The sequence below is a fragment of the Lemur catta genome, chromosome 3, assembly GCF_020740605.2.
Source record: "Lemur catta isolate mLemCat1 chromosome 3, mLemCat1.pri, whole genome shotgun sequence".
NCBI lineage: Eukaryota > Metazoa > Chordata > Mammalia > Primates > Lemuridae > Lemur > Lemur catta.
In genome coordinates, this window is record NC_059130.1 from 26,711,521 (window position 1) to 26,855,699 (window position 144,179).

The following is a 144,179-nucleotide window of genomic DNA, read 5'->3' on the forward strand; positions in this document are numbered from 1 at the left end:
TCCTATCTAGAACCTTACCGCTACTCTTTGGCCCTAGTACTGCCCTCTGGGTCAAGTTAGCACCATTTGCTCTCTATTTGCCTAGTAACAATATTGTCCATCCCATGTATAGAGCTGGACACTCTACAAAGAAGTTTCACATGTTAACTTAATGTATTAATCATTTTGTTTTTTCTTTATTATAGAATTTTTCAAATCTGCACAAAAAGAAAGAATGGGACAATGAACCTTCAATTGCTCAGCACTCAGATGAAAAATAAATCAACATTCCACCTATATTGTTTCAGTTACCCCTGGCCCCACTTTTTTTTCCCTGGACTATCTTAAAGCAAAGCCCAGATATCACATTTTTTTTTCCCACCCACAAATACTAGAGTATGTGTCTCTGACAGATAAAGACATTTCTCTTTTTTTGCATAACTTCAATGTTGTTATTATTCCTAACAGAACTATTAATAACAATACTTCTTTAATGTCACACAACACCTAGTTCTTGCTCACATTTCCACAATTATCTCAAAAATGTGATTTTTGAGTTGGTTTGTTTGAGTTAGGACGCAAACAAAATCCACATGTCTGGTTAATGTGTCTCTCAAGTTTCTTTTCATTTGTAACAGTCCCCCACCTCTTTCACATCATTTACTTTGTAAAGAAATAGGTTATTTATCTTTTTTTTTTTTTTTTTTTTGAGACAGAGTCTCACTCTGTTGTGTGGGCTATAGTGCCATGGTGTCAGCCTAGCTCACAGCAACTTCAAACTCCTGGGCTCAAGCGATCCTCCTGCCTCTGCCTCCCAAGTAGCTGGTACTATATACAGGCATGCGCCACCATGCCTGGCTAAGTTTTCTATTTTTAGTAGAGATGGTGTCTCGCTCTTGCTCAGGCTGATCTTGAACTCCTGACCTCAAGCGATCCTCTCGGCTTGGCCTCCCAGAATGCTAGGATTACAGGCGTGAGCCACTGCACCTGGCTGAAGTAGGCTATTTATCTTGAAGAATTTCTCACATTTTGAATTGGGTTGATTGCTTCTTTCTGGTGTCATTCAACTTTTCTTGTGATGCTCTTCTATTTCCCAGTGTTTTTTTGTAAACTGGTAATTAGAAGCTAGAAGTAACTAGAAGCTTAAAGTAAATTCAAGTTCAATTTTTATTTTTTTGTGGCAAGCATAGATCAGATGAGATATTGTGCACTTCTTATTATACCATAATGGAGGCACATGTTTGGATGTTTTACTTTTAAAGATGTTAAGACTGATCTGCAGATTTGGGTGTTGTCAGTACCATCCATCTACCCATTTTATTTTTAATATTTATTTATTTATTAATTATTTTAGCCACGGGGGCTCTCTCTGTTGCCCAGGCTGGAGTGCAGGTGATGTGATCAGAGCTCACTGCAGCTTCAAATTCCTAGGCTCAAGAAATCCTTGTGCCTCAGCCCCGGAGCAGCTGGGACTATAGGCACATGCAACTGTGCCTGGCTCATTTTTTTCATCTTTTTAGAGATGAGGTCTCACTTTTTTGCCCAGGCTGGTCTCGAACTCCTGGCCTCAAGTTATCCTCCCACCTCAGCCTCCTGAGTAGCTGGGATCATGGATCCATTTAAAAGTTCTCCATAAACTTTTCACTCAATGCTATAAGCACATCTTGATGATTGTTTCTATAATCATATTTTCCTTCGGAGTTAATAAGTGGTAGTTTTCTAATCCTATCACTCATTCTTATTCTTTATTAATTGTAATTCTTTTTATCGAAAAGAACTTTCCTCATCAACTATTTAGTAATCTGAAATGCAGTTTATATAGGAGAGAAAGAATAAATGCTGAATTCTTTCTTTTACCAGTTTTCAGAAAGAGTTGGTGGCCTAGCAATTTCCAAAGATAACTTTTTTTTTTAAAGTATCATCATGCACTTATGGATTTCTCTTTTTTCTTTAGTGTGTCTTAACCAATTGCAGTGATTATTAGTCTCATTTTTTTAGCCAGTGAGAGTCCTTTAAAATTGCCTCCTGTGTCTTTTTCACACAACCCCCATCCTTTACCATAGTTTCCTTGCTTTCTGGTACAATTAGATATCCTGGGATCAGTTTGTACATTATCTGCCTAAGATCTACACTCAGGTATTTCTCCACAGATCCTTACTTTTTTTTTTCCTTTTAGTGGTAAGTGGTATTTAGAGACCTTACTATAGGCACTATGGGTGCTGCTAGATCTTTTCTGTAGGCACAGAGAAAATATATTTTTTTAAAAAAATCATAAAGTTAACGATATTTCCAATTCAAGTTTAATATTTCAGAATGTGTACCTAACTTCTTTGGTTCAGTCCTTGTACTTTTTTTTCCTCTTATGCTAACGTTTTGGTCTTTTTTGTTTTATGCTACAATATAGCTATGTTATTTTTCAATTGATAATGCCAACATTGTTACTATCAATAAGATTATTCAATGCTATGTTAAGTTTTGAGACTTATTTTGTCCTTGGAATAGAGATGTAGAGTAAAAATGTGTTTTAAAGTTACTTGAAGTAATTGTTTTCATGGTATAGTTATGCCATCAACCTGATACACAGTTAGACACATTTGTTTTAATTTGTTTTCACTGCTTATAGATTTATATTTAATAATTTTATTTTAATCATGTATATAACAGTCACATTAGCCTAAAGTCAAAACTATCAAACAAGTTACCTTGAACAAAATCTAGCGTCCATCCTTGTCCCCTTCTTCCTCCTTTCTGTTCCATAAGTAATCATTTTTATTAGTTTCTACGTTTAGCCACATTTTCTTTAAGGCGTTACCTCTTAATCTTGTTTTTAACACTTTAATGTAGGCGAGACAGATTCTGAATACCTCCATACAGGAAGCAGCCCCGCCCTGCGTAAACCCAGGCCGCGGAATCCAAACCCTGCGCTCCTTCCTCTGCCCTATACTGCCCTCTACAGACGCCTCGGGGAACTTCTAGGAGAGGCAGGCATCAGCTCTCCCTTAGGATAGATGTCGAAATTAAACAGACTTTTAGCTTCAGTGATTATTCTTTCCACTCTACAATTATGTAAAAAAAAAAAAAGTATACGAGCCAATTTTGGACTCCAGGTATTTCTTGGTGTCTAGGCAAAAATGTGTGAATAAGCAAGCGTTCGTGTGTGCTGGGAAAACAAATCATCCCCAGGTGTTCCCATTTCCTGCTGACACCTGCTACAATGATGCAGAATTGAGGTGTGCAGTGGTATTATTCCTGGAATCACCCTCGAGGCAAATGTGGGGAAAATTTGTGAGAGAAAAATAGTGAAATTAATGAGGATGATAGTTTAGGAAGCTATTGTGGTTTCCTGAAGTCTCAGTTGCAGTTTAGGTGCATTTAACAATAGAAACCCATAAAATGTTCTATGAGTTTAAAATGACTGTAAGTTTAAGTGTTTTTCTTTCTAAGTCAATACAATTTTAAATTTTATTGACAACATGGCAGAAAATACGAACTACAGCTTCCCTAAGTAAACTCCTAACTGGGCAAGTGTACAAGTTTAGACTGAGTTAAAATTCTACAGTATTGTTTACCACCAAACGGTTTCTCCCAAGTCCTCTCCGTTCCCCCTAGTTTCCCAGTTGGGGAACCCCAGAGAGGCTGCAGGAGCAAAGGCGACACCCCGATAGAGACGAGATGCTAGTAACTTTCTTCGAAGTTGACGGTGCAACCCGCCCCAGCCTCTCCCCTGCTTCGTTTCTGCTCGCTGAGACACCTAGAGGTAAGAGGAGGTTTTTGCTTGTCTGTTTGTTTTGGTGAAGTAGCCTCAGTTAACCTAGCTCACAGCAACCTCAAACTCCTGGGCTCAAGTGATCCTCTTGCCTCAGCCTCCCGAGTAGCTGGGACTACAGGAGCGCACCACTCCACCTGGCTAATTTTTTTAAAAATATATATTTTTAGTAGAGACGGAGTCTCGCTCTTGCTCAGGCTGGTCTTGAACTCCTGAGCTCAAGGAATCCTCCCACCTTGGCCTCCCAGAGTGCTAGGACTACAGGCATGAACCACCGCGCCTGGCCCCATTCTCTTAATTTTTGAAAACAGTGGAAACACGAAAAAAAGTGTGTGTGTGTGTGTGTACAAAATCGAGACACACTTTACACTCTGTATAGCTGCTTTTTCACATTACATCATGAAAATCTGTCTATCTTTAAAAGTGATTATAATGACGGAGCAATATTTCACCCATTTTATGGATGCACAATATTTTAGTTAACTTCTGTTGGACAATGAGGCAGGTTCTACTTCATTGCTCCTCTAAAGAAAGGCACTCATTTTTAAAGAAGGAAGCAAAACAAAACACGGAAAATGTATCTCTGATGATTTCACTGGGAGTATTTTCCTAGAGATAGTTATTAATAGTATACCGTCAAATCGAATGACTTTTTAAAGTTTTTGGACACAGCGTTGTATTTGTCACGATCACTGCCTTGTTTATGTCCACTTCCTCACACCCCAAATGTCTAGAAAATGGTAATTACAAAAAGAGCTAATTCAATAAGTGGGACATCTTTATTAAAATTATTTTCATGATTATTGGTCATTTACACTTCTTTTGTGAATTGCCATTGTCCTTCATCGATTTTCAAAATTTAGGAAATAGCTTTTTATTCCTTAACATGTTAGGATTTCTTGCCTTTGCATTATATGGGAATAATGTAGCACTAATAATATGTATTAATAATAATATTAATGTTGTTGAATATACTATATAAACACGTTTATCTTGTTTTCTGTTGCCTTTTAAAACTTTGTTAGAATAATTTTTGCCCCCTGGTGTTGCAAATTCCGCAGTCAGCTGGGGGCCGCTCCCCGTTATCCGGAAGTGGCCTCAGGGGAGGAGCTGAGGAGCACAGGCGGCAGATGGCCGCTAGGTGGCTGTGGGCCACTTCCGCCGCCAGCCCGTTGGAGCTGCAGTTGTGGCGATGCCCTTTCCCTACTCTTGTCTGAGCTCATGATTACCGTTTTTGTACCAACACTGCCTTTCTTTCCCTTGCGCTTTGCGCCACTGAGCAGACCCCACTCTGTGATGTGGGTCCAACTGGGTGGGGCATATCCAGCGCAATGGTGTCTGCGGCTCAAAGCACAGCCACCTAGCCATCACCCACAGGGCTCCAGCCAGCCTGCTGCTGGTCGCCAAGCCCGCCACGCCACACTGGCCTTGTGCGAGCCAGCAGCACAGTGTCCTGAGTGCGAGTTAGTGCAAGGTGGGCAGGGCGGGGCCTACAGTACAGAAATATGAGCGGGGGAGGGGGCTCCCTTTCTAGCGGAGCGGACAGGTATTAAAAGATGAACAATTACAGGTGCAACAGTGGGACGTTGATTCTGACTTGGGCGATGGGGATGGGGGAAGAAGGTGTGGAGCGCCAGGGAGGAGGAGACTTCATTGTGAAGCTGTCATCTGGGTCCAGCAGGATGAGTAGAAATTCCTCAAGCCAAAGGAGCCATTTCAGACCAAGCACATGGAGCACAAGCCAGACACAGAGACTGTAATGGCTTCCAAGAACTACAGATAATTCACCTAGCTGGACCACAGGCAAGTGAGGGAGAGGGTGAAAAAGGGGTTAGAGAGGTAGGTAAGGCCAGATGTGCTGGGCCTTGGATAGAGCGTTGAGGGACATGGGCATTACTGTGTAGGAGACAAGCATCTTTTGGAGCATTTAGCAGGTTTCTTCTCTAGGACTGACTCAGGCTGCTCTTGTCGAGGCAGAGGGACTCTTACCCCAACTCCAAGATGCACCCAGGGCAGAACTTGGCTCTGAATCACCATTCAGGTGGCTGCTGCAGAAGGGAAAACCTCCAAGCAGGGAGACCTTTTCTCTCCCCTTATCCCTTCAAATCCAATCCAAATAACATTCTTCAAGGACTGCCCAGTTCATTTCCTAAATATTTCCCGAATTTGCTTATGTCTCTCCACTTCCTCTTTCCATTGCCTTGCTTGGGTCATGATGGTGTCCTTCATGCAGTACTTCAGTAGTCTTCTAATTGCCCTCCTGCTTCCATTCTTGTCCCCCCCTCCCCTCACTTCATTCTGCCCATGGAAGACAATTATATAAAAAATGCCAAAAGGCATAGATCAGATTGGACTATCTCTCAGCTTTAAAATGCTCCATGGCATTTGGAATAAAATCCAAGCTCCTGACCTTGACCTCAAGGTCCTCCATGACCGGTGCCTTGCCACCTCCCTCTCTTACCTCACTCTCGGTTCCTCACCACATTCTCTACACTGGCTTCCTTTCTGTTTCTGGAACATGTTAAGCCTGTTCCCATTTTATGGAGTTTCATTGGTGGTTTCTGATGGGTGATTTTCCTTGAGCTACTGGAAGTGTCATCTTCTCTTAGGACCAATAGGAAAGAGCAGAGAGGAGGGAGAGAGGCAGACTCTGGGCGTTGTCTGGAAAGGAGATGAAGAGGAGGGAGCAGATATGTGAGTTCTCCTGGGGGTTGACTCACTGACTCCTTAGGGCTTGGGGGTTGGCTGGATGTGAGGGATGGGGAACTCCAAAAACAAACAGAATGAGCTCTCTTGGGGCCATTTAGACCCCTTTGCAGAGCACCGTGGGGCTTCAAAACTGGAGGAGGGGAGGTTGGGGGGACATTAGACTGAGGCAGGTCATCACCCTTTGTTTCTTCCAGTGTTGCTCCTCCACAGGCCTCACGACCACTATCAGCAGTAGCCCCTGGACCCATACTGGGGGGCAGGATGGTCACCACATAAGGACATCTGGCCTATGGAAAAAGTGGGGACTGAAATTCAGCTTGTTGCTGGCCCAGCTATATGTGAGCACCAGTCTGTGACCATCTTTTCTAATTCACTCCAAGGTGCCATGTGGATTGATGGGTGAGTGGTCCTGGTAGCAATAGCTGGAGCCCAGAGCAACTGCCACAACTTTAGATGGTTTGATATTCACTTTTGTTGGATTTCAAGGGCCTGTGCTGGTTCAGGCAGAAGCAGTCCCTGAGCTGGAACCACACAGGGAGAGACAGTGGCAGGGCACAGAGGTGAGCCCTGGGTGGGCATGTTAGGGGCACACTAGGTGGGGGTTGGCATTGCTGCCTGCTGATCTTGCTGACAGGACATAGAGATGGCAGCTCACTAAAAGGTAAATTATCACAAAACCTAGGGAATTGCCTCTTCATACGTACATCCAGAGCTGTGGCTACAGCTGGGGGAAAATTCCCGACCCACGACGCCCTGGGCTGAGGAGTCTGACTCCAGGTATGGGCCAACCAGCCCATGCTTCTCTGTCCCCCCAGGTATATATGTATTTTGGTTTACTTGCAGGAGATGCGTGGTGGGATTGGCAGGGTGCAGACAGAGAGTCTTGGTGAAGGGGAATCTCCTGTGTTCCTACCCTCCAGCTGTAAGTTCCCACTTCTCCCTAGACATATACCAAGAGTTTTTCTGATAGAAAAGTTTCAGAAAGCTCCCACAGAGTCCAACTACGACCTATCCTTCAGAACTGCTGTGTGCTTGAAGTGCTTATTTTTCATTCATTCGCTCATGCACTCATTCAACATGTACTGATCCCCCTTATATTGCACATACTGTTCTGAGCAAAGAGGAAATGAATAAAATATAATTTCTGTTCTAATTGAAAGTGTAAATGGAATATACAGATAAACACACAAATGGCTAGGATCCAATGTGATAAACTGTGTAACACACCTGTGTGGGAAGTCCTCATGCCTTAGACTGACCCAGATGAAACGGATTCCCTGTGGCTAAGATGAAACACACCAGAAGGGAAATTAAGCAGCCATAACAGGGAGAGGGCTTGGTCCTCTATCCCTGCATTACTAACTACCATAAGTTTTTTTCCTGTAATTGAGCAGAAACTAGCCCTTGAAAAACATTGTCAAAACAGCTACAACTAGGAGTTTCCCAACTGACCCTGGTGGTCTGCCTGATGCCAGACAGTCATACTTCTGCACCCCTCCTGTGGTCCTGCCAGCAACTCTGATTGGACAGGAGACCAGCTTAAAACATTCTCTCCTGATAAACAGCCACAGAACTTGAGCCAGTTTCAGACGGCTTACATTGTCTGAACACAACACGTCTCTATGCCTCCTTTATTCTCTATAGTTCACCTTTTGACATACAGAGACAATTCCACCTCATTTTAATGTTAAAACTCCACCCTAAAGTAAACATAGAATGTATATTACATTATGTTTACCCACTGTGCACGCTCTTGACCTCCCTCATAAATATTCATAAATTCTCCCCAAACCTACTAAATACGTATGTAAGATAAACCCTGAAAGACACAAATGCCAACTTCCCCCATCTCCTATTCAGAGAGTGTGCTTTCAGTTTCCTTGGAGGCTACATTCTCTGATCTACAGATTGTCTCTCTGAAAATAGTTTTTTCCTTTTTCTTCCTCCGTAGATATCATGGACATTTTTAACACAGCTTTTGGGTGACAGTGACCCCGAGAGATGATGGGTCCCAATCTTGTCACCTGCCCTCACCTGAGGTGGTGGATGAGATGAGGTCATTGGCCTGGACAACAAATGGTACCTGGACATGTGGCAGGAATAGAGATGTGAAACCTTTCTCTGCACAGGAGCAGCTGGCCCATGTGGGACCTCCAGGAGCAAGTCACGGGACTCAAGAGGCAGCGGCAGGGCCATGAGGAAGAAGAGGTAACATGGCCATATTAGGGGATGACAGGGTCAAGTGGGAAGTCAGAGAATGCAAAGAATTGGAGGAAGAAGAGTAATTTAATCAAGAGCATAGATTTGGGGGTTAGATATTCCCAGTTTGGATTTAATGCATTTTTTGGATTCTTCTAATAATATCTATGAATTACTGAGTACAACTCAAGTATGCCCCATATATACATATATATATGCATGTATGTGTATATATATGCACACACACACACACACACACACACACACACACACACACCCCTCAACTCTGCCCCTTTCCAGCCAGTGTGATTTTGGACGTAAAACTGCTTGTCCATTTAATGGCTGTGTAAAGTCAGGGGAATCTGGGAGAGGGAGACAACCATGAAGTGACTGTGTTGCAATGAAGTAGAGATGTTTAAGGTAAAGCCAATAATAGATATTCGGAACCTGTAAGTGTTGAGGTGATAAAACTGAAAAATTAAGACAAATGTAAGGAACACTGTATGAATATCTAGCTGGCTGTGGAATTGATTCTCAGAGACATAGTACAGAGATAGGAATGATTCATATGGACAGAACAGCTATCCTCAGTGCCTTTAATGGTGCCCACCACATGGAATAGCTCAATAAATATTTATGGCATAGGAGAATTGTTGAATAAATATGTCCTGAGCTGGATCTGATGACATTTGGGGAACCTATTTCTCTCTACCCCTAGGACTTCCCACTTAGGGAGGTGGATCATACATGCATTATTTCAGGTTTCCTGAGATCTTTCTGATGTTTCAGGTATAAAATTTGTTGATTGATCCTGTTCCCCTTCTCTTAACCCAGATTGGATTTACCAACATCTAGAATTCCGGTGGTTTTCCTGAGTGGTGATCTCTAAGTACTTCCGAATCTCCAACACTCATTCCACATCTCCTGGCAGGCCGCATATTCTAATTCTTCCACTTGGAACCTGAAGGCTGAACACCATTCCTGTGGTTGCTCATGTGCAATCATAAATTGGTTTGTAAATTCCAGTATGTTCTGATGAGGTGGCCCCATACAAATCAGTCATTTTTATGGTTATGAGTACACAAATATCTTTTGCTGTTAGGACTTGAAAACTCTCAAATAAATGGAAACAAATCTTACTTTGAGGCCAAGTTTTTCCATCCTGGAACATCAGTTTGTGTGTGTGTGTGTGTGTGTGTGTGTGTGTGTGTGTGTGTGTGTTTTATTTAAATTATGACTCAACACCCTTCACGTTTCCTGGCTGAGTACTACCCAAGAATTTCTCACACTTTGAGGTAGCAAATAGCCTGTCTGTAGCTGTGAACTCAAAGCCTGCTATAATGTGATTTTCATAGCTGTATTTACATCTTCAAGAAATCCTATCTAAGCCAGTTGACCTGGGCTGTATATTTCAGAGCATATCTGACATTAACCCTGTTTTATCAAGTATTTCTGTTAACTTTTTATTCCTAAAGTCAAAGGAACTGGGTGTCCATGAATATTGGAGGGGAAACAAATTTCCAATTTGCCACTTCCCAAGGGCTTTAGAAAACTTTTAATATTTTGAACTCACATGGTACTGCGGTGGTTTGACTTTAGCTCAGCCTCTATTATGTATGTTTTTTAAAAATATTTTTAAAAATTGTGATAAAATACATTTAACATAAAATTTAACCTTTTTTTGGTTATAATTCAGTGGCATTAAGTACATTCACAGTGTTGTACAACCATTGCCATTGTCCATTTCTAGAACTCTTTTATAATCTCAAACAGAAATTCTGTACCTATTAAATAATAAATCACCATTCCCCTCTTCCCCAAGCCCCTGGTAACTTCTCTCATACTTTTTGTCTCTCTGAATTTGACAGTGCTAGGTACCTCGTATAAATGAAATCATACAATATTTGTCCTCTGGTGTTTGGCTCATTTCACTTAACATAACGTTTTTAAGGTTCATCCATGTTGTAGCATGTGCCAAAATTTCATTTTTTTAAAAACTGAATAACATTCCGTTGTATGCATGTACCACGTTTTCTTATCCATTCATCTGTTGATGGCTGTTTGGGTTGCTGCCACCTTTTGGCAACTGTGAATAATGCTGCTATGAACACTGGTGCACAAATATCTATTTGAGTCCCTGCTTTCAATTCTTTGGGGCATATACCTAGAAGTAGAATTCTAAGGTGTCTCTTTGATTTTTTAGTTTGATTTAAAGGAATATACTGGCTTAGGTTTGTCTTATCATTTCTGCTTCACCATCATCTCAACAATTTTCAGGCAGTAGGAAATGTCACTCTTGGTTCACGTGCAAAGTAATGGTTTCAACACAGGGTGAAGAATTGTGGTCAGTTGACCACTGCACTTTCATCTAAAATCTGGGACAGCACTTTTCTCTCCCACATAGGGTTTTATTGAAGCTATGACTTACATGGTTTATAATCTTAGTGGTATAGAGTTCGAAAACCAATGTTAAACTCGTTGAGCTAGGCTGAAAAAAGCAATTTAGGAGGAACTCTATATCTTGGTTTGAAGCAAATTAGAATAGCATGGCAGTGGTGTTGAAGGTCCCTGCAACCAGACTTCAGTATGACCCTGGAAAGTTAAGACAACATTTGGCAATTATGTTTCTGTTACCTGTAATGCAAGATAATAAGAGTTCCTACCACAAAGCGTTGTCAGGAGGATTAATTGAGGACGTATATGTCAGATACTTAGGACAATATCTGGCTCATCAGAAGCACTAAGTGAATATTTGATGTTACAGTTATATCCGTTTATAAAACCAGCACCATGTCTCACTTCCACTTTTTTCTTCTTTCCAATATTCTGGCAAAAGACACTTATTTATAAAACCTCAGTCCCATTTTTTTCTCTGTATCCACAATCCCTTTGGTTTTAACTCTCGCCATTGCACCCTGGGTCTTTATTGAAGAAATTAAGTTATTAGTCATCCCTGAGGCTTTGCTTTCCTCCCCTAGTCTCTCAGCAAGTTTCTGCTAGTTTCTGGATTCTTTGCCTTCCTATTCCCTGTCTCATAGTTGGGGACCCTAGAATGCCTTTTTGTATCCTGATGGTAGTTGTCACCTTCCAACAGAGTCTGGGCAGTTAGAGTGTGTCCCACACCACATCACAGGGAAAATCAGGCCTTTCATTGGTACGGGCTCTGAACCAACGCCCTAAGATAAAACCTTCCTGCGGGACCCTTCAGAGGCATTAATAGAACTGCTGCTCTTCTGGTCTGGAGTCGGGATCTGTTCCCTCTGTCAGGCGGTGCTGGCTGGAGGAGCAGATGGGAGGAGAGGCCCACAGAGCGGCCTGGGTGGAAGCAAAGTCAGAGAGTGCCCAGTGTGCTGAGAGAACAAAAGCTTTATTTTTCCATAGGGTCAGACACAGGTGATGACAATTGGCTAGGCAGACATTTCATGCCCTGGACATTCTGTGGGTCCCTGCAGAATGGACAGGAAGAGCCACTGGGGAGAGAGATCAGAGCTCTCTCAGGGGAACTCCTCAGCACTGGCCAAAGGGAAAGAGATTCGAGTATGAGGAGGGAGCAAGGCAGGCTGGGGATAGTCCTTGAACTTTGTTTCCTCAAAAGTCGCTTGTCTCAGCATCAGGATGCAGGTCAGCAGCAGCCCCCGCCCTGCTGACCACTGCCCCGGTCACAGGAGTCGGAGCTCTGGCGCCGGCATCGGTGGGACCTGCGGTGCCTGTGGTGGCTCAGGCAGCAGCCGCCCTCGGAGCTGGGGACAGAGCAGCCCCCAAGGCTCGGAGCACAGCCGGAGGAGGCTGGGGGCAGACACTGTGCTGGGCTTTTCGGGGGGCACTTGGGTGAGGGGCACTTGGGCGGGGCCTGGCACTGCTGCTGGTTCTGCTGGCAGGACATCTCGGCAGAAGGTCAGTGAGTCTGGATAGATCAAAGTAAAAAGTCAGTGCAAAAGCTTCAGGCCAGTAACTGCTCTATGAATGGTTTATAAAGCCCTTGCTCTTAAGACCTCTGCTTCCTGAGCTATGATCTTCAGGAAGGACAATGGAAACCGATCTCAAGTTAGATGGACCTGGCAGGATATTGCTTTCCACTTTGTCTCCCTTCCAGAAAAGAATGCTGATATCTTCTAACTGGGCCCCAAGTCCTTCTGTCTTCACAGAAACACTGAAGCAGATACGCCCAATTGGATAATGACTCCCAGAGATAGTCTCTTGGCATGTCCACATCTTTCAGGAAAAGAGTGGAGGGACTGTGGAGAGCCAGGACTCAGATGCATCCCACAGAGGTTCCTGGCTCATTGTCCCCTCTGCTGCCCCCAGCTGCCCTCCAAAGTCCCCTTCCTGCTACCTCCACATCAGACACCTCTGTTTCCCTCTTCCCTACTAAAATCTGTGCTTGTCTTCTCCAGATGCTCCCAGCTGAGCATCTGTCCCTGCTAGACACTCACCAGAGGCAGAGAGGCAGGAGAAGAGGAGAAGGCTGTTCCTGAGGAGGCTGTGGATGAGGAGCACCGGGCAGGAGCCCTTTTATCCTGAGCAGGGTTCGTGATGCACAGCCTGAGCATGCTGCTGCTTTCACAACCAGGGAGGGGACAGTGCCAGACACGCCCATCCCTGGTCTTCAGCATCTTCCTCCATGCTTGCCAACATCCCTGACAAGAGCGAACCAGGAAATCTTGATGTCTGCTCTCCAGGTGTGTTGGGGACCTACCATTTCTCCTTTCTTTCACTCATTCAGCTCAGATGCTTAAACTTGGATTTTGCAGTGAGAATGTAGAGATGCATATGACATATTTCCTGATATTGAGCATTTCAAGTTTAACCGGACTGACATCTGAGAAGTAAACATATATGTCTGATACCATGTGATTTGTCCTGTGACACAAATGTCTGCAAATACTTCTGTCCTTTGGACATTGATTTCCTATTGCGCTGCACATTCTGAAGGGGAATGATTTGTTCAGATGTAATTGGCTTTTGACTCTTGGGAATGTTGGTTGATTGGAGACCACTGGACTCTGGGAATGCGATGTGTTAGGTAAAATGGCTGGAGGATGGGACCCATGACCAGTCTGGGGCAGGTGGGGCCTCTAAAAAAACTAGAGCCGAGGTAGGATTATATGGATGAACAGACAAAATAGTGAAAAAGCCTACAACAATTCAGATTACAAGGTCCATACTTAATATGAAAAAGCCAGTTTGTCCATATTTAGCTTATTGTGAGATGTATGATATTAATTATAAGAAAGTAAAATAATACATGAGCATAAAATATTTAAGATAATTTTTTTTGAGACAGAGTTTCACTCTGTTTGCCTGGGCTAGAGTGCGATGGCATCAGTCTAGCCCACAGCAACCTCAAACTCCCGGGCTCAAGCAATCCTCCTGCCTCAGCCTCCCGAGTAGCTGGGACTACAGGCATGTACCACCACACCCAGTTAAATTTTTTTCCTATTTTTAGTAGATACAGGGGTGTTGCTCTTGGTCAGGCTGGTCTCGAACTCCTGACCTCAAGCAATCCTCCCGCCTCAGCCTCCCAGAGTGCTAGGATTACAGGCATGAGCCACCGCGCCCGGCTTGTTTAAGATAATTTTTCTTTTTTGAGACAGAGTCTCACTCTGTTGCCCTGGATAGAGTGCTGTGACATTAGCCTAGCTCACAACAACCTCAAACTCCTGGGTTCAATTGATCCTTCTGCCTCAGCCTCCCAAATAGCTGGGACTACAGGCATGCGCCACCATCACCAGCCAATTTTTTCTATATATTTTCAGTTGTCCAGCTAATTTCTTTCTATTTTTAGTAGAGACAGGGGTCTCGCTCTTGCTCAGGCTGGTCTCGAACTCCTGACCTCAAGCAATCCTCCCACCTCAGCCTCCCAGAGTGCTAGAATTACAGGCGTGAGCCACCGCGCCTGGCCTGTTTAAGATAATTGATGGAAGTTGTGAAGATGATTTGTTCAATGTGTTGCTAATGATGAGGTTGATGGTGGTGGTGACACGATGTGCATCACATTTAATGAAACACCTGATAATCTCTAAGGTTTGCATAATATGATTTTTATAAAATCTGAATCTCATTTTCCTATTGGATTTTATCATAGTATTATATCATTGACTTCATTTCTACTATTATAATAACTATACTTTGCTATTTGTTTCCAAAAATGATAGAATTACAGCAGAACATTATTTATATTTAAATTAAATAATTTTAAATGAAATATTTTTATGGTAAATGTATGTGATTGTTCTTTATACTTTATGACATTTAGATACAAAATTCCCTATCAAGGTATGCACTTTACAAGTTATCCTCTTCAAAAATATGGGGGGATTCCATGATTTATTTTGAGATACCCAAAGGGAAGAAAATGGCACTTGGTCTCTAGGGATGCAACTTGGGATGAAGGAAGGGGAAAGGGTTAGAGCTGGCACAGACTCTCCTCTCTGATATTCTCCTATCTCCAGGGGTCTCCTGCTGAGGGGATATTTTTAGGCTTAGCCCCAAAACTATACTGGGCTGTCCATTTCTTTCACATTATTTAGGACCTCAGCAATTGCTAGTGCGTTGGAAGGAATTACTCATGAAGGGTGAAATGAGTACTTTCTCATACCAGACTGGGTGGTGAAGCTGGTATGAAAAACACATTGCTATTCCCCCCAGTTTTGCTGGTGATGGAGGCCAAGAGAATGCCAGATGGGCAGGGGCCAGTCTAAAGAAGGCATGCCACTGGGGAACTCTGGACCTTCTCAATGGTCTACACTAGTCCCTGATCTGTGTCTCTGGTTGCAGACACCACCTTCTGTCTTTCCTCATTATTTGCCCTGAGCCCCCAACCCTTCCTAACTGCCACCACCAGCACCCCAGTCTCCAAGAAATTCCTTCTCCTGCAAGTTCTTCACTCCCATTGTCCTTCATTTAATACACTTACAGTGAGCAGCATCAATGTTCCCCATGCAAAGAGCACCAGGAACACACCTGTAGTAGAACGAAGTTATGTTGCTTGGCTTGTTGCAATGGTGGAGGTGGTATATCATATGGAGACATCAGGAGGTGCTTGTTATAGGATTTGGGTTCATTGTTAGGTGATTTTGAGGATGGCTCAAAGAAGTGAAGTTTTGCTCTGGACTGGGTGCTGTTAGAAAACAGAGGCATTTCTATGATTGGATATCTTAATATTTTTTAACTAGAAAGCTGGAGCAATGAGGCAAGTCTAAAGCTATAATTGGTAAAGAGGTAACAGTCACTCATACTAGTGGAGGAAAGGGAATGGCTGGTCATTTTTGTGGTTAGGACAATGCTCTTGTTTCACTGATGCTCAGAGTGGTCTTGTTTTTGTCTTGCTCCCTCATGGTCACAGAGTTAGCTTGTCTGATGTTACAGTTCTGTGAAATTGTTTTTATTCAACAGGAGAACATCATAGCCTAGCTCCTAGAGCCAGGCTGGCTTGCTTCCAGCAGTCTGGGCTGCTCCTTCTTTTCTCAGCAATAATGATGGCCAGGCATCATGGTCAGCAGTAGGGGTAGAGCAGGTAGGGGATGAGTCATGGCCTCTTTCTTCAGTGAGTTTGTAGTCTAGCAGATTGAATAGACATAGAAGAGTTAGCCACAACAGTGATAATGCCCCCATGAGGAATTCCAAATGCCATGGGGTGGGTAAGAAAAAAGTATTGGGGTCTAGACTTTGCAGCAAAAGTGAATAATTATTTCTCCATATATCATGTCATCAGAAGCAAGCCTGTTGTAACCCTGAGTCATTGGCAGCAGGGGAGGCAGGATGGAGGGAGCAATAATTGAAAAGGGAACATAAATCACACATTTTGGGCAAGGTTGAAAGGATCAAAACATTCTTTTCAATGACTTTCAATGAATAGTTTTACCTCTCTTTTACAAAACATCTGCCAGGCTTTCTTCCAGCCTCATTCTCGACTGACTGGCACTCCCCACAAAACCTGGAGATGGTGCTCATTAATCTCACGTCTACCTTGAGGAATTGCTCCTGTCTCAAACCCCTCCTTTTCCTCACGAGATCAGATGCTCCACAAGCCTCACGTGAAGAGCATTTATCCTGCGATGACAGCTAATAGCTGTAAGATCATGGTCTGATCACTTCCCCCACAGCACAAGGGCAACTCCCTGAGAATCACCAGTCCCAGGAGTCCTATCCTGTGGCAGTTGGCTTCCTGTGATCCCGAGACATCAAGGAAATACAGAGACTGGTCTGGCTGGATAAACCTTGGGAGAATTTCACGACATAGTCATTCCAGTTGGTACCCTAAGAATAGGCAGTGTAGGATCTCAGGTTTAGCTCCTTGGAGTGCACTTTGGACATTCTATATATTAGCAATCAAAGATGAATCGACAAACATAAAATTCTTCTCCCTTTGCTTACAACTCATGGTTCTTTCTCAGTTCTGTCCCTCCAATGCCACAGTAATCACATTCCATGGCAAGCAACTGAGTCATTTTTAAGGAAAATAGGAAGAGGTAGCCAGAATGTGCCACATGCTTTCAATGCCAATTTGAAGGTATGTATCCCTAAGTTTCTTACATAGATTCTAATTTCCCCTTCAGATTAAGTTGTAGTATTTAGTTCTGGTTGGATCCAGTGTGTAAGAGGATGTTGAGTTAGAAGTTTTTTCTTACATTGAAATGTTGGCTAAAGTCCAAAGCTGAAAATAACAGATGCCACTTATCCCCATACATTAAAGTATGCCTAGAAGAGATGGTTAAAATCTCTTCAGTACTGGGTAAGAGAAAAATATAACTCTATTTCTGTGTTCCAGCTATATATTTAGAAGGCTGAAGTTTGATGAGAATTGTTTAGATAGGGAAGTTATTGTCCTAGAAGAGAATGCAATGATTTCCCCCTTATCTTGTACAGGGGTGGGAAACTGGTTGATCTCCTACAAAAGAGGTCAACTGAAGGAGGAGGATTCATGACAACCTGTAGATGTTAAAGGTCCCTGCAAGAAAGGAAGATGAAGACTGCTGTATTAGTAGACTTGCTGATTTTCCCTCTGAACCTATTGTTGAATGAAGAAAAGAAATTGAAGAGGTAGAACAGGGTGTTGAGACAGGGCAGCAGAGGACATCTGGGAAGGGAGACCAGCTTGCACAGTCTTGCTGGTGTTGTGCTTAGGATGGTTGTCAGTTGGGCAGAGAGATCTCAGCATCGAGAGGCTGTGGATTGTGCCAGTGAAGGTGGGAGCTTAGGGAGTATCTGACTCAAATCTGAACGCACATCCCATGTCTGGGAACTGTGCTGGGGGGAGATCCCTGCAGATGCCCCAGAAGAACCCACATAAGCATCCTATAATACCGTCCTCATGTGAAGCCTGCCACACAGAGGGAGTAAGCTGCCAACAGAGCAGGCTGATGGGACAGTCAAATGTGAAATGATTCCTCTTCCCTTTCCCATCTCCCAGAACTGTGGAAAAGGAAGAGGGTCTTCAGGGGAAGGTGAGGGAGGTGAATGAGTGAAAGAGCCAGCCATGTCCTCATCCAACTACAATTTGTTGGGAGAGTCCTGGGCAGTGCTCGTGGGGAAGGGAAGATTTGAGTTTGAAGTTTTGTACAAAATTAAGTTTGCTTGTCTGGACTTTGGTACCCATAAAAGTGACTGAAGAAACGTGGCATTTCCCTGAGATATTTTCAATGGAGGCTCAACACAGCATAGGAGAAGGCAGTGACTGAATTAGACAAATGTTTTTATCGTAGTGAGTTTAGACTGTTTAATACACTAGTTAGAAGGCTCTAAGAAGGTATAAAAAGGGGGCATCTTTTGGATTCTCTGCTTTTTCTAGTATCAAGCAAATCAATAAATGCCATGATTCTAGGCCACAAAGGACAAACAAGAAGTAGGTTCAGGGATGCTGAGTGGAAGCTTCATAATGACCACAGTATGGTAGTTGGGACAATACTTGGGGACTCTGCTCAGTGACGGTTATTCTGGAAATTAAACCCAACATGAGGCTAATAAAGACCATGACACACTGAGAGCTGGAAATCAGCTATTTATAGATGCATGTGGTTTAAAAACAAAAACGATTAGGATTGATGGCGCATACCTGATTTCCAGCTTAAACAGCAAATTTTATGAGGGAATCTCCCATTCCTACCATCATCATCAGTGTTCCATGGGACTTCTCAATCCTGGAAGTGGAATGACAATGGAGGAGGAAAAACATTACACTGGGAAGAGGCTTATCTCTTTGGCTCATTAGATCATCCAGCCCTATTCCTTTGTAGTTTTCAGTGCTCTGGCCACTGCAGAGTGACAGCAGCTGGAGCTCAGAAACTGTGCCCCGTGTGTATGTAAAGCCTGGGATGGCCAGGGCAGATGCGTTCTCCAGAGCTGGAGCAATGGCAGCGCCCAGAGCTAAGGCTCATCAGGAAGAGACTGCAGGTGGGCACTGAGAAGGATCTTTGAGTAGGACTTGGGGGACAACTGGGAGTGGCTCAATGCTACTCCTAGTTTTGCTTCTGGAACATCTTGGGGGAGAGTTTAGCAACTCTAGAGGAAGTAAAAATTCAAATAATGGCATGTGATTACATTAATTTAAAAAAATTGACCCTTTCTCTATTTATTTCAGAGTTTATAGCCCTGAACCCATAGCTTAGGAAAAATTCCTGGGCAGAGAGGACTAGGGAAATAGAAAGTAACTTGGGTTGAGGAATCCTGACTCCAGTGAGGACTGGCCAAATCTTGGAACACTTTTCCTGTTTTGGTTTGCAGGCAGGAAAATGAGTGGTGGGTTTGGGAGGGGTGAGGGTGTTGAGTTTTGTTCAGGGGTAGCATCATCCACTCTAAAGCCCCAAGTCCTCTGCTTCTCCAGGGCAGGTGCCAAGAGTTTTGACAAGAGAAGGGATCCAAGGAACCCAAGACTGTTCAAATATCTATCCCTCAGTCTTCCTTGATTTTTCATTCATTAAAGTCACACATTCTTTAAATGATTTATGTTGAGATGACAGCACACACTGTGCTGGGCAAAGGAGATTCAAGAATGAAGATACCATCCCTACCCTTAGGCTGATGGGGTACTGGGGCTGAGAGATAATTAGGAAAGTAAGCGTGAGCCACCTGAGGATGCTGTAACACACGTGTGTGGGATTCCTCAGGCCTGAGGTCAGAGTTTTGGGCATTAGTCCCTTGTTGCTCTGCAGTGACTCTGAGTGAATGATGAATCCAGATGTTGTCATTTGATAAGTGATAGCAGATGGGATGAGCAAGATAAGGAGTATGAGTCTGTCCAGGGACAGTAAACCTAGGCAGGACAACTAAGAGAAGCCTGTGGACCCAAGAAGCATTAGGGGGCCACCAGGGGGAAAGCGATAGTGCTAGGGTAGAGGAAGAAGGGGGATGAGGGGTGCACTGGGGGCATCTATGATCTCAGGGGCTGAATAATATGCTCATTAACAGCATCTTTTTAAAAAAATTCAATTTCAAAATATTAATTAAGGGGGTATAAGTGTTTTTGTTATAAGGATATCTTGTGTAATGCTTAAGTTGGGGCTTTTGGTGAGCCCATCACTAGGATAGTGTTCATTGTACCAAATCGGTAAGTTTTTAATCCCACACTCACCCTCCCACCCTCCCCACTTCTTGGTTTCTCATGTCCTTTCTATCTCTTTGTGCCTGTGTATACCCATCTATTAGCTCCCACTTATTAGAACATATGGTGTTTGGTTTTCCCTTCCTGAGATACTTCACTTAGGATAATGGTCTCTAGTTCCTGCCACGTTGCTTCATATGACATTATTTCATTCTTTTTTGTAGCTGAGTAGTACTCCTTGGTGTAAATATATGCCGCATTTTCTTCATCCACTCGATAATTGAAGGGCCCTTAGGTTGATTCCACATCTTTGCAATTGTGAATTGTGCTATGATAAACATTTGAGTGCATGTGTCTTTTTATAAAATGACTTCATTTCCTTTGGGTAGATACCCTGCAGTGGGACCACTGGATCGAATGGTAGGTCTACATTTACTTCCTTGAGGAATCTCCATACTATTTTCCATAGAAGTTGAGTAATTCGCAGTCCCACCAACAGTGTATAAGCATTCCTTTCTCTGTGTATCTATGCAGCATCTGTTGTTTTCAGACTTTTTAATGGCCGTTCTGATAAGGATAAGGTGGTATCTCACTGTAGTTTTAATTTGTATTTCCCTGATGACTAGTGATGTTGAGCTTCATTTGAAACCATAAAAGAGCCTGAATAGTCAAAGAAGTCTTAAGTAAAAAGAACAAATGTGGAAGCATTGCATTATCTGACTTCAAATTATACCACAAGTCTCTAGTAACCAAAACAGCATAGCACTGGTATAAAAGTAGAGACATAGACCAATGGGACAGAGTAGAGAACAAACAACTAAAGCCACCTACATACAACTAACTAATCGTCAACAAATCAGACAACAACATACACTGTTGGAAGTGTATGGAAAGGAAGGTCTAGTCAGTAGATGTTGCTGGGAAAATTGGATAGCCACATGCAGAAAATGAAACAGGATACCTATCTCTTGCCATATACAAAAATTAATTCAAGATGGCTTAAAGACTTAAATGTAAGGCATGAAACCATAAAAATTCCAGAAGAAAATGTAGGAAAAACTCTTTGAGACATCAGCCTAGACAAAGAATTTATAACTAAGACCCCAAAGACAAATATAGCAACAGCAAAAATAAATACATTTGACTTAATTAAATTAAATAGCTTCTGCACAGCAAAGGAAATAATCAACAGAGTGAATACACAGCCTATACAATTGGAGAAAATATTTGCAAACTATACATCCAACAAATGACTGATATCTAGAATCTATAAAGAACCCAAACAAATCAACAAGAAGAAAACAAACAACCCCATCAAAAAGTGGGCAAAAGACATGAACAAAAGATTTTCAGAAGAAAATAGACAAATGGCCAACAAATATGAAAAAAAGAACATCTGTTGGCCCTGCTTCTCCTAAGAGCTGTGTTAAAGTAGAGATGTCTCAGGAAAGAAAAATCTATTTATATGGAAGTGCAATGAATGATCCAGGGATGTCACAGGTAAAACCAGAGACAGGGATAAGAAAGCTACAAAAGTTGTGGTGACATGTCTTACAGATTAATGTACATTTAAGGGATGTGGTATGAGTATCTTAGTGACTGTAGTATTGATTCTAAGAAATCTGGGAAGAGAGTGATTCAGCCTGGCTGGGTTGGCTAAGAGTGATTAGCATAAAGATGAATGATAATTGATGGGTGTGATTATGATATGATTGATGTAATGATTGTGGACACCTGACACACAGTGGACAAAGGTTGTTGAAAGTGAAGTAAACTCTATAGTATTTTCCCAATGCACTTATTATAACTATATATATATATTTCATCCTGAATCATGATATATTAAAATTGCATAAAAATGAAACGAACATTTAAATTTCAAATCTGTCTTAAAATGACAAGATTTTGATTATGATTATTACATTTAGTGTGTCTGATTATCTCAATACAGGAAAGGCTGCAGCTGTGGCCATATTTTTTAGATGTTCACATTCATTTCCAAGGAGGAAACTGAAGCACTTTTAAGGCACTTAGGTGAATGTTGTTGCTCACTGAGACCTGGGAAGTGAGAAATGGAAACTGGGAAGGGGCAAGGACAGTTTAACTTTGCAACAAACATTTCACCATGGCATCACCAATCTATCCTTTGCCTTACTTAGCACTTATCTTTGGTGGGGAAGCCAGCTGACATTAGATGTCTTTAATTAAGTCTTTTTTATATCAAACAGCAATATCAAATTCTCAAAAATTTGCCCATGATGGGTGCCTCCACTGGATTTAGCAACGCTTGACCAGTATCTATCCAATGCCCCAGAATGAGAATCCAACTGAATATAGAACCACCTTTGTCTAAATCTGCTGCCCTGCAAGGAAATCAAAAGATGCCTCTGATGGAATGTGAGCTCCCTAAGAGGGGGATTTGTCTTGTTTCACACTGATCCAAGTACCTAGACCAGTGGCACATAAGTACTTGTTGAACAAATGAATTATTGAATGAATAGGTTTTGGGATTGGTCAGCAAGTCCCCTGATGAGGCCTGAAAAATCTATTCCTACAACTACTGAGACCTCACTTGTCAGGGACAACTTTTAGTGGCAGGTCATCACTGGTAACTGCCGGCTTTCCCTGACTGTACTGATGCCTCATATCAAGCTTTCTTGGTTGATTCTGTTTCCATCTTTCTACATCTCTGGGTAAATTCACCAACAGCAGGAGGTCTAGTGGCACTTAGGAGCTTAGATCTGTCTTAGAGACACTGTCAGGTCCCTAAGCCCAGTTCTAGAGATCCCTGGCAGATGACATGCTGTCGTGCTTCAAGTTACAAAATAGAGGCTGAGAACTGTTTCTCTGATTGCCAACATGGGGTTACGAACTTGATACATAAATCCCAGTCATGTCTACCCTGAAATACTAATTTTAGGGCCATGAGGTGAATCTATGTTCTCTGCAGGTCAGTGGTGGGCCTGGAAGAGCTGAAGAATGGTGGAATCGTTGAGCAGCAAAGGTTGGAGGTTGAGTACAAAGGACAGACAGAGGGCAGGTGAGTGGAGTTGAAAGGGAGAGTCTTTAATTTATAAAGTCATACCCCTTTACCCTACAGCATCTAGGAGGTGGGAGCTAGCAGCTACAAAGGAAGGAGTTGGGGTTTTGAAGATGAGAGAGGATAAGATTCCTAGAATAGCCAAGAACCTTCTATTAGAACTTCTTAGAAAAACAAGTCCCCTGAGGTTGGGGAGAGACACTTTGGGGGGGGGAGTTTGAAGGATTTGAGCATCTGTGCCCAGCCCTGAGCAGGAAGGCACTGGTACTCAGCTCTCAGTGTGTCCTCATGCCCCTGGCAGAGACACAGGTACCACGGGGAGGTGTGGAGCCATCATGTTGTGGTGGTTGATAGGGAAAGGGGAAAGGGAGGGCAGCTTTTCTGATAAAAGAGATCCAGGAAGCCCCCCAGCTGTCCAAATGTCTTCCCTTTAAACCTTTTGAAGGCCTGTCATCTCTTACTTTTCTTTTACTCTTTCTTCCCTCCCTCCCTTCCTCCCTCCCTTCCTTCCTTCCTCTCTCTCCTTCCCTCCCTTTCCCTCCCTTCCCCTCCCTCCTTTCTTCCCTCCTTTTTTCCACTTCCCTTTGTCCTTCTTTCCTTCCTTTCTCCCTTTCTCCCTTCATTCCTTCCTTCTTTAGAATGTGTTGAGCTGTACAGCTCCTTGTAATCTCCATTCCTAGGCCTTCCATATCTTCTTGTGCAGATGCCAACAGTTTTCCTGTGAGGAAAGTCATGGGGCTCTCCAAATAGTGGCTCAGCCTTCCTGTAGGCCTGTCCTTTTAATTTTTTCATCTACTTACTTATTCATTCATTTATTTACTCATCCATTTACTCGATTATTCAAACAGGACACGTGCTGCACCGATGCGGCACACCGCACATTCTGCTGTACATAGGAGAGTTAGCGGTGAATACGATTTGATCTCTGTTCTTGAGCAGCGCACAGTAGTGGAGCAGATGGACACATAACACGGTAAGCACGGACCAATATGGCAAGTGCTATGGTATGAATGCATGGAAAGTCCTCAAGCTTGAGGTCAGAGCCTTTAGGTGCTAGTTGCCTTTTGCCTGGAGTGACTCTGGGGGGCAGAATGTGTCCAGGTGTTGCTACCTGCTACCACTTGGGGATGAGAGGTGAGATGAGGTCACTGGTCTGTGACAACAGTATTAATTAGTACAGGAAGCAGGGGCAGACGTGTAGATCTTTGATCCATCCATGGGCAGCCAGCCAGATGGAAATTCCAAGAGGACCTCATAGAACCCAGGGTGTCCTCACCAGGGGGAAGAGGAAATGTTGGTGCTTAGGGGAACACTGGAGGGATCTAAGACAAAGTGGAGGGGCACAGTAATGGGTTTGTTAAGAGCAACCATGTTGGAGTCAGACATTCCTGAGTTTGAATCTGCTTCTCCAGGTAACAGCTGGTGTCAGAGGAGAGAAAAAGCCATAAAGTGATAGAGGCACAAGAGACCAAAGATGTGAGGGCCAAAATCAGAGATAGAGATAGGAAATCTATAGAAGCTGTGATGACATGGTTTGCAATTTAAAACACCTCTGAGGATCACTGTGTCAGTGTCTTAGTGACTGTGATATTTATTCTAAGAGCTCCAGGAATAGTTCAGGGGAGGGAGTGATCCAAGCTGGCTGGGGTGGCGAAGGGAGATTAGCTGACCTGTGAACAATACTTAATGGGTGTGGTGATGATGAGGTCGACCCAGGGAAGTTTGTGAACTCCTGAGTAGGCAGTGATTGGACAAGGGCTTTGGAAAGTGCAATTGCATAAGCTAGGCCATATTTTTCCATTGCGTTTAATTATAATATTAGAGAGCCATTGCCCTCTGAAACACTGCATTTAAGAATGAGACAAATCTTTTAAATCACAAATATTAATTAAAATGATGACCAAGCATTATTTTCTTTTATAAACATTGATGAAAATTGTGTGTCTGGTTATCCTGTGTCAGGGAGGCCTATAGATGTAGCCATCCCCTTTAGGTGATGAAGCAGGTAATATTCATGGAAAAAAAGAGCAGCTGTGAGAGGAGGCAGTTTCACTGGGGCTGTGGAGAGGGAGAGGGAGGGAGACAGGAAGAGCATGAGGACAGAGGCCTGCCTGTGTGCTAACTTTGTCCATTAGTATTAACAGTTTACCCCCTCTCCTTTCTTGGCTGTGGTCTTTTGGTGTGGAAGCTAGCAAATACTTGATATGCTTTTTTTGTCACCACCAAAGCCACAGTCTCAAAGCCTCAGTATTTTTCCCGGGCTGAGTATCTTATCTGGGTTTATTAAATGAACAATAGTATCTGCTCACCTCCGCAGGGTTAGAGACCATCTGAGGAGAGGGCCACCGTATTTCACTCTGCATTGCATGCAAAACTGGGAACTGTCTCCCTTGGACCCATTTTGAATGTGAGTTCCCAAGAGAAGAGACTTTGTCTCTCTGATTCCCTGCTGTAGGCCTAGTGCCTAGAACTGAGCACATAACCCATGTTCCATAAATCCGTGTTGAGTGAACAGACAAGTCCAGCTTAGGACTTGGTGTTACCCAGGTAAGGTTTGGGGATCTGTTACTCCCCCCTGGGGCTTCATTTTTAAGGGGTTCCTTTTTCACTTCTAGCTTCCCAGGGGCTCTTTGGTGTCCCAGCTAGTCCTTTCAGTGGACTCTGCTCCCTTTTCTCTTCACTTAGATTAGATTCAACCACAGCGAGAACTCTGAGTTTCTTCAGAGGGGTGGTTTGAGATGCTTATGGCTTCTGAGCCTTGTTCTACAGCCCTTGCCAGGGGGCAGGCTCTGTTCTCCAGTTTTGCTCAGGCTGTGGCGTGCTGTTTCCAGGCCTGCGTAGAGCTGCTAGGCCCACGTGTGGTGGGTGTCGCTCACATCCCAGGGACGGAGCTTTGCAAGCTGTGGCACACTCTTCCCTCGGGGCCAGGCCTTCCGTCCCTGTCACTGCAGCTCACCTTGTCCTGCCCTGGCTGAGAGGTCTCCAGGGATTTCAAACCAAACTTAGACTAAGGGCCGAAGCTGTGGATTCTACTTCAATGAATGCTCATTTTTCAGACCTGTTGGTGCATGTCTGATGTTACACTTCTCTCAGGGATTTTTGATCCCTACATTTTAAGAATTAATTTATAGGGTTTGATATAATCCTTTTTTGATTCAATGGACTTATAGTTTTTTGCTCCCCCCCCCACCTGCTCTACTCAGTCCCTAACATCAGTTTTTCTTAATATTAGCATTTTGGCTGTAGCTCAAGCTCTGTGACATTTCTCTGGCTTTCTGGCAGTCAAAGCGAGCTGTTCCTCTTGGTTCACATATAGAAATGTTACCTCAACCTCAGGAGCATCTGAATCTCACAATGTAGGCCAAAACATGAGAAGTCAATGGGGTTGTGACTCCTATGTGTTGATGTCAAGGTAGTATAGAGTTGCAAACTTAATAGCTTGCTTCTTTAATTATATCTATTTATAATTACAGCAATACTTTTCATTTTTCTCTCTTTTTCTTTTTTCCAAAATTCTCATTTTGCACACTCCAATCACTGCATTGACTAAACTCCCAGCCACATCTCTGTTCCCTGACCTCATTAATTTAAACTGTTCTCTCAGCTTTCACCTCTCTGCCTGGATATCACTGGGTAATCGAGTTATCCTTCCTCCTCGGGGCTGATATCTCCTTCCTCCATCTTTGATTCTGCTCCTTCTCTGCTTATTTTCTGTTTCTTTGCCTCCTGATTGCCTGTCTCTTAATTAGGACTCCAGAAACAGCTTATTAAAATAAAACAGTCCATATCACAGGCTAGAAATTCCCCGACTGCATCAGTGCACTCAGATTTCAAAGAAAAGGTCCGTTCTTCACTGAGAGTCATAGGGCCTCAAATCAACACAATTTTCACCCTTCTCTCCCTCTCAGTCCAACATAAAACCCTCCCCAGCCCTTCCACAAGGGCAGGGGAATCAGATGTACTCTTTTTTCCTAGTGCAGAGGTAAGGAACTGAGGGGAGAGACTCAGTGAGATGGCCAGTGAGACACCAGTGCTGATGAGCACGAGAAACTTTATTTTTGACAGGGTCAGGCACAGGCACCACCAATCCTTGGCAGGGACAGGGACGGGGGGAGCTGGGAGATCCCAGACATCAGATAGGAAGAGCCTTCTAGGGAGAGCTCAGATCCTCGACAGGAACACCCCAGCTCGGCCCGTGAAAGCCAGAACAGGGTGTCTGGGAGGCGATGCATCAGGATGGGACTTTTGCTTGGCTCTTGGGATCCTGATTCCCTGTGCAGTCGCTTGTCTCAGCATCAGGATGCAGGTCAGCAGCAGTCCCCGCCCTGCTGACCACTGCCCCGGTCGCAGGAGTCGGAGCTCTGGCGCCGGCATCGGTGGGACCTGCGGCGCCTGTGGTGGCTCAGGCAGCAGCCGCCCTCGGAGCTGGGGGCAGAGCAGCCCCCAAGGCTCGGAGCACAGCCAGAGGAGGCTGGGGGCACACACTGTCCCGGCTTCTTCGGGGGACACTTGGGTGAGGGGCACTTGGGCGGGGCCTGGCACTGCTGCTGGTTCTGCTGACAGGACATCTCGGCAGGAGTTGGGGTGTCCTGGACAAAACAAAGCAACTTGTCAGTTCAGAATCCACAATGCAATGTCTCCTTGCCTCTGAGCCAGCTGCCTCCTGAGCCAGGAGCTGCAGGAGGGTGAGGGAAGCTGATCTGGAGTTGGTGGGATCGTGGCAGATGCCTCCCGCTTTGCTCTCCACCCAGGACAGACTGCTGCCAGTCTAACTGGACATCCAAATTTTGTACCTCCAAAGAACACTAGGGGATGCTCCCATTTGGGAAAAGCATTCTGGAGGATGGATGTCACAGGAAACATGTGTGGACATGAATAGGAAGAGGATGGGAGGGAACCGTCAGCTCCTGTGGCCTTTGCAGGGTGTGGAATTGCTGTCAGGTCCCGCAGGGGCTCCCTCCCGGCCCCCACTGCTGCCCTCTGTGCAGCCCAGACTCTGGGGCTTCGTTCCAGACCTCTCTGCTTCCCTTTTCCCTGCTACGACCTCAGCTCTCTGTTCCAGCATTCCAGGTGGAATCCCAACCCCACTGGACACTCACCGGGTATAGAGGAGGCAGGAGGAGGCTGTTCCTGAGGAGGCTGTGGATGAGGAGCCCAGGGCAGGAGCTCTTTTATCCCGTGCAGAGTCCATGATGCACAGCCTGAGCATGCTGCTGCTTTCACAACCAGGGAGGGGACAGCCTGGCACACACCCAGGACTAGGTTTCCAGCTTCTTTCTGGGCACTTCCATAATGTCTGAGTAACGTGATTGAACCAGGAAGCAGGAAGGCTGTCTACATACCTCCCACTGGGTCCTGGGAGCTTGCCACTGCTTCTCCCTTTCTGTCTTCCTTCCTTCCTTCTTTGGCTCGCGTGACTTGGAGCGGAATTATCTCTTGTACGTTCCTGGGAATGGGTATGACTATGACAGAATTCTTTCCTGAGCTCCTGTTCTAACAGGACAGCCCGACACAGGCCCAGGACCACCCATTCATCATCTTCCTGTGCACTTACCCAGATGTCTGGCCAGAGGGAGCCAGAGAATTTTGGTGCCCATCTACCTTCCTCTCACTCTGTCCTCCTGGGGGTTGTCGTTCCACCTTCCTTGCAGCCTTTATTCCGCCCATGGTCCCATCATAGGCGCTGCCACGTGAGCTTTGCTGGGAAGATGGCACACGTGGATGAATATGGCTCTTTTCTGTTCCTGGGTTACTTGCAATCTGTCAGGAAAGGGAGATGGAGATATTAATACACACATTTGTAAACATAGAGCCAAGTATCAAGTGCTAAATGCTCTAATACACCTGTACATAACGTCTTCAGGCCTGAGGTTGTGACCTTTAGTTTTGGTCTCTCTTCACCCTCCCATGGCCCCCTGGAACATTCAGACGTCATCAGTTACTACACTCTTGAGCACCTAGGAGGAGAGGATTAGATGAAAAATGAGAAATAGAGGGAAGACCCTGTCTGGGTTAAGTGAGGCTCCTAGGAAGATCTCATGGCCCGGGAGTCTAATCATGGGGTTCCTGGGGAAGAGGGAGGTAGAAATGAATTGATTTTTGATGGGTCAAACAACTTAATAGACCTGACTTATTTGAAGTTTGGGAGTCATCTGGTTATGTAAGCTGAGGACTTTTCTCATTTGAATTTACCATTTGTTCTGCTACATTTAAAAAAAAACTGTTAAGAAAACAACGAAAATTTAATAATTCTATTAAAATTAAAATTTTTTATTAAATTATATTATTTACATTTTCTGTCATGGAAATATGTTCATGAACTATTTATAAGTAGTTATAGCAGGTCATAAAACAATATACACGATTATCTGTGACATTTTAAATGAAATACTTTTACAGTAAGTGTGTATTATTCTTCTATAAATATTAAAGCCTTTATGATTTGCTACACATTTTTACAGAAAATTTTATTTTATAAGGAGGTTTAATTTCTTTTCTTTTCTTTTCCTCCTCTCCCACCGTCCCTCCCTTCTTTCCTTCCTTCGTTTTTTTTTTTTTTTTTGCTTCACTTTTCAAGTCATTCTCCTTGAAACACAGAGATTTTATTAGTTCTTTCTTTAGAGGTATGTGGAGAATGAACTGCCCTGGGTCAGAGGAAACAAAGGCTCAGGATGGCAGATGGGAGAGAAGGTGCGAGTCATTTCCGCTTCAGGTTCATTTCAGACTCAGCAGACATTTCACGAAAAAAAGGAGACCTCCATCTCCCCTCAGGGCTTACAACCTAACACAGAGGACAAACACCAAAGGAGGAAGGACAACTGTTTCCAGGGCAGGGGTTCCCATTTCTGTAAGTCTTATCTAAACAAGCCTGGGGCTTCAGACCCCTTGTAAAAGTGAACATTTACTTTGCATATTTTGTGATTCCCCAGAAGAAAAGACAGAGGCCATTTTTGGCCAGATGGGTGAAATCTTGAGTTATTCAGAGGTAACACTTGAAAAGTAACCCCAATCAGTGTTTTGGCAAGTTCCAAATTCAAAACATTCAGAAACTATCAGTGGGGAGTCTCCTCTGTTTTTTAAATGAAATGCGAGTTGTCTTCTGCTGTGTTTCCTGCAGCTCTACCCCTAACTGCCTGTCTTGGATGTCTCAACCCCCTGTCATTCTTAATCCTTACTCTTGGGGAAGGAGCTGTTCTTCCTTAGATGTGCAGGGAGTAGGAGGGCAACGCTACAAGGTCACTACTGCCAGGCATCCCACCTCAAGGAGAACAGGTATCTTGTGATCCTGAGGTGGCAGAAGAAACACAGAGACTGGTCTGAATAAATGATCTCAGGAGAAGTTCCTGACTTCTTAGTGCAAACTAAGTGGTGCTATGGAGATAGGCATGCAGCTCTTCAGGTTTACCTCCTTGGGCACATTTTGATCAGACCTACATAACTTATAAGCAATGATGAATCTTCCTTTCCAACTGATCAGAGTTAATTGCTAATTCAAGATAGTCTTGTCACCAAAACAAGGTCTACTTGGTGATACTCAGCTGAGTCATACTTAAGTAAGATAGGAGGAGAGAGATGGAAAATGCCACCTTTTTGTTGTTGTTGAGACATAATTACACATCTTAAAATCTACCTTTTTAAAGAGAACAATTTGGTGGTTTTCAGGATATTCACAAAGTTGTGCAACCATCACCACTATCTAACTCCAGGACATTTTTATCACCTTCAAAGGGAACCTCTTACACAATAACATTCACTGCTCATTCCCCTACTTACTCCCCCCTGGCAACCACTGATCTACTTTTCATCTCTATATGGACATCTCTTATGTCCTACTCTGGACATACAAATGGAATCATATAATAGACAGACTTTTTGTGTTGGCTGCTTTCACTTAGCATATTGTTTTCAAGATTTATTCATGTTATAGAATGTATCAGTACTCCATTCCTTTTTATGGCTAATCAATATTCCACCTTATGAATATGCTACATTTTATTTATCCATTTATCAAATGATAGATATTTGGGTTAATTCCAATTTTTGGTTATTATGAATAATATAGCTCTGAACTTAATAATTTCTTCCTTCAATTTTGTTAGTCTTTGCTTCACGTAATTTGGGACTCCACTGTTAGGTGCATATATGTGTACAATAGTTATTTCTTTAATAACTGATCTTTTTATAATTATAAAATGTCCTTCTTTGTGTCTAGTATTAATTTTGTCATAAAGCCTATTTTGTCTAATATTAGTAAAGCCACTCAACTCTCTTTTGGTTACTGTTGCATGGCATATATTTTTTTACCCTATTACTTTCAATCTGTTTGTGTCTTTGAATCCAAAGTGTGTTTTTCTTGTAGACAGCATGTGGTTGGATCATGCTATTTTATCCATTTTGCCAATCTCTGCCTTTTGATCGGAATATTTAATCAATTTAAGTTTAACGTAATTATTGCTAAGATAGGATTTATGTCTCCCATTTGGTATTTGTTCTCTGTATATTTTTTGTTCCTGTCTATTCTCCATTATCACTTTTTTTTGTGTTTAATAGATATTTTCTAGGGTACTTTTTTGATTTCCATGTCATAGATTTTACTATATTTTTTGAGTGATTTTCTTAGTTTCCTTAAGGATTGCTATTAGCATCTTAACTTAAGGTGATCTAATTCAGATCAATACCAACTTAATTTTAATAGTGTACAAAAACTTTGCTGCTATGTAGCTTTGTTCCCTTCCTCTTCTGTGTATTGTTATTGTCATACAAATGACATTTTTATGCATTGTAAGGCCATCAGCAAAGGTTTATAATTATTGCTTTACACAGTTGTCTTTTAAATCAGATAAATGGAAAAATAAGCACCATGTGTACTCACCATCAAATTGGTTTCACTGATCATCACCTAAGAGCACATTTAGGATTAACATTGATTGGGTGTCGGGCAGATGTAGGGGGGAGAGGGGATGGGTGTATACATACATAATGAGTGCGATGTGCACTGTCTAGGGGATGGACACGCTTGAAGCTCTGACTCGGGGCGGGGCAGGGGGGAGGGCAATATACGTAACCTAAACTTTTGTACCCCTACAATATGCTGAAATTAAAAAAAAAGAAAGAAAAAAGAGTTACAAGCACAAAATGCATTTATGTTGTCTTTTATATTTACCTTTGTAGTTACATTTACAGTGCTCTTTATTTCTTCATATGGATTTAAATACTGTTTACTGTCTTTTCATTTCAGCCTGAAGAGCTCCCTTTACTATTTCTTGTAGGAGAGGGATTCCAGCAACATATTTGCTCAATTTTTGTTTATCTAGGAATATCTTAATTTTCCTTCATTTTTAAAGGGTAGTTTTGATGGATATAGAACTCTTGGTTCACAATTATTTTCTTTCAGCACTTTGAAAATCTCATCCAAATACCTTCACAACTGCATGGTTTCTGATGAGAAATCAGCTGTTAATCTTATAATTTTTTTTTTTTTTTTGGTATATGATGAGTCTTTTCTCTTTTACTGTTTTAAAAATTCTCTTTTCATCTTTGTCTTTTGATAGTTTGGCTATGATGTGCTTAGGTGTGGAGCTCTTTGACTATATCCTGCTAGGAGTTTTTTGATCTTCTTGTACACATAGATTAATATTTTTCATCAAATTTGAGAGGTAATTGAACATTATTTCTTCAAATATTCCTTCTGTTCTTTTATTTCTCTCATCTCCTTCTGTGATTCCTATTATGAGTATGATAGTGTGTTTGATGGTACCCCAAAGGTCTCTTAGGCTCTGTTCATTTTTTTAAATCTTTTTTCTCTCTATTCATAGGTTGGGTAAATCACAATTGATCTGTCTTAAAGTTCATTGACTCCTTCTAGTCAATTTTAAATTTCAGTTAAGGTACTTTTCAAGTCCCAAATTTCTATTTATTTGTTGCTCTTCTCTATTTGGTAAGACAACTTTCTCATACTTTTTTGATTCTTGAGACATAATTTATTTTATTATCTTAAACACATTAAAGTAGTTGATTTTTATCTTTGCCTAGTAAATCCAATGTCTGAACTTCCTCAGGGACAGTTTCTATTGACTACTTTTCCCCCCTCTGTGGGTCATGCTTTCTTGTTTATTTGCATCTCTCTGTCTTTTTTCTTTTGATGTTGTTGTTGTTGAAAATTAAACATTTCAAATAATATAACGTGGCAATCCTAGAAATCAGATTTCCACCTTCTCTCTGGGGTTTGTTGTTGTTGTTTTTGCTGTTTATTTGCATAGTGACTTTCCTGAACTAATTCTGTAAAGTCTGTGTTCTTTGTTTTGTGTGGCTGAGATGAGGTCAGTGGCCTGTAAGAACTGATGATGAGTGTGAGGCAGGGACAATGGGATGAGGAGCCCGACCACCACAGAGGCAGCTGGTCAGGGGACATCGAGAGGAACTCATGAAACCCAGGAGGCAGAGGAATCCCTGCAGAGGGGAGGAGGTGGACAAATTGATGCCTGAGGGTAGAACATGGTAGATTGAAGGAGCTGGAATAGCATGTTAATTGACAATACTGGTTGGGGAGTCATATATTCCTGGCTTTGTTTCCTTGTTTCTTCAGTTGGCAGCTGTCTTAGGGTAAAGGTGTTTGAGGAGAGAACAAGTTACAGTATAATGAAAGCAATAATGGACCACAGATGTTAGAGTCAAGATCAGAAATGGAAATAAGAAACTAACCTACATCTAATGAACCATGTGTCAATAAGTCACTCACTCTGTGTTTCTGAGTTTCAGGTATGGGGCAGAGAAGGAGGTGACTCATCTAGGCTAGGATAACCAGGGAGAATTTAGCCAAAAGGTGAATTATGATTAATAGAAGATGAGTAATAATAGATGTGGTAGTGTTATTGTATACACACGATGTAATGCAATTGATGTGATTAATGTCTGTAGAAATTGTATTGAAATCAGCTGTGTAGAATTTTTCTATTGCATTTTATTATAAAACTAGAAATGTGTTTCCTTCTGAAATATAGTCACATTTTAAAACTGAAGTTTAGCCTAAAGCTGCCTCCTTACATATTTTAAGTTCAGCCTAAAAGTTTCTCCTTACATAATGAACTGTAACCTAACTAGATGTATAAATACTCTTCTACTAATCACTGAGTCTTGGCCCATCTAAGACAGCCAACTGTTCAAACCATGTTCAAATAAAGAAAATGCCAAAGTGTAACCAATCCAGCTGTGTCTGCACCTCACTTCCACCTTCTGTACCTCACTTTCCTTTTTCAGTCCATAAATCCTCTCTGACCATGAGGCAGCCCCAGTGCCACTCTGAATCTATTCTGGTTCAGGGGCTGCCAATTCTCGATTAAGCTATTAAATTTAATCTGTCTTAAGTTTCATTTTTAACACACTTAAGAATAGGTTGGATCTTTTGTATCACACACACACAATTAAAATATGGTTTTTGATAAAGCATAATTAGTATCATAAATGTGTCTGTTTATCCTGCTACAGGAGGGCCTGAAGTTGTAAGTGCCCACTTTGAGATAAGGTATAATAGGGGGAAAATGAGAGAAACTTCACAGCACCTGGGCAAACATTTTTCCCCCTGCACTGGGACTTTGGAGGGTGTGAGGAGGGAAGACTGGAAGGGCCTGAGAACTGAGGCCTTCTTGTGCACTAACGTTCTCCCCGGCACCACTGACAATTCATCCCTTGTTCCTACTTGATTCCTGCCTTTGGTATGAAAGCAAGATGTTGCTACATGATGTTTTTGCCACCAGCAAAGCCAATATGTTTACTTCCCACTGTTCTTCCTAGGCTAGGGTCCTTCACTGATTTATCAAACCTGTACTGCTGCCTTCCTGGTGCAAGGGTGGGGGAAAACCACTAGACAGAGGGATGATTGCACCTTAATCTGCAGATTTGCAAGCAAATTAGGAGACTATCTTGAATGTCCACTAAAATGGAAGCTCCCTGAGAACAGCATTTCTTGTTCTCTGTTGTATCTCCAGCGCCTATAGTAGTGTCTATACACAGTAGATGCTCAAGAAACAATTTTTGATTCAATAAATTATTAATTGTTGGATCCTGGACTGAGTTGAGGTGGGCTACTGATGAGAACTGGGGCACCTTTTCACCATAGAGTTCTCACCTGCTGGGGTCCACTTTTAGGAGCAACATCAGAAACTATATAACTTCTGGCTGTCTTTGACTGTCCTGGTGTTGCAGGTCCAAATTTTATCGGTAGCTCCAACTCCTATTTCTTCTCCCTTGTGAGTGGATTCACTGTGTACAGGAATTGGAAGATATTTTGGTATTGAGACCTTGACCTTGACAGGTGCTCTGAGCCTCAAATCCTCATTTTATAGTCCCTGACAGATGGCAGGATTTACTTCTTCAAAGGCCTTTCTACTGTAGCTGGTGTGCAGTTGGGAATGTGACCCATGAATTTCAGCCACTCTCCATACAGTGGTCATCAGTTTCTGAATTAGTGCAGTGGTTCTGTCCAGATTTGTGGGTCTCATCACACTGGGTCCATATGGTAAGGCCTTAGTACACGGTGGCAGCCCTCCCCTCCCAGCCAACCGTATCCATCCTGAACATTTTTGAGGCATATTTTCAGCATGACTTGACACTGTTTCTATCCCATGGTGGAACGCTACCCAAGAATTTCTCAAGTTCTGCGTGACAAGCAACTTGTGGAGATGGGCCCCAAAGTGCCAGCTGGGGTGCTTCCTTAGGGAACAGTGTTGAGCTGGAGAGTGGATCAGACCTGGTCAGAGTATGTCAAACATCAAACTCCTTGAGAGCCCTGTCGTTTATTACATTCCAAAGATTTTAGAAGCTCTGAGTCCTTGGATGTTAAAGTGAAAATAAGTAGCCAGTGTGATATTTTCCAAGGACTAAAAATATTTTTTTATTCAATAAATCCCTAATGTGCTACATCTTTTTATTTATTTTTTTGCTTGGTACACCTAGCTGCTCACCAATTTCACCCACATTTTCAATTGGAATTTAACCATGTTCCATGATGTTCCTTTGATTTATTCTAGGAAACATCTGGATGGCTTTCATGGGCTGCTTCTTTACACCAGTATTTCAACAATCTGGCAGACAGAGTGAGATTCCTCTCTAAGGAGACAGTTGCAACATAGAGGTGAGTTCAGCCTCACTTTTTAGGTCCTAAATATGAAAGAGAAAAATTTTTTAAAAGTTTTATGACTCCTGTGATTGGACTCTTAAACTCTGAACATTAAAAAAAAATCAAACAAAAATAAAGAAAGCCCACAAAGTTAAATAGGCAAAAATAAATGTGAAGTGGAAAAGACTCATTGTTTCTAGAAGAGATCTCTCAAAAAGTGGTGGGCAGAGTAGCAAGGAGCCAAGAGCATGGACTTCCTGACTGCGTGGCCTGGGTCCTGGTGCAGAGTTGTTTGGATTCACAATTTCGCTGTTTGTAAAATGTGCTTATTAGGAGAACCTACCTTATAGATTTGGAGAACTAAATGAGTTCATAGCAGTCACATAGGGGTTTCTAGCACAGGACAAGCACTAATAAGTTTGTGTTCTTGCTGATTTATACTCCTGACAATACATCTCATTTTCCCTTCCCTTTTCCCTAATTGTCTCCTAGTCCACCCCCTTCACATCATCACATTTCCTAATCTCTCAGCTCTGTCTCTCCTCTGACCCACAACTTATTTGGCTTTAACTAATTCTTCCCACCTTCCCACTCCTCATCTCTTTCTGGGACTTTTATTGAGTATATGGAATTATTTGTCCTTCCTGAGACCATCTCTTCCTTTACTTATGTTTTTATTCTACTCTGAGGTTTTACAACCTGGGTGCTATTGACATTTTGGGCCAGATATTCTCTGTTGTGGAGGCTGTCCTGTACTTTGCAGGATGGTTAGTTGCTTCCTTGGCCTCTACCCACCAGGTGCCAGAAGTACTCTTTCTAATTCTAAGTTTTGACATACAAAAAAGTCCCTTGGAGAGCCAGTCTCCCCAATCCAGGTTGAGAAGAACAACCTATTCTGCCTATTTGGGGACAACTGCCTACTACACATTGACTGTTTCTTAACTGGGATGTCAGAAACAGCTCATGAAAAGCAAATAGCAGGAACCTAGGAGTCCACTGCAGGATGAACACTGACCTGCATTGCATAGGAGAGTTAGAGGCCTCAGTCCAACCCTGCTCTTCTCCCCGATGCCTCACAATTCCAGCAAAAAATACCTGAAAGACCCTAAATTATTTTCTAGTCTAGAGCTAGGATTCTGCACCCTCTGCATGGTGTTGGATCACAGGGCAGAGGGGAGGGACACCATCCAGCCCCACCTAGGGAGAGACTCAGTGAGATGGCCAGTGAGACACCAGTGCTGATGAGCACGAGAAACTTTATTTTTGACAGGGTCAGGCACAGGCACCACCAATCCTTGGCAGGGACAGGGACGGGGGGAGCTGGAAGATCCCAGACATCAGATAGGAAGAGCCTTCTAGGGAGAGCTCAGATCCTCGACAGGAACACCCCAGCTCGGCCCGTGAAAGCCAGAACAGGGTGTCTGGGAGGCGATGCATCAGGATGGGACTTTTGCTTGGCTCTTGGGATCCTGATTCCCTGTGCAGTCGCTTGTCTCAGCATCAGGATGCAGGTCAGCAGCAGTCCCCGCCCTGCTGACCACTGCCCCGGTCGCAGGAGTCGGAGCTCTGGCGCCGGCATCGGTGGGACCTGCGGCGCCTGTGGTGGCTCAGGCAGCAGCCGCCCTCGGAGCTGGGGGCAGAGCAGCCCCCAAGGCTCGGAGCACAGCCAGAGGAGGCTGGGGGCACACACTGTCCCGGCTTCTTCGGGGGACACTTGGGTGAGGGGCACTTGGGCGGGGCCTGGCACTGCTGCTGGTTCTGCTGACAGGACATCTCGGCAGGAGTTGGGGTGTCCTGGACAAAACAAAGCAACTTGTCAGTTCAGAATCCACAATGCAATGTCTCCTTGCCTCTGAGCCAGCTGCCTCCTGAGCCAGGAGCTGCAGGAGGGTGAGGGAAGCTGATCTGGAGTTGGTGGGATCGTGGCAGATGCCTCCCGCTTTGCTCTCCACCCAGGACAGACTGCTGCCAGTCTAACTGGACATCCAAATTTTGTACCTCCAAAGAACACTAGGGGATGCTCCCATTTGGGAAAAGCATTCTGGAGGATGGATGTCACAGGAAACATGTGTGGACATGAATAGGAAGAGGATGGGAGGGAACCGTCAGCTCCTGTGGCCTTTGCAGGGTGTGGAATTGCTGTCAGGTCCCGCAGGGGCTCCCTCCCGGCCCCACGTCCCCCACTGCTGCCCTCTGTGCAGCCCAGACTCTGGGGCTTCGTTCCAGACCTCTCTGCTTCCCTTTTCCCTGCTACGACCTTAGCTCTCTGTTCCAGCATCCCGGGTGGAGTCCCGACCCCACTGGACACTCACCGGGTATAGAGGAGGCAGGAGGAGGCTGTTCCTGAGGAGGCTGTGGATGAGGAGCCCAGGGCAGGAGCTCTTTTATCCCGTGCAGAGTCCATGATGCACAGCCTGAGCATGCTGCTGCTTTCACAACCAGGGAGGGGACAGCCTGGCACACACCCAGGACTAGGTTTCCAGCTTCTTTCTGGGCACTTCCATAATGTCTGAGTAACGTGATTGAACCAGGAAGCAGGATGGCTGTCCACATAGCTCCCACTGGGCTTCGTGGGGCCCAACACTTCTTCTCCCCTTTCTGCCTTTCTTCCTTCCTTGTTTGGCTCACATGCCTTGGAGTGGAATCTGTCTCATGTACCTTCCTGGTAATGAGTATGACTATGACAGAATTCTTTCCTGAGCTCATGGTCTAACAGGACTGACACACAAACAGACAAGTGAATAAATCATGAAACAAATCTCAAGTGATAAATTTTGTAATATATATAATATGCGGAAAGTTCCCAGTTACCCAACGGCCATGGCCTTCAGATACAATCCACTGCTGAGCTCCCAGCAATAAGGTGCCTGGCCAGGTGATGAGGGAATGTGCAGAGGCCCTGTCTGGTGGGAGCCCCTGGGATGACCTCATGGCACCCACGAGGCAGCATGGAGTTTGTGGGCATGAAGGGGCTTTTGATGGAGAAATAAATAAATTATACAGAGCTGAAAATATCTGTTTTTTTTTTAAACAAATTCATGTAAACTGAAAACTATTTTCCCAATTGAATCTATTACAATATGCTATATTCAAAGAAAAATATAACTTGGACTACAAATAAACTTTAACAATTCTATTCTCATCAGCTCTGCTGAACGGGGCAAGGCCTTAGAGAATGCCATGAGGGCAGGGTTCCTCTCCCTCCTGGTTTCCTGGGGAGTTCTCATTTACAACTTGTGTCCAGTCTAATTACTTGATAGTGTCTGGGTTTAGACAGTCACATAGAGAGATCAGCCTAATGGATGTGGCACTAACAGCACTCTTGGAGGTGTGACTAGGATGGGGACCTCACTGCCTGTCTTGTCTCCCACAGATCTGATCCTCCTCTTTCCTAATTGCCATCATCAACCCTTCCTTCCTCCCTGAATTTCTTCTCACTCAGTCATGAACCACCGAATTCCTACATTCAGCAAACTTTAATGGTCAGCTGTGGGTCAAGCACTGCGCTCAGCCCTGGGGAAACAGCCATCGGTGAGAGAGTCACAGCCTGCCCTCACAGGGCCGACTGAGCATCCAGCCACGAGGGGAAGCACCAAAGGATGAACTACAACTGTGGTGTGCCTTAGAGAGAAATTGCAGGTTCTGTGGGGCATGTAAGAACAAACCCTAACCTAGTCTGGGGGTTCAGATTTTTCTGCAGAAATGCATAGTTTTTCAGCTTGATTTGTGGTTCAGTAGAAGCAAGCATGAAGGCCCTTTTTGGTTTAAATGGGTATAATCTTGAATCATTGGTAACAACTGAAGAGTAACATCAATCTCAGTGGCTGGGGAAGTTCCGAAGTTTCTGGATGACTCTCAGTGGGGGGAGGAGGTTCCTTAACTCCTCTGAGCAGGGTGGACATTAAGGTTGTGAGCTGGGGCAGGAAAGGAAGACGGGGTGGACTGTGTGACCACGAGAGCTGCCAGACTGGCTTCTATGACCATGTGACACATCCCCTGGTAGTTTCCAAGAAATTACATGGAGATATATTGTGACCATTTAAACAATTGGTCATTTCAGCTATTATGATGTGGGAAAATATAGTTACTGTGATCTCATATTCAGAGGCTGAAGACATCAGGTCATATTCAGCTTACACATTACAAGAGATACTTATAATTTGTAAAAATGCCCCATTTTGTAAACTTAAAAAAATCCAGACAGGCCATCAATTCTAAGGAGAGGCTTGGAATAGTTGAGATAGTACTGCACTCATGTCACATTGAAGGGAAACTAAAAAAGCATACGATCATCTCAAAAGATGTGGAAAAAGCTTTAAACAAAATTCCTAATTAATACAAATTAATAACAAAAACTCTCAGCAAGGACTAGAAGGGAACATCCTCAATGTGATAAAGGGCATCAAGAAAAAACCTTAGTGCTAGTATCATAGTTAATAGTGAGAAAATGGATGTTTCCTCCTACCATGAGGAGCAAGGCAAAGGTAGATCTATGGAGCACAGTGTCCAAAAATACACCCAAAAGATATTTTATCAATTTATTTTAAGCAAAGATACAAAGGCAATCATGTCAACAAATGATGCTGAAACAATTCAACATCTATTTGTAAAAATCACACCTAATACTCCATAAAAATTAACTCAATGGATAATAATATTAAAAAATAAAACTATAAAACTTCTAGAATAAAATAGAGAAAATCTTTGCAACTTTGGGTTATGCAAAAATGTTTCATATATGACAAAAAGGCACAATTCAAAAATAAAATATTGTACTTCATCAAAATTTAAAGCTTCTGCTTTTCAAAAGGAAATGTTAAGAAAATGCAAAGAAAATTCACAGACTTGGAGACAATATTTGCAAAACACATCTGATTAAGGACTGGTGTCCAGAATGTTTTTTTAAAAATGCTCAAAAAATCAATAATAAAGCAGATAATCTTGTTAAAAATGGATAATATTTGAGATGACATTTCAATGAAGAAGATATATGGATGGAAAATAGGTGATGAAAAGACATTCAACATCGTTACTCATTAGGGAAATGCAATTTAAATTTATTTTATTTAATTTTTCTTTTGTAAAATTTTAATATATTTAGGAGGTACATGTGCAGTTTTGTTAAAAGGATATATTGTACAGTGGTGAGGTCTGGTCTTTTAGTATACCTATCACTCAAGTAGTGTGCATTGCATACAACAGGTGATTTTTTTATTCCTCACTCCCACCCCTACTCTCCCACTTTGGAGTCTCCAGTGTCCATTATTCTACTCTGTATGACCAGGCATGCCCTCAGTTTAGCTCCCACTTATAAGGGAGAACATAGGGTATTTGGTTTCCTGTTCCTGAGTTGCTTCACTTAGGATAATGGCTTCAGTTCCTTCCAAGTTGCTGCAAAGGACATTATTTCCTTATTTTTTATGGCTGAGTAGTATTCCATATGTGCATATGCACACACCCCACTTTTTAAAATCCACTTATAAGTTAGTGGACACTTAGGTTGATTCCATATCTTTATTTGAATTATGCTGCAGTACATATGATACAGGTATCTTTTTGATATAATGACTTCTTTTCCCTTGGATAGATACCCAATAGTGGGCTTGCTGGATCAAATCATAGATCTACTTTAAGTTCTTTGAGAAATCTCCATGTAGATTTCCACAGAGGTTATTCTAATTTACATTCTCAACAACAGTGTATTAGTTTTTCTTTAATTGTTTGGTGTAATTTAGCTATAAGGCCATCAAGTTCTGAGCTTTTCTTTGATGGGAAACTATTTATTACTGATTTAATATCCTTACTTGTTATTGGTCTTTTCAGTTTTTCCACTTTTTCATGATTCAGTTTTGGTAGGTTGTATGTGTCTAGTAATGTATCCATTTCTTCTAGATTATCGAATTTTTTGTTGTATAATCATTCATAGTGGTCTCTTATGATCCTTTGTATTTCTGTGGTATCAGTTGTAATGTCTCCACTTTCATTTCTGATTTTTATTTATTTGAATCTTCTCTCTTTTTTTAGCTAAAGTTTTGTTAATTTTGTTTATCTTTTCAAAAAATATTTTCTTAGTTTTGTTGATTTTTTCTATTGTTTTTCTAGTCTCTATTTCATTTATTTTTGCTCTGAGATTTGTTATTTCTTTCCTTCTGCTAACTTTCAGCTTAGTTTGTTCTTATTTTGTAGTTTCTTGAAGTTTAGCATTAGCTTGTTTATTTGAGATATTTCTTCTTTTTGATATAGGCACTTATTGCTACAAATTTCCCTCTTAGGACTGCTTCCACTGTATCCTATAAGTTTTGGTATATTTTATTTCCATTTTTGTTTGTCACAAACAATTTTTTATTTTATTTTTGATTTCCTCTGTGACCCATTGATTGTTTAAGAGCATGTTGCTTAATTTCCACATATTGGTGAATTTTACAAGATTTCTCCTGTTATTGATATCTAGCTTCATGTCATTGACTGATATGATTTCAATCTTAAATTTGTTAAGACTTGTTTTGCAGTCTAACATATCAATTTTGGAGAATGTTTTGCATGTGCTTGAGAAGAACATGTATTCTGTTGCTATTCAATGAATGTTTTATGTATGCCTGTTAGGTCAATTTGGTCTAAAGTGTATTTCAAGCCCTGTGTTTGCTTATTAACTTTCTGTCTAGATAATCTGTTTATTGTTGAAAGTGAAATACAGAGGTTTCCTATTGTTACTGTATTACAGTCTATCTTTTCCTTCAGATCATTTATAATTGCTTTATGCATAAGTGCTCGGATATTGGGTACATATATAATTGTTATGTCCTTTTAATTATTTGACTCTTTTATCATTATATAATGGCCTTCTCTGTATTTTTTATAGTTTTTGACTTAAAGTATATTTTATCTGCTGTAAGTGTAGCTATCCCTGATCTTTTTGTTTCCATATGTGTAGGATATCTTTTTCCAACCCTTCACTTTTAGTCTATGTGTCCTTACTAGTACAGTGAGTCTCTTGTAGGCAGCATATGGTTAGATCTTGTTTTTTTAAAAAATCTATTCAGCCACTCTGTGTCTTTTGATTGGATAATTTAATCCATTTACATTCAAGGTAATTACTGATAGATAAGGACTTTCTATTGCCATTTTGTTAATTGCTTTTTAGTTGTTTTGTAGATCTTTTGCTTTTTCTTCATTTCTTGCTGTCTTCTTTGTGACTTGGTGGTTTTCTTTGTTGGACTGCTTTGAATCTTTTCTTTTTATATTTTGTGCATCAACTATAGGTTTTTGCTGCGTTGTTACCCTGGGCTTATATAAAACATATAAATTTAAAACAGGCCGTTTATTCTGATAACAACTTAACTTTAATAACAAAAAAAACTACACTTTCTCTCTCTCCCCACCCACCTTTTATGCTTTTGATGTGAAAACTGACCTTTTTTGTAACTTGTATTCCTTAATAGTTTGTTGTATCTACAGTTGTTTTCATTTTTTTTCTTTTAAACCCTCATACTAGATATAAAATTGCTTTATACATATTCTTACAGTTTTAGAGTATTTTAATATGACTGTATATTACTTATACCATTGAGTTTTTAACTTTTGTGTTTTATGTTATTAGTTAGCAGCCTTTTGTTTTAACTTAAAGAACTCTCTTTAGCAATTCCTTTGGAGCAGGTCTGGTAATGATGAGCTCCCTTAGCTTCTATTTGTCTGAGAAAGTCTTATTTCTCCATATTTTCTGAAGGACAGATTTGCCAGGTAAAATATTCTTAGTAGGAAGGTTTTTTCCTTCAGAAATTTGAATATATAATCCTACTCTCTCCTTGCCTGCAGAGTTTCTGCCAAGAAATCTACTGATGGCTGTATTGGGACTCCCCTGAATGTGATATTTCTATCTCTTGATGTTTTCAGTATTCTTTGTTTTTCATTTTTGATAATTTTATTATGATGTGTCTTAATGAATTCCTCTTTGAGTTGAAATTGATTGAGACTTATGAGCTTCCTGTACCTCAATGCTGTCCTCTTTCCCCAGATTGGGGAAATTTTCAGTCATTATTACCTTATATATTCTTTATGGGCCTTTTTCTCTGTCTTCTCCTTCAGAAACTCCATTGTGTATACATTAGTACTCTTAATAGTGTCAATAGTGTCCCATAATTTCTGTAGGCCTTTTAAATTCTTTTTCATCCTTTTTTCTTTTTGCTTCTCTAATTGGATAATTTCAAATGTCCTATCATCAAATTCACTGATTCTTTCTTCTATTTGATTAAGTCCATTGTTGAAGCTTTCTATTGAATTTTTTTAGTTTAGTTACTGTATTCTTTATCTCTAGGATTTCTAATTTTTGTTGTTTCTATTTCTTTGGCAAACTTCTCATTTTGTTCATAAATGGTTTTCCAAATTTCATTTACTTTTTTATTTGTATTTTTTTTTTTTTAGTTTTCTGAACTTGCTTAAAAGAATTATTCTGAGTTCTTTGTCAGTCATTTCATAGATCTTCATTTCTTTAGTTTCCATTACTGTAGCTTTATTAGTTTCTTTATAGTGGTGTTGTATTTCCCTGATTTGTCATAATTCTTTTACCCTTGTATTGGTTCCTGAGCATTTGAGCATGTGGCCACCCCTTCCACATTGCTAGTGTTCTTTGGCAATGGTAGACCTTCACTATTTAGTATAGCCCAGGATTCTGGTTAAGTCAGTTGGTGGTGACCTTGTGCAGTTAGAGTTTGTTGTCAAATTCTCTAGTTGGGCTGAGCTGTTAACTGTGTTTTGTGGTTGAACTTCTGGCTGTGTTCTGGGGTCTGGGGAGACCACTGGCTGGACTCTGTAGTAAGACAGAGCTGTTGGCTAGGCTCTGCAATTGTCTCTGATTGAGCAGTATTTTTGGTTGTCTTTCTTGCTAGCCAATACTACAATTTGGGATCTGTAGTTGAGCAGGGCCATATGCTAAGCTCTAAGGCAGAACAGGGTTTCTGGGATTGTTACTCAACCACTCAGGGCAGCAGGACCAGAGGCTATGCTCCACAGATATGAATGAACATGGATTTGTCTTCAATCCTAGGGTAGCTTTAAGCAGAACACATATATTAGCTACTTGGCTACTGGGCATGAGTGACAATAGATTCTCTCCCTGCAGTTAATTGCCACCCTGACCCTGTTTTCAAGCCTGGGGAAAGTTGAAAGATCACACCAGGGCTTGATTGGGTTGAAGCTTGGTAGCTGGGACTTGGTGGGGCCAGATATTCTCTTTGGAGATAATTGCCATCCTGCCTTTATTTCCTGGCCTAGGGAAGTCTCAAGGAGAGCACTGGGACTAGTGTGGAAGCTGACAAGGGATTCAAGCCTAGGAGAACCATCAACCATACTTTCTGCAGATATTGCTGTTGGCAGTCCTCTCTTGTGTTATGCTTCTGCTGGCCAGAATGCAGTGCTACTCTTAAGGTACCTTCACTGGTCACCATGAGCCCACCCTTGTTCTTTGTTTCAAATTAAATACCTCCAATGTTTCTTGTGGGACAAGACAAGAGAGTGCCTCCTGTGAAGGGTCGCAGAATGGTGGGGGGAGCTGAATGTTCACCTTTAACTCTCTCATTCCTTTGTAAAAAACCATATGTTTTGGGAAATTTTCTATGTGTAGTGCTGTGCTGGCTTGGGGGAGGAGCAACATGGACAAAGTAAAACCTCTCCTCTAACCCTTTGCATGTGGCTGTTCTAAGTTCTGTGGTCCAAGGGGTTGTCTGAGCCTCACTCCAAATTCTGAGATATTCACAAGGGAATTCTTATCTGTAGATAGTTCCTACTTGGGTTTCTGGGTGAAGGAAGTGGAGCCAGAGAATTCCTATTCCATCCTCTTGCTAATGTCGCCTCTAGTATGAACATTTTAATAATGGTAATTCTTCCAATCCATGAACATGGAATATCTTCCCATTTATTTTTGTCCTTTTTTTCTCTCAATGTTTTATAGTTTTCAGTGTACAGATCTTTTTACCTCTTTGGTTAAATTTGTTCCTACATATTTTTTGGATGATACTGTAAATAGGATTGTTTACTTGACTTCTTTTTTGGATAATTCATTATTAGTGCAAATAAGCACTACTGATTTCTGTATGTTGATTTTGTATTACAGACTTAAAGATAAGATCTGAAACTGTAAAACTATTCGAATAAAATGTAGGCAAAAAGTTTCTTGTCTGGGCAAAATTTTTTGGATTTTGATTCCAAAAGCATAGGCAAAAAATAAAAAATATACGAGATATGACTACATGGTGAATGCCAGGCGCACTGTCTGGAGAATGGATACGCCTGAGGCTCTGATTCAGGAGGATGGGCGGGACACGGACAATGTATATAACCTGAGCTTTTGTACCCCCATGAAGAACTGAAATAAAAAAAAAAATTAAAAAAAATATACGAACAGAATTACATCAAAGTAAAAAGCTTTTGCACAGCAAAGGAAACAATCAACAGAGTGAAAAGACAACTTACAGAATGGGGAAAAAATTTGTGAACAATGCATCTGATAGGGGGTTAATATCCAAAATATATTAAAAACTCAAACAACCCAATAGCAAGAAAACAAATCATTCAATTAAAAAATGAGTAAGGGGCCTGAAAAGACATTTCCCAAAAGAAGCCATGCAAATGGCCTACAGATATATACAAAAATGTTCGCCATCATTAATCATCAGGGAGATGCAAATTAAAATCACAATGAGATATCACTTCACATCTGTTATAATGGCTATTATCAAAAGACAACAGGTAACAAGTATTGGTGAAGACCTGGAAAAACGGGAACCTTTGTATACTGTTGGTGGGAATGTAAATTAGTACAGCCATTATGGAAAAAGTTTCCTCAAAAAATTAAAAATAAAACTACTATGTGATCCAGCAATCTCACTAATGGGTATACATCTAAAAGAAATGAAATCAGTATGTTGAAGAGATAGCTGCACTCTTTTTATTTCATGTTTATTGCAGCATTATTCACAGTAGCCAAGATATGGAATCAACCTAAGTGTCCTTCAGTGGGTGAATGGATAAAGAAAATGTGGTATATATACACACAATAAAATACTATTCAGCATTAAAAAAAAAAACAGGAAATGCTGTCATTTGTGACAACATGGATGAAGCTGGAGGACATTATGCAAAGTGAAATAAGCCAGATACAGAAAGACAAATACTACATAATCTTGCTTATATGTGGAATCTAAAAAAGTTAAGCATAATGAAATAGAAAGTAGAATGGTGATTACCAGGGGTTGGGTGGGGGTGTGAAAAGGAATTGGGGAGATCTTGGTGAAAGGATACAAAATTTCAGTTAGACAGGAGGAATTTATTGTACAACATGATGACTATAGTTAATAACAATATATTGTATTCTTGAAAATTGCTAAGAGAATAGATTTTAAGTGTTCTTACCACACAAAAAATGAAAAGTGTGTGAGGTAATGGCTATGTTAATTAGCTCTGTTTAGCCATCCTGCAATATATGCATATATCAAAGCATACATGTTGTACACCATAAATACAGGCATAAACATTGGAGACATTGCAGTTTCAGTTCCAGACTGCCACAATAAAGCAAATATTGCAATAAAGTAAGTCGCAATTTTTTTTTTTGGTTTCCTAGTGCATATAATAGTTATGTTTATGTTGTACTGTAGTCTATTATGTGTGCAATAGCATTATGTCTAAACACAATTTACATACTTTAATTAAAAAATACTTTATTGCTTAAAAATGCTGATACAGCATTGGAAAAATGGTGTTGATAGACTTGCTCAATGCAGGGTTGCCACAATCTTCAAATTATAACAAATGTAGTATCTTCCAAGTGCAATGAGGCAATGTACAATAAAATGAAGTATATCTTTCTATAAAATTTTTATTTGTCAATTAAAAATAAATAAAATAAAATAAAAAATGAAGATTGAGAGAACATGAAAGCCTACCCCAGCTTCCCCTGTAACCATCAGAAACCTTGTTCTTTGTGTTCTAGGAGGATTCATGCTCCCACACGTATCTTGAAAGAACTTTTGGTATCACTGATTCAAAAGAAGTGAATTAAAATTGGAGACAGAAAGGAACTGTAGCCTTTACTCTTAATTTAGTGGCTAAAAACAGGTAGCCAGTTCTTTAGGTTTACAGCAAATTAGAAACACTTTCTATAATGAAGTTTTATTTAATATCATTTAATTAAATTTAAATGTGTGAACATTACAATATGAATAATTTTATTTTTGTTAAATATAATGAAGTATATTTTATTATCATATTTGAGATAAAATTCAATGAAGAATACAGCTATAGTATCAAAATTAAATCCAACGAGATAATAGCATTCAGTTTACTGGAGTCTTTACTTTTCCAAACAGATGAAACTGCTTCCTTCTATCAACTTCTACAGTGTTAGAATTAATAGTATACATCCTACAGTCAGGTAGATGGGTACACAATATTCCCCTCCTCTTCCTCCTTATTCTTCTTAATATCAGTTGTAAGCCTTGTCACCTCTCAAGTTATAAGTCCCTTCTCCACTCTAACTTCTCCCATGGTCTTCATGGTGCAACATGGGGACCATGAGGGCCTCTGGGGAGCCTTTCTGTCTTAGAAACTGGCTCCAAACCTCCATCCCTTACTCCACACATCATATTTCCACAGGCCAATGGTCTTCTCCAGCTGTCACTCCCAGAGAACACCTGAAGTCTCCATCACTCTTTGGGGCATGCAGTGCAAAGGAGGACTGACCTACTAAGGCAGGGGTCTTAGGCTTGAAGCCTTTGTAAACACTTCTGTGATAGTACTCATCTCATCATATCAAATATATTTACTTTCCTAAGTGATAGTCCATTTAGGCTGCAAAGTACTCAGGGAAAGAAACATGTCACATACATCTCCAACTACTACTGTTGAATGAAGTAAGAGGGACAGAGCCTGTGAATGAATGAGCAAAGCTGAGCAGCAGGTCCAGGGTAGACCAGAGTGGGAAATACTTTGGCAGTCACAAGGACATCCTGATTCCACCTTATTAGACCTTTAGGCACATGTCCAGGAAAACTCTGGAGGCAGATGACTGGGAAGTGTCTGGCTGTCCCCTCCCTGGTTGTGAAAGCAGCAGCATGCTCAGGCTGTGCATCACGGACTCTGCACAGGATAAAAGAGCTCCTGCCCTGGGCTCCTCATCCACAGCCTCCTCAGGAACAGCCTCCTCCTGACTCTTCTGCACCAGGTGAGTGTCCAGCCAGGGACACACCCTCAGTTGGGACTGTTTGGGGAAGACAAGCCCAGACCTGAATTGCAACCATCAGAAAGAGGCCCATAGTGGGTGCCAGTGGGGGAGGTGATGGTGAGTGAGGAGCCTCTGTGGCAGCTGCCAGGGAGTTGCTGGCCACAAAGGCCACAGGCTCTCAGGATTTCTTCCATTTTTGTTCTGAGCATGTTGTCAGGGATGGATATGGATTCATCTGACATCCTCGAGGATGCTTTATCCAAATGCATGTGTCCCCTCCATGTTCCCATTTCTCTCCCACAGATCTTGGCTTAGAAAGTTGCTTGGTAATGGGGGCAAGTGTTTGATAAACTCACAAATGAGGAGACATCAGTCTGAAGCTTCTGTGCTCAAGTGTTTCTATTATTTTGTTCAAGGCCAAATTCCTGTGGAGATGTCCTGCCAGCAAAACCAGCAGCAGTGCCAGGCCCCACCCAAGTGCCCCTCACCCAAGTGCCCCCCATTCAAGTGCCCCCCAAAGAGCCCAGCACAGTGTCTTCCCCCAGCCTCTGGCTGTGCCCCAAGCTCTGGGGGCTGCTCTGGCCTCAGCTCCGAGGGCGGCTGCTGCCTGAGCCACCACAGGCGCCGCAGGTCCCGATGCCGGCGCCAGAGCTCTGACTCCTGCGACAGGGGCAGTGGTCAGCAGGGCGGGGGCTGCTGCTGACCTGCATCCTGATGCTGAGACAAGCGACTTTAAAGAAAACAAGAATTCAAGGGACCAAAGAAAACCCCCAACTTGATGCATCCTTTCTTAGACACCTAATCTCTCTTTCTTGAACTACACAGCTGAAATGTTCATGGGGAGGGCTGTACTCTCCCCGGAGGGCTCTGCGCAAGGAATTTTCAAGAGCCCGAAGGCTCCCCCTCCTGACAGTGCTGTCTCCTGTGTCTGACCATGTAGAAAAATAAAGCTGCTTCTCAACAGCACCTCCGTCTCACTTGTCCTTTCAGTCTGCCCCACTGAAGGCTGCTCAGTGGGTCTCCCCTCCCTCAGCTCCCGCAGGTCCAGCACGCCCAGCACTAGGCGGAGTACCGGCTTGGGGCTGGAAGATTAGTGGGTCAGAGTTTTCCTCACGCTGGAGAGCACTGTGGGGGCTTTGAGGGTGGAAGGGTGGGAGGCAGGGGGAGGTGTTGAGAGAGCCTGGGGAAAACAGGCCTGCCTTTCCTTGTGTAATCCTGCAGAGGGATGATCTGACATGGGAACCCCCAGCCTCTGTTGAGGGCGCTATAGAGCTGAGGTCGCCAGTCCCAGGGGTCAGGAACTGGCCACACAGCAGGAGGCAACGGAGGGAAGCCCCACCTGCACCCACAGCGGCTCCACATCGCTCATGTCACCGCCAGAGCCCCGCCCCGACGGATCGGCAGCGGCATCGGATCCAGGAGGGAACCCCACTGCAAACTGCGCATGCGAGGGATCCAGGTTGAGCACCCCATGAGAATCCGGGGCCTGACGATCTGAGGTGGAGTCAAGGCGGCTCCACCCTTCCATTCTCCCGCGCTTCCCCGCCCCCCCGCGTCTGTGGAAAAACCGTCTGCTACAAAACCGGTCCCTGGTGTCAAAAAGGTTGGGAACCGCTGCTATGAAGGATCAGAAAATGTAGAAGAATGAGACCAAAGAGCTGGAGGTTGTGGAGGTAGAAAGAAGAGTGCAGGAGAGCGAGCAAGGGAAACTACAAATAATGGACTTTAGGGAGGCAGGTGAGCTGAAAATTAATAAATTCTGAAGAAATTGTAATTGAGGGGTTTCTCTGAAACAATGCTAATGTGAGGCTTTGGGCTTTGAGAAAACAGAAAAAAAGAGGACGTGAGAAATGTCTCAGGGAGTTACAGATGACACACCTGTAAATTTCTTTTAAGAGATTTGAGATAGAATTGAACTAATTTTTATTATTATTTATTTTTTGCTGGTGAATGTCACTTTTCGAGCTCAACAACAATAAGGGGGCATAGTCATATGACAGTTACCTTAGGAACTTAATTGGGGAGCTCCTGCCCCAACTTCAGAATAGGGCGACATTTATCTACTCCAAACCAAAATGATCATTCTCATGTGAATCACATCAGTGCTGTTTCACTTTGATAGCTAGACATTTGAAATAAGGTCACAGAAGAACAAGAGTCTGTTAAACTCAAGCCATGGTGATTCTTGAAATAATTTCAGAAAGATGAAAAGACATCGTATAACTGTGGCTACAGTCAAGGTTGTAATTTTTGAGAGAAATCAGAGTTTGAGGATGAAACTTTGGACAGAGAACAAAACCTTTCTGATACTTTGAAAATTTAACTGAATGAAATAAGCTTTTTGTTATTTCAGTTTTTAAAAGTGACAAACTGGAAACAATATTCTTGGACATATAATTTCTTAAGAAACAGTTATAAAAAGTGTGAAAGGGAAACTTGGCTGGGGGTTGAAGCCAAATCTGCTCTGCCAGTCAAATCATTCAACTGGCTGAGAAGGGTTACCTGAGAAAGTGACCACAGATATGGCGCTTACATTTGACAGGCTTTGGAATTGACGTGATAAGCTTCTTGCTCTGGGACACTAGACACATGCCTGGGAAGTACTCTAAAAGTTAGAATTAAGATACATAACAGAAAAAAAGAAAAAGGATGGGCAAGTTCTTTCGGGAACCTATAAGTCAACATTAAGCTATGCTGAGCACTCAAAGCCACAAACATTGATGAATCTGTGTGAGCTGGCCTAAAATCCATACAAACCATGTGTATTTCAGGGTGGACAGAGACTGACCTTCATCAACCAAATTCTTGCTGGACATCAGCAACTGGGGAGCAGTGGAGTCTGAATCCAGACTGCTTGGCTCAAATCCAAGATCTGTTACTTAGTGAGGATAATAACATTTTACCTGGAGTCCTGAATGGTTTCTGTTAATATATGCAAAGCATGCAAACCATTATTTAAATGAGAGCTTTTATTATTTGTCTTTTAATATGAAAACTAAAGAACAAGACTTGGAATTCAGAAGCTTCTAGGTCAAATTTGCCCCTCTAACTACAAAGTACTACCAGGAGTCTTGCCATTAGTAAATCCAATCTGGGTGAGGAAAGAAAGATGCAGTGTCAATGAATGAAGTTCACACACCAGGGCAGTCACCAGAGACAGTCACATCAGTAGTCAGGTATGGTCTTCCTACTGAAAATGGCTCCTGACAGATGAGGTCCCAGTGGGTGGAGAAAAAATGGTTCTTTAGACTTGATTAGGATGCATCAAGCCAGGCTGGGAGCCACGAATTCATTTTTTAGTTATTCATTCCACAAATATTTGCTGAGTATACCTTGGGTGCCAGGTGCTGTTCTAGGCACTGGAGATACAATGGGAACAGACGAAGTTCCTACTCACTAGGAGCAGACATCTGAGTGAGCACATTCCAGGCTGGTACCTATATTTGTTTGCTGTGCATTCAGTTGGATTATCACACCCTGTGTGTGGTGAGCACCAGTGTGGGTGGGATTAACCCAGCCTGGGAAAAACTTTAAGGCATGAAAATGGTGAATTTTGTAAGGGCTAAGTAAGGTATTTAGTGACTGCTGACTCCTCAACAGAGCCAAGAACTTTAGAGGGAAGAAGATAAATTGCTAATGGGAGAAAACTCAGTGAGTGTCCTGGTTACAACTGTTGCAAAACAAATCACCCCTAAACTAATGGTGTCTTTGGTTTTCTCACAATTTTGTGGGTCGGGAATTCAGGAAGGACTCAGCTGGCAATTCTTGTTTCATGAATTTGCAGTCAGATATAGACTGGAGCTGTGGTCACCTGAAGGCTTGGCTGGGCTGGACATTCAAGAAGGCTCACTCAGCTGCTTGGCAGTTGATGCTGGATGTCAGCTGGGGCCTCTTTTGGAGTTGATGGCTGTAGGACCTATAACTATCCTCTCTAGCATGATGGTCTGCAGGTAGTCAGACTTCTTACATGGTAGCTGGCATCCCCCAGAGAGTGTATTATACGAGGACCAGGTGGAACGTGTATGACCTCCTATTACCTAGCCTTGGAAGTCACATGGCATCACTTCTACCACATTCTATTAGTTAAAGCAGTCATAACACTGCCTAGATTCAAGGGGAGGGGATATAGACCCTACCTCTCAATAACAGGAATGTCAAAGAATTTTGTGGCATGTTTTAAAAGCGTTGTAACAGGGTATTGACCAAATCCTTATCCTTTTTTCAGTTCACTCCACCTACTGCTGAAGTCCTAGTGTAAATTCATGTTCCCATAGTGTTTTGAAAGGACTAAGATTTTGGCCATGATTGTAACATATTCAAGCTTTGAAGAAGGTCACTGCTCCTATAGCCTTCATGTAACTAGAATGTCCAGAACCATTACTGCAATAATAATGTCATTTCAAAAATATCAAAATTATTTGCATGTCACATAATTATTTCATTCTATAAAATTAAAATAATATGCAATGGGAAAATGTTACACAGCTAATTTATATGTACCAGAAACATTAGTGAAATGAATTCAATCACCACTATTATCAATCACTTCAATATTACTCCCATGAATTATCAATCTGACTTCCCCCCTCCCTGAAAGCTTTCTGGCCAATATGACTTGAGCATCTCTGTGTCTGAACCAGTACTATCTTTTTGATCAATAGCACAGTCAAATAAACACTGAAGCAGTGTCCTTAGATCAGCAAGTATGTCACTTCACAGGTGTAGACTGCTAATCACTGGCTCTGCTTTTAACTCTAACATCTCTGGTTCATTTTGTCTTTATTTTTTAGCTTTTTTGTTTCCTAGGCACCTTTAGCTTAATCTTGGCATTTAAAAGTGGTGGTGAGGGGACATGTCTGACTTCACTGCCCATGTTCTTAGCCTGCAGACACTATTCTGCCCCCCATTATCTTAGCTTCCTTCACTTTCTGATCCACCTCGTCTCAAATGGCAGCTTTATTTCGTCCTTCTTCCAGGAAACCTCCTACCCAGTGACTCCTGGCTCTTAGGTCCCATGAGTTCCTCTTAATCACTTTAACTGGGCCACCACAGGACAGCTAATGCCCTGTTCTCAAAAGCCATTTTGCAGGCCAGAGACCTCACCTACCACCCACAAGTGATACCAGTGACAATGTCTGGACACCTCACTCTTGTCAGGGCAACAGGGAATTGCTACCCAAAGGCTAAGATCCAGGGACTTCCCATATACTTACATAATAGCTAGTATCATTGCAGCTCATAATTGGATTACTCCTCAGTCTGCCTGCTACACTATTAGTGTCTCAAGGATGGGAACTGTATTTTATACATTTTTGAATCCTCTGTGTCTACATATTGCTGAAATGTGTGCTCAATTCATGTTGTTTGAATGAATGAGTGAATGAATTCATAAAAGATTGTAAACAATTAGCCTTCAAAAGTCCTGATGATCAGGGTCAGATGTTTGGGCAATATAGGGACTTCCTGGCTCCCTCCTATAAAAAACATATCTGGGCATCTACTGATGAATTGTTGAATTCTCTACTGAGGGGCTGGAGAGTTTAAAGAGCTGTCACTTGGATTAGAACCCATTACCATCACCACTCTCCATGTCTCATCTCCTTTTTTCCTGGGTATAAAGTAGGAAGAGAGAAAACTTGGGGGTTGATTAGCAAACACCTTGAGCCAGGTCCCCACTGCCCGAGGCCCTTTCTGTTTTCCTGCTGCCTATAGGTTACCTGAACTGTGTGGGCTTAGAGTCAGAGGGTCAGGCTCTGAGAAAAGATGGTGAGGGGCAAGGGGGGTATCTGTCTGTCTACCTTATCTATCTATCTAGATAGATACAGATAGTAATGGTTTACTTTTTTATTTGTTCCAGGGATCACTGAGCTAAGGTGTTCTGCCAGGAAAGTCAGCCCTTTCTTAACTGCCTGACCCTCAAGTATCCTTTGGGTTGTTTGCTTCTAGTCTCTTTCTCTTGTGGTACCAGCTTTGAGGGAGGCTGCTACCTGAGGCACCTCTGGCCCACAGATCCCACCAACTCTACTGACAGAACATTCTGGAGCCTCTACTTGTTGCCACAGGTCTGGGGGCTGCTGTCTACCTCGGTCATGAAGACCACAGAGCATTAGGTGTGGAGGAGCCAGAGGACCAAGAACCTGCTCCAGTCTGGGTGGAGCTCCTCCTCCTCTTTCCCTCTATGCCACACCTGGGGCTGAGCTTCCGAGGAGTTCTCTGAAGGATCTGAGCTGGCCCATGCAGCTCATTCCCTTTGCTTTCCAGAGCTCTGTGTTTACTCCAGCTCATGCCCCATCCTTGACCTTGTGAAAGACCTCCCACCTCACCTTCATCCTAATACACAAACCCCAAAACGGTCTTGTGAGTTTAGGGGAGTATGTCTGTTCCTGAGATAGGACCCTGCACCGGATGTTGGGCAGCCCCAGAGGGTCAAGACATGGTCGTGTTAGACAAAAGTTGCAATGAGAAAGAACAGCTTTATTTTTCACAGCACAGAGACATAAAGGAGGGAGAAGCACTGAGACCAGCAGGATAAACCCCTGGGGGGAGTACTCAAACTCTTCAAGGAACATCTGGGTAGCAAAGAGAGGGGACAGCAACAAGATGCACCAGGCTAGGGCTCGTTCTAGTCATTTTAGAACTTTCTTTCTTTCTTTTTTTAAAATATGTTTTTACTTAATCTCTTGGTTCAGGTTAGCAGCAGCCCCCAGAGCCGTGGCCGCAGCCAGAGCCCCGGCCCTGCTGACCACTGCTCCCGTCACAGGAGTCGGAGCTCTGGCGCCGGCATCGGTGGGACCTGCGGTGCCTGTGGTGGCTCAGGCAGCAGCCGCCCTCGGAGGTGGGGCCAAAGCAGCCCTCGGGGCTTGGCGCACAGCCGGAGGAGGCTGGGGGCAGACACTGTGCTAGGGTCTTCGGGGGACACTTGGGTGAGGGACACTTGGGCGGGGGCTGGCACCGCTGCTGGTTCTGCTGGCAGGACATCTCGGCAGGAGGTCAGCGAGCCTAGGCAAAGTAAAACCAAAGCAAAATACGAGTCAATACAGAGGCTTCAAGTCAGTGTCTCCTCTTGCTTTGATTTAATTGTAGATCCTTTCCCCTAAACTCAGTCGGTCGTCCAGCCACGATCTGGACAGTGGAAATGGAAACCGAATCAGAGTTGAATCGGCATGATACGCTGTCCTTCCTTCCGCCCCCTTACCTGCCAGGCAGGCACCAACAGACTGGGGGTGAGGCCCCAGGGGTCCTGCGCCCCACCCGCGGGCCCAGCCCCAGACCCTATGCCAACAGCGCCCCCTGCAGGCACGCGGAGCACACGCGCGCCTCCAGGGCCACATTTCTCTGCACGCGGGTAAGGAGGGTGGAAATCAATAAGCGTGTGAGGAGGCAACGCGCGTCTCTGGGGATGCGAGAGGCTGTGTGTCCTGACGTCGCTGCATCGCAGTGAACCCTGGACACAGGTCATGGACTCTCCTTCTCACAACCCCACCCTTCCCCCATCTCTCTCCTAACCTGCTGCCCACCACGGGCCTCTCTGCCACCTCCACCCAGTCTGCCTCCTTCCCTCTTCTTGCTGAAGCACAGACAGGTTTGCTCAGCCCTTGCAGCCCAGGTCCTCTCCCCAGCTGGACGCTCACCTGGTTTTTCTGCGAGGCAGGAGAAGGCGCTTCCCGAGGCGATCGTGGACTGAGGAACCCAGGACTTCAGCCCTTTTATCCTGAGCTGGGTTTTACGATGCTCCGCCCAAGTATGTGTACTTGTTCCCGCCCAAGCGAACCCAAGGGTGACAGCACCTCACACCCTCAGGACCAGGCTTTCAGCATTTTCTTAGGCACATGTTTTGAGGAATGACAAAAGGGAAGCAGGAAATCTCAATGACGGTCCAACTATCCACCTTCAGGCCCTCTGCCTGTCATTCCACTTTTATTTCTTCATTCAGCTCACATGCTCTGAATTCAGACTATGTCTTTTGTGGGCCCTGGCAATAAGAGGACAAATAGAATTAGTTTCTGCCCTGGACTAGCTCACAGCCTCTCAGAAGGCCGGATGGGCAACTGAACAATTAAGTCAGGTTCTATGTGCTAAGTGTACAGCACAAGGGTGCACAAAAGCAGCAGGCATGGGGCCACTGGTGTTAGTCCTCACCCCTTTGTAAATGCCTTCGGGGGGATGATGTAATCAGCTCTTGTTTTAAGGATGTTGACTGAGCTGAGCTTACTGGACCAAAAATGGGATGTGGTTGGGTGAGGGGTGAACTAATGGAACTGGGGCTGTGGCTTGAGAGATAGAGCTCTTCAGGGAACATCGCGGCATCTGGAATGTAGCAGGGGTGCTGGGTGGGAGAGGAGTGGGGCCGAGGTAGGATTTGGTGGAGAGCAGATGATGTTAAAATGCGACCTCTGTCTGTAGGGCTAACAGAAATCACAGTTAATGGGAAAAAAGGACAACTGTCTGTGGCTGTCTGTGGAATGTGTGAGGCTGAATCTAATTTGACATATTATTGTATTGGTGATTGATGAAGATTTTACTGAATATGTTGATAATAATGGGTTGATGGGATTGAAAGCATTTCACTTAATGAATAACTATGAAAATGTTTGAGGTTTGTGTATGGTGAATTCATATACACTGAATGCCATTTTCCATTTAGTTTTAGTTATAGCATCAGTGATAAATTAATCACTTAATCCATCTCTAGTAATATAATACAATATATTATAGCCTCCAAAGAAAAACTACTGTCATGAATTTTAAAATTCTTTAGTATACTACATGCTTCCAAAGGAAATAATCACAACTAAGATAGTATTAAGTTTCTAATAATCATAAATTTAAATTATATTGTAATTTTAAACAAAGCATCATTTTGATCAGAGTATATGGAAGCCTATAGGATCAGATACTTTTTCTTAGGCACAACCTACACTCTAAAAGGATATTAGTTCCTTCTTGCCTTCTGCCCATCATGCCACTTTGGACAATTGCAATAGTATGAATTCTTTTAAGAATTCTGTAGAATTATGAATGGGGGAAATGGGAAGTCCAGGTGGAAATCTGGTGAAAGGCTGGGACAGGCACGCTTGTTTTTTGAAATATGCTCCTGTTGGGAGAATGGGCTTTTCAAGACTCTGTTCTGATTTAGTCTCAAAGGTAGGCTGGAAGTGACACTGCTTTTATACTATCAAGTACCCATCCCACCCCCTCCTACCTCCCTCAGGGATTCTATAATAAAAAGAGGCAACTACAAAGGATGAGAATGGGCACTGGTGAAATGCCAGACTGGGTGGTGTGGGTGAGGAGAGAGGAAAGTGAAAGAAAACACAGCTCTTTTCACACCACTGCATCGACCTTGCTGGTGGACTAGGGTGTAAGAGAAGGGCAGAGGGAGGGGGTCGGCCTGAGGTAAGGGTGCTATCAGGGAACCCTGAGCCTCCTGCTGGTTCAATTCTTATCTGAATCCAATGTCTTCCCCACATACATTATTATCAACCCTGCCCCCAAAAGTTGAGGAGAATGAGTTGTGGCTGGGGAAGATGCTTGTCTCTTGGACTGTTGGTTCATCTAATGGTGCTCCTCTGAGTCTTCCAGGCCCAGGTCACCAGCAGTCACTGGATCTGTGGCAGCAACTGAAAACCTCCACTTCCTCCACTGACTACTGCACTGCCATGACAGTAGGAGCTCTGGTGGTGATATTGGTGGGACCTGCAGGACCCAGATCAGCTCAAGCAGCAGCTTCCCCTAGAGCTGGAGGCATGGCAAGATGAGACTATAACTGGGCTCAGAGCTGGACAAAGATGGTAACTCTGAAAGGTACCTGGGGATTGTTTTAGGGGTAGGGCACTTGGGTGGTCGTTTGGTATGGCTGATGGTTTCACTGACAGCTTATCTCAGCAGGGTCTACTCAGCATCTATTCAGATGCACCAAATAATATTTAAACATTTTGTCTTTTGAAATTAAAATCACACTAATGTAGACAATATATGGGTAAGATAAACAAGTATTGGAAAGAAAATATTTTACCCAGGTTAAATTTTTTAAGAAGACAATTTTGCCTGTATTTTCTCTCCAGGCAAATACAGATAAGTATGTATGTATGTGCATCCATAGATCTACATGATCTGGGCTGGGCTCCCAGCTAAGCTACTTGCAAAAACTCAGACATCAGCAGCTGAACAGTGGCTGGGCTAGGAGTCACTTTGCTCTGCCCTTTAAAGCTATATATTTCCAGTGTTGGCTCCTTCTCTGTCTGGACTTCTCTCTATTTTCCACTCTCTTTTCTTTGTTCTTCACTCCTATCTTTTCTTCTTAAGCTTGTGAGTCATGCTGCAGAGAAGCTTCCATAGTTTCAGACAAGAACTCCTCCCTGTGGAGTCAGACCAGAGGAGGAGCTTGTGATGAGGGCCCTTTTCCAGGGAGGACCCAGGGCTGGGGTGTGACATGGTTCTTAGAGAAGCAGGTGGAGCCTCTTACACTTGCAGGATGGGTGAGAGCTATTCCTGGCATTCTGGTCTCTCTAGGGGTGGCCCCATCAGAGCTCCCAGATGTCCCCTTTCTGCCAGTGGATGAGATGAAGCTTTCCCAAGGCACATCTTTTCCTCAGGCTGAGTCCCACTGAGAAGCCAGAGGATTCCCAAGGAACCAGTCATTGGGATAGAGATTCGGGGACTCCAGGTCTCAGTGTGTCTGTCCCTTCCTAGGAAACATCTGGTTCCACCCTCTCCTTTAACCTATTTGAAAGAGGGTGGGAGGAGAAGAGATCAGTTGCTGGCAGTGGGGCTGAGAGAATAAAATGGATTAAGAGAGACTTTATAGGAAGTATATTCAAGATTTAGTGACTCATTTTCTGTGCAGGATGGAGAATATGGATTAGTCAGGATGACGCCTTTGACTCTCCTAATAAGTAGGGGTGTGGAATTATGATGAATGAGATCAGGAAATCAAGTAGAAAGCTCTTTTTAGAGAAGTTTGATTTTGGGATCACAGAAGGACTCTGAGGTGGATATATCTCCAGGATGTTTGGAGAAATAAGGCTGGAAACTGGTGGCCTTCTAGTCAAGAGAAACCTGGAAAGAAACTTCTCAATTGCACTCTCATTATTTTCTTTCTCCTCTCCTCCTCTCCTCATCTCTCCTTCTTCTCCACCATCATTTTTTTCTTTCTTCCCTCTGGCCCTCTTACACTCTCTCCCTCCCTCATTCCCTTTCTCCTTTTCTTCTTTCCTTCCTTTGCATCACTCACCAAGAACCAAATTATTAATAGTTTATGATTGTGGTCCCCAGTCCCTGGGCTGTGGACTGGCACCAGTCCATGGCCTGTTAGAAACCAGGCCACACAGCAGGAGGTAAGTGGTGGTTGAGTGAAGCTTCATCTGTATTTACAGCCACTCCCCATCGCTCACATTACCTCCTGAACTTCACCTCCTGTCAGATCGGCAGCATCATTAGATTCTCGGAGGAGCAAGAACCCTATTGTAAACTGCGAATGCGAAGCACCTAGGTTGCATGCTCCATATGAGAATCTAATGCCTGATGATCTGAAGTGAAGCTGAGCTGGTGATGCTAGCACTGGCGAGTGGCTGCAAATATAGATTATTATTAGCAGAGAGGTTTGACTGCACAATAAATGTAGTGTGCTTGAATCATCCCAAAACCATCCCCGCCCCTCCAGTCTGTGGAAAAATTGTCTTTCATGAAACTGGTCCCTGGTGCCAAAAAGGTTGGGGACTGCTGGTTTATGAGATCAAACAAAACCAGTGAATAAAACACATGATGTTTCTGTTGTCACAGGGGCTGTGATCAGTTGGGAGTGGTGGGTAGGTACAAAAATATCTAAAACTATAAACCACTGATGTGAAGATTCATGGAGGCAGTGACCACTTTGTCACTAGCATAGTGTTCTTAGTAGTTCGCAGTTTATGATATAACTGTGAATTGTACCATACTTACATTATGGAGCACATGACTATGCACTAGAGACTTTCATCCTACTGTTCTGAGCACACCTATGTATACACAGTTACCACATAGGCATACATGTACTGATGCTCTGTTACAAATGCTTCTATCAACTAGAATGAGGAAACCACAGATGACATCAATGCAGCCATTTCTGGATGATCCACTATCTTGACAGTCTTTTTGGGAAACAGTGATTCAATCCTCAAACACATGCAGATGTCACCTCCTGCCCTTCCCTTTCCTTCCTCCCTCCCTTTCTTCCTCCCACCTTTCTTTCCTTCTTTCCTTCCTCTCTTTCCTCTTTTTTGTTATTATGAGATGGTTTTCAAAAAGTCTGCTGAGCTATGAAAAACTTGGGGAGAGGGATCATGTGTCATCACTTTTGAATTCCTAATAAATGAAGGACTAGAATTGACCTTATATTACAGAATGTGTTTAAGTAATCTTTGCTGAATTAAACTCACAGCTCTGAGAGGACAGAGACTATATCTGGGAACAGAAAATCAAGGTTGGAAGAAGGAGAGTCACAGAGGCCAAGGGTTTTGGCTAATGGCAGGAATTCCTATGGCACATCCCTCATGCTCTTGCCCCATATCTGGGCTTCTGGCAGCTAAGTACCCCTGCCCTACTGCAATGGTCTGCTCTGCTTCTGGCTCTTGTATGTCCATTTTCCCCAGATGAGACTCAAGGCTCAACAGGGACTTGGGCCTCAGAGCTGCACATGCTCCCTCAACCTTCTTCAAGAGCTGCATTTTTGCTCCATACTTGGGCAAAGCTTTGGGGGCATCAAGCCCAGAATAGAGTCAGGGGATCTGACAGGGCATATCCTGTTCCAGCTACAGGAGTGGAGCCAGGAAGCCACATCTGCAGTGGACTAAAGAACCTCCTCATTGGGATATTCACAGGGTCCCATCAGGAGATAGACAGAGAAGTCTAAGGAGGCTGAAGTCTAATTTTGGACTCTGGGAGTGGAACATGGAAAAAAATCACGTTACCTGAACCCCTTTAGAAAAGGTGTGGATGCCTGAAAATGTTCTGACCCTGCTTCTTCAGGTTCCCTCATGTGAAAACAGGAACAACCTACTTCTTTGTTCAATTCCCTAGAAATGGGGAATTGATGAGAAAATAAGTGTTAGAGGAAAAAGTTGCCTGAATTTAGCTGATCGACCTCTGAATGCTCTCTAAGCCATACAGGAAATCTACGGGATGGGATCAAACTCTCTCCTGAGAGCATCAGGGTTCTGCAGCTGCTGTGGGTGGTGGTTGAGTTGTCTGGGGATAAAGGCATAGTAGGGAAAAGAGTCAGGGCTGCAGGGTGTGGGAAAGAGCTGTGTAGGAGCTGAGGCAAATGTGGAGGGGTCTGTATTAGCTTCTGCAAATTCACTCTCTGTAAATTACTTAACTTCTCAGTGCCTCAATTTCCTCATCAGTGAAGTGGGGAGTAAACTGGTATTGTAGAATATAAGTACCCATTAATGATATAATAAACAAGGCAGTGATATAGATTCCAAAACAGCATCTGGCCAGAGCCTCTGCAGATATGTTGCTTAAAATACATGTATGATTATTCAGAGTACCAGAGATAAATGAAAACTTTTCTCAAACTTAGTCCCCATCTTAACAGAGGTCCCAGGAAACAGTCAGTGACCCCGAGGTCTCCATATTCAGTATACACAGATGGACATGAACTTACACATCTTAGATTGACCTTGCTCTCCGTTGGGGTGAGTTAAGCCCAGGGATGTCCAGCAAAGCAGTGCTACCTCCCTCCTAGTGACAGTTTTTTCTAACTATAAAAATACAGTCATGGGAAAGAGGTACTTATTGTAAAAGGAGATTCTAGTTGGATAAAAGTTATGAAAATATTCCATGATGTATTAAAGAGGTACTTCTGAAATTATTGCAGTTTGGAGTCAACATAAATTATATGGTGAAATTATCACATAAATTTACTGACTTATAAATTTACTTACAAATTTACTTACTCGAAAACAGTTGAAGATAAAAGAAAATAGTTAAAACTAAACAACAAAACATGTGAGAATGAGAAATGTCATATGTTTAAATTGTTTATATATCAAATGTGCAGCTAAGTCCCCTCTTCAGGGCTGGCAGTCAGTCTTGTGTTAGTCCTTTAGTTGAGGGCTCTTCCTAAGTGGGATTCTATGAAAATCCTGAAGCTCATTAAATCTAAGAATTTGGGGTAATGTTCCTCTGATTATTAGTACAGTGTGATCACTGTGTAAGCATAATATTTTCTAGAATAGCTTCTTGACATTAATCACTAGGTGTTGTATCAAATTATTCTTTAACTTTGAAAGTAAATGGTGACTCAGTGGTTGCTGACATTCATTTCCAAATTAAAACAAACACATTTACTTTCTGAGAGTTATAATATTTCCATCTAAATAGATTAAAAGAAAATATATGGACATTTTATATGCTTTTAGATATAGAAGCAGGGAAGTTCTGCTTTTGGCAATAGAGAAGTAGGTTATTTGGGACAAAATTTCCACTAAGAATAATAGCAAAATCTAGAGAAGGCATAATAAAATATCTAAATGAGTCATCACATTTAGCTATGAATTCAGTGAATATTTTTGGGACCAAATTCTTAGAGAAGAGAAGCCAAGAGAAATAGCCCAGCATTTAATATAGCTTCTCCCTTGGTACATATGCCAATCCTGAAAAGCTGTAGCTTTGACCTCCTGCAGGATGCTGAGCTGAAATCTTGATTTGGCCTCTCAGCTTCTTAGCTGCCACTTTCACTTTTAGAATTCACAAATAACTGCAGGAAATACATGTTCCAGATACCTGGCCCACTCTACTTGACTTCCCTCCATTTCCAGATCTTGACATCACCTGTTTTCACTGCCTTGGCATAGGCTTGCCAGATAAAATACAGAATGCCCAATTAAACTTAAATTTCAGGTACACAGCAAATAATTTTTTAATGTTAATATATCCTATGCAATATTGGGGATTTATATAAAAAATTTATTACCTGAAATTCAAATTTAACCGGGTGTCTTGTATTTTTATTTACTAAATCTGGCAATCTACCTAGATGTCTCTACTGTGCCATCAAAGAAGTTTAAAAACAAGCAAATATTTCATCCAGCTTTTCTTGCTGTTCCTATCAGGATGCTAGTTGGCCATTTCTGGGAGTGAAATTCCTAAGTTTTAAAAGATAACTTTTAATGGAAGTATAACATGCATACAGAAAAGCACATAATCACTGTGTACAGCTAGATGCCTTTTCAAAAGGGAAACACTTATGTAACAACACCTGGATCAAGAAACTATGACCAGCATATCAGAGGCTCCCCTTGTGCTCCCCTTTCAAGTTACTGCAATTCCTATCCCCACCAAAGGTAACTGCTGTACTAACTTCTGACAGCACAGATTCATTTGCTTGTTTTTGAACTTTAAATAAATGAAACTGTATACAAAGTGCTCTTTTGTATTTAGTTTCTTGTGCTCAGCATGATGTTTATAAGATTCATCCATATTATTGGGTGTGGTTATAGTTTGTCAGTTTTCACGGTGATATGGTATTCCATTGTGTAAGTATTCCTCTGTTAATTCTCCAATTAAAGGACATTTCAGTTTTTCTCTATTACAAGTGGTGCTTCTTTGACCATTCTTATACATGCCTTTGGTACACGTATGTGTGAATTTTGGGGGGCTATATCCTGGGAGAGGATCATAGGTTGTGCACGTGCTCAGCAGTAGACACTACCAAGCAGTTTTTCAGAGTCTGTACTAATTTGTATCCATGACAGTAGTATGGGAGTTGCGGTTGCTCTCCATCCTTGGAAGTCCTTGCCATCATCCATGTGGTCCTTTACCCCTTCTCCGTGTTCCTCCCAGTGGCAGCCAAACTCTGCCTGGTGTCTGTGGTGGGTTTTGGGCAAGAGAGAGGCAGCATAGGTTGTTCTAACTGAGAGGGTACTCAAATTAGCCAACTACCTTTGGATCTACATAAACTACCTTGGGTCATCCTACTATACGCACCCACAGTCCACATTTTATAGTAATTCCTTGCACAATTTGCTGTTCTAGCCATGCTTTTGCAACTTCCATGGGGACAAAAACCTAAAATCGTCTTGTTTACTTGCTATGGTTTACATGTCCCCTCCAAAACTCATGTTGAAATTTGGTTGCCATTGTGATAATGTTGGGAGATTGGACTTTTCAGAGGTGATTGGGCCATGAGGGCTCTGCCCCATGACAAGATTGGCATTGTTGTCACAGGATTGGGTTGGTTGTTGCAGGAGTGAGTTCCTGATAAAAGAATGGGTTTAGGCTCTATTTTCTTTCTGTCTTGTGTGCTCACTTGTCCTTCTACCTTCCATAGGATGACCCTCGCCAGATGCTGTTGCCATACTCTTGGTTTTTCCCAGTCTCCAGAACTGTGAGCCAAATAAACTTCTATTGTTTATTAATTACCCAGTCTTTGGTATTTTGTTATAGCAGCAGAAAATGTACTAAGACATCACCTGATAGTTTCTGGCATAAACTTGGAACTCAATAAATAACTGGTTAATAAACAGATAGATGAAATTTTGTTGTGGACCCAAAAGGGAATTTTAGAAGTATATTTATTAATGCTATTTAAAGCAGATGCCTCCTTATGTTGATGATATTTAAGATGACAAAGATGATATTGGTAAAAATATCCATGTCATTTTCTGACACTTATGGATGCCATCTGGTGATGTGGTTGTGGGGTTAGAGTGTTATTGGTGATCTTAAGCATGGAAATATTCATGTTCCCTTATGTTTCCTTTCTTTTCCTTTGTCCCAGTAGCAAAGCACTAACAACTAATGTGGGTCACATAGATATGGGTCAACTATATGTTACTGGAGAGAGGTTTCTGAAGGGACCCGGGGCAACCAACTGACAAATTAGCATATGTTTTCCTTGGCTCTATTCTTAAGTCTGTGCTAGAGCTGGGTGACAGAGACAATTAAATGAGTCTTGATTTCTGTCCTCAAGGAGCTCAGGCTAGTTGGAAATAGTTACACATTAAAATGAAAGGGGAGAAGGGTTTTCAAGGCCCAGGGAGAGTATGAGCATGTGCCTGGAGGCAGCAGGATGAAAGATGAGCTCTAGCACCAATGAGTGGGGATGTCAATGGTACTATCTGAGTGACATGATATGTGGATCTACTTATCTATTCTCTCTATAATTGCCATAAGTACCAACTGTTTTATTTTGAGCACAAATTATTTTTACAATTTTATTTATTTATTTATTTTTAGAACACAGCAAGGCTCTTACAATTTTTTTTTTTTTTTTTTTTTTTTTAGTTTTTACAATTTTAAAGTTGATTGAAAGGAATCCTAAATGGTTACTCTTGCAGTGTGAAGGAATTATTCGTTGGATTAAACTGCTAGGCAGAAGGCCACCCAACCAGTTGTTTTTCTAAGTTGAAGAGATAAACAAAGGCCAGCCCATTGCTGGTGCAGTGGGAAAGAGGGGAGCAGATGGCAGTGTCACATGCAGACCCACTCTGTTAACAGAATCTCGATCCAATCTGAGTCTACAATTTTCTCCATGTGGATTCTTCTCAGCTTGACTCTAAGAAAAATTGTCTTTATCTCCCTTTTGGCACCTGAGCCTTCTTTTCCCACGTTTTTCTGAGTCATGAGCCCTGTGAAGGCTGGAGAATTAAGCTGGGAAAGGGAAGGAGTGAAAGAGGACACTATGGTTGGATCTTGGGTGTTCTGAAAATTTATTCTCACCTCTCACCTGTTCTTGGCCCCAGGAAACAAGGAGGGTAGTGGCCATCGGCTATGGCCTCCTATGGGAGGCATGTCGGTTGAATGAGTCCAAATGGAAGCATGACATTGACTCAGCCTCCCAGTCCGGTCTTTTTGGCAACCCAGATGGATAGGACAATGGGGGGTGCCACCTACAGGCCTCAGTTTCTGCCCCAGGGGTAGAACCAATGACAAGATCACAATCATCAGTGATAAACATGTCTGCCACATCTGTTAGCTTCTGTTATCAGCTTCTGCTATTGGCCTGCCACTAAGAAGAGGAGCAGATGCGGTGTCCATAGTTCCCTGTTAATTTGGCTATAGTCATAAATCTTCTTCACCTCCTTTACAACTTCTAAGTAAAAAGCCTGGGTACCTGATTCTCTCTGCCAACACTACTGTGTAGGCCCTTTTTTCATTTGGAAAAAGTAAAATAAACTTGTCTTTCTTTCTATCCTAAACTTTGCCTGGAGAAATCTTTCTCAAAACCCGAGTACACTAGCTCTCCACCCTAACACTTCTGCCTGACAGCTTTCAGCTGGGACACTGGTCTTCTCCCGCCTCAGATTGGACCCACACCGTCAGCTCTTCTATCTCTCCCACTTGCCAACCACAGCTCTCAGGATTTTTCAGCCTTCATAATCACATGAGCCAGTTTCTAATTTCTTATAATAAATCCATACCTTTATATCTATATACGTATCTGTATCTAGATCTAGATCTATATCTGCTGTCCTTTCTGTTTCTTTGAGACTACTGATAAACGGAGGGGGTAAGCAGTTAAAATGGAACAGGAAAAAAAAGCAAGCAATATGCTGAAAAATAAGGTAGAGGATATGAATATTACAGAAAAGCAAAAAAAATGTGGCCAATAAATGTATAAACATGAACTCAAAATTACTACTATGAGAATTTCAAATTAAATTAACAATGACATCATTATCTATCACAGTGGCAATGATTACAAAAAGCAGCAAAGAAAAGAGTTCCCAAGGATCATCGGGAGGAATTAGAGTGGAGATGTCAAGTGGTAGCCATTGCCCTCACCCAGAAGGGACAGGATGCCTTACTTAGAGAGCACAATCTCATCAGGGCCTTGCTCTAAACTGAACCTATAACCCCCCCCACAGACACCACTTAGCCTGGAATTTCTTAATTCCCTAGTAGTGGTCTCACCCCCCTTCACACTTCCTCCTCCAGGAACAGACATACCTCACCATCCAGACAAACTGCTTCTCTGCCCTAAAATTCTATGAGTGATGAGCTGAGAAGATCATGATCTAAGGAGGGCCAGCCCCAGCCTGAGCTACTGTGCAGCTTATCTGACAGCTACATAACAGTGGTATTTCTGATGGTTCTTCTCACCCTCCAGGCCTAGCACTGGCAGTGAACCAGGTGCAGCCATGAAAGTGGGACGTGGCCCAGACCTGAGTTCCACACTCTGTGTCTCCCTTAGCAGTGGGCTGAGTCAGAGGGACTGGACAGGTCCAGACTCCTGCAGCCACATGGATATTGTTTAAATGCTTATTTAACAATTATTTAAAGGAGAGGCTGGAGCATGAATGAAAGCAAGAACTGGGCAGGTTCCTTCTCCCTAGAGGGTAGTTGAGTGGCAATGAGTTCTCATTTAAGCTTGCCCCAAGGGTTCCAATTCTCATGTCAATCATTTTAAATCATATGAAAGGGATTCTGTTAAATACACCTTTTTACTTGGAATGCCAAAGAATTTTCAAACTTTGTCATCATGGCATGCAGAGAAAATGAAAATAATTTACATGCAGCATGGTAGGTTAAACTGACCGGGCTGTGCGTGGCCAAAAGTTCTCAGTGGCTTCTGGTCACCACGTGGCCCTGGGAGGATCCATGTCTCCCAGTCCTACTGTGAGATTGCTCTTACATAACTGCCCCTGCAAGCTGCTCTAGCTTGTTCTTTCTCAGGCTCCACTCTTACCAAAGCATCCTAAAAAGTGTGTTAGCAGGGCACTGGGCTCTCAGGGATTTGAAAGGAATAAAAGAATTGACAAAGGCTGGGAAACTTCATGAACAAAGCACAGAGATTTATTGTTGTGTAAGGTCAGGCAGGAAGAGAAGATCGGGGTCCAGGATGGACACTTGGGTCATCAGAACAGACAGGACCCTTCCCAGGAGGAAGTGTTCCTGTGAAGAGGGGAAACATCGCCTGGGGCAGGTCCTGGCCTGGAATTTTCCCATAAGGCTTTTTCTGTGATGTTCAAGGTCAGGTCAGCAGCAGCCCCCAGAGCCATGGCAGCTGCCAGAGCCACCCGAAGGCTCACACTCACAGCAGTCGGGGCTCTGGTGCCTGTGTCGGTGGAAGAGACGGGGCCTGTGGTGGCTCAGGCAGCAGCTGCCACCCCCAGAGCTGGAGCCACTGCAGCCCCCAGAGCTGGAGCCACAGCAGGAAGAGACTGGAGGCGGACATGGAGCTGGACACTGGGGTGGGCACTTTGGAGGGCACTTGGGTGTGCATTTGGATGTGCACTTGGGAGGGGGCTGGCACTGCTGCTGGTTTTGGTGGTAGGACATCCTTGTAGGACTTCTTCAACCTGAAAGTTGCAATAATCAAACACTTTAGCTGTATAAAACCAAAGATAGCAATTTGATGTTAAAATTAAATCATACAGTGATGGTGAATAGTATTTAGTGTGTGTGTATATCTATAGATAGATAGATATACATACCCACACACACATATCAGTAAGTGAAATAAAACAACTTAAATCTTTCCTGCTGAACAAAAAGATGTGGTTGAAAAATCAGATAAAATAAGAAACTTGTTATTCTATCTTTCAGTAGACAGCCAGTATTTTCTGATCTTCATGAGCATGGATAGTGTTCACACCTCAATAAAGTGCTTATTCCCTAAATATCAGAATAAGTCCCTGGCAAAATTGTGAGACCCACACTTCTTCCAACCCAAGGCAAGATTTCCAGAGACTCAAGGCAGACTGAGTATTATCCCTGCTCAGTATGGCAGAAGTCAAGCACATGGTTCTCTTTCCCCAGCCTCCTCCCTTCCTCCCATGCCTCTCTCCTGCTCAAACCCCTCTGGTCTCACAGGTTCCCACTCACCTGGTCACACACAGGAGCACAGGCAGGGCCTTGAGGAGTCAGAGCAGGTGAGGTGCTGGAGCCGGGTATGCCCTTTATAGGGCTCAGGCTTGGCTCTGGGAAGGGCAGGAGGTGGTTCTTGCACAACCAGGCACGTGCTGGGTCATTCCTGACATTCTCCTGCCTCCTGTTCCTGCAATCCAAGGAGGCTTTAGGAGCTCTCAGGACCCTCTCTGGAGCTGGGGTTAGAGCGGCTTTAGCTAGTAACAACCTCCCCTGGCTGGGGCCCTGAAGAGTCGAGTTGAGATGCCCAAGGAGCCAATGCCTGAACAAAAGTGCTGTTTTCACTCTGGGCAATCTCAGGTCAAAGCCACAGGCTATTTTATTTTGTATTTATTTTTTATCATTGTAGAAATAGTCTGTTCTGTTTCCCTCCCATCTTCCAGGTTTGTCTTCTAGGTCCTGCTTTCGGGACCAGCCATCCCCAGGCTGGCTGCTCTGGAGTTTTGGATTGGGAAGAATCCTCTCCATCCAGCCATCCTCCTGAGACCTGTCCTTCAGGGTGGACGCTGGGTCCCTGATCCTCCCTGTCCTCTAAGCAGCTGTGTTGTGTTGATTTCCTTTAGTTGTAAGGATAATGATGACATAAATTATTTAGTCAAAACTATGAACTCTTGACGTGGCAAGAGGTAGGCAGGCTATAGAGCTCAGATCTCTGTGTAAATTCTAACCCTAATTACATGACCTTTGAAATATCATTCATGTTTCCTAGGCGTCAGCATTCTTTTTTAAAATTATAATTTTATTCATTGATTTGAACATTAACTAAGAAGTGACAAGATTTAGCATATGTTTGGCACATAGAAGATGCTTAATAATGCATGTTAAAAAAGTGAGCAGCATCTAGGCCTAATGTGGGGGGTCTAGAGATAGGCACTTATATTCCAGCTCTCAAGGGGCTTATCCCTAAACTATAACCAGAGCCCTGAGAAAAGGTTTCCATGCTGGGAAGCTTCTGAGCTGGGAGCTCAGTTACTGCTGGGGATGAGAAACAGGCATGATGTTGACTATGGTATTGAATTTAGCTTGACATTGAGCAAGCAAGGAAGAGTTTGGGAAATAGATTACTTCATTCATTTGTTGAGAGCAAACAATGTACCACTCATTGTGCTAGGGACAGGGGCAGAGCTGTGAACAAACGGAGGAGACTTCCCCTCACTGAGGTACCCACATAAAGAGGAGAGTCGATGACCTCTAGGTCTCTTTTGGCCCAGACGTGCCCCATTCAACATTTATTTATTACCTATTTTCAGACATGGTTCCTCCTACCCTCCAAGAGCTTTCAGGTCAAGGGTGAAATAAAGCAACACATGAACAAAATATTTGGTTAAACGGACATTCATTCATTTAGCATGTTGGATGGGGTCTGTGGACATATGTCAGGAATTTGGGGTTTGGAGGTGAATCAGACACAACCTCTGACCTTGAAAAGTTCACAGTCCACTGGAATCTCTGAAGATATTCCTTGCACAGGAAAACCCCATGAGATCCAAAGAAGATGGCTCTGACTCTCACCTCTTGAATCACTAGCTTGCAGTGAGATCTGTGGGATACTTTGAGTAGTCCAGCTTTGTCTTTGGTGTTGTCATCCTGAGTTTCCTCATTCTCTGGGAAGATATGTGTGCAGTAACCATGGTTCTCGCACCTCGAACACTGCTCACCACGGTTTCCTCATGCTCGTGGGTCTGTGCACAGGCTGTGCTGTCCCTCCCTCCCCGGCTCTCTGGATTCATGGACAATTGGAAAAATCACATGGGGTGTTGAAAGAATAGGAAGCTCACATTTCTTTGCATTATATATTTTATAGTCAGGGGAAAGAGTGTCTTCTATTCTTTAACTGTTGCTAAAGCATTATCAGTATATGATCCTATTTCCTTTTTTTTTTCCTGTGTTTGTTTCAATAGAGCTCTAGTGCAAACAATTGAATTAATCATAATCCTTGGTTCATGACACACTATTCCATAGGGCCCTCTTTACATATTCATGTATCAGTCCATCTAAATCTATCCTTCTATCATATATTTTATTTAATAAGTAAAAGAATAATTATTTTTCCTTTCCTGATTAAATTCTTTTAACACATTCACACATTTCATTAAAATATATTGTTTTAAAGTTATTAAATGTCATGTTATCCATATTCTTTTTATACTAAATGTTATATTTCTAAGATTTGTCCACATTCTTGCATTTCACTGTAGTTCATTTTGACAGCTGAATCATATTGTGTGTGTACACCACAGTTTATATATCGTATCCCCTACGATATATTTGTTCTTTGTTCTGAGTATTCTTGTACATGTCTCTTAGGAGCAGAATTGCTTAATCTTGATGTATATAGTAGTTTATAATAGAATGCTAACATATTTTTAAATGACTGAGTTTTTCTGCCCACTATCCTTAAACAAATTTGAAATTATCTACTCCTTGTAAGTTTCATACTATTTGACAATAAAACTACGTAGGCCAGTGTTTTTTGTGGCAATGTTTTATAACAGTACTTTAGTTTCTTTATTATTTACAAGACAGCTAATGCTTTTTGTTTCTTCTTGAGCTTATTTTAGTAGATAACACTTTTTAATGTACGTTTCCCATTTTATCTAAATTTTCAATAACTATATACTTTGGAAGTATATAGTTACTGATAGTCTTTTATTTTTATATTTTTATTTTCTGCTTTATTGCCAGTAAGAAGATACATAACTTTTTAAAATTCATATTATTTAATTACATTCTCTCTCTCTCTCTCTCTCTTTTTTTTTTTTTTGACAGAGTCTCGCTCTTTTGCCCTGGCTAGAGTGCTGTGGTGTCAACCTAGCTCACAGCAACCTCAAACTCCTGGGCTTAAGCAATCCTTCTGCCTCAGCCTCCCTAGTTGCTGGGACTACAGGTATGTGGCACCATGCCCGGCTAATTTTTTTCTATATATTTTTAGTAGTCCAGATAATTTCTTTCTATTTTTTAGTAGAGATGGAGTCTCACTCTTGCTCAGGCTGGTCTCAAACTCCTGATCCCGAGCGATCCTCCTGCCTCGGCCTCCCAGAGTGCTAGGATTATAGGTGTGAGCCACCACGCCCGGCCTCTTTTGTTTTTTTTAAACCTAGAATAATCTTGCCAGGGTTAGGTTTTTATTTTGTTTTGTTTTGGTTTGGGTTTTGGGGGCCTATTTTAGAACTGGGACTCCTTACTTTAAGAATAAGAATACTTGCCAAATTTCCATTTCAACCCTTTTCAGATCCCACGGTACGGTGGCCAGGGAGCTACCAAGTCCCCTCAAGAGTAGAGCCAGGGCAGCACAGAGAAATCCTGTTCCCATGAGGAACTCAGAAAATGGGTGGGAATTAACTCACTCTGAGTTTTCAAATCCCACTCCTCCTCCTCTAGCTCCCCAGGGGGTGGTGGACTGTAGTCTGAATAGCAGGTGATATTTTCTGCCTGGGTAGGGGCGAGGAAGTGCTGAGGGTAAAGTCCTCCCCTGAGGAGTAGGTTTGCAGATCAGGGCTCCTTGTGCACCATCCAGTCCTTGACCTCACTGGGGGTTTGGCACAGACTCAGGAACCTTTCCTTTATAATTATTTCTAGTCAGAATCTCTAATACTCCCCAACGGAATATGAACTTACAGGCCTAAATGACAAAATACATAAAGATCACAAGCATTTAAAAAAGATTCCATTAAAATCAGAGGTATTAGAAATGATTCACCAATTTTTTAAATGAATATATAAGATGAAGTTTATTTGATAGTCTATGAAATAGATTCTTAATTCATCAACATTTGTACTCTTGATCAGTACTATTTTTTTAAATGTATTATAAACACACTGGTACAGAAAGGAATTAAAGAAAAAGACAAAATCATCTATGAGATACTCAAGGAAACATAAATATAACTAAAAATATGGTAAGGGATAGAGAAGATAGAAAATATAAAAAGAACAACAACAAAAAAAAACCCCAAAAGAATCAGACAGAAAGTAATAAACTTAGAAGAGAGACAGTGGAAATCTAACACACATAATTTGTATGCCTGAAGAAGTAAAGGAAGACAATGCATGAGAACTAATACTTGAAACTGTAATTCAGAGACTCTTATTCCATGTGAGGTGGAGTAAAAGTCTTCTTCTCCCACTCAATGCAACCATATAACCTGGAGAAACTGCGTAGAACTAGTTATTTGAGATTCTGAAATAGCAGCTGGCAGATAGGGGAAGGGCACAAGGATCAAAGTAGAACTGAAAAGGTGGTGAGCTTACTTTTTTCTCCTCTGGTATCTCTTGGTCTGAACTTAAGGCAGCTGGAAGCCTGAAAATAAGTACTGTGGGGCACATGGAGCACTTTAGGAGAAGCTGGCAGTTCTCGCTTAAGCAGCAAATGGAGATGTCCTAATGTTTATAGAGAGTGTGAAAGTCCCCCATTTCAATCTCTTTGTCCTTTAATACCCCACATCTCAGGCAACGCCATGGCGGCAGTGGCAGTAGCCACTGAGGAGGCTGGCAGAAGTAAAATCTGTGAGAAGAGGAACAATTTTTCTCCATTTGGTGGAGCTGTGATCCCAAAAGTGTGGGGCCAACCCCCATTGCTTTTTTTCCTCTCTCTGTCCTCTCACACCTTGGGCCCAGACATGGACATAATGCTGCAAGTGTGTGGCAGAGCAGGGTAGCAGGAGGCCCAATTTCTGGCAGGAAGAAGCATGAAGGTGATCCCCACAGAACCTGAAAGTGCTGGGGAGATTACAGAGGGAGAGAGAAAAGCTCAAGAAAATGATCCCACAAAATTGTTTATGAATTCTAGAGTTCACTGCGGGGACACACATGCAAGGATCTGGTCCTAAGTAGCAAACAAAAACATATGAGAACTTACTTAACAGAGATTTTACTTCCCAGGTCCTAGGCTGACCCTGCTCATCACTCACTTTAAACAGATAGGAGGAGACTGCAAAGACTTTCAACACTTAACTAACATGGGAACCGCATCGCATAGCAAGTATGTCGGAATTTGTAAAATGAGCCTAATCAGGTTGATGGCCTCGTAAAACAAAAACATCAACATTTTCCACAGGATTTAAATAAGACCCAGAGTGTCTAGTTTAAAATGTAAATGCTCAGCGTCCAACCGCAATTACTTGGCATGAGAAGAACCATGAAAATATCAACTCACACAACAATCAATGGAGAGTAATATCTGAATGACACAACAGTTGGAATGATCTGAAAAGGACTTTACAGCAGCTATTATAAAAATGTTTACATGAGAAATCATGAATAATATAGAAACAATGTTTAAAAAGTTGTAGCAAAAAAGATATAAACAGTACCAAATGAAAATTTTAGAGCTGAAAAATGCAAAAATTGAAATTTTCAAAAAAGCTATTGGGTAAATTCAATAGCAGAATGAAGGTGACACAGAAAACAGTCAGTAGACTTCAAAATGGATCAAGAGAAATGATCCAATCTGAACAAAAAAGAGAAAAGAAAAAAAAACTAAAAGAAAATTAACAGCATCAGGGGCCTGTGAGTCAATAACAGAAGATCTACAGTGTGTGTCCCTGGGGTTCCAGGAAGAGAGAAGAATTAACGTGTGACTGAAAAAAATGTGTGAAAAAATAATGGTCGAAACTTTTCAAGTTTAGAGAAAGATATAAACATACAGATTCAAGAGTCAGAGTGAGCCCAAAACAAGATAAGCTCAAAGAAACCTAGTAACATCAGCTGAAAACTAAAGACACAGGAGTAATCTTGAAAGCAGCCAGAGAAAAATGATGCATTACTAAAAGAAGAACAAAGATTCATATTATTGCAGATTTCTTGTCAGAAACCACAGCGGTCAGAAGAAAATAGTACATCATTTTTAAAGCATCGAAAGAAAACAATAATAACGACAAATGACAACAGTGGTCAACCAGATATCTATATCCAGCAAAGAATTTTATGTCTTTAAGGAATGAAGGTGAAATAAAGACATTCTCAGAAGGGAGAAAACTAAGGGAATTTGGAGCCAGCATACCTGGACATTCCCTGGCACTTCCAGCTCCCTGCATGTGTGGGCAAAGTGTCTCCGTCAGCCCAAGGACAGCTCAGGCTCTGACAAAGAGTTGCAGGTGCTGGCTGTTGAAGGTGAGAAAACACCAAAAGGTGGGAAGTGGGGTGGGCACTGTGCACAAAAGCAGTGTAAACGCGCAAGAAGGTATCTGGGCAGTACACGTATGTTGACTGCCAAAATTTCCCCTGCAGCATGCTCTTTATTGTTTAAGAATCCAAACAGAGCATTTATATCGATCCTTTCCATTCTCCATTTAGATTTAATACATGCACACATTGAAGTTCATTTGTTCACAATTAATTTTCACTCATGTACATCTTTGCTTTATTTATGGTAAATGTTTTCACATTTTGATGAATCCCATTTATATTTCACTCTTTTCTGAGTATACATATTTATGTTTTCATTAGTTTTAAGTTTTCAAATTATTTTTCCATTTACATAACATGTAATATATATATATATATATATACACACACACACATACACACACTTTTATATTTTCTAAAGACAGACACATGCTTTTCCCTCTCTTTCTAGCCTTTGATGAATCCAGGACTTATCTGGAGTGTTCAGTGATGCCCTCCCCCTTGGGTCACTGTGGTAGAGGAAGATTGTGTTATCACCCTCTTTTCTTCACTTGCTCCTGTCCTCGTGCCCTGCAGTACCTCTTTACTATTAATAGAAGGAAGTCAGTGAAATAAAGATTCTTTTAATTTTCAACTTTATCTGCTAGCTACACTCGCTTGGCTTTCCAATATAATCTCTCCCCTCCCATTTTTCAGCTGAAATCACACTTCATTTTCCTACTTCATGCTGCACTTTTAAAACATGCAATCACGCCAGCATCCCTGCCGGAAACGCTGTTCTCCATCTTATCCATCTACCTCAGCAGTTCTCTATTGGTTGAATATCTTGTCTCTCAGCTCCAAACCTACCTTTCTATACTTGGCAACTCCTGAGCTTTGCAGATCACCTTCTGCTTTGCGGGTATAGTCCTGTTAGGCGACTGTCAACAGGGGGCGCCAGAGGGATGCGGGAGTCTGGAGAAGGAAGACGGGTGTAATCATCACCCTAGAGATTTTTGTTTTTTTCTTTTCTCAATCTGGCAGCAGCAGATGGTTCCTGTTCCCAGTTTCTTCCGTACTGCTGGAACTGTCCTCTCACCGTTCCCTTAGAAACAACAGCACCTCTAGCCAGTGCCCTGCCTTAGAGGTCTGGGTTCCAGCTCTGCAGGTACCCTCCTCCAAATTCCTAGCCCTCAAGAGCCCCACCCCATCCCCTTGGTCCCCAGCCTCAGGTGTGGTAATAGCTGCTCTGTGTTACCACAGGATTCCCCATTTGCCTTTTTGATCCTCCAATACCTGTTTAACTCATTCCTTATTATTTCTGTCAAAATAAGTAATGCTTTCTGTTTTCCTGAATGGACACAGACTGATAAATTCTCTAACAGGTTTATGTGGTAGGACAGGTGGACAAATTGACTATCCTGAAATAGTGATATACTTATTCCGTATTATGAACTAGTAACCATTTTACTGGCAGAAAATATGACTTATTAAATAAAAACAGATCTATACATTTAAAAAACAATTATACCTCTGAATATTTTAAGAAATCCTACCTCTGAATTTTCCTTTTTACTTTATTTATTTTGTTATCTGCTAGTACTTGCTAGCAGAGAGGCACTTCAATGTCAAATGTTTAAGTAAGATCAAGGAACAAAATTTATAATTTCTTAAAATTGGGAAGATTTTGTAAAGGGAAAGAGTATAAAAGATTATAATTATCCAATTCTTATAGAAAGCCTTTGATAGATACACAGAACATCAGCATTCAGTGAGTGTACTAGACCCTTATTTTGACGAACTTTAAAAAGTTATACTTAGTTTTTTTTGAGTATGTATGTGACAGAGAGGGAAGAGAGAGAGAGAGAGAGAGAGAGAGAAAGGAACCACAATCAGCCTGAGAGCTGCCCAGTCTCAAAGATGGGAGCTGGCCCATGGGTTTAAAGGTGCATTTCTTAAGGACCGAGGGGGGTTGGATCATGGGATGAACTGGGAAGAGAGAAAAATTATTTATTTATTTCCAAGAAGTAACAAGACCACAATGTCTTGAGAAGCTAAATTCTTAGCTCAGGGTCCAGAAATTCTCATGCTGCTTCATGGAGTCCCAGCTTAGGAAAGAATATAATTTGGTGAGGTTTAGGTCTGCAGCTTCAGAAAAATAACTGTATCTCCCTGGAAAGTATGGGTTGATGAGGTAGCAGGGGAAATGCCTGTAATACCCTGCAGGTGCCCCAGTGTTTGAGGAGTTACTTCCTGCTCTGCCCAGAGCCATGACTCACCTGGAGCCTAGTCAGACAGGTGCCTATAAAATGCACATCAGGCCCCTGCTCTTCATCTGCCTGGACACCTCAGGGACTGCCCAGTCCACATCTGGGTCTGACCAGGGTGAGTGGGTCTTTCAGAACCTGGATAGATTGCAGCTGAATAGGTGAGGGGGAAAGGAAAGGGAGGAGGGGAATAGAAGTAGAGATTTTGCCTTGGGTCTGGTAGGATCCAGCCTGGGAATTTGAGTCCCTGGGAATTGGAGTGATTAGCCAGTCTAAATTCCTGTCCATGTCTGGACTCTGGCAACTGAGACATCTGGCTGGGGAGGGCTTATCCCAGGCATTCATATCTTGTAGACACCTTTCTAGATGCTTAGAGAGGATGCCAGATGCACATGGAGAAAATGGTGATACTCAGCATTGCCATGAGATGCCACAGGACATCCTTTCCTCTACCTTGGATATAATTTTCTCCCTCTCTCCTTCCTTTCTTGCCTGCCTTTCTTTGTCTTCCTTTTCTCATTCATTTATTCATTCCTATGTTATTCGTATATTGAGCTTCTACTATTACCCAGTGCTGTTCTAGACATTGGAATATAGAAATATGCAATAAAGGGAAGATCATTCCTGTTCTTATGGAGTTTCCATTTTAGCGGGGGACTCTAAATATTTGAACATCTTCTATGTGACAACTGTGCCATATCTTAGAGATGTAAAATGAACAAGTTGGAGGCCTTAGGTGAATATGTATGTGTGTGTGTGGTCATGATTGTGTGGTCAAGATATCAGCAGCCTCAGGGTAGATTCTAAAGGAGGAAACAATGATCTAAGATTTCACAAGCCTATAAACATCTTTATTGGGTTTTAGATTGACTGAACTCCCGCCAGGATGGCCTGCCAGCAAACCCAGCAGCCATGCCAGCCTCCTCTTAAAGAGCCCACTACCAAGTGCCCACCAAAGTGTCCTCCCAAGGCCCCCCCCAAGGTGCCCTGCTCTAGTCTCTTCCTGCTGTGGCCCTAGCTTCGGGGTTGCTGTGGGTTCAGCTGGCCATGGCATCAGAGCTCCAGCTTTAGCTTTGGAGATGCTGCCCACCTGGACTCTGAGCATCAGTTGAGTAACCGAAAGGCCAAAAGCATTGCTACCCTGGGGCTGTGCCTCAGAAGCAGCCATTGGCCCAGTGACTTTGGGGCTGGGCTCAAAACTTGCTTTCCTGGTGTTTGTATGTTATTGTGCTAAATGAGCCACTTTGCCACAATAAATATTTTTAAGATCTCCTTGGTCCTGTTTTTTTTTTTTTTAATTTATGTTTCTACTCTACTTACCACGTCCTACCTCTCTCTGAACAAATTGCTAGGTTCTTAACTTTGGATTAATAAAAGAAAAATTCAACCTACCAAACATAAAGGAATTAGCTGTTTAAAATATAGGACCTACCATTTGATCCAGCAATCCCACTATTGGGTATTTACCCAAATAAAAAAAAAGTCTTTTTATCAAAAAGACATGTGTACTTGAATGATTATTGCAGCACAATTCACAATTGCAAAGATGTGGAATCAACCCAAGTGCCCATCAATACATGAGTGGATTAATAAAATGTGGTATATGTAAACTATGGAGTATTACTCAGCCATAAAAAATGGTGAACTAATACCATTACTAATAGTAACAACCTGGATGGAACTAGAGACCATTCTTCTAAGTCAGGTATTGCAATAATGGAAAAACAAGCACCACATATACTCACAACTAAATTGGAATTAATTGATCAACACTCATGTGCACATATGGTAGCAAAACTCAACAGAAACCAAGCAGGTGGGTGGCAGGGAAGAGGGGAAGTGTAAATTTACACCTAACGGGTACAATGCACACTATCTTGATGATGGGAACACTTTTAACTTTGACTCAAACTGCACAAAAGCAAATCACGTAATAAAAACATTTGTACCCCCATAATATTTTGAAATAAAAACAAATAAAAAAACACATGAATGCTTTGTTCTAATAAAATAAAATAACCTAAAATATGGACACATTGTTCAAACAAATAAATTAGAAATATGATAATGTATCAGGGAGAATCTTATTACAGCAATATGTTCAAGATGTCCCTTTAAATAATCATTTTTAACTGACTATGACAGAAAGTATCCTTGTACATAAAAAGGACATGAATTTGGACACTGATTCATAAGTGATCTTATAATAAAATATGAGACTAATCTATAAATTTGCATTCAGTCTTTCTGGCTGAGTTAGTTGTTATTTAAAAGAGGATTTGTGCAAAGGAATGCCCTGACTTTTTTGAGTTCAGATGAAGGAAATACATAGCCACCTTCTCTAATTCTTAGTTTATTTTTATGCACAGGTAGGGCTAATTGAATGAAGCAATTGGCATCCACACATTAAAATAGAAGCCCACTTCCAGGTGTGTAGTGATCAGGAGAGGATGCCTATATGCCTCTTCCTTGTCCTTCCCACTCTACAACTTTGGGGTGGGCATGTCTCACAGACCCAGCTCCTCTAGCTTGTAGACCCCTCTGAGTGAGCTATTAAGCAATCTTAGTGCTCATCTCTGGGACCTCTAAAATTGTCATTAAGGGGGACCTGAGGAATATGGTTAGATCTCCCTGTGGGAATTCCTAGCAACATTTGCAGACCTTCAATGGAATGGTCCCACCCACCTGAATGCCTTTATAGATGCTCCTTTACTTATGAGGGGGTTATGTACAGATAAACCCATGATAAATTGAAAATATTGAGCCCCAAATGCATTTAATACACTTAAACTACTGAACAGCGTATCTTAGCCTAACCTACCTTAAACATGATCAGAACACTTAACATTAGCCTGCAGTTGGGCAAAATCATCTGGCAACACAGTACACTGTGGAGTGTCAGTTGTTTACTCTCATGATTGCAGCTGGCTGGGACCTGTGGCTTGCTGCTGGTGCCTAGCCTCTTGAAAGAGTATCATTTGGCATATCACTATTCAAAAAATAAAAATTTAAAATTCAAAATTCAAAGTACAGTTTCTACTGAATGTGTATTGCTTCTACACCATGATAAAGTTGAAAAATTCAACCACTGTAAGAGACCAACTGTAATTAGTAATTATATATTTTCTTTTATTTGTCAAACTTCTGTCTCTCCATTAGAAAGAATATAGTTAATGTGGGCAAAAATTATATTTCTTTTATATCATGTTGTACCATCAGACTTGGCCACATAGTCAATAAATACTTGCTGTGTGTGAGAGTGAATTAATGAATTCTGATTCTTTACCTTATTAATGGGAGACAATCCAAGAAAATCCTTGTATTTTTTCCCTTTGGAGATGCTTTGCTCTTTTTAGTCACTCTAGCCTATCCCTCTTTCATTTGCTCCCATAAGAATTGCTTAATCTTTATCTAATTTGCTCAGCACAGAATCTTTGGGAGCAGTTGCTTGGTCAAGGGTATTCCAAGGCACGGATCTGCAATGGTTGCATTATAATGTTTTATTAGTGCTGACCTACTCATCTAAAACATCTTCTAATCCCAGTGAATAAACAAGATATAAATATTGGCTATAAATGGGCATAGGCAGTGAGGCCATTGGTGTGTGTGTGTGTGTGTGTGTGTGTGTGTGTAGTGATCATACCTAATTAAGATAGTTTTATCCCATGATAGCCTATAAATAGTGCTGCCTGAGTCACAAGGAAGGATTGGTTCTATCTTTGTCTTGATTGAGAATTAAGTGCACAGATGTTGCATAAAGGAGAGGCTAAGCAGACAATGAGGTTGTCAGAGACTTGGTATGAGAGAGGGATTTAGAAAACATAGTTTATAAATGATCTAGAAAATCTGCCCTACCAAACAAAGAATTGCCAATCCAGGCCAGACAGATGATCTGACACTGTGGGACTAGTTGTGATGGTCACATCCAAAGAGAGTTTAGTGGCCTTTCATTTCCCTTATAATACCACTGCAGATTGATTATATATATGCCAGTGCATCTAATCTGTGTGTAAATTTGTTCTCATTTCAGATTGAGAAACATGTTGATATTATACTGAAGTAATTGAGAATGTGTGCATGTGTGTGTGCATGTTTGTATTTGGTTAAATTGAGCTTTATTCCCAATTTGCTTTACTTTAGGAGCTTCAGTTTTCTCGCTAGTACATCAGGGATATAAATAGTACCTATATCGCAGGATTTTTATGAAGATTGAATGAGATAATATGTGTATAGCACTTAGGACAATACCTAGAACAAAATAAGTAGTCCATAAACATAGTTATTATATAATTTTACGTTATTTTTATCATTTGTATACATATATGTGTACATATGTGTGTATACACACACACATACACACATATATATGAGTGCTTGACCCACAAGCACAACTCCACTCAGTGTGTGCCTCAGGAGAAGAAAGGGAAGAGAGGGAAAATGTATTAATCAGGGTTTTCCAGAAAAACAGAACACATACGCACACACGCACACACACACAGAAACAGAGAGAAAGATTTATTTTAAGGAATCAGCTCATGCAGTTGTGGTGGCTGGCAAGTCCAAAATCTGTGGGGCAGCCCTAAAGGCTGGAAATTCAGGTGAGAGTTGATGTTGCAGTCTTGAGTCTAAATTCTTGCAAGGAAGCAGTCTGAAAATCAGATAATCTTTCTGTATTGCAGTCTTGAGGAGAATTTAACTTTGGGAAACCTCAGTCTTTATTCTTAAGGGCTTCAACTGATTGGATGAGGCCCATCACATTAGGGAAGATAAATTGCTTTGCTCAAAAAGTCTACTGATTTAATGTTAATCACATTTTAAAATATGCCTACACAGCAACATCTAGACTGGTGTTTGACCAAACAACTGGGTAGCACAGCCTAGCCAAATTGACACATAAAATTAACCATTGCAGGGACTGAGAGGCCATGTGGAGGTCCTTAGAAATACGGTCCAAGAGATAGAAGAGGGGCTGACAGTGACCAGGATACATTGGGAATATGAAGTGATGGTTTTATTATCACTTGGGGTAAAGGCAAATTTCTAGAAGACCTTTGGAAAATATCAGGGAAACAGAAATTTCTGCCTGGTAACCCCTGAGTTCCAATAAGGCTGTGCTGCCAGGAGGACTGCAGAGAGGGAGAAGGTGCATGTGGCTGGGAGGCCTTGGTCTTTGTACTTTGGTTCCTTGGAGGAGTAGTGAGTACAGCGCAGAGCAGACTGCTGACCACTGCACAGTTGCTGGAGCTCTGGGGGGCCTGTGGTGGCCCAGTGCTGCAGTCACGCAGGAAGATCTGGAGAGGACCTGGGCTGGGTGCTGGATTGGCACTGTGGAGGGCACTTCAAGGGTATTGGCATTGCTGGGGGTTGGGGCAAGGTATCTGAGCTTGAAAGTGAATTGAAAAATAAGTCAGATGAAATAAACCCAGGTCAGGAATAATTTTTCTCTTTAAACCTATTTACCATGTGCTGACAAGTAGTTTATAAAACACATTAGTATCTGTGAAGAAATATATTACCCCAAGTTAAAAGTGTTAGGAGTGACATTTCTAACAACACAACATATTGTTACCAAAAGCTGGGCCACTTGTCCATGAAGGCCAAATCAGAAGAACAAGGAGGACAAGCGGTTTGGGGAGGAAGGAAAGAGAGTTCACTTTGCCAGCAAAGGAGGAAACATGGGAGACCTTCTCATCTCAAAATCCCAAATTTCCTGAACATAGGCAGAAATGCAGAGCTTTTAAAGGGAGAGTTCTTGGCTTCAGGCAATTACTGTGGTTAACTATCCTAATCATTCCATCTCTGCCAAAAACAAAGCCTATGAACTCTGCCAGTCACCCACCTGGGGGGATTGCACTACCTGAGAGTTTTAACAAAAGACTTAATCTGCCTCAGGGATTCAGGCCAGGCCTCAGTTCCCAAAAGAGTGGGGGAAGTTTTCCAGGCCATTCCCTTTGTTACATATTCCCTACTCTCAATATTTCCCTTCCATATCTATGGGAGAGGGGTGACTACTCTGTTACAATATGCTAAAACAATTGCCAATTTCAGTCTATCATCAGTTCATTTACCTTTTCTATCTACATACCCAATTCCTAACTACAGTATTTCATGGATTCTTCGAGGCCACCAATTGTAAGGTGCACCATTATTTCATGCAACACAAGGAAAGAAAAAAAAATTGCTGCCAATTCAACTATGACATGCCAACAATGTTATTATATTTACTATTTATTAAGGACCAGACTCTATAAAGCTAGATTTAACTTGTAGAAGATTTATAAGTTGCAAATAATTTGTATCCTATAGAAAATATAACCCAAATATTTCATTACCTTTTAAGACTTTAACCAGTTTTGTATCTAAATTTGCAGTCTCATTTCAGCATTCTTTTTTTTTTTTTTTCCTCTGACTGTATATACTTTGGTCTCTCCTGTAAAAAGTAAATCAAAGTCTCAGGGCCACTCCCTCAACTCCTTAGGCAAAAGAGAAGGTAAAACCCTCAGGCTCCTGTGAAAAACAGGCCCCACAGATTATTCATTAAGGAAATTTCTGGCTAATCTCCCATAAGAAAGGACATGCAAATTATTAGCTATGTATGTCTAGCTCCTAAAACTAAAGCCTGTTAGATTTCATACTAATAATGAACTACAAGTTTATCTTACACGTAATAGAAATGGAGACAAAACAGCATCAGATATTCTTCCATCCACTCAGGGACATCTACATAACTGATGCTTCCTTTGCTCCCTTATTTTATGTAAAATGTAGATTTCTTGGGCCTCATAAGCATGTCACCACTGCATCACCCACCCACCCCCCATCTAATTCTTCCCCTCCCTCCGCCTTTTTCTGCCTTTTTCCTTCATTCTGTATGCCTTTAAAATGCTGGAGCTTCTAACATTCCCTTAGGAGAAATAGCCACAACTTGTGCACAGTTCATGTTTTTCCTGGATGCGCCCTCAAAATCTTGGCTTAATAATGATTTAGATTTTAGCCTCTGTCATTTATTTGAGTTGACACTCCTATTCTTTGGAAATTTCTTGCTAACCTCCCATAAGCTCCCAGAAGCTATTTTCACTCTTATAGAGAGTGAAATAAATCTTTGATATATGTCCATTATATATTTGTATGAGAATCAAGCTTTTAACTTTTTGAAAATTATAGTTTAATAAACCTTTATCGCCACACTTACTCTTTTGAGAGTGGAGACTGGGCCAGCACCAGACTGTTCCAATACTGACAAGAAGGTCAAAAGGGCTATAGTGCAGGAAAAATCTGGATTAGAAAATCTATTAGATGAAGAGCTGTCAGAGAGAAATCAGGAAACTTGGTAAGGCTTTTTCCTAAACTGTGGCTAAAACAAAGTTCCAGTGTTTGGTGGGGGATAATTTTCTAGAATATATTGAGTTTAAGTTCACAGAAAGACAAATCAAGGAGATGGATGGACAGACCAGCCTACAGGAGTGTGACTTTCAGATAAGGGGAACTTCAAATGAAGTGTCTGAAATCACCCCTGGGTCATTCTTCTCATGACACTTACTTAATCATTTGGGTGGTCTTGCAGTCACACATTCATTCATCCAGCCAACATTCACTGGGCAATTAAGCATTTGGCTAGTCCCTGAGGGAACACGGACAATGAGACAAAGGATTTCCTTGGCTCAGGGGAATCACACATGATGGTGTGAGGACTATAGTGACAGAAGCAAGAATATCTATAAGCGGGTGTTTCTTCATTAACTTGTGAACCAATTCCTGGCATTTTCTGAGATATAAAGGGGGATAAGGGGACATGTTAAAGAGCTATTTATCCCCTGACTCTGGTTTTCCAGACGATGGAATCCCATTAGTTCTTCCATCTCTTATTCGCCCTCTCAATCTAGACTCTCACATATGTGCATGCTCATGTTCACCTACACTTTCAGGTAAATGCAACACACCCATGCTTGCATGTGCACACGTTTATGCACACACACAGCCTTGCTTCCCTCACTTCCCCACTCACCCCATTGCTACAAACATCTTTGTTAAAGAGAATGAGGAAGCTGAGGATGATATCACCATGAAGACAGTGGAATGAACCAACATGCTCCAATCTCATGGGGAAATAATGACTCAGGAGGTTCAGGCCCCAAACGTCATCCTCTTTGGTGCCCATGTTTTTCTGTAGTCATCTTAAGAAAGGCCACTAAATTATGCAGTCTTTGACATTATGGGCCACTTATTATTCACCTGTATATCCCCATGTTTGGATGAACATGCTCTGAGAATGTTGCAGGCTTTCAAAGAATGCCTTTTGAGTGCTTTGATCACATTATTGATTTACTTTATCCTTGAACTAAAAGCTCTCAGAGAGCAGGGGCCAGGTCTGAAAATAGGTTTGGATAAACAAGAGACTCTCTCATTTAGAAGCAGTTGATAGAAGACTATGCTCTTTCTATCCTCCCTTCCTCCTGCCAATCAGGCACTAGGCAATGTGACAGCAGGGTCTGCTTTACTGTTTTAATCAGAGATGTTAATATAAATATTTTTTCAACTTTAATTTTATTTTGACATCTTTGAGACATAATTCACATATCATACAATTAATCTATTTAAAGCATAAATTCAATAGTTTTCCATATATTCACAGACTGGGGCAATCACCACCACAATTTTAGAACATTTTTATCATCCCCCCAAAAGAAACCCTGTACTCAGTAACAGTCACTCCCCAATTTCTCCCAACCCTCTCCAGCACTTGCAAGCCACTCACCTCCTTTCTGTTTCTACACATTTTCTAAGCATTTCATAGAAATAGAACCATACAATCTATGGTCTTCAGTGACCACCTTCACTCACTTAGCATATTTTCAAGGTTACTCTCAATATATCTATTTAACATAAATGAATAAATAATGGATAAATACATCTAGTGCAATATGTCTGAAGCAGGGTTCTAGTGCATCACAACCCTGAATAAATGAACTCCTGATTGCTCATCTGCTTCCTGAGAGGAAAGGAGCCCACTTTCCACAGACACTCCAAGGAATAATTTATACTTCCTGAGAAATCTTTCAAATCCTCTAAGTATCCGGTTGAGTTAAGCTCTCTGAAAGTAGCAGCTCTATATGGACAATGAATTCCCCATCATACCTGGGCAAGTACCCAATGTATGGCATTAGTTTTTCTTTTAAACACGTATTTATTAAGCATATATATATAAGGCACAGAATGGTGTGCTCTGATACTCCTAGTGTTCCAGCAATTTCCAAAGATCACCCACTTGGCAAATTGAAGGTTTTCTGATTCCAGTAGAAGATTCAGTGCAATTCTTCTGACTAAAGAAAGTGTTTAGATTTTAGAGGAATTGCTTATTCTCCATCATCCTCCTTGCAGTGGATCGCAGAATAGACCACTGAGTCTAATTTTCATAGTGAAGCTCAGAGGTCACAATGAAGCGCCGATGTGTGGCGAGGGAGGGATGCCCAGCAGGCGCAAAGGCTGCAGCAGCCACCTGAGATGGCTGCATCCACCACAGGACTTGGGAGGGAAACTGCTCGGGGTGGAGGGAGCCACGATGGAGCATTTCCACAGGGACCAGGGGAAGCTGAGGACCAGAACTGATGTTTCCTTAGAGGACGTGCATAAAAGGAGATGAGGGGACAGAGTTTTGTCCAGGTGCTGGTTCCTTGGGAGCCCTAAGTCAACTCCTTAGGGTCCCATCCTAGGGGAGGCTGTGACTGGCTAAAGCCCTCCTAGATCCCAGCCCCAGAGGGGGTTCCTGGGACCTTCCCAAGGCCTCCTTGGATTGCAGGAGCAGGAAGCAGGGGAATGTCAGGAATGACCCAGCACATGCCTGGTTGTGCAAGAGCCACCTCCTGCTCCTCCCAGAGCCAAGCCTGGGCTCTATAAAGGGCATACCCGACTCCAGCACCCCACCTGTTCTGACTCCCCAGGGCTCTGCCTGTGCTCCTGTGTGTGACCAGGGTGAGTGGGAACCTGGGAGACCAGAGAGGTCTGAGCAGGGCAGAAGCATGGGAGGGGGCAGGCTGGGGAAAGAGAGCCATGTGCTTGATTTTTGCCATACTGAGCAGGCATAAGACTCAGCCTGCCTGGAGTCTCCTGAATCCCCGGGGTTTGCTGGAGCTGCCTCACATTAGCTGGGGTAGCAAACTGCAGCATCTTTCCCAACTCTGCATTCAGGGTCATCACATTGGTAGCTTAGCTGAAAACAGCCAATATTCACACCACGGAAACTGGCAAATGCTTCAGACTAGTCCTTTTTTTTTTTTTTTTTCTAATCTGGAGTGCTCATTGTTAAACATTTTCCCAGAGCACTCCTGAGTGCATCTGGCAGGGAGCTTAGGCTTGTATTAAGAGAATGGGCACTTCAGAGGCTGTGAACCCTTTGTGCAGGCTTGTGAGGATGTAGCAATCCCAGCTTCCCCCTGAAAGGAAGACTAAGAAGCTCATTCTGGTGACTTTTTTAATCTATGTACTTTTATCTGGGGGAAAGATTCAAGTTTGTTTGTTTTTTTCAGGTCACTGATGTGACTGTATGATCTAAATATCACTTGTCTTCTACATACAAATTGATTCTAAAAGAGGTATAATTAGGACCTTGGTTTTAAATATTTAAAGAGTTTCATTATTATCTTTTAGGCTGACTGAACTCCAGCGAAGATGTCCTGTCAGCAGAGCCAGCAGCAGTGCCAGCCCCCTCCCAAGTGTCCACCTAAGTGTCCCCCCAAATGCCCACCCCAGTGCCCAGCTCCATGTCCCCCTCCAGTCTCTGGGGGCTGCTGTGGCTCCAGCTCTGGGGGTGGCGGCTGCTGCCTGAGCCACCACAGGCCCCGCCTCTTCCACCGGCGCAGGCACCAGAGCCCCTACTGCTGTGAGTGTGAGCCTTCGGGTGGCTCTGGCAGCTGCCATGGGTCTGGGGGCTGCTGCTGACCTGGGCCGTGGTGGAGCTATTGGGGGAACCAAATGATCAAGAGCTTGCTGCAGCCTCATGTACGCCTCTTCCCACTTCCTCTCCTCCAATTCATGGGGTGACAAGGACCATAGTCATAGAGAGTCCTGGGAAGAACTTTGTGTTTGACTGAGCACCCCAAATGCTCAGCCTGGATGCAAGTCTTCTTTTCCTCCTTTCCTTCATGTTATAATAAAGCTCTGATTTCCTACTCACAAAATGTCTTGGTTATTCTTTTTTGTAGTGTGATTTCTAATGTCCTCCCAAGGTCAGGGCCGCAGAGGCATGCTCTTGATGGTGCAGGGACAGGCCCTGAATTAGTGACAAGTGAAGGCTGCTCCAAGGAACTGATTCCCTCCACACAGGGTGGATAGAGCCCAGAGAGGGTCACCTCCAGCCACAGGAGCTTTGTCTCTCTCCCATTAAGCTGCACAATGTTCTCATTTTTCGTGTGCTCTGGAAGTTGAGAAAGGTTGGGAAGGTTTGTAGACTTGCTCTTCCCTACGGAGAAGGATAAATCTCCATTTAACAGAACTTCCCTGCTGTTAGAATCAATAGTTGGATAAAATACTTGAAATGAATGTTGAGACCCTTCCTCCCCCAAAACACCGTGCACGGTCACTGAACTCTCTTCCAGGGAGGGTGTGTCTGGTTAAGATCACCTTTTGACTTGCTGCCTTGGTTCATGGTCTCAGTGTTTGAGCTGTTTCCCAGAACCCTGTCTCACCACCCGGCCCATACGCTGGGCAGGTGAAGGATGAGTGATGGAGATAATTACTAGAAAAACACTAATGTATAACTTGAAAAATAAAAAGAATAAAAGGCTCAACAGCACTCTATAGAAGAATGGACCCATTTGACAGCTGGCTTTCCTTCTTAGCAGCAGGAAGGGTGAGGAGGGAATTGAACTCTTAATCAGAGATGCCATCTTCATCAGAATCTCTCCATGCTGAATCTTTCATCTTCACGTAGACACCTCTCAGCCTGCATGGAAAGAGCATTTGTTCTTAGTTCCTCTGCTGTACCCTGACTTCCCTCCCCTTCCAGTGTTAACAACAGAGATCCCCCACCATCCTAGCACTTCTCCACCCTCATATTTGAGGACAAAGAAGACAAGCACTGAAGGAGCTTTAGAGTTTCTTGAGTTGGTTAAGAAGTTTTCCCTTGTCCCTAGTGTTTACATGTCAGCAAACAAAACAACCCTAATTCTCTCTCCCCTCAAAAACCAGGATAAAATGGGAATGTCAAGCAGGGGACTGAAGTTAGCCTGGGTGGGGGAAGACTGGCCAGCAGGGAGGACACCTGAGTCTGCCTGCAGGAACTTCTGCCTCAAGTAAGAGCAAGTCACCTGCCCTTCGCTTCCCCAGCAGGTCTGATCTCTGTGGCTCCTCGTGCTCGCTTCACAGTGGACCCTCCCTTCTCTGTCCAGCTTTCCAGACACAGGATATTTTCCAATCTAATTATTTGTTTTAGGTTGTATCTTACTTTGTGTTTCGTATAAGTGCATGTGTGTTAGAAGTTATGTTCTGCTGCTGTAACAGAGACTCAAAACAGAGCAATTTCAAAAAGAAAGCAGGCTAATTCCACTCATATGCTATGGAGTCAGAGGTACATACATAGTCAGCGGCCGGTGTGGTGGCTCCATGGAATTTTCAGAGATGATGCCACATCTGTCTAATTATCTCACCATTAGTGCTGGCCGTTTCCTGGAAGGCACTTGGAGATCTCAGGCTGCCTGATGAAGTTCTGACTGCTAAGGCTGTGTTTTAATCAAGAAAAAGGAGAAAGAGTGGAGAAAAGGCCCTTGCCTTCCTAAAGCCTTTTTTCTTGAGCTCTTGTACAGCCTTCTTTCTTTAGCTCTCCTAAAGCCCCAACAACTTCTTAAATCTCACTGGCTGCCTGTATGTAAAGGGAGATGGAGAAGCATAGGTTTTGATATCTGGACATTATTTTGTTTGTGGGCAAAATTTAAAAACGTAAGTTAAGAATGGAGGGGAGCATATATAGTGGCACACACCCAGTAGCTCCTGGTGCATTATGACTTCCTGGGAAAGGATGGCTGTGTGGCTGGGTATCTGGAAATAGTGACAGAGACTCTTCTGGGTGCACTTCATTTGTATCTGGAAGAGTCATACAGGTAGCGCTTCACATAAACATTTAGAAATGTCATACCCTCAGTGCCAGCTGTGTGGCTTCTGATGTACGCTCCGAGGCAAGTCCAGGAGGGAGGGTTGATCAGGCAGGGAATTCGCAGCCCACAGCTGGGGAGGTTTGGAGAGCTGTGGGGAGCTCCCTGGAGATAGGCACAAAGCCTGACTTATCCACTGGTGCCTGGGGGACACTCAGGGTTACTTCTGCCTACCTCCTCACCTCTGCTCCAGCCACCACCCAGAAGTGGGCAAGGACCATGGTCTTGATTGTCTCTCAGGGGCAGGAAGGGGGTGAAGCAGAACTTCCAAGTACCAGCCTCTGAGAAGAGTGGTTTGAGCGGAACACACATTTGGCATTTGGCTTCGTGGCTTTATCCTTTCCAAAAGTATCTAGTAGGGCATCGCTATTCTTACCCTTGCACTATTCTTTTTTAAAAATATTAACACTAGATTCAATTCACATAATTAGATTTCTACATTAAATCAAAGGATCTTTTCATATACTAGAATGCTCAGTAAAATTTTGCTTGGAGTTATACAAAAGTATAATTTGGGGAAGAATGGACTTCTTTAGAACATCCATTCTGCCCTTCCGGGGAAAGACTTGTCTTTCAATTCAGCTTTAATTTTTTTATCTAACAGCAAAGTTTTCTAGTTTCACTGATATAAGCTCTACAGTTTTTATTAAGGTTATTTTTATTAAGATGATTTTTTACTAAGACAATTTCTGAGTATATATTTTTTTGGTTTTTATGAAAAATATTTCCAAAACTAGATTTTGCTGTTATATTATAGTAACTGGTCAGCTCAGGAGATTTTTTTTTTTCTAACTCTAAAGATTTTTTTGTTTATTCTTGTGTATATTCTGGATTTATAATGCTAGGTTCAAATAATTTTTTGTTCCCTTCTTTCTAGTAATTTTACCACTATTTCAGTTTCATATTTTTTGCTGAATATTCTAGATAATGCAGCCCCTTGATAAATTGAAATGGTGATGTCATGCTCTTTAGTGATAGACATTCTTCATCATGTAATAGAAATAATTTTTCCCCCCAAATCTTATATGTATATTTTTTTACAACTAGAACTTAGTGTTGAATTTTATCAAATCCCTTCTCAGAAAGCTGAGATAATCGTGTATACTAGACTGTGAGTGCTGTGGAAGCAGGAATTTTGTCTGTTTTCTGTTGATCTCAGTACTGAGAACAGAGTGGGCACTTGACATTTATTGAATGATTTATTGAGCGATTTATTGAATGATTGCATTGATGAATGAATCTATGGGCCTTTTAAATAGCAATTTTCATTATAACCATAGAATCTTAAAATGGAGAGAAAGTTAATATGAAGAAACAGCCGCAGAGCAGTAAAATGACTTACCTACTGTCATGAATGAAAGTAATGGCATCGCTGGGACTTGAACACAGTTCTCCTAATTTCCAGGCTAGTAATTTTCAAAACTTTACCTTTTGCCTTCTCAGAAACTCTAATGGCTCTCCACTGCTCATAGCAGAAATTCAAAATTATATATTTAACATTCAAGGGCATTTATAGTCTATTCACTGTTTGCCTTCCCCAAAGCACCATAAGCCCATTAGAATCCTCTGCAGAAATCACACTGGCCGGCTGGTTGTTGCCTGAGCTCACCTGACACAAGTCTCTGCTCCGAGTCCCTGCTGAAACCCACCTCCTCTTGTCCGTCTTTCCTGGTTATCGCTAACTAGTTAATGTGGTGCAGCAGCTGGAACAAAACACATAAGGATTTTCAAGTAACCTCATTTCTGTGTTTTCTTTAATATTTATTTTTTACTTCATCTGGTATACCATCTTTTATCATTGGTCAATGTGTTAGACAAAATAAGTGGTCCAAAAATATTTGAGCCAAATAACACCTTGAAATCAAGAATGTTTAGTATGTTAACTTTTCCCTTCTGGGATTGAGGTAAACACTGATATTTTTCAACTCTTAGAAATGAAATACTTATATACACAGGATACCAGTTTTCTATAAGAACATACTTTTAGGTAGAACTTTTATATATCCTTCAAAACCCATCTTCAATTTGCCTCCTCTAGGAAGCCTTCCCAGATCGGTTTTGCTGGTAATAAAAGCTTCCTGTCTGTCTAGTCTGGAAGTTTTCAACTCTGGTTGCACTGTAGAATCACCTGGGAGAACATTTTAAAAATGTTGCCTTGTTCCTACTTCCATATATGTTAGTGTTAGAAATTATTTTTTTCTCTTTTGTTTCCAATATTATCCCTCTCTGAGGCCAATCAGAAGAAGTGCTGTGATGTCACCAAGGCCCTAGATAATATTGATATCTTTCTTGGAATGGAGTCAAATGCCAGATGAATGGAGAAAAAAATCCAAAAAGACCATCACCTGATTGGTGATGTCCATGAGTTGCCCTCACAGGATTACAGTGAGGCTGAGTCTGGGGCTGCCCATGTAGGCTGATGAGAGAGGAGAGAGGACAGTATTGTGCATTGTGGCTATGGGATATGGCACGTTGGAGAGGTGGACAAGGATTTGCTGGAGGTTGCGTCACCAGGCACAAGTTGCCACGGCAGAATTCCAGAGAATGTGGGGACCAGAGCTGCTGAAGAAGCTTTGGCTGGGATGATGGGCATGAGGAGCCATTCAGGGAATGGAGCCCTGGGTCTCCCATCAGGCCTCTGATAAGTGGCAAGTATGGCCCTCGGAGCTCTGAGGATCTCCATTTCCCCAGGACCCACCTCCACACAACCTTGGATTTCAGAAGAAGCCTGGGGTGGCACTGTAATGGGAAGGGGCCAGGATCCCCTGGGCATGGAAATCTATGTTTGTGAGAAATCCAGGTGAGTGGGAAGGTGAAGATGATTAATCCTGTGAATTGGGTTATTGGAAATCCTTCCAAGTGAGAAGGGATCAATAGTAACCAGAACACACTGTGAAAACAAAAAGATAGACTGCTTATCACTTGGGCCAAAATCACCAGAGAGTACTTTTAACTCCACATCAAGTAGGAAATTCTACCTGGTAACCCTCCTGAGTCCCAAAAGATTCAGCCCATGAAGGGAGGAGAGTAGGAAAGAAAGCTTTGGGCCAGGATGGATTGTTGGCCTTGTGGTTAATCCCAACACTGACCATCTGAGATCAGCAGCAGAGCCTCTGAGATGTGGCAGCAGCCAGAGACCCTAGACTCTGTGCTGGTCCCTGGCCTTGAAAACACATGTTCATGCCCATGCTGTAAACACACACACACACACACACAGACACACACACACACACACAGAGGCTCATAAAGCCTCAGCCTATCTCATTCTCTTCCTTCATGGTTACTATCATCTTTGTCAAGGAGAATGAGGAACCTAGCATGACATCACCTGGGGCATTGTCAGATGAGCCAGTGTCCCAATACTCTCCTTGGGAAACAGTGACTCAGAAGATTCCCAGCCCCAGGCTCATTTTTATGCACATGGATTTCACAGTGGTCTTCAGAATGTCCACTGAATTGCCAGTTCCTACAGATCACAACACACATGGTATTTGCCTCTATAAACTTAAGTGTTCGGACAGATGTACTCAATACCTGGTACTTTTTGATTAATATCAAAGAGTTCAGATATCAAAATTTTTCACTCTTGACCTGAAAATTCTCAACATTAGGGACTATATCTGAGACTAGAAGAGAAACAAATTGAAGATAGGGCATCTCTTAGTGAGACAGAAATTTAAAGATCACATACTCTTACCCTGTAGACAAAGGTATGTGAAGGAAGGGCCTATCTTTTTCAAAAGTTGTATTCTAACTTCATGCTATGCAGTAGGTCCTTAGTAAATGTTTGACCAAGGAATAAAATAAATTGATTAATGGAATTGTATCAAATTCCTTACTCTCCTATCACTCATCAACAAAATTAAATAAACTGTTTGATTCCCATCACCCTCTCGACTAGAAATAATTGTACTTAGAATCCTGAAGGCATAATGTACATTCCTAAGAGAGTTTTCACCAGCCTACTTATATTTTTAAATGAAATTTCCAAGGACAGGAACAATATTGTCCATCTCTCTGTCTCACACACTGCCTAGGCAAAGTGCCTGAACCCATTATACATTCTTTTAAAAACTGAAATTGTTTAAAGGTCTTCCTTGTGTCTTCTCATGTTCCATGTCCCACTTAATGGTCCTAACACTCAGAAAGGAAGCCACTGATAGGTCTGCTGTATAACTGAGGATTTACATGGTCTAAATAAGTCTTTGATGTCACTGGGCTCATAAACAAAGAGCTATAATTTGCACCATGCTCTCTTGATTCCAGTTCTATTGCCTTGTAAGGAAAACTGCCTTGTAACATGGTAGGCGTGTTGATTTTTAAGTGAATAAGTTTAGTCAAAATGATCAACACCACCAAATCTCAGGAAATCACATTGATTCACCTAATAATCCTATTAGCAGGGACTTGTGGGTCCCGCAGGAACATGGGGTAAGGAATGAGGGACTGAGCAGGAGGGGTGGAGGTAGGGAGGATGGTATCCTAGGAAGGAAATGGTTTCTGATTCCATGCCCCAGAGAAAGCAGCCTGGCTGTGGAAACAGGGCTTGGAAGACCATCCTTGGTGATGGGAATAAAACACTTCTGCAGGGAAGCTGTGGTATGGATCTCTGGTTTTCTCAAAGGCACTGCCTCTTTAAGATTCCCCAGGTAGCTCTTGGGGACCCAACCAGGAAAGGTTGTGACTGGCTAAAGCCCCTCCAGACTCCAGGTGCAGAGGGGTTCCTGGGAGTTCCCAAGGCCTCCTTGGATTGCAGGGACAGGAAGCAGGGGAATGTCAGGAATGACCCAGCACGTGCCTGGTTGTGCAAGAGCCACCTCCTGCCCCTCCCAGAGCCAAGCCTGGGCCCTATAAAGGGCATACCCGGCTCCAGCACCTCACCTGCTCTGACTCCTCAAGGCCCTGCCTGTGCTCCTGTGCGTGACCAGGGTGAGTGGGAACCTGGGATACTAAAGGTGTTTGAGTGGGACAGAGGCATGGGAGGAAGAGGGAGGCTGGGGAAAGAGAGCCATGTGCTTGACTTCTGCCATACTGAGCAGGGACAATACTCAGTCTGCCTTGAGTCTCTGGAAATCTTGCCTTGGGTTGGGAGAGTGTGGGTCTCACAATTTAGCCAGGAAATTATTCTGATATTTAGGGAATAAGCACTTTATTGAGGTGTGAACACTTTATCCAAGCTCATGAAGATCAGAAAATACTGGCTGTCTACTGAAAGAATAACAAGCTTCTTATTTTATCTGATTTTTCAACCACATGTTTTTATTCAGCAGGAAAGATTTAAGTTGTTTTATTTCACTTAGTGATATTTGTGTGTCTAAACAGTATTCACCATTACCATATGATTTAATTTTAACATCAAATTGCCATCCCTGGTTTTATACAGATAAAGTGTTTGATTATCTCAACTTTTAGGTTGAAAAAGTCCTACAAAGATGTCCTGCCAGCAAAACCAGCAGCAGTGCCAGCCCCCTCCCAAGTGCACACCCAAGTGCCCTCCAAAGTGCCCGCCCCAGTGTCCAGCTCCATGTCCGCCTCCAGTCTCTTCCTGCTGTGGCTCCAGCTCTGGGGGCTGCAGTGGCTCCAGCTCTGGGGGTGGCAGCTGCTGCCTGAGCCACCACAGGCCCTGTCTCTTCCACCGACACAGGCACCAGAGCCCCAACTGCTGTGAGCGTGAGCCTTCAGGTGGCTCTGGCAGCTGCCATGGCTCTGGGGGCTGCTGCTGACCTGACCTTGAACATCACAGAAAAAGCCTTGTGGGAAAACTCCAGGCCAGGACCTGCCCCAGGTGATGCTTCCCCTCTTCACAGGAACACTTCCTCCTGGGAAGGGTCCTGTCTGTTCTGATGACCCAAGTGTCCATCCTGGACCCCGATCTTCTCTTCCTGCCTGACCTCACACAACAATAAAGCTCTGTGGTTTGCTCATGAAGTTTCCCAGCCTTTGTCAATTCTTTTATTCCTTTCAAATCCCTGAGAGCCCAGTGCCCTGCTAACATACTTTTTAGGATGCTTTGGTAAGAGTGGAGCCTGAGAAAGAACAAGCCAGAGCAGCTTGCAGGGGCAGTTATATAAGAGCAATCTCACAGTAGGACTGGGAGACATGGATCCTCCCAGGGCCACGTGGTGACCAGAAGCCACTGAGAACTTTTGGCCACGCACAGCCCGGTCAGTTTAACCTACCATGCTGCATGTAAATTATTTTCATTTTCTCTGCATGCCATGATGACAAAGTTTGAAAATTCTTTGGCATTCCAATAAAAAGGTGTATTTAAACAGAATTCCTTTCATATGATTTAAAATGTTTGGCATGAGAATTGGAACCCTTGGGGCAAGCTTAAATGACAATTCATTGTGTTAGAGCTGGTTTCCCTCGGCCCCGGGAACAGAAAGACAGAGTCACTGAGGCTGCAAAGGCAAAGGAGTTTTTTTTACTAGCTCGAGCTAGGTCCAAGTCCCAGAGCACCAACGCAGTGGTTTCTGTACGAACCAGGACCCCGCCCTGGGGTAAAAACAAAGCTTTTATACTTTTTCTTTGCTGGAGTCTGTTGCTAGTTACTTCTGATAAGAGATTCTTTCCCAAGAGATTTCTTCCCAGGAGATTTCTTCCTCAAGGACATTCGCCCTGCACAGCTGGCCTCTTTATTGTAACCAAGCAATAAGCAAGCAAGCTTTGTGTACAGAAGCGCAATTTGGCTGTTAGCTAAGAGCAAAAACAAGTTACCATCAAACAAACTAAAATATTGTTTTAGTCCTATTCTACAATTGCCACTCAACTACCCTCCAGGGAGGAGGAACCTGCCCAGTTCTTGCTTTCATTCATGCTCCAGCCTCTCCTTTAAACAATTGTTAAATAAGCATTTAAACAATATCCATGTGGCTGCAGGAGTCTGGACCTGCCCAGTCCCTCTGACTCAGCCCACCGCTAAGGGAGACATAGAGTGTGGAACTGAGGTCTGGGCCAATTCCCACTTTCATTGCTGCACCTGGCTCACTGCCAATGCCCAGGCCTGGAGGGTGAGCAGAACTATCAGAAACCATGTCTTGTATTTTCCTGGAAAGAGTTGGAACCCATTCTACTAAGTTAAGTATCCCAAGAATGGAAAAATAAGCACCGCATGTACTCACCATCAAGTTCATTTCACTGATCATCACCTAAAAGCACATTTAGGAATAACATTGATTGGGTGTCGGGCAGATGTGGGTGGAGGAGGGGATGGGTGTATACATACATAATGCGATGCGCACTGTCTAGGGGATGGACACATTTGAAGCTCTGACTGGGGGGACGGGGGGAGGGCAAGGCAATATACGTAACCTAAACTTTTGTATCCCCACAATATGCTGAAATAAGAATAAAAATAAATAAATAAAAATTAAAAAAAAATACCACTCTCATGTAGCTGTCAAAGCTGCACAGTAGCTCAGGCTGGAGCTGGCCCTCCTTAGATCCTGGTCTTCTCAGCTCATCACTCATAGGATTTTAAGGCAGAGAAGCAGTTTGTCTGGATGGTTGGGTATGTCTGTTCCTGGAGGAGGAAGTGTGAAGGGGGGTGAGAGCACCACTGGGGAATTAAGAAATTGTAGCCCATCAACCAGGCTAGGAGGTGTCTGTGGGAAGATTGCAGGTTCAGTTTAGAGCAAGGCCCTGATGAGAGTGTGCTTTTAAATAAGGTATACTGTCCCTTCTAGATGAGAGCGATGGCTACGGATCGACATCTGTACCTGTGTTCCATTTTAACTGCTCCCCCCTGCATTTATCAGGAGTCTCCAAAGAAAGAGAAAGAACTGGAGATATAGATCGAGATATAGATACAGATATAGATATAGATACAGAGGTATGGATTTATTATAAGAAATTAGAAACTGGCTCACGTGATTATGAAGGCTGAGAAATCCCTAGGGCTGAAGTTGGCAAGCGGGAGACCTGGAAGTGTTAGAACTGGTTCCCCGTTCGGCCCCAGGAACAGAATGGCAGAGTCCAAGCCTGCAAAAGGCAAAGGAGTTTTATTGGCTGGCTCGAGCCAGGGTCCAAGTCCCAGAGCACCAACGCAGTGGTCTCTTTACAAATTAGGACCCCGCCCTAGGGTAAAAACTAAGCTTTTATGCTTTTCAGTAGGTTACATACGCTATGCACACCATTCTCCCTCCCCCCTTAGTTCATTTGCTCCTTCAAAGGTGGCTTGATCGAGTTGTTTCCTGATTGGTTGGCTCCAAGGTGCTCCATGTCCCAATACTTTTCCAGCTGTTTTGCAGAGTCATTGGGCGGGAAGAGGAGGACCCGTCCCAGGAACTCGTGACTTAGGCCCACCTATCTTGGGGAAACCAAAACTTAGGCCTGTGTCAGGAGATTCAGCCTGTCATGGAGTCACTCCTGCTCCCCCTTCTGCCCTTCAGAAGAGCTGACAGTGTGGGTCCAATCTGAGGCGGGAGAAGACCAGGGTCCCAGCTGAAAGCAGTCAGGCAGAAGTGTCAGGGTGGAGAGCTAGTGTACGCGGGTTTTGAGAAAGATTTCTCCAGGCAAAGTTTAGGACAGAAAGAAAGACAAGTTTATTTTACTTTTCCTAAATGGAAAAAAGGCGGACAGAGTGAAAGGGAGGAAGATAGTGTTGGCAGGGAGAATCAGGTACTTGGGGTTTGTACTTAGAAGTTGTAAAGGGGGTGAAGAAGATTTATGACTGTAGCCAGATTACCTGGGTACTGTGAACACTGCATCTGCTCCTCTTCTTAGCAGCAGGCTGATAACAGAGGCTGATAACGGAAGCTAACAGATGTGGCAGACAGGTTTATCACTGATGATTGTGATCTTGTCATTGATTCTCCCCCTGGGGCAGAAACTGAGGTTTGTAGCTGGTACCTCCTATTGTCTGTTCAGGAAGCAGATTTAAAAAGGTAGTTTCTGGGGCACGTAAAGAGGGAGGTTTACATTTTCTTTCTGTCCTTAAGCTCTTTTCAGATTTTGTGAAAATGGAACCCGTAGGGTGCCTATCAGCTAGAGAGAAAGCAGAGAGAGAGAGTTCACAGGATGGATCTTTAGCTGTTATTTCACTAGCAAGACCAACAGTCCTCTCGTTTCCCCCCTTTCTTTGGTTAAAATTAAATTTCTATTTTAATAAAGTCAGAAGCTGGGAAATTGGGTGGAGGTCTCTCTCTTCTGTAACTGCTTCCCACTGAGAAGGGTCATTGAGAAATATTTTTATGGAGAGAGTGCACTGGAATCATTACGAGGGAGGGACTAAAAATGAATAGTTTTGAAAGCTAGGTTAAAGGCAGGATGGGGGTTTTACTGGAGAGAAATAGTTAAGGCCTGCATTATGTTTTGTATGAATGTTATCAGATAGCAGTGAATGTAGGGTCTGAAAATGAGAGTTAAAAGCAGAGCCACTAGGGGTGTTAGCCAAGAAACCTAACTCCACACATGGCAAGAAGAGTTCACAGTTCTGAGAAGGCAGAGGGCCTCTTGGACTGTAGGTGAATAGAGATGTTACAGAGCGTCCGCAGTGAGGTATGGAAAGTAAGGTTATTATTATTAGGGTTCCCAGCATGGGCAAAAGACTGATTGGTCTGATATGTAAGCTGGGCTGTGGTAGCATTCACAGAGTGACGCAAGAAGGACAAAGAGGAGGGAAAGGGTGATAAGGAGCCATATATACCACAGCATATTATCAGAACCTGGTATCCCTGATGGGCTGGACTTCAGGGAGTTCACTGTGGGTGGAGACAGGTTCCTCTGGAGCATCCAGGGCAGAATTCCCAGAATCTTAGCTGTAGTGGGAGCAGTGAGAATCATTAGGAAAAAAACCCTTTTTTCTAAGGTTGAAGGGGCCAGTTTGTCCTGGGAAATCCTTGAGTAAAATCTAGTCTGTAGGCTATAAGTATTGTGGTCCCTTTAGGAAGTTGTTGAGTGAATTTTACTATTGGCAGGTAGGTGCCAGTCAGGGGTGGAGAAAGACAAGGGAACTGAATGCTTACTAATTCTATCCGTTGAAATCAGCCCTTACAGCAGTGAATAAGGTTGGGCAGGCAGGGTTTAACAGTTTTAAATCCTGCAGATAACAGATAAACTTTGTTATTTATTTAATACAGTTTAACATACCAGTAAGCCTAGTAAGTTTTTCCCAGGCTTCTAGTGTCTCTACTAATAAAAGCTAGTTTGAAATTAGAAAAAGAAAGTCTAGCATTCTGTTCTTGGAAAGTCTGTCAAACATTATAAGCCTAAAAAATTTGTTTAAATAGGTGCACAGGTCACTATAAAGCAATGGCTTTCATTTAACCAAGAGTGACAGTCCTTAGAAGACTTTAAAAGCAATGTAGGAAGTGACATGGGTATAAACTCCAACTTCTAAAGTTTAGTTTTTTTAGTTAGTCAAAACCAAACAAAGATAACACAGGGAGTATTTTGACAAAGGGTAAAATCCTTGTCTTCCTCAGGCCAGCCACCAAAGAGGCAAAGAAAAACTTTCTGTACTATAACTGTTATCGGTGGCCATCTCAGATGTAGTTACTTTCATTGACATACTAATTATGATATCTTAAAACATTTAAACTTTAATAATAATTTTAAAACTAGTTTCATTTACCAAAGGTTATCAAGTTCACATGTGAGTTCTTTCTTATGTTTTTGATAAAATATTTGATTTAAGTGCTTACTTTTTCTTTAAGTCAATTAATAAAGAATTCTTTTACATACTCTGGTAGTGTAACGTCACATGCACATGACATATATATGGACCAGCAAACATATAGACATATAGAAGTAGACATTTTTAGGTGGAACAAGGTGGAAAGTTTATAGTTCGAAAGCTCAGAGGATACCAAGGAAAGGAAAAAGCTGAGTGTAAAGATTCAGTTAAGCTTTTTCCAGAAGTCAGAGAAAGGAAACCGTAAGATCTTTTCCCCAAACAGTAATTGGGAACAAAAGCCTGATCTCCCAGTGAGCAGAGAAGCTGTGAAATACATAGGGGGTTTTGTGTCTTACCTTCCACTCCGACAGACATGGAGATCGGAGAGGGACACAGGGGTCCTGAAAATGCAGGAAGAGCAGAGGAGGTGGCTCTGGCGTTTGTAAAAATCAATTTGCTTTCCTGGGCCAGAGAGGGTCACCCAAGGCTCAGCCATTTTGAGGTAGCGAAGTGGAGCCAGGTCCGAAGCCGGGATTCCTAAAGCAACTGAAGCAATCTCTGAAGATCTGTGAATGTGGAGGGAGCCGCCCCCGGAACTCACCTGTTCCAGAGAAAGAGTGCATCCCCCTGTGTCCAGGAGAGAGCAGTCTCGCTTCCAGTGCCCTTCCTTTTTGCAGTGTGCCAGGTCCTGGTGGGGATCTCCTGGGGCATTTCTTATTCCAGTGACCCAATTGGCAACAGCTAAAACAAGGTGAAGTTCCCAGGGAAAGTCATGGTCCTGATGTCTTCTTGCCTGAGCCGCTATGGTCTCTCCCATTGCAGCAGTCACCATTTGAAAGGCTTCCTTCTGCTCTAGGATCCCCTGTCTGTCCCTTTCCCTCTTTTCCTCTCTCCTCTCCTCATCTCAGTTATTAAAGACCTTGAAGGCCATGTCTAAAAGTTTGCCTTGTGGAGTTTGAAGCCCCTTTTCAAGCTTTTGGAGCTTATGCTGAATATTGGGGGATGACTGGGGGATAAAGTGCATTGCTAAGATAGCTTTTCCCTCTCTGGTATCAGGACCTAAATTAGTAAAGAGGTGAAAATCTTCAGACAGTGGTGAAAAGAAAAAGGACTGGATTTTCATCCTGGTTCTGAGTAATCTCTTTAACTTTATCATAATTAACAGGCTTAGCAGTGGCCCCTTTCATCCCCTCTATGAGATAGGAAAGCAAATGGTCTCACCTTCCTCTGTGAGGAGACCCCTGTTGGTAATCCTAATTTGGGTCCTGTTCAGGGACTGCCATGGAGCCAACAGCATAAGCTTCAGGCTGCCTTCAATTAAGATCATCTGTGTGCTCCCCAGCCTTAGACTAAATAGGAGCCCTCTCCTCCATAGTACTACAAGTGCAGGAAATTACATGGGTCATGGGAAAGAGTGAGGTATTCAAATTCTTTGGAGAACTATGAAGGATCAGCTGAGAAGCTGCCCAGTTTAGTTTCTATTTGAGACAAATCAGACATAGAAAAAGGGACATGGACTCTGAGAGTGCCCTTCATGCCAGCAACTTCCCGAAGAGGGAGTTGGTGCACAGGTAGGGAAGGGTTCTAGAATGGCCAGCCAGAGAGGGTGTGGCTGGGTGAGGGTAGTGGAGGCATAGAAGAGGAAGAAGGGAGAGAAGTAGAGAGAAGTGAAGGTGGTGGAGTTAAAAAGGGAGGTGGCGGCACTGAAGGAGGGCGTTGGTCTGGAGGGAGAGCAGGGGGAGCTGAAAGAGAAATGTTGTCTAGGTCAGAAGAAGAAGAGGGTAGAGAGGTAGAAGTAAGAAATGGCATGTGACAGGTAGAACGAACAGGATGTTTAATGAGTTCAAAAAAGCTTGTACATAGGGAACTTCAGACCATCTGCCGTGTGGGTGACAATAGAGATCAAGTTGCAGTATGGTATGATGATTTAGAGATCCATTCTTGGGCCAAACCTCCTGATCATCTTAGATTGTGGCCAGGCTGTATTGCAATAGAAGACTATACATTTAGGTCAGAGGTCAGTAAGTTCCTAAGGAGACAGCCCTGTGGGGAGTCTTTGGGTGGGGCAGACTGAACTTTGTCCATGATTCTAGCTAGGAGAAAGCAGGAGGGAAGGACTTTAGGAACAGTTATATATTGACCTACCGGGAGTCTGAGAGGAGCATCCTCCACTAGACCTTTGGGTACAGATCAGACATCAGGCATCCCTGGCTCTGAGTCAGACCGATGACATGAAACATAAGGTGCTGGCCAAAAGGTGGGCATCCCTGAGTCCTGGCTCAGACCGAAACTGGAGAGGAGCTTCCCCAAAGCCAGGTGTCCCTGGGTGGGTGAAGTCCTGGAGGGGGTGGCTAGGAGCATCCCCTCCACGCACCTCTCCCAGAGTGGCAGACCAGCACTGGAGTTTCCACCTCAGAGCTGCCAACTCTTTTTCAAGTGTATGACTATTTCCAAAGCCCCAGAGACTTACTGAGTTCCAAATGGGCACCAGCAATGAAGTCCTGGGAGTTACACAGCAGAGGAGGGAGCAACTTCAAGACAGAAGCAGAAGAGTGAGGTCCTTGTATGGAGGCAGAGAAGTAACTCAGTTTCCCCATACAGACCGCCATATGTGTGAATTAAAATAAAATCTCAAGGCTCCCCCACACCAGCTGACTGAATGGATCCCCTCTTGGCCAAGGGGATATCCTAAAATTAAATTGCCTGCCTGGAGGAGAGAGGTCAGACATGCCTCATCATGCCCCCATCCCTTCTTGGAGATATCCTTTGTAATCCATTAGCAGGTCTAAGGCTATGCAAGACAAACTTGCACGTCCTCAATTTACACAAAAAATACATGCCTGGTGGCTTATCTCTGATTAACAGACTTCTTTATCTTTACTTAAAACATTCCAAGCCTTTAGACAAAGCTTTATGTCTTTAATCAATTACAAGTCAAAGAATCTTTAAACCCTACTATAACTTGTAAACCAGCACTTCCAGATGGCCCAACTTTCGGGGCCAAACCAATGTATGCCTTGCATGTATTGATTTATGACTTTACCTGTAACCCCTGTCTCCCTGAAATGTACAAAACCAAACTGTAACTCGACCACAGCGAGTCCACTTGTTCAATGCTTCTTGGGCGTGGCTCCAGGTCATGGTCCTCAAATTTGGCTCAGAATAAATGTCTTTAAAATTATTTTATAGAGTTTGGCTTCTTTTCCGTTGACAGAGTCAATTTTTATACGATTTTTTCTCTTTGTTTAATGTTACATTTGAGAGATTAAACCCTGCTGTTACATGTATTGGTACTTTACTCATTTTCATTTTTGTATATAATATTGCATTTTATAATTATCTCAAAACTCATTTAACTATTCTATTACTGATGGGAATTTAGTTTGTTCCTGCTTTTTGACTAATAATTCTAATTCTACTATGAAAAATTTTATGTATATCTTTTGGGACATATTTGCAAACTATTTCCCCTAGGAGTGTGATTACTGGGTAGGTGTGTCTTCAACTATCTAGATAAAAACAAACTGTTTTCCAAAGTGACTGTACCAATATTTATCCCAACCAGCAGTATATAAGAATTCTTGTTCCTGTGCATCTTCACTACTAGTGCTACTGCCAGACTGTTTTAATTTTGCTAACCTTGTGGGTGTCAGTATATCTTATTCTTTTTAAATTTCATTTTTTAGGTTATTTATGATGTTGGGAAATTTTCATTGCCCATTTGACACTCTTCTGTTGTTTGTTACATTTATTTTCAAGTCCTTTGTTCATGTTTCAATTATGTTGTCTCTCTTTTGTAATAGTAGGTAGGCATTTTTTCCCCTGTATTATGGGTATCAGACTTTTATTAGTTACATGTAATGCAAATACCTTTTGACACTCAGTGGTTATTTTATTTATTTAATGCCTTTAAGTTTCCTTTTGAAGAGCACAAATTCTTAATTTTTATGAATTCCAATGTATTTTATCTGTCTTTTCCTTTACAAGTAGGGCTTTTTAGGTATTAGGTTAATTAGTCCTTCCTTCTCAGAGGTCCTAAAGATATTCTTCTATGTAATTATACAAAACATTTATTGTTTACCTTTCACATTTTGTTTTAACCTACCTAGAATTGATTTTGAGGATTACAGATTTTTTTTCTCTAGAAACATCCAATTGCCCCAGAACCATACACTTACATTTTTTTCTTTTACCACTGATCTGCAATGTCACCTCTGCTGCATGTCAGAGGTGCACATGTGGGCGGGTCTGTTTCCAGGTATTGTAATCTGCTCAATTTGTCTATTTCTCTAGCTCTGTACAAATGGCATACTGTTATGATTATTATAGCTGTATAGTAAAGCTTGATATCTGGTTGGTTGAATACTCTCACCTTGTTCTTCTAAAGAGCATCTTGACCATCTCTGGCCCTTTGTACTTTCATACATGTTTTTCAGTAGCTTGTCAAATTGCTTAAAAATATAAAATTCATAAGGAAATGCAAGGTACCCAGAATAGCCAGAATTGAGGGTTCAGGAATAAATTTTTACATTTATAGACATGTGATTTTTAATAAGGGTTCCAAGATTGTTATGTAAAAGAAATAATAGTCTTTTCAACAAGTGGTGCTATGGCAACTGTATATCCACATGAAAAGCAAAAAAATTGGACCCTTTCTTTATACCATACAGAAAAATAAACTCATTGTATCATAGGCTGAAATATAAGAGCAAAAACTATAAAACTCTTAGAAGAAAACACAAAAGTAAAACTTCATGACTTTGAATCAGGCTATGGATTCCTAGATATGACACTGAATATAAAAAAGAAAAAGTAGACAAATTGGATTTTACCAAAATTTAATACTTGTGTGCCTCAAAGGATATTATCAAAAAAGTGAAAAGAGAATACACACAATTGAAGAAAGTATCTTCAAATTATAAATCTGATAAAGAACTTTAAACAGAATGTATAAAGGACTCTTACAACTCAGTAATAAAGAAGAGATAGACCTCAATTTAAAAATGGACAAAGGATCTGGATAGACATTTCTCCAACAAGATATATAAATGGACAATGGCACATGAAAACATGCTGCATACCATTAGTCATCAAGGCGATGCAAGTCAAAACCACATTGAGATTCCACTTCATATCCACCGGCATGAGTAAACAGGTGTACCTTGCAGATACTATAGATTGAGTTCCAGACCACCACAAGAAAGTGAATATTGCAATAAGGGATTCAGACAAAATTTTTGGTTTCCCAGGGCATATAAATGTCATGTATACACTATATTGTTGTCTTTGTTGAGTGTGCAATGGCATGATGTCTAAAAAAATAATGTACATACCTTACTTAAAAAATATTATGCTAAAAAATATAATGCTAGCAAATGTTAATGAGCTTTCAGTGAATCCTAATCTTTTCCCTAGTGAAGCGTCTTGCCTCAATATTGATGGATGCTGACTGATCAGAGTGATGGTTGCTGAAAGTCAGGGTGGCTGTGGGAATTTCTTAAAATAAGACAACAATGAAGTTTGCTGCATCGATTGACTCTTCCTTTTACTAAAAGTTTTTCTGTAGCATGTGATGCTATTTGATAGCATTTTACCCACAGTAGAACTTCTTTCAAAATGGGAGTCAATCCTCTCAAACCCTGATGCTCCTTTATCAACTAATTGTATGTAATTCTGTAACGCCTTGGTTGTCATTTTAACAATGTTCATAGCATCTTCACCAGAAGTAGATTCTATTTCAAGAAACCACTTTTGTTGCTCATCTATAAGAAACAACTCCTCATCCACTCAAATTTTATCATAAGATATCATCAATTCAGTCACATCTTCAGGCTCTACTTCTAATTCTAGTTCTTTTGCTATTTCCACGACATCTGCAGTTACTTCCTCTACTGAAGTCTTGAACTTCTCAAAGTCTTCCATGAGAGATGGAATAAACTTTTTCCAAACTTCTGTTAATGTGGATATTTTGACCTCTTCCCATGAATCATGGATATTCTTAGTGGCATCTAGAATGGTGAATCCTTTCCAGGTGGTTTCCAATCTACTTTGTCCACATCCATCAGCAGAATTACTCTCTATGTCAGCTATAGCCTTATGCAATGTATTACTTTAATGATAAGACTTGAAAGTCAAAATTACTCTTTCATCCATGGACTTTGGAATAGATGTTGTGTTAGCAGGCATGAGAAATCTCTTGGGTGACTAGGTGCATTGTCAATGAGCAGTAATATTTCAAAATAAATCTTTTGTTTCGAGCAGATTTTAACCAGTGGGCTTAAAATATTCAGTACACCATGCTGTAAACAGATGTGCTGTAATCCAGGCTTTGTTGTTTCATTTATAGAGCACAGGCAGAGTGCATTTAGTATAATTCCTAAGGACTCTAGGATTTTTGGAATAGTAAATGAGCATTGGCTTCAACTTAATGTCACCTGCTGCATTAGCCCACAACAAGAGTGTCAACCTGTCCTTCACAGCTTTGAAGCTAGGCATTGACTTCTCTCTGGTTATGGAAGTTCTAGATGGCATTTTCTTTCAATATAAGGCTGTTTCATCTATATTGAAAGGTGTTTAGTGTAGCTGCCTTCATCAATTATCTTAGCTAGATCTGGATAACTTGCTGCAGCTTCTACAACAGCGCGTGCTGCTTCACCTTGCACTTTCATATCATAGAGATGAGTTCTTTCCTTAAACATCATGAATCAATCTCTGCTAGCTTCAAACTTGTCTTCTGCAGCTTACTCACTTCTCAGCCTTCATAAAATTGAAGAGTTAGGGCTTTTCTCTGGATTAGGCTTTGGCTTAAGGGACTGCTGTGGCTGGTTTGCTCTTCTGTCCAGACCACTAAAACTTTCTCCGTATCAGCAACAAGGCTATTTCACTGTCTTGTCATTCTTGTGTTCATTGGAGTAGCCTCAGAGGTGGAGCCTCGGGGCACAGCTATGGCCTGGAGGCTGGGCAAGAGCTGCTTGGCTGGAACTGTGGGTTAGACAGCAGCACAGGAACTATGGAGGTGGAGCCCTGCAGGGTAGGCGGCAGTGTGGGGGCCATGTGGGTCGGGCTGCAGCACCAGGCCACCCAGCAGCTGAGGCTCTCTCCCTGCCCAGGGCTCCCTGTAGCAGCGGCAGTTCCCACAAGGCTTCTCAGGTGGCGTCTGTGTCCTCTGTAGCAACAGTTCTACTCAAATCCCCTGTCGTCGGGGAGAAGCGCTTGGCTCTCAGTCATAGGGCCTAGGAGAGGAGAACAACTGCTCTGTCTGCTCCTTCCCCGGCCCAGCTGGGGCAATACGGAGGTGGCTGCAGCAAAGCCGAGCCCTGTGTAGACCTGGCGCCCTCTACCTGAGAGCTCAGAATGGCATCAGTTGCAACCCAGGAACAGAAGCGACCAGGTTCCTGCTACACCCGCTCTCTTGTGCAATGTTGCTGCACAGTCCCCAAGCAGCTCTCTGATCAGACCAGAGGTCTGTGGTTGCACTGGGGTGGGGCCCTTCACAGCTCTGGTCGCAGTGCTTGCAGGAGGAGCATGGAGTCCCAGGGCCATCTCCGGATGCCTCCCGCAGGTACCTTCCGATTTGCAGAATGAATCGTCCCATCACCTTCTCCTTCACTCTGTCCCCTATCACTTCTCTGGTGATATGCAGTGCTCTTTCCAAGAAGGCCCATCTGCAGGTGGGCATCCGCCTGCGACTTTCAATCCTCTACTTGAGAGTGGCACAGGCAGGCTGCCTCTAGTCAGCCATCTTCCTCCGCATTTTTTAAAAAGATAAAGCCACCTCATGCTAACTTTCTAAAAACCCCTCTTCAATTTATTTTTTGTTGTTGCTGTTGATATTTATTTAGCTCATTACATTGGCTTTAGGTGAGGTGGCCATAAAACATATTTGTGTTTCAGGTGAGTTGCAAGTTGAAAAATTTTCCTGCTTTCAGCCACATTAATGTCTTCTATGATTAGTTTCAGGATTACTTTTCATGTCATCATTGCCTTAAAAATCCACTAGAAAATAGTTCCAGGAATATGAAATGGGAAAGGAAGCCGGGGACGCACAGGCTCAAGAAAACTCATGATGAGAAGAGTGAGAGGAAAGAGCCAAGCTCAGGCAGTGCTGGGAGAGCCAGGGAGGGAGAGCATTGTATCTTGCATCTCAGAAGCAGTGACCAGGGTGAAGTACTGGAGGGAGAGGCCACAGGTGAGGCCTGGGAAGGACTGTGAGACCTGCATAGGCAGAACAAAGGGGCTTTGGAAGATCAATGTGGGGGGGGGCAGGGGGAGACAGTGCATTCCAGGTAAAGGCAGGGCCAATGAAAAGCATGGCCAGGGCAAGACAGAGTTTTTATGTAGAGGACTGGGATTTAGAGTCAGAGAGATTGTTGGGATCACCCCCTGAGCTCCACCTCCTCATCCCTTTCCCCCACAATTAACGGAAAAATTGTCTTCCATGAAACTGGTTCCTTGTGCCAAAAAGGTTGGGGACTGCCACTCTAATGTCTAATTTAATGCAATTCCAGTTGCTATAAAAATGCCATCAGCTTAGATTTTTTTCCCCAAGAGCTAAGCAAATTGATTATAAAGTTCATTTTGAAGAACAAAAGGGAAAAAATAGATAAGACAACCCTGGGGAAAAACAACAATGGCGGGAGTGTCTGCCTTACCAGATAGTAACTCACATAATAAAGCTTGTGAAATTGACATAAGGTGCTGTCAATGCATGAATAGACAGATCAAAGGAAAAGAAGAGAATCTAGACATTGGACCAAATCCATATGAAATTCAGTATTCAATAAAGCAGTATCTGAAATCAGTGGGGGGAATGTGGATGTTTTAATAAATGATGTTGAAATAATTGCTTAGCTGCATGGGAAAAGATAAAATTTGGATCTATTCCTATGTCATACATCAAGAAAAATTACAAATATATCAGAGATATAAATATATAAATTAAACCATACAAAATTTGACTAGCTTAAAAAAAATTAAACCATACAAACACTAGGAGAAAATATAGGTTAATTTTTAGAAACAGGGAGTAGGGATGTGAAAGGGGTGGCCTTGCAAAAATAACAGGAAAATACCTAATCCTACAATTTCCCCAGTAATGATTAAAGATCAGTCCTATGAGTTCTCTCACTAACAGGCACCCTGCAGGAGTTCTGTTTTACACAACTTCTGAAAAGAGCTGAATGAATGGAAAAGAGATGTAAATCTCTCTCCTTCAAAACTGTTTTGTTTTTTGTTTTTTTTTTTTTTTTTTTTTTTTTGAGAATCTGCTTTTACAAAGTTCCTGAGTAAACAGCAGGAGAATGAACTACAGCCTCAACCATATCTTGAGGACAGAGTCATATCTCCTGTGATAATTCCTTCTCCAAGGAAAGGAAGGGAACCAAGTCTTGGACTTTTGACATCCTTGCAGTTTTTCTTATCTACCTGCTGCCAGCATCACTATGTTCTGCTCTTCGTCCCCCTTAAAATCAGGGAGCCACTTGGCCTCCCTGCTGGCATCCCTTTCTCTTTCTTTGGGATGCCATGCTGTCTCCCTGCTCTCTTCTCCGCCTTCCCCTCTCTCTCTCTCTCATTCTCTCTCTCCTCTAAGAAGGATAATAAACCTTTTTACTTTTATAACTTAATCTCTGCTTGAGCAATCTTTCTCCACCCACACCATGACCACCTATTAGCCTTTCCACCCTGACGGGTGAATGATCATAAGTGTAGGCCAGGAAAGAGAAATTATTTTCTCAGACTATGTGTGGGAGTATAAACTGGGACAGTCGCTTTAGCAGTCAATTTGCATATTTGATTAAAACTAAAAGTTTCATCTTTCTTATCTTACCTTGAAACTTACTTGTACACGTGCCTGTGGACTTTTATTTATCTCTTATATTTTCTAAGAGAATGGGGCACCTGCCTCATGCAGGTCCATGAGGAAGCCCCAGGGTTTATTTAGGAGACAGCAGCAGGAGAGGGGAGCAGAGGCCACAGCCTTCACTGTGTTTTCCCCCAGGAAAGACAAAGCCGGGCAGGAAGACAGCTTAGGACCGCCTACTTTGAAAAATTCTGGTGGGCTTTGAGGCATAGGGACTGTCCCTAGTTGTCTGGTACCTGGCCGTGGGTTGATTTAGGGCAGGAGAAATATTGACTTGGCACGTGAGAGTGAGACAAAGGAGGTGGCTGGGGTGTGGACTAGGATTGGTTGGTTTGTATATGAAAGGCAGGCTCACCTACAAGTTTTTTACTATCTCTAGGAGTTAGCTAGCCCTGGGGGAGGTGGTCTCTCCCCAGCCAGAAAGCCCCTCAAAGATGTCAAAACACTAAATTATAGAAAATAAAAATATGACTAATACTGTAGTCTACTGGGAAAGACAGAAAATTGAGTAATCATTAATAATAACTCATGTTATGGGACAGGAAAATGGAGGAACCAAGTTACTATGGGTGTCAGGAAAGGTGTAAAAAGAATTGCATACCCAAGGTACACTTTCCTAGATTTCCTCCCTAAGTAAGAACTGTTTTTACTGAGCCTCCTTCCTTTAGACTGTGGGTCCTTGGGGGTACTCTTGTGATGACAGTAGTACTTATTCCCGTCTTTCATAGACTTGACAAGTTCTTGCAGGTTTATTAGTTTTATAATCAGTGTGTGTGTGTGTGTGTGTCTGGCTCCTTCCATCTTTCTGCCTCCCCATCCTTAGTGCTGGATGATTCATGAAACAAGATGGCTGATTAAGATTCAACTCTCATGTCTCTCTTATAAGTAGGAAGAAATGGAAAAGGAAACAGGACAGGTCTTTTTTTTTTTTTACCCTACCTTCATTGAGGTATAATTGACAAAAAATCAACATACACAAATCAATCAATGTGGTACACCACATTAACAGAATGAAGGATAAAAATCATATGATCATCTCAATAGATGCAGAACATTTGACAAAATTCAACAACCTTTCATGGTAAAAAGAAAAAAGAAAAAAAAAACTCTGAACAAATTTAGGTGTAGAAGGAACACACCTCAACACAATAAAGGCCATATTTGACCAGTCACAGCCAATATCAATATCATACTTAATGCTGAAAAGCTGAAAGCATTTCCTCTAAGATCAGGAAAAAGACAAAGATACTCACTCTCTCCACTTTTAGTCAACATCGTACTGGAAGATGTAGCCACAGCAATTAGGCAAGCAAAAGAAATAAAAAGCATCCAAATCAGAAAGGATGAAGGACAGGTCCTTCTTAAAGAGCTCTACCAAAGCCTCACTCAATGACTTCTACTTTTATCTCATTAGTTACGTATGTAGACAAAGGCATCTGTGATAGAGTTCTTTACTTAAGTATGTTGCTAACCTAGAAATACAGGAGTTAGGGAAAAATACATTAGATTGGAAACTACAATTCAATTTGGGTATGCTTATATCAAATACTTTCATACCATGAAGTAGCAGGTGATGCTCTAAGTACTTTGTAAATACGATTCATCTTATTTTCATAAAAATCCCTGGAAAAGGTATGATTATAATCTCCATTTAGAGATGGGGAAACTAAGGACCAGAGAAGTTAGTTAACTAGCTCAAGGTGATACAGCTACTGTATGTAGGGAATCAAACTCAAGCAGCCGGGCTCCAAGTCTGGACTCTTAACCACTAGTTTTTGCTGTGTCTTCACTGCTATTTTCTGCTATCTCTTCCTCTTCTAGAAGAGAGGGCTAGAAGCCTGGTATCTGGAAGCAGAACTAAAACTTCACCAGCTGTGCCCGAGTACTCTTGGAAGAGTCACAAGGGTGTCTTTCAACATAAAAATTTATACATTTACACCCACTTTACTACCTCCATGTGTCCTAACAACAGCAAAGGCCAAGTGCTCTGCAGCAAGTCTGAGGGGAAGGATGGGATTGGCACCCAGGTTGGGATTCTCAGGAAGCACTTATGAAAAGTTGACTCATCATGGTATTTCTGTGCACTCAGGCACCCCCTGGAGGCAGACATCTTGACTTGGCCTTATTGATAGGGGAAAACCATGAAAGTGGGGTGCTTAGGGTTACTGCTGTCTTCACCTCTATCCTCTAACAGTCACGATGCAGGACAGCATCCCTGATCAGCCTCTCAGAGAGAAAGAAGCACCTGGAGGGGGTGAGCAGAGTGGGAGGAAGGGACCTAAATTTAACTTCCTTTAACCTTTACTGCAGTATTTTCATGTGTGGTGGCCCCTCAACTCAGTGGCTGACTTTTGTCTTTTAGCCAGCACAAATGAATTATTAGCAGTTATCTTAAGATAGTTATGAACCTTAATTTAATGATAATTTATTAAGAACAATGACTCTGTGCTCTCCTGATCTAGTATTTTTGTCCCTGCACAGCTATACATCTGCTTTAAATCCTCTGATGACCCAGATCAGAAGTTCCAGTAGACTATGCTACATACTGCTAGAAGGAACAGGGTCACTGTGACCTGAGCAAACAGACCCTGGTCCCAGAGCTTAGTCCATGGGACTCTATCTTGACAAAAGCCTGGACAGGAACCCTGATCCCAGAAGAGGGCAGCTGGAAGGTCCCATGGCCTCCATGGCAGATGGATGGAGGATCGTAGTGGAGACAAAACAAGGAGGCAGGTGAATGTTAGGAATTACCTGTCCCGTGCTCTGGTTGGAACACTGCCACCAGCCTCTCCTAAGTCCCTGGCTCACCTTAGAGTCCCCTGGGTCTCCTATAGAAAAGGTGTCTCTGGGTCTGGCTCCTCATCCACCCTGACTCTCCTGATACCTTGTTCACTTGTCCATAATTCGATCTATAACCAAGGTGAGAGTTTTGGGGAGCCCAGGGAGGCTCTGAGCAAGGTGGAGGTAGAGCTGGTGAGTCTTCAAAGGAGGAATGGATGAGAAGAGAAATATGTGAAGAAGAAATATGCAAAGAGGATTTGATCTATTTGGATATGAGTAAAAGTAACTTCACAACATAGGAATGTAGACATACAATGTTTCTAGGTGACATTTATCAAGAGCCTGACCTAGAACTGGCACTTTTACCAGATGGGCAAGGACATCTGTATTTGAGTCTATGTCAACTTTTCCCTGGTCCCTGGCTTCTTAAAGCTGCCTTGTAGCTTATGAGTGTCCTTTTATACCTGAGTATAACCATAGCCATTGCACATGGTAGATAGCAATATCGGCAAAACTAACCAACATTCAGTTAGCACTCACATGTTGGGCACATGTTTTAGCTCGAATTAATTGTTTCTTGGATGATTGTGTTAGATGATTATAAACCCCATGGAGAAAAATAAAGCTTGGGAGAGGGACAGGGAAGGCCAGCTGGTGTGGATTATGTTAAATAGGGTCACTGGCAAAAGTCCTCATGAAGATCACATTTGAGCAAAGACAGGTGAGTAGACTAGCCATGTGGGCATCTGGGAGAATATTGTGGATGGAGAAACAGCAAGGGCAAAGGGCTCGACATGGAAGTGCGCCTGGGTGTTGGACGAACCGCACAGAGTGAGGGGGTGAGGGTAGGACATGAGTTCAGCAAAATACGGGCATAGGGTCCAGTCTGTGCCTCCCTTCAAAGACCATTGTAAGGACTTTGGCTTTTACTATGAACAAAATGGGAAGTGATTTGAATATTTTGAGCAAAAGAGTGACATGATCTGACTTTTGTTTTTAAGAGTGATATTAAATATTTCTTTATTTTTCTATAACTTGTTTCATAGATTGTAAAGAACTTTTTCCCCACTTCTAAACTTTCAGAAGTTTTAAAATCTTTCCCTTTATGTGAGCCTACATATTCAAATTCTATTGTGTTCCCTTTATTTGGACTCCTTCATTAGAAATATTATACTTAATGAATACTATTAGGTCAAGTCTGTAGTTTAATTGTGAAGGCTTCATGAATTCTAAAATAACCTCTTCAATTTTAGATGTATCCTCTATTTTTAAAAATTAATTAATTATTTATTTTTATTTCAGCATATTACAGGGGTACAAATGTTCAGGTTACATGTCTGATTTTGCCCCACCCGAGTCAGAGCTTCAAGCGTGTCCATCCCCCATATGGTGTGCACCACACCCATTAGGTTTGAATAGACCCATCCCCTCCTCCCCCCACCACCGTGCCCGACACCTGATAAATGTTACCACTATATGTGCACATAAGTGTTGATCAGTTAATATCAATTTGATGGTGAGTATATGTGGTGCTTGTTTTTCCATTCTTCTGATACTTCACTTAGTAGAATGGGCTCCAGCTCTATCCAGGATAATACAAGAGGTGTTACATCACCATTGTTTTTTGTGGCTGAGTAGTACTCTATGGTATACATATACCACATTTTATTAATCTACTCATGTATTGGAGGGCACTTGGGTTGTTTCCACACCTTTGCAATTGTGAATTCTGCTGCTATAAACATTAAAGTGTAGATGTCTTTTTTTCCTTTGGGTAGATAGATGCCCAGTAACGGGGTTGCTGGATCAAGTGGTAGTTCTACTTTTAGCTCTTTGAAGTATCTCCATATTACTTTCCATAGAGGTTGTACTAGTTTGCAGTCCCAGCAGCTAATGTCTCAGTTTTACAGATGAGAAAACTGAAATGCAGAAAATTCAGCAAATTACCTAAGGAAGAAAGTATCTAGGAAGGCAAAGCATGATGATGAGTGACGCAAGTGCCAGGATGAACTTTTACATCATACATCTAGGAATCAGCAGAGCTGTGACAAGCACCAGTTCTCTCTGAAAGGAGAAGTTCCTGAGCGTTGAGCTGGTTCTTGGGGTGGAGGCCTGGAAGAGGTTGGGATAAAGGACAGAACATTCTATTTGTATTGAAACGATGGACAACATGGTTGGGAGGGTCGAGAGAGGATGTGATCCAGTGAGGTGTATTTGCAGAACCCACTATATATTAGGAGAATGTGGAAGTTTCCTGGATCCCTTTGCATCTTGAACTGCAAACATGAGAAGACTGTTTCCATTAAAAATTTCAGGAGGTGGTGGTATTAAACAATTAATAATATTAAACAATTTATATAACCAATACAATTAAACACCTCTACAAAGAGGTAGGAAAATCTAAGGGAATGGTTACCTTGTGTGCATTATGAGGGAATACATGGACTAGGGCAAGGCTGGCAGAAGTCCAAGGGAACCATCCCCAGTGAGCCCTTCCAGGATAAAGAGGAGTATTTGGCACTAGTGTTCCCTGGTGTCTGCAACCAATAGGGTTCTGGTGCTGTCTTGCCCTGTAGCCCTGGCACAAATACAGCTGTGAGACTCTGAACCACGTGGAGCTGACATTCTTGTGTTTTGATGACCCACACATACGCACACAGTGGGAATCCTTTGTTAATGCCCCATATGTGAAAACACTCTCTGCTCCATAGCTGATGCCCTTTAGAGGATTTTCCTTGGCTCTTCTTGTGTCTCCGTGTTTGTGGGGTGGGGTGGGGGAAGGAGGTCCCTAGCAAGCCTGTCCAGTGTCCATGTGTGTTATGGAACATGTCCCAAATGGGATTCAGAGATCCTGCCTAGAGTCTGCCCCTACCTGGCTATGACCTGAACAAGCTTCTTCCCTTCTCTGTGGGCCTCAGATACAATATAGGGGCAGAGCTCTGTGCCTGCAAAGGGCCTTGCCAGCCCTTCTGTGGCTCTACAATATTATCTCCTGATAATCTAGGAGGAACTGCCAATTGTTGCAGGGATGATAGTGCAGGAGATCTCTGGTGCAAGTCGCAGAGCAAAGCCTGTAGCATGGACACACATAGATATGGGATTCAAGGGTAGGGATCACTGGTCTCAGACACAAAGAGAGATTTCTCACTGAATACTGACATTCCTGTGCCCTCCTTCTCCTGGATGTGTGGCTTCTTACTTTGTCCTACTTCTTGTCCCTGGAAAGGGAAGGCCCAGATTTTGCCTTTAGAGTGTCTCCAGGCCTTGATCAGGACAAGTTCCTAGTGTGAGAAGAGACCCAGGCCCTGTCCTCAGGGAGCAACATGTCTCTCTGGGCACCTCCCCCTCTAATCCCCTGGTTGTGGCAGGGAGTGTGGCTGAGATGAAATCTTGGCCACTAAGATTTCACACTAAGGGACCCGGGTTCAAACACACAGTTAAGGGTTCATGGATGCTGGTGCTATAAAGGATCTGAGAGATAATCTAGTACACAGTTTCTGACTATCCAGATAGCAAACCCTGAAACAAGCTAACTGGGGGGACTACAGAGAGCTTTTAAAGACTAGTAGATTTTCCTAAGAAGAACAGCCCATTAGGTTGGATGACACAGTCGTTCACCTGTGTCCTGGCAGAGGACAGACCTCATGACCTGTTGAGTACCCTCCACCTTGGAGATCCTTTTCTCCACTTATTAGCCTGTACATTTACTGGACTATTTTTCCATGAATCCACAAGTCTCTGATTCTATGAGCTTGTGTCCAAAGAGATAAATGGGAGGGAGTTTCTGGGAGCTTTGGGGATAGCCCTGTGACTCATCCTGGCACTTGTACCAGTCATCTCCATGCTTTGCCTTCCTAGCCTGTAAAATGGGTGGAGCACAACCCACTCACCTGTTTTGGTGGCACACGGATGCAGTATCTCTCACCAGGGATGTTAGTGCTATCTGCAGATGTCATACCCATTAGTGAGAGCGTGGCCCTACAGAGCAGGAAATGAGCCAATCAGACCTCACAGATGGCACGCCATGCACATCTTGGCTAATGGCAGGACAGGGCTCACCACGTGGAGGAAGGAGATGGGTCTGGGATGTACTGCCAATGTAAGCCATCTCCATCCATTCACTCATTCATTCATTTGTTTAGTCAGTGTTTCCCTGGTCCTGTGATGATATACAGTAAATATGTCCACAATAACCAATTCTTGAAAGTTATAGTTTAGTGGAAATAACTCTATGAAAAGCTAAATTTTGGAAGTATACATTTCCTTTGAGGAATAGGCCCCTACAAATCATAGAGTGTCATACCAAAAGGGGCCTCATCTAACCTCTTTAGGGTGGAAGATAAAAGGCCTAGAGACAGCAGAGCACTGTGGAATCACAGGCTGGTGCAGTGGTGAAATCAGGACAGGAGCTCAGGTCTTCCTATTGGTGCCTGGAAATATCTCTCTCCTGTTTTGTTGACATGTCCTAAAATGGCTGCTCTTCTAGGCATTTTTTTCCTTATAAAGTGGGGCTGTCCCATCCTACATATAATATAGAGGGCTTTGTAATCATTGCCTGTTAGGTGACTGAAAGGTATGGTTCCTAGAATATCATGGATTTTAACACCAGAAACAGTATGTTGTGGTGGAAAAACAATAAAACTTCAAGTCTCTTATACCCGAGTTCAAATTCTGGCTCTACCACTTCTACCTGTGTGAGCTTAGGTATGTTATATATTTATTTATTTGTTTGCTTGGGACACTGTGAGGACTAAATTTGACAAGCTATCCTATGTGAAGTGTCTAACCCCAATAGGAATTGTTCCTTTCCCCTTTCCTCTATAAAAAATCAGGCCTGGGTATCAGCTGAGGTGGGACACTTAGGAGAGCAGGAATGGAATGTCCTGAAAACACATCCCTCCTCACTTACCCCTGTCCTTTAGGGAGAAGGACTGGTGGGTTTCATAGAGGCAGCTGTAGAATGTGACAAGCCTATCAGAGGTAGGAATGACAGGAGGAATCAGGACACATTCTAATCCTGAGACAGAACCTCCCCTTCTTGATTCCTCCAAATTGTTCAGGTGCAGGGAGGAATTGCTTTACTTGACTTAAAAATATACTACAAAGCTATAATAAAACAAATGGTACTGGAAGAAAAGCAGACACATAGACCAATAAAATCCAGAAATTAATCCACACATATACTGTCAACTGATCTTTGACAAAGGGGCCAAGAACACACAAATGGGGAAAGGTCAGTCTCTTCAATAAATGGTCCTGGGAAAACTGAACATACACATGCAGAGGATTTAAATAAGACCCTTATCTCATACCATATACAAAAATCAAGTAAAATGGATTAAAAATGTAAGTGTAAGATCCAAAATTGTAAAACTACTAGAAGAAAACATAGGGAAAAGCTCCACGACATTGTTCTGGGCAATGATTTTTTTGGATATGATCTCAAAAGCACAAACAACAACAAAAAAATAGACCAGTGGGATTACATCAAGCTAAAAAGCTGCTGTATAGCAAAGGAAACAATTAACAGAGTAAAGAGACAACCTATAGAATGGATGAAAATATTTGCAACCTATACATCTGCTAAGGGGTTAATATCCAAAATGTGTAAGGAACTTAAACAACTCAATAGCAAGAAAACAAATAGCCAAATTGAAACATGGGCAGCTGGGCATGGTGGCATATACCTGTAGCCCCAGCTAATTGGGAGGTTGAGGTAGAAGAATTGTTTGAGCCCAGGAATTCATGACTGGCTTGGGCAACACAGCAAGACTCCATTTCAAAAAATATGGGCAAAGGACCTAAACAGACATTTTTCAAAAGAAGACATGCAAATGATCAACATGTATATGAAAAAAATGCTCAACATACTAATAATAAGGTAAATGATAATCAAAACCACAATGAGATACCACTTTACTCCTGGTAGAATGGCTATTATCAAAAAAATACAATATGACAAATGCTGGTGATGATGCAGAGAAAAGAGAACTCTTATATACTGTTGATGGGGATTTAATACAGTTACTATGGAAAACAGTATGAAGGTTTCTTAAAAAACTACAAATAGAACTACTATATGATCCAACAATCCTACTACTGGGTATTTGTCCAAAAGAAAGGAAATCAATATATCAAAGGGATATCTGTGCCTCCATTTTATTGCAGCATTATTCACAATAGCCAAGATACGGAATTAACCTAAGTGTCCATCAACGGAGGAATAGGTAAAGAAAATGTGGTGTATATACACCCAATTGAATATTATTAAGCCATAATAAAAGATATTTTGTCATTTGCAACAAAATGGATGAACCTGGAAGATATTATGCTAAGCAAAATAAGCCAGGCACAGAAAGACATACCACATGATCTCACTCATATGTGAAATCTATAAAAGTTGATCTCATAGAAATGGAGTATATTGGTGGTTACCAGACTCTGGGGTCATTGTGGGGTGGCGTTGGAGAGATATAGAAGAATGTTCAGAGATTTTGCAAGGCTTGACTTGAACTAGTTTGTGAACTAGTGGGGATTTGTATTTTCTTTGTTTATTTGGGAGCCTTAGGGATTATGGGTCCTGGGGAAACATGAGGATTCATCATATACAAATACAGTAGCAGGGTTTACCCAAGAAGCCACATGGCCACAGTGGGGCCTGGGCTAGCTGATTTGAAGAAGTGAGATTTGGAACCAGTGCTAGGATCAGACTCAAGACAAACTTCCCCAGTGGGCAACCCAACGAGGCCCAGTGGGAACAGTATGGGCTCTGGAACTAGGTAGGCTTGGGTTCAAATATCCTCTATTACTACTGACAGGCTGACCTTGCTGAGATAGTTAGACCTCTTGGCCTCAGTTTCCTCTTCTGTAAAAATGGAGCTAATGAAGCCTACCTCACAGGGTTTTTCAAGAACAAATAAAATGACACAAGTGAAGAGGCTAGGACAGTATTTGGCACATAGTAAATGCTCAGTAGATAATATTTCCACCTCTCTTTCTGCATCTACTGCATAGGGAAAAGGCAGGAGGCAGGGATTCCAGGACAATGCTATGTTTAGAAATAAAAGGCAACATATTGTAGTGATAAGATCATGGTCTGTGGAAGCAGACTGCCTTCATCTGAGTTGTGGCTTCCCTACTTACTTGCTTTTTGACAACAGGTAACTCCCTTAGTCTTTCGGAGCCTCAACTGCATCCACCTATAAATGTATCTGCCTTGTGAATTGTTCGGTGCATAAAAAGTATTCAATTAAATGTTAGATTCTACTGTTATTGCCATCACACAGTGTTCTTCTGGCTAGAATTCACCCTATCCTGGGTTTTGGGGGATCCAAGCTTGATAGTGAGGTCTAGGAAGGTGAGGATGGGGAGGTCACAGGACATGAGAAGCCTGAGGAGAGAGTCTAGACATGGAGCCTTGGGTCTGTGATAATCAAGTGCCCACCTAGTTTCCTTAGAATAACCTGATAGTGCATAGAATAAACCATTTCTTGGGAGCCTTGTGCCCTATTAAGCCAGAGACCACTGGGCCAAACTCTTTGTGCTCAGCATCCAGAGCAGTAGAAGCCACCATGAAAACCCTCAGAAAGGACACTTGCTTTAGGCTGGGAAGACACAGTGTAGCTTTGGGCATAGTGTATGAAAAATTGAGAATCTAATCATATCTTTGGCAAGTCCTTGAAGACCCAAGTGACCTAGAAACAGCCTCACTAGAGACAGATCACATAGGCATCACTCACAACTTCTAGGAAAAGGAGATTGACTTGTTTCCTGAGGGAGGCAACAGGATCCTTTATCTCGTGTTTGGGAAAAACCCAATGTCAAGCAGAGACATGCCCTGCCTCTGACTGAAGAGCCAGGCATACTGGGGAGGAATCTTGCCAATGCAACACCAGCCCTTGTCCTCGTGATCGGTGGTGCTTCATTTAGATGCCATTAAATTGCCTCATTACTGCCCTATAAAAGTCTCCCCAACTGCCAGTTCCTCAGATCACTGGCTTCTTCCAGTCTTGCTTGCTCCTGTCAGCAAAGAGGGTAAGTCTCTAAACTAGACAGGGACATGGCAAGAAGCACAGCCTAGGTGCAGTTGGGGTGGAGAGCTGTGGGGTGAAGGGGAAGTATGGACTAGACACTGGGGACACCCACTGAAGGAGGCGGATGGCAGTGCTGGTGGGAGCGTGGAGCCTGGGGTGTGGGAGGAGGCAGGGAGGTACAAGATGAACTGGTAGCCCTGTGTGAGAAGGGGCTTCAGAGAACTGAGCTCCCCACCCCTCCTCTGAAAGCAGGTGTGTAGTCCTCTCTTGGGTCCATGTGCTAATGAGGTGAAGTGATGGACTAGGTGGTCCAAGGAGCAAATGGTTAGAAACTTGCTCAGACTTGGCCTTGTTCTTTGCTCCCTGTCAGGCACAGCTTGAGGGTCATGTTGGTTCAGGGTCTATTGACATAAATTTGCCTTCCCTGGGTCTCCCTGGAAGGCAAGAAGAAGGAAAGCCACCCTGGAGAGAATCAGTGGCAGAGAACTGGCGGCAGGGGGAAGCAAACTGGGGAACAGCAATTTCCCCAGTTAATTCACAATTGCAGACTGAAGTAAGTAAGACGAGAGGAAGCTTAGAGAGCTGGGTAGAAATGCAGACTTCAATGTTTAAAGCTCTTCATTTCCCACTGTGGAGACTGAGGCCCAGAGGTGACCAGTGACTTGTCCAAAGCCATAAGAGGTGAGCCTAGAGTCCCTCACTCTGAGTCTACCCTTCTGCCGGGTATATAGTCTCTGAGTGTCTAAGACCTTCTCTAAAAGGCCACTGCTTACCAATCACTCTGTCCAAAGGGGATACTAAAGGTTTCCCTGGAAACCTTCCTAGTTTCACAGTTCTGATGAAATCTCTCTTCTCAGATTTTGCAAAGCCCCAGAAAAATGTGTGACCAGCAGAAGCAGCCACAATTCTTTCCATCTTGTGTGAAAGGTTCGGGACTGGGGGCTGTGCAAAGTACCAAAGGTGCCTCGGTGAGAGTCCCAGCTCCAAGCCAGACCCAAATCGTCTCTGTGACAGGCCCTGCTCCAGGCCTCGCTGCTCCAGGTCTCGCCGTAGGCCCTGCTCCAGCCTCCACTCAAACCTATGTGAAGTACCAAGTTCCATGCCAGCCTCAAACCTATGTAAAGTGCCCAGCTCCTTGCCAGACTAAAACTTATGTGAAATGCCCAGTTCCGTGCCAGACAACCTATGTGAAATGCCCAGCTCCCTGCCAGACCTACGTGAAGTGCCCACCTCCATGCCAGACATATGTGAAGTGCCCACCTCCATGCCAGACTACGTATGTGAAATGCCCAGCTCCCTGCCAGACATACGTGAAGTGTCCACCTCCATGTCAGACGACCTACGTCAAATGTCCAGCTCCCTGCCAGACCCAGACATATTATGTTCAGTATCCTTCTCCTTCCCAGAGCTCCTATGTTCAAGCTTCTGCAGGTGGCTCAGCCGCCCAGTCCTGTGCCCCTGACCCATGCTCGGCACCTTGTTCCACCAGCTACTGCTGCCTGGCTCCCCGGACCTTCGGGGTGAGTCCCCTGAGACGCTGGATCCAGCGGCCCCAGAATTGCAACACAGGATCGTCTGGTTGCTGTGAGAGTACCGGGTGCTGCAGCTCCGGAGGCTGCAGTTTTGGGGGCTGTGGCTCCGGGTGTGGCAGCTCTGGGGGCTGTGGCTCCGGGTGCTGCTGTTTGGGAATTATCCCCATGAGGTCCCGAGGTCCTGCGTGCTGTGACGATGAGGACGACTGCTGTTGTTAAAACACAGGACAGCCCCGCTCCAGAATTCACTGTCCTGCTATGCTTTCTGGTACATCCACCAGCCTCAGGCCCCTCTGTGATTCCCACTGACGTAGAACCTCATTGCTTCACCTCTGTGCTTTGCTTCTTTACCAAGGCAGCCTGCCAGAGTTAGCGCAACCTCCAAACTTTGGCAAGAATAAAGCTCTGAATGCAATTCATGGTAACTTCCTGTCTATTTCTTTGGTCTGTGTTTATGCTATTTTATCAGACACTGTTCTGCTCTTGTTTCTCAACTGGAGAAAAAAATCTGCGTGAACATGAACAAGCAGACTGAGCTGGTGAAATCCTAGCCTGGGATCCCATGCTTTCTAGAATGTTGTGAATAAACTTCCCCATGTAAGTCAGCAGCATATGAGGAGGAGATTTAGGGGTTGAGGGCTGCTTCTTTCCTGCCCTCTGATTAATTTGCGGAGAGGCTTTGGCCATGATGAGGCCCTCATGATAGCGTGATTGCTGTATGTAAACTCAGAGTTTATCCTCTGGGATGTTGAAGGGATAGAGAATCATATCTGCTGGCTGATGTCCCTGCTGCTATACAAGTGGCTTGAATCCACGGTGGACTTTATGGATTACATTTTCTTATCTGATAGGCTTGCCCTCCTGAAAACATAGGGCAAAGGCCTGAGGGAAGAGGCCGGCATTCCCCTAAAGTGGGTAGATATTCCCCAGGTCGGCCCTGGGAGGAAGTGAGGGATCTCCAAGAGGAAGGTGAACCTTGTGGGAGCAGCAACCAGGCCCCAGGCCAATCAACCATCCTCATTAGCACTTCCTTCTCCATTTCTTGGCTGGCTCTGGAGAGTCTGGGGTAACTAGAGTCTCTAAAACACATACATTAAAACAAAAAGCTAGAGTGATAATGACTATTCAAAACAACCCTACAAGGCCTGGTACATAGACCACAATATGTCTGGTGAATGCATAAATGAATACATAAACAAATGATGAACAAGAGCAGGGAATAGTGTGTTTGCTTCTAAGCAATCTCTGGTGATTCACCCTGGGATACTAGCAGAATATCATCTGCACTACTCTGCTGTCTTTGAATGTATAAATACCTGTAGCTCCAAAAATCATCCTCCATGTCTCCATCCAGACCCCTAAACTTGCAGCCCAGTCACTGGACTCCCACTCAGAGTTGGAACAGCTTTGCCTACAACCATACCTTCCTTTTGTACCACCAAGCGGCCCCTGCAATGCAGGCAGATGGAGTGCTGCCTATTCTGCAATTAACATGAGCATGTGATGCTTCTCTGTACTTACCATTTAAATATTGCATAAGTAGCATGAGCTACGTAAAAATGTTAATAGCACAGAAGTTTATGGGTAAAAATTAAAAGTTACCTGCCAACTTCCAATTCCACACTCTTTTCCAGGGATGACTCTACTCAGTTTGGATTATATCCATCTAGACCTTTGTCTAGGTATTGCTTATACATAAAAAACACAGAGCTAAATAATTCCTGAAGCTTCCTGTGGCCTAGTCTCTGCAGAGAATGGTATCCAAAAAGCCCAGCCCAGCACTGATGTACTATGAAATATTGTAGGAAATTCTCTTGATAAGCCATTATATACTTCTAAAAATCCCACTTCTATTCTCTTCAGTTCTCCCATATTCCACAGCCACTCAGCAGCCTCTCACTAAGCTCTCCAAATGTTCTCCAACATCCAGACGTTGTGGCTCCTTCGATCTCTTTCTCCCTTTGCTCACTCTCCTTTTCTCTCCCATCCCACTGGGTCCAGTCCTGGTTACGTAGATAGTTCTCATCTTTCTGGTTCCCTTGTTAATTTTCTTTGTATTTAGCCAATCTTGGCATTCTCTGTTCCAGAGGAATTGACCGGGGAGCAAAAACCTCTCCTCTTCTCTCCAGCTGTTCTAACTCTCTCTCCAGCCCAATCTATTGATTTTGTGTAGGAGGGAGCAAATGAAGTATAAAGCTTAAAAGGCAAAAACATAATTTTCTTTAATAGGGAGTGTAAGTGGAAAGAAAAGACAGGGAGCAAACACTCACACATTAATAAATCTCAAGTGATTGCATATCATAGACTTTTCTTTTTTTATTATATAGGATCACTATGATACTGGGGTGGACCACTGCCCAACAACAGAGAGGATTCTTGCCTTCCACGCAAGAAGGAATTTAAGCACAGCGGCATGAGTGAGAGAAAAGAGTTCAGACAGAAGATATGAGCAAAAGCAGAGAGGTTTATTGAAAGCAGAGTACAAGGAAAGGCAAAAGAGCAGACTGATCCAAGAGGGAATGATGTCACTCCAGGATTAAGATCTATTCTTTTATATTAAATATGCTATGCAAAACTGGGGGCAGAATATTCATGAATTTTCTGGGAAAAGAGTGAAGAGTTCCTAGAACAGGGAACCCTACTTTTTCTTGACCTTATGGGGTAACTTCTGGGAGTTGCCATGGCATTTGTAAACTGTCATGGTGCTGGTGGGTGTGATTTTTGCTATGTAAATGAACGTAGTTCATTTAGGGACAGGATGGCCTCAACTTGCGAATGCCCTAGTTAAAGGAATCTCCTCTTTTTACCATAGATAAAAATGTTAAGACTAGGCTGGGTGCAGTGGTTCACGCCTGTAATCCTAGCACTCTGGGAGGCCGAGGCGGGTAGATCGCTCAAGGTGGGGAGTTCGAGACCAGCCTGAGCAAGAACAAGACCCCGTCTCTACTAAAAATAGAAAGAAATTATATGGACAACTAAAATATATATATAGAAAAAATTAGCCGGGCATGGGGGCACATGCCTGTAGTCCCAGATACTCAGGAGGCTGAGGCAGAAGGATTGCTTGAGCCCAGGAGTTTGAGGTTGCTGTAAGCGAGGCTGACAGCACGGTACTCTAGCCCAGGGAACAGAGTGAGACTCTGTCTGAAAAAAAAAAAAATGTTAGGACTAAAGTAAAAATCACTGAAGAGTCCCTATGGGTTATGTTTATCTTAGCTAAGCAAATTCACATTCTTGCAACTTTCTTATCCTGTGGGCTTTCCCCTTCTGATCCCTGTCCTAACTGCCTGCAGACTGTCTGATTCCTGTCTTAACAATATATACTCAACAATATATATTGCTCTATGAATAGCTGTAACAAGTGAATGTTGAACGTGCACTTTGGTAAGTGCATATAATTGTACCCTGTTCACTTTGTTGTCTGTTTAATAATATTTCTTAGTGTGGCTAGTCAATGATTCATCTCCTCATCCCGTATCATGGTTCTTGTTGATTTCTCTCTCTGTCTCTCTCTTCTGTGTTTCTCTCTCTGCTCTGTATGTTTCTTTTATTATTATTATGATTTGCTATTAAGGTTTTTTCAAATGTTTTCAAGTTTTGTATTGGAATAGAACATACTTCCAGAAAAGTGCACAAATTATAAGTGTATAACTCAATGGACACACTTGTATAATGACCACCTAGATCCCAGAAAGTTAATGTCATTTTGAAAACAAAGTCCCTGATCCCCATGAAGTAGGGGACCGAGTTTGGAAACGTGAGATGAATTAGAACAGAAATAGCTTTCTATAACCTTCAGAAGAGCTCGTGTGTTAGGCTGCTGTGTAAAGAGAAGCAGTGTGAGCCCAGGGGTCTAGGCTCCCAAGGCAACCAGGCGAGTGTCCGGGAGCATGTCCCAGTGAACCCAACACATGGCAGTGGGGACCTCCCTCTTACACAGGCTGCAGGACACTGAGCAGCCTGAGACCAGGGCTTGAGAAGCCCTCACAAACCTGGCCAGTCTGGACAGCGTATAAGCAACTTTTATGTCAGATTATCATTCGTGCATCTAATAAATAGTTACTGAACTTCTGGTTTGTTCCAGGCACCATCTCTACTATTTTGGACTTTACACCAGACAGAGAGAGTAAACGATCAAATAATCCAATAAACAAATGGATCTATGAGTACCCTGTAATATGCAAATTTTGCCTGGGCAGAGAAATCAGAAATGACTTCCCTGAGAAAGTGCAGCTTGACCACCAGTTTGAGCAGGAGTTAACAACAGAGCTGTGAGGGAAGACTTCTCCATGCAGAAGCAAGAATACGGGCAAGGCTCTCGGGGGAAAGGAAGGCTGAAAAGTGTAAGGGGCTGGCAGGGAGAGTGCAAGACAAGGGCAGGAGCCCCTTGGGCACTGCTAGGGGCAGCATAAGCCTGGTATCCCAGCAGCTTTTGCCTCTGTGCCTTTTAAAGTTTACTTTTCTCTGCAGAAAGAAATTCATATTTTTAGAGCATATGAAGGATAATCTAAAACAATTGCCTGATAGTTTACCTGGTTCTCTCCTAGCTTGGCCACCCATAACTCCCCCACACTGGGTCTAGTTTTCAGGTCTGTAAAATGGCAGATTGGGCCAAATTATCAATAAGGTGCCTCCAAAAGCCAGCATTAGGTGACCTTTGCCTCCTGGTACAGGGACTTTCACACTACTGACTCTCTCATTTCTAAAAGTGATGGGTTAGAAATGTGGCCTTCAGAATATTCAGTCACAAGACATTTTGACGTTTACCAAAAGTTCTACCACATCCTGTGTTTACAACTCAAGAAATCTTGATGCACTATTTCTTATGTAAAATAATCCAGATTTCCTGGCTATTGGTCCCTTTACAGTATTTATTGGACGCTTAACTATGAATAATTTAGAAAAAATAGTAGGTCCAGAATATGGAACCAAACCCCTGGGAAACTAGGAAGGGTTTCCTTGAACAGGCTGAGATGCTGCTATCCTAGGATCTACTATAAATCTGCTTTCCCACAATTTTTCTGGAATAGAAAAATCTACTGAATAGAATCCTTAAGTCCAGTTGCCTGGATAGGATAGTTTTTATGATGTTTTCTCTTCAGCAAAATACCTCTACCAAAATTTCTGACAAGTAAGGCTAATGTATACTTTGTAATATTTCCTAAAACTAATAAATTAAATATAATCATATTCATCAAAAATTTTGCATCTTACACATATACATATATCATATATGAATGTATAGTCAATATCATTAAATATCCGTAAGAAAAATGACCCAAATCTATTTATTCTGTTTGTTTGTTTGTTTTGAGACAAGATCTCACTCTGCCACCCAGGCTGAAGTTCAGTGGCACTAACATAGTGCATTGTAAGCTCAACCACAGAGCTCAAGCAATTCAGGGCTCAAGCCTCAGCCTCCCAAGTAGCTGGGACTACAGGTGCACACTGCCACATCCTGCTAATTTATTTTTTAATTATTTTTTGTAGAGACAGAGGTCTTGCTATGTTGCCCAGGCTGGTCTCAAACTCTTGGCCTCAAGTGATCCGGCCACCTCAACCTCCCAAAGTGCTGGGATTACAGGCATGAGCCACCATGCCTAGCCTCAAATCTGTTTATTCTTGACACCTAAAAGGAAAGACAGAGGATTTCCTTTCATTTATTGAGAGCCTACAATGTGCTGGGCAATGAACTAGCCACTTTACATACATATGATGTTTCAATGGATGTCTGATCCAAACTACCTGGCAGGTTTGGGAGGACAACAGTTAGCACGATAGCTAGTGACGTGGTCAGATCTAGACTTCTGAGTCAGACAGATGTGCTTACAGACCCTATGACTCCAGACAAGTCATATGGTCTCTCTACTCAGAGAGACTGTGTCTCATAAAACTGCCTACAGTAGTGCCTAACGCATAGCAGGTGCACAATATGTTAAGCCATTTTCCTATTCCTGGTGGAAGGGGCTGTGTCAGTAAATATGAAAGACAACTTAGAGACTAAGAGGGTAACAATTGTATTAGATGAAAAGTACTAAGGAGGTTCTTACGGTTTGAAATTTTTGGTTCTCTACTAGGATGGAATGAGAGAAGGTATTTATTATAGATAAAATTGTGAAAATGTGAAACGAGTGACTGACATTACAAGTGACTATTGTCTCCCAGCTTCTTCTACCTCTGTTCTTATCCCAGCTCTGCCACAAATTCCTTGCACAACATTGAATAAGCCACTTCACCTCTTTGGGCCTCAGTTTCCTCCTCTGTAAAATACAGAAATTGGATGAGACCATCACTAAGAGCCTTTTCTAGCTCTAATAGTCTATACCCCCAATTGTTTAAATCTCCCTCAAAGCTCAGAGAGAGCATCTTCCTAAGATACTGAAATAGGGTAGTGGTTTGACAGATAACCACCATATTCCATAAAGGGGCAAAGGAAGTAGGGCACTCAGATAGTAGCTCCTCCATTGGAGTCAGCGCTTGTCAAGTGGGAATCTAGAGCAAGTCCTCAGACAGCAGTTGGCTTGTGAAAATGTCATAATCAGATATCATTCCTTGTCATCGGTGTAAGCATCTCCACCCAGTTGATGGCAGTCAATGGCCTGATTAGCATGTCTGCTGCGTGAGACAGATGGGCGTTGGGTGGGCTGGGCTGCAGGGGGAAAGAGAGGAGGAGGAATAGTATGCACGGCACCAAAGGGCTGATAAAGGCAGGCAGTGAGTCATATTCTCAGAGAGACTTGTGGCCAGCCCTCATGCTCAGCTCACATGGATGTCCTGCTTGGAGCCCTGTTTATCTTAACCTGCTAGACTGGGCATTTGGTAAGAGCTGAGAACTAGATCTTACTTGCTATGATGTCCCCAGAACCATGCACAGGGTAGCACTCAATATATTCTTGTTGTAGATCTTGTGTCTATCCCATGGGGATGCCCTGCATTGTGTGAATCCAGTCAGATTACCCAGGGAACACCAGCAAAGACCATGGGTTTAGCTTCTGTGGATTTCTCGAACAGGAAAATGTCAAGCTCAATACAATCTACTGCTCAATGAGCTGTCACAGTGCCAAGCACCCCACCTCCACCACCCTGACTCAGGAAGCGCTGTGCCCCACTCCTCACCCTACCCTGCTTCATTTTTCTTCCTGCACTGTTCTACTACATAATACTATACTACATATTCATTCTATTATTGTTCTGATTTTCCTGTTAGAATGGAAGCACCTTGAGGTAAGGGATCGTCTTCATCATTTGTGCCCCCTGTGCCAGGAGCAATGTCTGGCAGATGGCAAATGGCTAATGCACTCTGATTGGAAGAGCGACAGTCTGATTATTATCCAAGAGGTAGACACAATTTTATCATCATTTTACAGCTAAGGATAGTGAGCCTCCTAAGGTTAAATACTGTGCCTAAAGTCACACTAACAGTAGTTCAGATTGTAACCCAACCTTACATCACAGCCTTCGTTCTTAACCAGTATGTGGTTCTGCTCTCTACTCTAGACGCTGATTCCCATAAACGGAGGGCTTCTGTGCCTTCGTGACACTTGGGAATCTGCTTGCTATCATACGGATGGTCTTTTGTCTTCAACTTCTCTTTATTTCGTGTTTCCTTTGCTCTCCAGGTCTCCTTTTAAATACTACTAATAATAACTAAAGACTTCAAAGTAAAATCTAGTTCACATGCTCTTTTTGAATTATAGTACAGTTTTAAGTTTGCTCATTTTTAAAAAGAGGCCATATGCAATAGTAAAAGAAATATTAATATTGTTATTGCTCCATTGTAACAGACGAGGAAACCCAGGTTCAGAGAAGTTAAGTGAATTGATACCAATGAGCAGTATGTGATCAGGCAGGACCCAGAGCAGTTTTGTACGCAGACCCCATTCTCATGTCAGTGACAGTTGATGGCCCTGGTTTCTTCCAGTATGTCCTTCTGTTTTCTTCATCTTTCTGTTCCTTGTACCTCTTGAGTCTCATGTTCCTCCATTCATATTGCAAAAGCTCTTCAGAGTAAGCCTGTTTCTTCCACCACAGACTTCCCAAAGCATGGCTTGCCTCATCCCAGGGTTGGGGGCTTCTGGGCTGGGGATAAACCCAGAGGGCTGGGGAAAGCCACGTAGAAGTGGATTTTGGTCTTACATCTTAGGAGTTACCTGCCTTACCTCACACTGGAACGCTCCCCTTCAGCACCCATCCAGGGAAGGTTTGTTCATTCACTGAATAAACACGCATTGAACACATACTCTGTATTCAGTGCAGTGTGTGGGGAACCCTGAGGGGAAGAAGACATGGTCTCTGCCCTTGAGGAGTTCAGTCTTCTGATTGAACCAGCATGTCAAACAACAAAGTAAAATGATAAATACAGTAAATAAGACATTTTGGAAAAGCACAGGGAAGATGCTCAATGTATGTTGGAAGGGGAGGCTAGGGTCAAGGCAACCTATGACAAGCCTGTTATGAAATTTAAGCCAGAGATGAACAGCACTTCAGCCAAGGAGGGGCAGGGAAGGGTCACTTACCTGAAATGTACTTGTGGGGATCACTGGAAGCCCAGGGCACCAGTGCCTCCTCTCAGAGACAATTTGTGCTTGTGTCTGCTGGAAACCAGAGAGTCTCCTGTTCTAGGAACACTTCTTACAAAGTACATGGCTGGGGGGTGTCTGGAGCACAGCAGAGAGTCTGTGCGGCCTCACCCTGACGGTGAGCCCAGCTAACTCTGGGACATTTCCTATCAGACTTCTCACCTTGTCGGGGAAGTGGGTTCTGTCTTCAGTCCTCATCGAGCAAGGGCACCAAAAGAAGGCTCAGGATATTGATTTTACCCTTCGGGCAAAAGCAGCTTACTCCACTAACCTCTGTAGTTCCTATTTTCTCTCATTTCCTCTTTAGTTTTTGCCTGATGATTCCTATTCGTGACTAGACACACGTGCACACACATAGGAAAGTAAGTATATATGTGTGTGTGTGTATATATATATGTGTATATATATATATATATATACACATATATATATATATCTTAATCATTTTGTTTTTAGTAGGACCGTTTATCTAAATAATATGACCCACCATTATTGGAACCTAAAGGTTAGATCAGGGTCTTTCAAGTTTTGTTCCTCAGAACACAAGTCCCATAAAATTCACAAATTCACCACACACACACACAGACACATGCATGCACACACAAAGGTTCCTATTTTCCAGTAAGACAGGAAACAATACATCGTTTGAAACATTACATTACAATGACCTTTGTGACTAGTCATGCATGTGATTACATAATAAAGGATCTCAAAAGTCTTGATGCGGAGAATGCAGTTTTACTTTATAAAACCTCATATCCCCTAAACTAATTTGATTATAGACCCCTACTCTGTGTATGTATGTGAGTGTGTGTGTGTACGTGCACACGCTACTGTTGCATTAAACACACAACTGTGAAGTATTTTCCCAGAGAGAACATTTCTATTTCCAGCAGTTCCATCTTTCATATCACTAAGGAAGGAGTCAGAAAGCACTGCATCTTTAAAGATCTGAGCTACTTTCTCAATGAAGATAAGAAAAAGAATCTACATGTTTCTAACGCCCGTGACCTTCTAATCATTGTGCAAGTCCACATTCCTGGCCTGTTTCTGGGCCATGGGATGTTTGATGGAGCCATTTCATAACTCAGCTGTGAGAATATGTATTAATGCTTCGCAGAGATGCAAGTAAAAACCAATGAGTATCCATTTCGTGCTGTACATTGGCTAGGTGCTTTCCCATTATTCAACTCAATTATAAATAATCAAAATTCCCCACAAAACGTGGCTGACAGGTATCCTCTCAATTCCAACAATCCTAATGCCAATCCCTTTATAATATAAAATACACTGTATAAAGTTTACGCTGCTAAATTCTCCGCAGTGTGGCACAGTGGAAAGAGTACAAGCTTTGGAGTCAATGGTTTCTAGAACTACAGCTTCACTTCTACCACCTACTTAGACAAGATATTTTAGCTTCTTTGGGTCTTCATTTATTCATTCATGAAATAGAAACATTATTAACAGCCTTGTAGTGTTATTTTAAGGAATAAATTAAGTAATATATGTAGACTATCTGGGCCACTCTAGGCATTGAATGGTTGTGTTTTCTTTGTCTGTCTCCCCTTTTTTGATGACTATTTTCATCTCTAATTCATGCAATCTCTTTTCCTTCCCTTTCCAGTCCTATCTCCCATGTAGAAAACAGATGTCTTGGAGTCTGTGCAAGAAACAGGCCAGAGTGAAAGGTAGCTCAGCTTTGTGATAACATGAGTCCCATGCTAATGCTCTGTGTCATCTTTGTGGGGAAATGAGAAGATTGAAAGTGTGCTCTGATGTGGTTGTTTTAGGGGAGCCATAAGCCACCCATGGTCCTGTGAGTGGCAGGTGGACCCTCCCTCTAAGTGGTGGATATTCATGGTGTCAATCATGTAGATGTGGAAATCATGATGTCAGTCTAAGTAGTCAGGTAGTCATGGTATCTGATCTCACCAAAGGAGATAGGTATCCTGACAGGCAAATGAGAGCTTGAAAGACTGTGCAAGCAGGTATTTCTGTCTCTTTGTGGTCTCTAGAGTTCCAAAGTACATGTAGAAAAACATTTCTGGGTGTGGGAAAAGGTGACCTCTATTGTGCAAAAGGATGAAGAGACTCTCCCCACACCAAGCTGACAGAAGTAAACCTTACACTTTGAGCAAAATTATCTAGTATCTGTTACTCTATGTTCACATTCAAACCTCCTTCCTTCTTTATTTGGAAAATGATATGAAATGAAATTTAGTGCAATAAAATCTCTCTCTATTGCCTCTCTATTGCGATGCTGAACATCTCCCTACATGGGCTCTGAAATCAGCCCCATAGAAGGCTCCCCAAGCACTTGGAAACATAGCTGGCCATGTGGCCAGCTATGTTTCAGCATTTTCCAAATTCCATTTATGAATCTTTTTCACAAAGTAGCTTGCTCTGGAGTGAGGATTCAGTGAAATTCAGACTGAGGAGAATGCATATCTGCTTAACACTTGTGCTGATGGTTTTTAAAATTTCTTCTTAGGTTCACTAACTTCCTCTTAACAATGTCCTGCTGACAGAGCCAGCAGCAGTGCCAGTCTCCTCCCGAGTGCACCCCCAAGTGCCCGCCCAAGTGTCCCACCCCAAAATGCCCCCCAAAGTGTCCCCCCAAATGCCCTCCCATCTCTTTCTGCTGCAGTGTCAGTTCTAGGGGCTGCTGTGGCTCCAGCTCTGGGGGTGGCAGGTGCTACCTGAGCCACCACAGGCCCCACCAATCTCTTCGAAGCCAACGCCAGAGCTCTGGCTACTGTGGCATGGCAGCAGCAGTGGCCAGTAGTCCGGGGGCTCTGGCTGCTGCTCTGGGGGCTGCTGATGATCTGGGCCTTGAGGACCTCAGACAAGGCTGTAGGAAGCAAAGTGTAGAGGACCTGCCCTGGCCTGCTGCTCCTCCTCCCTCCTTTTCCTGTCCTCCATGTCCTGGATTCCGAGATGCTGAAACCTTCCTGTGGAAGGTTCTCAATTTTCCCCCATATGGTCAAGCCTCTTCTTCTGTGTTAGAGAATAATAAAGTCTTCCCTACTAAGCATCACCAGCCTCTTGCTTATTTCTGCCAGCAGCACCCCTGCAGGTCAGTGTTCGCAACGTGGAGCCCAGCCCTGCCCTGCCTGGGGACAGAAGCCTGGCTCAAGAGTGTGGGTCAGGTGGCCAGTCTCTCTGCAGTGGGTGTGGATAGAAAGTCCTGGGTCAACCTTTCCTGCATACAGAAAGAGCCAGTCTGGCCTTCCAGTTGCCATTGTGGATATTGTCCTCTTCTTGGTTCGTGTGAATTTTTTCTGATTTTATGCCTATTATACTATCATACTTTTTTTATTAGAACAACTATGATACTATTTCTAACAGCCAATATGAAGTGAAAACTTAAAAACTGCTAGCACTCCTCAAAATAGTAAAATCTGGGGACCAGCAAAATGCCTCTTAAATGCAAGGTACCTGATTCATTATTAAATATTCATTCAAGGTACTGTGATTCAACATTGAAAATGAATGAACTGAATCAACACAAAGCAATAAATGAGTAAGTGAAAAATAATAATTTCCAAAAGATTACATGCAGCATAATAGCCTATTCATAAATTTAAAACAGCAAAACATGTCCTTTTGGGGATGATATACATACGGTAACAAATAAACTCTGTGAAAAGGAAAACAAGGTATGGACGAAACTATGTTTTAGAATAATACATCCTTTGCGTGGGGAGGTGGGTGGGTGGGCTATGTCATGTGGTTAGAAGTAGGTTATTGTCAAGATTCTAGTTTTCACTTTGGTGGGTTCTTGTTCTTTTTATATTAGCAGATTTTCAAATGAAGGAATGAATCCACAGATGAGCAGATCAACTGATTCAGCAGTTGCAGGATCATGCCTGGAGCAGTGATGACCACGTGTCATGGTCCAAGAATTCTGATTTCTCTAATTCTACACATCTAAGGTATTGTTTTCCCCAAAAGTGTGTTATATGCATTAACTTATACAGTGTTCTCATCTAATTCTCTCAACTCTTTAAAATACATTATTTTGATCCCCCATTAATTTTATAAATAAGGAAATTGAGATTCAGAAGTTAAATGATTTGCCCGAGTTCACACAGTAAGAGCAAGGCCTGGTCCCCGTCAGTGTCTGAGCCTCTCCCCACCTGCTCCTGTGTCCCCTCACTCCCCTCCCCTCTCCTGGGCCAGCTCCTCTACCCCAGCCTCAGTTAACATCGCCACACTGACGGCCAAGGAGCCCCTTCTCAGAGAGGACTCGGTGACCATTGATTCTGAAGGAGCCCCCTCGTCACTGTCAATCACTTCACTTTGCTTTATTTTCTTCATTTCCCCATCACTGACAAATCGTTTCTTATTTATTACTTTTATTTTGTTTATCTTTTTGCATTTTATTATAAACTTCGTGACAGGCGTGAGCCTGCTCTCCTCTTGTTGGCTGCTGTCTCTCCAGGGCCTAGAATGGGTTTATGGTGGATTAGTGGGAACTACTTTTGCCTGAATGACTTCCAGTTCAACATATGAAGTCCATACCTGTTTCCTGAGCTCCTGATTGGTATATTTTGCTGCCTATTAGATTTTCTCAATCAAGGGTTCATTCTGATATCAAAATCAAGGCTTATAAAATGAAACTCAACACCCAGCCCCGCCTTCGACAAACCTCTCTGTTGAGTTCCAGCTTAGCAAATAGCATCATTACCTACCCAGTTCAGAAACCAAAAACATCCTGAATTGCTCTCTCTCATAACCCATCCCTCACCTAAATAACCAAACGCCAAATCTTATGAGTTTTTCTACTTTTCCCCATCATCATTGTTAGTGTGTGAGTCTGAGTTCTGTCTTTCTTAGCAGGGTCTCCTGGGTCTCGTCCTACACTGCTCCTTTCTGGTCTCTACAACGCAACCTCCATAATCTTTCCAAATTGCAAAATCAAACTCATGAGTCCCAGGCTTTGCATCCTTCATTGCTCCAGTGTCAGGACATCTGGGTTATCTTTGTATGTGACTCATTGCTACTCCCAGGGAGATATTTGGGGCTCAGAATTTTTCCACTCCACAATATTCCTCATGAAATGGATTCGGAGAATCACTGGGACCCCTACTGACTACAATTCGATCGGCTCCTGCACTGTGCTCCATAGTTTTGCTCAGAGATTTAGGGGTCCCCCTGGACATGCTATGAGAATGTTTGAAGGGGACAACCACCAGAGACACAGCTTGTGTGTGGCCAGCCTTCTTATCAAGATGTCCCAGAAGGGAAGGCAAGAAGTACCTACGTGAGAAACACAGGACAGCAGGCTGCAAACCTGAACAGACACAAACTCTGTGATCCCTGGTGATTGGGCTGCTTTTTTCCCCAACTAGGGCAACGCTGTTTAAGGATTTCCAAAAAGAAACACAAAATTAATCCCAGGCTCCCCTCCTAGAAGGAAAGGATTTCATTCACATTGCAAGGGAGATACAAAGTAATATCAGACGATGACTGATGACCAGGACTCTGGCCAGATGTCCTCAAGCCGGACTGCTTAGGCTCTCCCATGCTCTGCGCTTCTTTCCGCATGGTGGGTTTTGTCTCTGTGGGTGTGCTTTGGCCAAGAAGAGGCTGAAATTTAGCTAAACCAAATGACACTCAGGTCACTAAGAAGGTTTTTACATAAACTAATGCTTATTTTCTCTTACATAGGCCATTTTAAGTGTCTTATTACATCATTGAAATGATTTTTCATTGCTAATACATATGAATTAGAAACCTATATATCATCTCAATAAAATTTTGATTGTGTGACCTTAAAGTAAGTGATTAACTTCTGTGTACTTCAGTATGCTTTTTATAAAAAGAGGATTAGAGTAGTTGCCTAAGTCATAGGGCTGTTGTGAGATTACATGAGCTAACGAGCACAAATGATTTAGGATAGCTGAGTGGTTTTCTTTCAACACCAAATACATGTTAGTTTTCTACACTAGTTCTGTAATTCTCTGACATCAACTGGGTGTTCAACAATTCAAGTCAATTCTGACGCTAGCTCCCAGAGTTATAATAGAACAGACCCCACAGGTTAAGGGCTTAGTCCCGTAAGAGTGCCCCCACTTCAGATGCCACCTGTACTTGGGGTTTCCAGGCTACCCACACTTCTGCATGGATGACTGCAAATTCAGAGGTTCCCATGACCCCCTCTTCAGGTTCAATAGTTTGCTAGAATAATTCATAGAACTTGGGCAAGTGCTTTACCTGTGATTGTCAGTTTATTATAAAAGATACAATTCAGTAACAGCCAAATAGAAGAGATGCATAAGGCAACATATGAAGGGTGGGTGAAGCCAAAGCCTCTAAGATCTCTCAGGGCCCATCACCCTCCCAGAAAGTTACTATAATCTTAGTTAGTATACAGAAGCTTACTGAACCCTGTCCTTTGGGGGTGTTTATGGACGTTTCATTATGTAGGCAAGATTGATTAAATCATTGGCCATTGGTGAGGCTGAAAGTTCCAACTCTGTAATCATGTGCCTGGTCTTTCTGGTGACCAGCCCCCAATCTTGAGGCTATCAAGATAGGGACCCCATCATGAGTCACCTCATGAGCATGAACTGAGGTATGATCTAAGGGGATTGTTGCCAATAACAAAGGATGCTCCTATCACTGAGGAAATTCCAAGGGTGTTAGGAACTCTGTGCTAGGAACTAGGGACAAAGACCAAATACGTATTTTTTATGATATCACTGCCATGATGGTAACACAAATCCCTCAGGAATACATTTATTCCACAGGGAAGTTCTTTTGCCATCTCCATCATGGTCAGACTCACCTTCATCATTAACAAGAACATCATCACTGTGACCGTGGCCACTCCCATCAATGACCTTGACCCTTTGAGCAAACCTCCCTAACTGACCCAGCCCTCATTATTCACTTCCTTTCTAAATATCTGAAATGCTTTCAGTAAGTTCCACAATTTTGACATTCAATTGGATACTGTTTTATGTTCCAATAAAGTTTTTATTGTTTTAATTCTCAAGAAACGGTTTTCTTATATTTGTCCTTTCTAATTCCTCATAAAGTTGTCTTCCACCTCTTGATTATTTATCACCTAATGAAGCCCATTCATTGATAGAAAATTAAATAATGACTTTTGCTCTCACCTCTCCTCTGAAATCAGTCTCTCCGAGGTCACCGCTAATGTCCAAAGGCCACGTGGAGCAGGTTCACTGGAGCATTCGACAACAGTGACCATCATCTCCTCAGAGTTTTCCCTTTCTTTGAATAATAATGCTCCTCTTTTCCCTCATCTTTTGTTTCTTTTAGGCTAATGCCGACCACTCTGTGCTGTGTCCGTTCCCTTTCCTCTGCTGTCCGTCTGAGAACACCGGGAGTCCCCAGTTCTCCTTAACCCAATGACCATGACGACCTCCTCCTTGCTGCCAGCATGGGCTGGGTGTGGATGTTGGGCTCCCACCTGAGGCATGTGCCCTTCCGTAGCCCCAGCTGCACCCAGGGCTTATCTAACAGAGAAATCACAGGTGTCCTTGTCTGTCTTCCATACTGACCTTTGAATCCTTCAAGAAAGTTCTTAGTAGAGTGCCTATTCCAAGGTAGAACAAATTAACTACCTGCCCAATTAAGTCCTTTTCCCTCTAACTCCAGATGTATCAGTAAAACAAGAAGATAGATTTTCACATATCTAAGCATTCTCTACCCCTCTATGATAGCCGTACAGTCCAGTAGACTCTCCCTGACCAAATGGCAGTATTTGTCACTTCCTTATGTCCTTCCCCTTCCAAGTCCCACAGCCTCTCATACCACTGACTTCACTGTGATCCTACAATCCCTCAGGCTGTCAGCTGGGCCCCCTCGTCAGTGACCTGAGCTTCACCCCTCTCGTGCCCTGTCTGAGCACACTCACGCTGCATCTGAATGTCCTTCCCATGGGCCTGTGCTCTTGGGTAATGCAACATTAAGAAGACATGGACAGTTGATAGTGTCTAAGGGTCAGGTCTCATCTGACCTAGCGTGTGTCCCCTTCAGGGTACTTTTGATGCCATCCAGATGCACATCTTCTGCCCATGGTTCTAAAAAACCAGCCAATCATTCATTCTTTTATTCAGTCAATCAATCATTAACTAATTTATTCTTCAAGGCTACTCATTCTGTTAACGGTATTCCTAGGGGTATGGAGGTGAATACAGTCTAGTATAGATTCTGCCCTCAGTGAGTCTTCCACCTAGAAGAGCAGAAAGACATACAAATGGACATGACATTATCCTGATGTAACAGCTATTAGGGGCCCATCCCTGGGTCATGGCACCCTCTTACAGCATATGGTAAAGTGTTTTACAGTGCATTGTTTACGTATATGTCCTCAAGGCAACTCGGCTCATCTTTATGGCAAGAGCAGCTTGCAAAACCCAGGCCTGAGACAGATAATGCATACATATTGAATTAATAAGTGAGTGAGGGCATAAAGGTGGAATGGCTGGCCTGCCGCAGGCCTGTGGGGTAGATGTCAGGGCAGTCTCTGGCTCCAGGAATTCGTCTTGGCCCCTGTTCAGGGAGGTCCTGGAGCTCCAGGGCGGGGAGTGTGAGAAGAGTTATCTTTCCCACAGGTTGTGAAAGTGACTGTTCTGTATACACAGACTATGCCTCACTCTGCGAAGACACCAGGCTCGGGATAGAAGGGCTCCAGTGCCAAGCCCCTCAGTCCACAGTCCAGTCACTTAGCAGTGCTGGCTCCTGCTTCCTCCACCAAGCCAAGTGAGGGCTCAGCAAGGAAGGCCCCAGAGGGGACGGGACTGATGGAGAGAGGGACAGAAGAAGGCAGCAAAGAGGAAGGGGTCCCCGGGGGCCAGGGCATGTGAAGGGTGCTACAACCTGCAGAGTCATGGTTTTCAGTATCGTTGCCTTCCAATTTATTCACTGGAAAATCAATGTTCTTGGATATGTCATATCCCCACCAGACATCCTTGAGATTAAGGGTCAGAAAATGATTGAATTACCTTGTTTCCTTTGGGGACCAGAAGGCCTCTGTAGGGCTCACTTTGAAGCCCACGCAGGGAGGTGAGCACACCTTAGTGGAGGCAAAGTGGACTGATAACAGAGAGTATTTATTAAGGGTATTTTCATCCAAATCAGCTTCCAAATCCCTTTGTAGAAGTTGGTTCATGAATCAGCTATTTGGAAGGGGTTGGTTTCTATGAAATCCAGGAGAAAAAAAAATGAGAAGAATTAATCCTTAGTAGTGTGCACTGATTTTTATTTTTTGTTTCTCTCAGGTTGACTAAACTTTTCTCAACGTGTCCTGCCATTAAAAAAAAAGCAGCCTCTTTTCAAGTTCACCCCAAAATGCCTTACTTCTGAATGCCCCCCAAGTGCCCTCCCAAGTGCCCACCCCAGTGCCCAGTCCCCCTTCCCCTCTCTAGTCTCTTCCTGCCGTGGCCCCAGCTGCGGGGCTGCTGCAGCTCTGGGGCTGGCAGCTGCTACCTGAGCCACTGCTGACCTGGTGTCTTCCACTGGTGCTGGCACCAGAGCCCCGGCTGCAGTGAGCGTGAGCCTGCAGGGGCTCCCGCTGCCGTCACGGCTCTGGGGGCTGCTACAGAGGAGCAGAGATCGGGGGAACCCACGGAAACATGGACCTGCCTCTCTGAGCTTTTCCTCCCTCACATTCTAGGAGTTTGAGATTCTAAAATAGATTCTTCTCAGAGAGTTTATCCCTGTGCTCTACACAAACTCCCTGTCCCACAATTCCATGGCCCTGCAAACCCCTTCTGGAGGGCATCAGGTCCCAAATCACACCATGTGGAAAAAAATAAAGTGTCTTCTTCCAGCACCACCTGCTCCTTGCTGTTGCTCCTCACACACACACACCCTCCCCTGCCCGTGCCCCACCTTGCTGATCAGTGCTTCTCCAGGTAAGGTGGCCCAGTTCAGGTTCCAAACATCCCAGGGCATACCACTTTGTTCTGACAGCCCCCGAGGACACAGTGACCTCACCATGCAATCTGGAAAAGGGGCCTTCTTCCCTTCTGTCAGTCCCAGGGTCAGGGACTAGAAAGCCACATGTGTATTGGGGTAGCAGCTCCTCTGCTAACTATTAGTGACATTAATTTAAAGAAGATTGTAATATTTGTCACATTTTGTTTTCATAACACTCTTTGATAAATAGGTAAGAAAAATAAACCCAACAGAACTGAGAGATAAAGATTCACTGGGTGATGGGCACACTTATAACTTTGACTCAAATGGTACAAAGGCAATTTAAGTAACCAAAATGTTTGTACCCCCATAATATTCTTTTTTTTTTTAAATGGTTCTTCCTTTTTTTTTTTTTTTTTTTTTGAGACAGAGTCTCTCTCTGTTGCCTGAGCTACAGTGCCATGGCATCAGCCTAGCTCACAGCAACCTCAAACTCCTGGGCTCAAAGCGATCTTACTGCCTCAGCCTCCTGAGTAGCTGGGACTACAGGCATGCGCCACCATGCCCGGCTAATTTTTTCTATATATATATTTTTTAGCTGTCCAAATCATTTCTTTCTATTTTTAGTAGAGACAGGGTCTGGCTCTTGCTCAGGCTGGTCTCGAATTCCTGACCTCGAGCGATCCTCCCGCCTCAGCCTCCCAGAGTGCTAGATTTACTGGCATGAGCCACCACGCCCGGCCTCCCATAATATGCTGAAAGTAAAAAAATAAAGATTCAGAGATTGAAGACGTCACCTGGAGAGTCCATCTGCACCGCATGTGATCAGCCTACACGATTTCGTACTCCAGATAATTTTGGCTCATTGTGAACTGTTTCAGAAATGATTATTTTTCCACTAGGGGGCATCATGATGTAATAAAAATTAAGTAATATTAAATTATCTTACTAAAATAT

The 144,179-nt window shown here is 42.7% G+C and overlaps 6 protein-coding genes across 6 annotated transcripts; 3 read left to right on the forward strand and 3 right to left on the reverse strand.

The window, feature by feature from the left end:
• Positions 1 to 12,275: 12,275 nt before the first annotated feature.
• LOC123634779 (late cornified envelope protein 3C-like) lies at positions 12,276 to 13,127 on the reverse strand. The gene is made up of 2 exons (XM_045546503.1): positions 13,087 to 13,127; positions 12,276 to 12,557 (listed from the first exon to the last, which is right to left on the reverse strand). Exon 2 carries the CDS (start codon positions 12,534 to 12,536, stop codon positions 12,276 to 12,278), a length of 261 nt encoding a protein of 86 aa, XP_045402459.1. The 5' UTR covers positions 12,537 to 12,557; positions 13,087 to 13,127.
• Positions 13,128 to 49,992: 36,865 nt separating this feature from the next.
• On the forward strand, positions 49,993 to 55,652 carry LOC123634780 (late cornified envelope protein 3E-like). Its single transcript, XM_045546504.1, has 2 exons — positions 49,993 to 50,251; positions 55,603 to 55,652. The coding sequence occupies exons 1-2, from the start codon at positions 49,993 to 49,995 to the stop codon at positions 55,650 to 55,652; spliced, it is 309 nt and encodes a 102-aa protein (XP_045402460.1).
• A 593-nt stretch (positions 55,653 to 56,245) lies between these two features.
• On the reverse strand, positions 56,246 to 56,553 carry LOC123634603 (late cornified envelope protein 3D-like). Its single transcript, XM_045546335.1, has one exon. The coding sequence runs from the start codon at positions 56,535 to 56,537 to the stop codon at positions 56,250 to 56,252; it is 288 nt and encodes a 95-aa protein (XP_045402291.1). The 5' UTR covers positions 56,538 to 56,553; the 3' UTR covers positions 56,246 to 56,249.
• A 12,968-nt stretch (positions 56,554 to 69,521) lies between these two features.
• LOC123634605 (late cornified envelope protein 2A-like) lies at positions 69,522 to 69,824 on the reverse strand. The gene has a single exon (XM_045546336.1). It carries the CDS (start codon positions 69,822 to 69,824, stop codon positions 69,522 to 69,524), a length of 303 nt encoding a protein of 100 aa, XP_045402292.1.
• Positions 69,825 to 97,358: 27,534 nt separating this feature from the next.
• Positions 97,359 to 97,649, forward strand: LOC123634606 (late cornified envelope protein 2A-like). The gene has a single exon (XM_045546337.1). The coding sequence runs from the start codon at positions 97,359 to 97,361 to the stop codon at positions 97,647 to 97,649; it is 291 nt and encodes a 96-aa protein (XP_045402293.1).
• Positions 97,650 to 124,095: 26,446 nt separating this feature from the next.
• C3H1orf68 (chromosome 3 C1orf68 homolog) lies at positions 124,096 to 125,121 on the forward strand. The gene has a single exon (XM_045546338.1). It carries the CDS (start codon positions 124,096 to 124,098, stop codon positions 124,966 to 124,968), a length of 873 nt encoding a protein of 290 aa, XP_045402294.1. The 3' UTR covers positions 124,969 to 125,121.
• Positions 125,122 to 144,179: the final 19,058 nt, after the last annotated feature.

Bases quoted from the DNA above. Each gene is read 5' to 3' on its own strand.
- LOC123634779 (XM_045546503.1), bottom strand. From the start codon at position 12,536: ATGTCCTGCCAGCAGAACCAGCAGCAGTGCCAGGCCCCGCCCAAGTGC.
- LOC123634780 (XM_045546504.1), top strand. From the start codon at position 49,993: ATGTCCTGCCAGCAAAACCAGCAGCAGTGCCAGGCCCCACCCAAGTGC. The intron at 50,252-55,602 runs GCTGCTGCTGAC...AACATTCTGGAG, and splicing joins CAGTGGTCAGCAGGGCGGGG to CCTCTACTTGTTGCCACAGG.
- LOC123634603 (XM_045546335.1), bottom strand. From the start codon at position 56,537: ATGTCCTGCCAGCAGAACCAGCAGCGGTGCCAGCCCCCGCCCAAGTGT.
- LOC123634605 (XM_045546336.1), bottom strand. From the start codon at position 69,824: ATGTCCTACCACCAAAACCAGCAGCAGTGCCAGCCCCCTCCCAAGTGC.
- LOC123634606 (XM_045546337.1), top strand. From the start codon at position 97,359: ATGTCCTGCCAGCAAAACCAGCAGCAGTGCCAGCCCCCTCCCAAGTGC.
- C3H1orf68 (XM_045546338.1), top strand. From the start codon at position 124,096: ATGTGTGACCAGCAGAAGCAGCCACAATTCTTTCCATCTTGTGTGAAA.